This window comes from Leptodactylus fuscus, chromosome 3, assembly GCF_031893055.1.
Source record: "Leptodactylus fuscus isolate aLepFus1 chromosome 3, aLepFus1.hap2, whole genome shotgun sequence".
Classification (NCBI taxonomy): domain Eukaryota; kingdom Metazoa; phylum Chordata; class Amphibia; order Anura; family Leptodactylidae; genus Leptodactylus; species Leptodactylus fuscus.
In genome coordinates, this window is record NC_134267.1 from 224,055,148 (window position 1) to 224,162,061 (window position 106,914).

The following is a 106,914-nucleotide window of genomic DNA, read 5'->3' on the forward strand; positions in this document are numbered from 1 at the left end:
ATTGGACTTATTTGTACCCTGGTTTCTATGTTTACGTCCCCCCTCTGCACCCTCCTTTCCTTTTGGAGATTCTTGATCTAAAGATTGATCTAGTTTCCTCTTGAGGCCAAGCTGTGTTAGAAGTTTATTAGTGCAATTGTAACATGTTCTTGCAACAATACGAATTATTTTGGGCTTGAGATACAGTATTTTAATATTATTGTTCCTGAAAAGTTACTTTTATCTATCATACATGCGGTTTTGTGTGATTGTTTAATAAAGGTGACTTGTTGTATCGTAAGAAGCGCAGACTCCTTCTCTTCACTGGAGCTGCCACTCCATTCAGCTTTGCTCCTGTATGAGATGGTATGTATCTGTTCATAGACCCAGTCAGGGCATGGGCCTTAATGGCATCTTAAATAGAAGTATTTGGGGTAGTCGCCCCTTTAGGGTTCAAGATTACACCTAATGAAGTAGGGGGGTAGACTGAGTGAAGAAGACTCCTGTGACCCTGGAAAGGGGCTACCAAAGTCAGGTAAAGTTTCAATGCCATGGTGTGTGTTAGTAGAGAAGTCTATTTTCTTGCATTCATTTGAGTAGTCCACAACTGTCTGGTGTTGGGAATGTATAGAAGGATTGTTGGTCATTTTAAGTGATGGGGGTGAGATGCAACTGTTCTCATGTTATGGCTTCCCTCCTTAGTAATCAGTTACCTTTTTAATTTCTTTTTTAAAAGAAATTACAAAGGACTTTTGTACACAGCAGCTATCCAGCACAGGTCGTCTTCAGGATCAGGGGTTAGCAGATTTGGCCGGGCCTGACCTTTGGATACAATTTATTATGCTTACTTGTATAGCGCCATCATATTCTGCAGCGCTTTACAGACTTTTTTTTTTTTTTTTAACAATCTTTGGAGTGATTTCTGGGTTTCAATGGGGGGGGGGGGGGGGGAGAGAAAATCACTCAAGGTTTTATTGTCCACACTTTTCTGTAGCTATGACCAGATGCCTGATGCAAGTTGGAGTCCTCATGTTCTTTAACACACACATATATATATATATATATATATATATATATATATATATATATATATATATATATATATATATATATAGTCGGCCTTCCGCCCACTACTAAACATGAAAGCCATACATGTTGAATAAAAAAAGTTGTGTCCACCTGATTTTTCATTTTCTGTGAATTGCACAGTGTAGATCCACGCTGTGTGCTTAGTGTATGACTAGCATCAGTCACTGGGTGTGTTTTCATGAAACGTTATTTAGCTGTTCGGTTACAAATGAGGGTCTGGAGCCTCGAAATCATTACTTGTATTGTCAGGAATGCCTTCCACATCCTCTATAAGGTCTGAGTTTTTTATACTTTATTAGCAGACCCTGCCTAGGTCAAAACTATAAAATATATAGACCCATTAGCATGAATAGTGCACTACTTATTCTGCCCTATTCAAGATAAATAATGAGTGATAGAGACCCCATTGTCCTCTGCCGGTTCTAAAATACAAACTAGTGCTGTGTGTTGCACAACAATAGTGCAATATTGATGATCAGGCACACCTACAAAGAGGCTAAAATAAAACGCGCAACTCCATTTATATTAGACCTGATGAAAAATAAACACCCAGTGAGTCTTCTGCAACGGGCCGTATATGGAAGGCAACCTGAGATATAGCTACCTCTCCAACCCCTCGGTGTGGTATAAGATGAAAACCTACACCCTGCAATTAGGCAATAATTTTGTACCATTGAACGCAAAAGATATAGCTTCAGGAGCCCACCCGGGCCAGTGAATGTTAGCAATAGCCCAATGATCAAAAGATCTCAAAGTAGAGACATTAATGGACATAGTGGAAGATTTTAATAAAATTTCTCATTACCAACCAACCCATCCAGCATTGGAAATGAGAAAACCAGTAACTGTATCCCTCGTCCAGTTTGCTGTAGCTGTTGACCGTGGACCTAATGTTTCCAGTTTGGCCATGTAGACTCCTCAATCTCTTCTGGATTTTTTTTCACAAGGCTTTGTCAAGAAGAAAGTTGTGTAATTCTTCTACACTTCTATTTTTTTATTTTTTATTTTATTTATTTTATTTTCATTTTTGACTGAGGATGCCAAAGGCACATTCAGCATGTCTCCTGGCTCTAGAAAGCCGGTTATTAAAAATCCTTGTGGAATAGTTCAAACTCCGACTTGTGTATGGCTTCAGCAAATGGCCGCACATTTGGAAGGCCTCATCACCAACAAAGGGCATATGTGGGACATCTGTTTCAGGCAAGAGTCTTGGTGGACGTTCTTATTTCCCCAAGTAGTGTCTGCATCCCATGGATGGATGGATATCAACACCATCTATCTGTCTGGAGCATATGGCCAAAGCAATGACAAGGTCTACACCAATGAAACGTTAATTGGCATCCGCAGTGGCCATAAGGATAACTGAGAAATACCGTCAATAGCTAAAGAATTCAGATTCAGTTCCAGGAGGCTTCTGGATCCAAATGTGTTTTCCATCCACGGCACTAATGCAGTTTGGAAATTGGTTTGGTCATCAAAAATCTAGGGGGCAAAGGGAGATTCACCACCTAAGCAGATGGTTGGATGATGGGCAATTACACCTTCGGACTATGTAGGGTCTAAAGAAGAAAAAAGTTGTGAGGAATTAATATCCTCTGTACCCCCTCCCACAGCTTGCCTCTTCCTCTGAGGCCTAACACTCTCTGAGAAAATTTAAAGAGAGGCAGTCAAGTTTTACTGTTAGATTTCTTATTTGGGGTCCTGGTCTCTGATGCCTCTAAACAATCTCCAAGTCCTGAAGATCCCTTGTGACCTGTCTGAAAGACTTTCAGTATCACCTGAAAGGACAGAAGCAAAGGTGTCCTGAATTATTTATTTATTTATTTTTTTCTCTCCTTGTGTTCTGACGAGGGTTACCATAAAGTAGTCAGAGCTTTGACTTTTGAACATCACATAAGTAGAGGATTCCAGGTTTGATGTCAATGGTTGCACATCCTACCTCGGTGTAATATGCCTTCTGTAAATATAAAATCTCTATCTATATATGGTGTTGACCAGCTGAATACTCGGTATCCATTCAACCACTCACCAGATGCACAGGCTAGCAACTTTATGCTCATTCACAAGCCCTGTGACTCGTAGGAATGACTCGGCTGCTATACGCTGCACAATTTCAGGTTCTCCAAATGTACACAATCGCTACACTTCCGCTTGCAGTACTGAGTGTGCCATGGATCCAATCCTCTGTACAGGAGTCTGCATCTACTTTGGAGCTATATATCAAGGGACACTGTAGGATCATAGGAGGCTGGAGGGGCAGCCTGTCTCACCTTCAGAGACGGACTGTCGCAGAGGGACTTATATCTTAGGGAAAATAATGCAAGGGACAGCTTGGCCTCCAGTAGAGGCTTGAAACAAAAAAGAGGAGGAATGACGCTACAAAGTCTACAGAATATACTCATTGAGTTCCACATATGTAGAAATGTTTTGGCATAAAAACTCGTGTCCAGAATCCTAGGGAAACGAGATTTGTAGAAGATTGTTAACCAGGCCAAGACCATTCCAAAAGATTGTCTAGTGTCTTGTTTAGGTGGACAATTGGAAGATGCCAAACTGGGTTAACTCCATAGCTACATATCAAGGCAAGGCAATGCCATGGACATAAGGCTGGCTAAACAAATCACTGAAAGATATTCCAGGTATTGTCAACATGTCCTCTGTGGAGATATTTCAGTAGTGGTAGGAAATGCAGGTTCACCAGACAGTTAGTTATTCTACTGATGGGGGGCAAATAGGGGGTACCTGTGTCTATTTTATAGTAAAAAGAAAAACAACCTTCAGGTATAACAAAACCAAGGTGGCTGAGATATAACAAAATAGAGGTTTGTCTATACGAAGTGTTGTCCTACCGGACACTCCACAATGGCCAGTGTCATTCACTTACAGGCAGATTGCAGAGTAACAGACTTGGATCCTCCAGAGTATGTCCAACATTGAGCCCTCTCCCCAACCCTAACCTTGTGTATGGACCTTATTTTATGACTCGAAACCAAGACCTTGTCTTCATAGTCCACGTGGATTGGGGACATTTGGCTTGGTCTCCAATCCCTAGTTCAACTCCATAACCCTTTTCAGCTTTTCCATACGATCAGTAGTGGAGTCTGAGCTATCCACTACAGACACCATGTCTCTAGAGCACATATGAGAGAAACCTGAGGGAGATAAATCTAACCTCCATGATTTTCCTCATCACAATCTCACACCTTTTACCAGCCATGTTTTGTAAAAATATGAGAAGGTCTCATGCGCCCCCCCCCCACCACCACCACCACCTATTTATAATCTAACTGTATGTGAAGATGTTGAGCTCTCTAACATACACTTGGCCCAATAAGACTGTATGACTATATCTACCCTGCCAAGGAAATGGACCCTCCAGAGTAGACCATGCTACGATTACTAACCATCTTGTATGGGCTGCTTTAGAGAGACCGAGCAGAGCAACAGGAGATCCTCTGGTGGGTAATGGTTGACACATTAGATCTAAAGTCAATCACATGAGAAAGTGACTGGAGCAATCCCTTACTATTAGGGTGTTTTAAGGTTATTTGTAAGCTTCCCTTAAGTTTATAAACTAATAGCCATCCACATGTTTATGCTAGATGATGGACATGCCCTCACAATTTGCTTCCTTCCACCAGAGAAAATCTTCCTGACAGACTAGAGGTGACCATATACATTAGATGGTCGGTGGCTGCTTTTCGGAAATTAGTAGGCTCAGTTGACCTAAATCTAATATATAGGGGTGTCATAACTCAACCCTTTTTTCCTTAATGGCCGATGCCAGAGGTTGTCTTTCATCATGCCTGGTCCTCTGTACTCCTGAAAGGTAAGCCATTGAAAGTGTCGGGAGGATAGTATACAATATAGCTGTAAGGTGTATGGCCGCTGAGGAGGAATGATTTACCTCCAAGAGCCTTTGTCTATGGAATCTGTTGAAATTCAAGGTGTATACCCTGTATCCCCATTCCCTAATTCTGTGGGACCGCAGGAGCCTCTCACTATTTCTAATCTGTATGTGTGGGTTTTTTGTTTTGTTTTTTTTATATCAAGTAGTTGTTGCTCTTAAACCTAGTGAAGGACCGAACACACTTGCAAGTTTTCCTCCATGAGCCTTGTTTCCATCTGTCAAGCTATGAAGGCGTAATCTTCGCTTACACCTTCTTTTATGGGCTCTGCTGACCACAATGTTCTACAATTCAGGACTGGACTCCAACCAGATCCCTCCATTCTGTCATCCAGCTGGTGTAAGTGGTTCAAAGCTGAGCATTCAAGCATGGAATATAGGACAAAGTCTAAATATATTTTCCCTTTCTCCAACAGGCAACACCCACGTGACCACTGGTTACCCAATTACAGGCCTCAGCGGTGACCCTGGTTGCATGACATTACAGGAGAGCATCAATGTCAGTGAGAAGTGAGTTCTCTGTTACCTTCCCTGGGCCTTCACTGATTATACTTTGGGGTCTGAAGAGACTACTACTGCATTATAGTCCTATATAGTCCTCCAAGACCAAATCTCCATTTGTTCAGGTTTGATAAAAATAAATTAAATTAAAAATTGGAATATTTGAGTGTAACTTGGCTCGGGTATTATTATTGTTTATATAGCACAATTAATTCCCTGGTGCTTTACATTTGGGGGTTACATACAATACACAGAATATACAGGTAGCTATAATACTAACAATGACCGACTGGCACGGTGGGGTAGAAGGCGCTGCCTGCAAGGGCTTAGTCTATGGGGGAAGGGGGTGGAGACAGTTCAGATGGTGGTGTGGTGACAGTAGTGTTATTGGAGGTTGTAGGCCTTCCTGAATAGGGAAGTCTTCAGGGCCTTCTTGAAGCCTATGATTGTGGGGGTCAGTCTTATGTGCCTTGGTAAGGAGTTCCAGAGTATGGGAGATGCACGGGAGAAATCTTGGAGGTGGTTGTGTGAGGGGCAGATGAGAGCAGAGCAGGTATGAGTCCACTCGCCCATCTCTAATGGTTACCTAATCTTGTGACATTCCAGTTGTTGCCTTTGGACTGCCAGGGTTTGCCGAGTAGTCTCTAACTTGTCCCACCAGATGTTGGAGATGGCTGATGTCTGATGTGCTAAATTCTTCTTGTACTTCAGATAAATCTCCTATTTGATGGTCTCTTCTATTGTTTTAGGTTGGATTTCCAGAAGTGATGAAGTGCTGTGCATTAGTAGTACAATATAGGATTGGCACACTTACAATGTCTTGCCAATGGACAAAGAATACTGTCACACTAAACTGACATTGATGTGTCAAGCCAGAGTCAATTATCCTTCATATCTCCATAGAAGTGGACTGAAATGCAATAAGGCTTTAGTCTTGGATCCTAGTGTTGACCTATGGGACTTTGTTGTGCTGGTCTGTTGTGGTCCCTGGATATTTCCCATGATCATCTATTCCAGAAATCTATCTACAAAGGCTTGTAGATCACGTTCCAACTCCAATACCCTGGATCATCTTAATTTTCCAAGAAGACTATTAGATGTTTCTGAAGAAATCTCAGATTTTTTTTTTCATGATGATGTTGAGATAAGAAATTCCATGAGTGACCTTATCGAAGAAGAGGATTGTTTTGGGGTTTTTTTTTTGTTTTTTTTTTCCATCAGTATGTCTTTGTAGTATGGGAGGAAATCCATGCAAACACGGGGAGAACATACAAACTCTTTGCAGATGTTGTTTCTGGTGGGATTCAAACCCAGGACTCCAGTGCTGCAAGGCTGCAGTGCTAACCACAGAGCCACAGTGTTGCCCCAAGGAGAAGAGGATTGTTGTAGTGGAGAACCAGGATCATCCTCTGGAATACTCAACATCCCAATCTTTTCCAAGCTCCCATAATTTTACTTTTACCAACTGTTATATTGCCAAAAAGATGTGATTTGCACTTGCTGTATTTTATAGCATGGTTAGCGGGCATATGTGGAATTGCCTGTTCAGTTTTATTTCCAGTGTGTTGTGCAAATTTAGTAATGTCTGACCTACTTTTCTTGCATCTAAAGGTGGAATGGAGAAGAAACCTATAATATGTAACTTTATTGGTTTAAATAAATGTCTGTCCAACATCTGCCGAAGGTCAAATGCATCTTTATCAAATGTATATGGAGGTACTATGTGAACCAACCCTACCAATTTCAGTGGTAGACATGTACCTGGTCGCTGCTTGGGGTCACCAGCTAAGGCCCCACATAGTGACCTACAGTCACAAAAAAAAAAACCTGCAGCAAAAACTCTTCGCTATTTCTCCCACAGAGCGCCGCAAAGTTTTTCTTCTGCAGACTTTTTGCATACATTATACCTATGAAGAAATCTCTAGCATTTCTGTAGGTATAATTGACAGGCTGCAACTTGCAAAAAGTGAATGTTTTAGAAATCTCAGCACTTGTGCTGCAGATTATTTTCTGCAAGTTGTGTGAGATTTGCCAAAATCCCATCTATTGTGCAGGTAATGTAAACCGCTGGGTCAAAAGTCACGCCATTTATGCTATGTGGGGCCCCGGCCTTAAAGATTGCAACCACAGGCCCTGACAAGTAGATGTTCAGAGATAACCTAGACATATCATTGAAGGGAGTATGTCAACACACATCTATATCATACCTATTACAGTATCTTATAGAGCTGCTGCCAGGTTTCCTACTGACAGACTCCCTTTTTAAAAGGGTTGTCCCAGGAGTTAAATTTACCATGTTTCCCCCAGTGGTTTCTTCGTGTTGTCCTGGGCTCAGAATGCTTGACTCCATGTCAGTAGAAACAGCCCTGGACCCTGGTCACTCTACCTGTGCCTGGCTACACATAGCCCTTCCCACCCTCACTGACTAGCAATCCTGCCCCCTCCAACTCCCTATCTCCTGGCTAAGCTATTCCACCCACTCACTACCAGAAGACGGGGAAAGTGGGCGAGGGCCCGTTCCCTGAACACAGGAAGCTTGGTAAGTATTGCAGGGGATAAGGGAGGGGTGATGATGACATTCCTTATCACATCTTCTGAAATGGAACATCACTACATTATCAGTGTCCATGGAGTGGTCACAAATTTAGAATTAATTTAGGTGGAGGGAGGACATTTAGTTTAGGGGATAATCATTACTTTATCCTGGACAACCCCTTTGAGTTTAAGTTCACTTACTCCAGCAGATAACCTTGACCATGGATTTCTGGACCAGTTCCTGCCATCAGCCCAGTTCTAGATGGATAGTTGTGACCAAAAGTTGAGATATAGCTACAAAGCTCGTGAAAACAAAACTTGCCAGTACATTTAGATCTCTTAGTCTGATGGTTACTGGAGTACAATGTATAAGCCTTTAAAGAGGACCTTTCACCATTCCAAGCCTGTGCAGCTTTCTGCCCCATGTTATAATTCAAAGTGCACCAGAGTCTGTGCAGCTGCATCTGTGGTATCCCAAGGGATGCAGGTGTTATAGTAGGACCTAATGGGGGTAGTAGTCCCTCTGATAGCTGAGCTGTTGTAATGGTCACGGTAGCTGTAGTGGTGGTCCTGACTGTGGGGCACCTCTCATAGGACACACAGCAAGTCCATTTTCAAAAGAAGGATAGCAAAAGACACAGTCCTTTTGTTAACCAAAAGTTAATCTGGGAATCTGTTCCTTTTGGGACAGAAATACTGATTTGGCAATTAAATCCACATCATGATTAAAAGACTTTATAACTGAGTCGTTCATGATGTTAAGGATGCTGCCCTCTATAGGGTGGTGTACAGAGTGCACTGTTCTAATTCCATCCAGAATAGATTTGCATATTTTTAACCATTGATGGTAAGAGTCAGAGAGAGGTTTTATATTGAGGTATGGAGGACATCTAGTGCCCAGTTGAGGATATACAACATCCACCACCAAAAACAGGTAGCTGCGACTGGCTGCCGCTGCAGTGCATACAGTGCCCTGGCAGGCAGCCGCGGCATTCTGCTCTAGATTAGGTCCAAATGAATGAGCCTAGTGGGCAGGGAGTGTTGAGCTGCGGACATCTGCGACTGATTCAGCTGCGGAATCCACGTCAAGAAAGGACATGTTGCTTCTTTTTTCCGCGAGCAGGAACAAACTGCTCGCGGAAAAAGGAACCCATTGAATTCAATGGGAGGTGTTTTTTGAGCCAGATTTTGATGTGGTTTCCATGTCAAAATCTGGACCAAAAAACCCCGTCTGAACCCAGCGTAAGTGATAATACAGACAGCGCTAGATTAAAGGGGAATTCTAATGCTGAGTGAGCAATGCGCCCTTGATCTAAAAGAGTGGCCGTAATCCCAGATGATGCAACAGCCAAGGCAATGTCATTGTTTAAGCCAATTTCTTCAAGCAGCAAATTAATTAATGTTTTACCAGAACCTCCTGGTGCATCTAGGAAACATAGTCCCCCATTTCCACTGAGCCATAATTGCCAAAATTCACAGCTTTGTGCCCAAAGAAATCTATGGAACCGCCAAATCCATGGCCCGGAGGCCCGTGAAAAATACTATAGTGTATAGTATCTGGTTGTGGCTCTTCTAGGGGCGATAATAATAAGAAGCCCAATTTTTGATGGGACGCTGTTCCCAGTGACCAAGGTAACCATGGGAGGCCGCCTTTCCCAATTTTTCGTGTCCTGGAAGGATTCTATCCAGGATTCTTGGGTTTTGCAGGTAACAGAGCAGGTCTACGCCATAGAATTCATCCGGCCACCACGAGACTGGTTTGTGGTTACCCATTCTCTCCCTCCAGATCGTCAATGCATCCTGGAGGACTCCATCAAAGAATATATCAAAAAAGGGGCCCTGGAAAGAGTTCCCCTTTCGGAAGCGGATTCAAAGGACGCCTACCTGCACATTCCCATTGTTTCCCCACACAGAAGGTACCTTAGAATTACTGTGGAAATCTCTGGTCACTTGGAGCACTAACAAATTCGCCGCCCTTCCCTTCAGCATATCGTCCGCCCCTTTTGTGTTCACAAAAGTCGTGGCCCCAGTTGCTGCTGCCTTAAGACTACAAGGTCTATTTACCTTCCCTTACCTCGACGACTGGCTCATCGAAGCTCGGTCCAGCCTGGTTCTTCTCCAACATCTTCAGACAGCTATTTCCTTTCTCCAGAGGTTAGGATGGCTGATAAATTGGGAGAAATCGGAAGTTGCGCCTTCAACCCAGAGAAAATTCTTGGGGTTTCTCCTAGATTTCGAAAAACTGCTCATCTCAAACTCGCGGCCCTCGGGACAATAGTTTGCGGCCCCCAGCGGACGCTGGGTGTTTAACCCCTTCATGACATCTGCCGTAATAGTATGGCGGATGCCGGGTGTGTAACTATGGCGAGCGCCAGGGAGCTGGGTGGCCGCCATAGCCGCCGGCTGTTTTACTGCTTTAAGCAGTAGACAACCGGCGCTAATGTCTCCGATCGGTCCCCGGACCTTGTTAAAGGCTCCCGGCCGGTCTGCAATCTCTTTCTTTTGCAGGCTGGTCTATGCAGCCTGCAAAAGAAATGATTTTTTGAAATGCATTAGCATTGTAATGCATTGCATTAGTGATCAGACCCCCTGGGGTTCAGCACTCCTAAAAAAAAAAAAAAAAAAAAAAAAAAAAAAAGTAAAAAAAATATTATTTTTTTTAACAAGTATTAAAAATTCAAATCACCCCCTTTCCCTAGAACACATACAAAAGTAGTTAAATACTGTGAAACACATACATGTTAGGTCTCCCTGTGTCCGAAATCGCCCGCTCTACAAATCTATAAAAATATTTTTCCTGTTCGGTAAACGCCGTAGCGGGAAAAAAAGTCAAAAGAGCCAAACCGCAATTTTTACACTCTTTTGCCTCTGATACAAATTTGAATAAAAAATGATCAAAGCAAAAGCAATTTCCCAAAATGGTAGAACTAAAATGTACACCCGACCACGCAAAAAAAAGAGGCCCTATACATCCCCGTACACGGACGTATAAAAAAGTTACGGTTGTCAGAATATGGCGACTTTTAGAAAAAAAAAAACTGGGAAAAACCTGATGCGGCCCAGCCTCACCCAGACTCTACCTCCAGCGGCCCCCGGGGTAAGCTGAGTTTGAGACCCCTGATATATTCTATTTTATAATGTGATACCCAGTTCACATCTGTGTTCAGGTTTCCGTTCAGGGAGTCTGCTTGGGGACCCCCCAAACGGGAAACTATACACATTAAAAAGCAGTAACCTTCAGGAAACCCACGGGCCCCATAGACTATAATGGGGTCCGTGTGGTTTCCACACAAAAAATGTGGAGAGAAAAGACTTGCTTACAGGACTTTACTATCTGCATATTACATGCAGAGAGGGGGACAGAATGGCCCGAACGCAGATGTGACCTCTGTATATTGAGATGTTACAGGGGTTAGTCAGGAATTACAGCTCTAGATGTGACTGGAGTATAAGACCTGATGTACAGCAGAATAGTGGCTGCAGCTCTGGATGTGACTGGAGTATATGACATGATGTAACAGCGGAATAGTGACTGCAGCTCTGGATGTGACTGAAGTATATGACATGATGTAAAGCAGAATAGTGACTGCAGCTCTGGATGTGACTGGAGTATATGACATGATGTAAAGCAGAATAGTGACTGCAGCTCTGGATGTGACTGAAGTATATGACATGATGTAAAGCAGAATAGTGACTGCAGCTCTGGATGTGACTGAAGTATATGACATGATGTAAAGCAGAATAGTGACTGCAGCTCTGGATGTGACTGGAGTATATGACATGATGTAACAGCGGAATAGTGACTGCAGCTCTGGATGTGACTGGAGTATAAGATATGATGTAACAGCGGAATAGTGACTGCAGCTCTGGATGTGACTGGAGTATATGACATGATGTAACAGCGGAATAGTGACTGCAGCTCTGGATGTGACTGGAGTATAAGATATGATGTAACAGCGGAATAGTGACTGCAGCTCTGGATGTGACTGGAAAAAAGTAATGTTTAATTTTCATGTTCCAATGTTAATAAAATCTGTGAGGTCAAAGTGATCGGCATAAACCTTAACAAATTCTGCGAGGGGTGTACTTGTACTTTGGGAGAAATTGTAACAAACTGAGATACATTTTCTCCTTTAACCCCTCGGCAGGAGGAGCAATAGAGGGACTAAACAATCTCCTACGTGTGGTTAATCTTAGGAGATGGAGTTTAGACTTCTCATCGCATCTGAAATAAAACGGCCATACGACATAAAGTGGTGAATAAATAACTCAGATGAATTTATTACATTCCACATAAATTTGTGGAGTTCACGTGATATCCGCCGTATGGGAAGGCTCATAGGTTCCATGTCCAACTCCGCAGGAATGTGATTGAGAAGGCGCAGAATGGTGAAGGCGCAGAGTGGTGAAGGTGAAGGCGCAGAATGGTAAAGGCGCAGAATGGTAAAGGCGCAGAATGGTGAAGGCACTGTGTCCAACAGGTGGAGGAGGGGCCCGGTGGGGGTGGGAATTCTGAAAAAGAGAAAACGGCATAAGAACACATACAGACATAATACAGTAATACAAAAGCATAAGGATAGTATACACTATACAGCACTGTACCTTAGTGACCATGAAGATGGCGGTGAGGATGATGGAGAACTTATAGTTTCAAATACTCAAGTGATCTTTTAGAAGGGCCACTCGGAGCGCTCAAAGGAGAAGCCCGATATGTATCCGGTACCAGGTGCACAAGTCTCACCTTCCGCGGCTTGCAGGTAGGACACGCCTAAAGGTTGGCTTGATGAAGATTTGATGGTTTGTGGTGACTGCGGTGGGAATGGTGGCTTGATGGTCTTATTTTCAATTTTGTGCCAATCAATTTTGGCATAAAACGCGTGTCCCCGCACATCTCCTCGCCATCCTAGACGTGTCCGCCACTGCTTGCAGAGTAATTTGCTGAGTAGATCTTTGGCCTCCTCTGTCAGATATTTCGGGTAGATGGGCTCCAGGTTTAAAACAATCATCTTGAGCTCCTGTTTATTGGCAGCAGAAAATGGGAAGGCGTTTGTGAGGAGGCGATAAAGAATTACACCAAATGCCCACCAGTCTGCGGACAGGCCATACGGGTCACAGGCTAGCATCTCTGGTGCCATGTAAGAAGGGGTCCCAGTAACGCCAAAAATAGTTTTGGTGCCATACATATTTTCAGCAGCTAATCCAAAGTCGCAAATTCTGATGTGGCCCTGGTGGTCGATCATAATGTTGTCCGTTTTTAGGTCGCGGTGGAGCACTCTTAGTTCGTGCATTCGTTGAATGCCACAAATAATTTCGGCTGTGCAGACAATAGCTGTTATGGAATCCAATGGTCCCTCAGACTCCAGCCTATCCTCTAAGCTGCCGCCAGGGAGGTATTCCAGGACGAGGAAGCCATGCGTCCGGGTCTGGAAGGCCGCATACATCTGGCACAGGAAGGGGCTGTCCAATAATTTCTGCAGGACCCGCTTCTCCCTTTGCAACATTTCTTGCCTGGTTTTGGTCATGGCTTTCACAGCCACTTTAGAATCTTTGGTTTTCAGAGAGGCCAAGAAGACGTTGCCAAATGCCCCTTCTCCAAGTTCTTTCAGGAAGTGCAGGTTGGACAGACCTAGTGGTGTGGGGGCGCTGGTTAATGGAGCTGCTCCATCTTCTGCACATTTGATCTTTTTGATAGTCTTGCCGTCCTCTTCCTCCATTTTTCTTTTCTGGCCTGTACTTACAGGACATTCTGTATAAATTTGGCCCCCAGAGGTTCCTGATTCCTGAGAGATCTTGTCCTTCAGGTTCTGTTCCAGTTGGTTTTTGGAGCCAGGGTTTTCATTAGGTCTCTTTTTAGGCCTTTCGCTGTCATCATCACTAACAGTCTCTCTTTTCCGTTTTTTTTCAGTGTTGACATCCCCCTTGCTCTTAGTAGGGAGCGACATGTCTTCTGCTCTTAATTCCTCCTCTTTTACCCAAAAACCCAATTACCCAATTCCCAAAATATCTGAAAAGAAGCGCTCTCCGAAGATAATATCCAGAAGGAAGTTATCTAATATGGAGTCTGAAAGCTTGTGGGTGTGTTCCGTGCTTATACAGCTCCGTGATGTCATAAATGATAGTGATGTCGCCGTGCAGCATCCAATCAGATGAGAGGTATCCCGGATGTGTTCCATTGTTATACAATGTAATGATTCTATTGTATTTGTTATATATACATTGTACATTGTATACATAAAAAGTGAAACATATATATGCCAACAACTAGATGTCGGACACAGTCCCCGGGGACTTGTTAATACTAAATAGTCTAACCCAACAGTTGCCCTCATGGTGGTGACTTTACCTGGATATGGTGACTGATACACATTTACATCAGTTTGCAGATTTTCTTCTTTTGGCTTCTTCACTTTGAAGGGGGTTGCAGATCAACTTGTCTTTGCAGTCCATGAAGGGGAAGGGGCAGGGGTGTGGGTGGCAGAGGTCCAGCTTTCTGGATAGGAAAAAACAACATATAAGTAGAGATGAGTGAACAGTCAAATATTCGAGATTCAATATTCGTTTCAAGTAGCCCCTCAATATTCGACTATTCGAATGAATATCGAACCCCATTATAGTCTATGGGGAAAAATGCTCCGTTTCAGGGGATCCCACTCTTCGTCTGAGGAGAGTCACCAAGTCCATTATCACACCCCAGGAAATGATACCAACACCCTGGAATGCAACTAGGACAGCAGGGGAAGCATGTCTGGGGGCATCTAACCCGCCCAAGTCACTGTATTATGTCGGGATCCCTGTCAGCTTTCAATATGCGGGAGCTGACTTTTTCCCATAGGAATGCATTGACCAGCCTTGCTTGGCCAAATGCCATACAGAGACAGCATTTGGCCAATCAACACTGGTTCTGCCGGAGGCTTGTCTGTTAGGAGGCGAAGTCTAATATTGGACCAGAATGGAGACTGCTGTGGACTGATCTTAGACCCCGCCTCCTCAGGCAGAACCAGCGTTGATTGGCCGAACGCTGGTCAATACATTCCTATGCCGATATGTAGCAGCGCTGGCCGTGCGCTCAGCATGGCTACGCCGGAAATGCAGCTGAGCTGAGCGCACGGCCAGCGCTGCTACATTGGAGATGAAGAAGAGCTGGCCGTGCACTCAGCTCATGTACACTGGAGATGCAGCCGAGCTCAGCACACGGCCAGCTCTGCTACATCAGAGATGAAGCAGAGCTGGCCGTGCACTAAGCTTGGCTATAACGGAGATGCAATCGAGCTCAGTGCACGGCCAGCTCTGCTACAATGGAGATGAAGCAGAGCTGTCTGTGCGCTCAGCTTGGCTACACCAGAGATGCAGCAGAGATGGCCGTGCGCTGAGCTCTGCTACACCGGAAATGTAGCAGAGCGGAGTGTGCGCTGAACCCTGCTACACTCGAGATGTAGCAGAGCTGAGTGTGTGCTGAGCTCTGCTACACCTGAGATGTAGCAGAGCTGAGTGTGCGCTGAACCCTGCTGCACACTCAGCTCTTCTACATCTGAGATGCAGCAGGATTCAGCGCACACTGCTGAGTGTGCGCTGAGCTCTGCTACACCAGAGATGTAGCAGAGCTAAGTGTGCACTGAGCTCTACTAAACCCAAGATGTAGCAGAGCTGAGTGTGCGCTGAGCTCTGCTACACCTGAGATGTAGCAGAGCTGAGTGTGCACTGAACCCTGCTGCACACTCAGCTCTGCTGCATCTCAGATGTAGCAGAGCTGAGTGTGCGTTGAAGCCTACTGCACACTCAGCTCTGCTACATCCGAGATGCAGCAGGGTTCAGTGCACACTCAGCTCTGCTACATCTCTGGTGTGTGTGCTGAGCTCTGCTGCTTCTCCGGTGTAGCAGAGCTACAATAGCAGACCACAATGGAAACTACTGTGGACTGATCTTAGACTCCGCCTCTTCCAGCAGAACCAGCGTTCATTGACCGAATGCTGTACTCTATATGGCATACGGCCAATCAACGCTGGTCAATGCATTCCTATGGGAAAAAGTCAGGTCGCGCATATCGCAACCTGACAGGGATCCTGACCAGATAGAGCCCCAAAGAGCTGTGCGAGTGACATTCCCACCTAAATAAAGGTAATCCCTAGCTAACGCTGCCTGTACATCTATCCCTGTCTCACAGTCACATAGTTCACAGTCTCATATCAACCGGATATTAAATCCACTATTCGTATAAATTGGAGGTCACCTGATTTAGCCAGCCAATTACTTTCTGATTTTTTTCCTCGATGCCTCCGCTGTCGTAGTTCCTGTACCACCTCCCCTGCACAGTTATTGGTGCAAATAAAGCGCCAGGGAAGGTGGGAGATGATACAAATTTTTAGTGAGTTTGTCACCTGGTGTTCGACTGGAATCGAACATCTCGAACTGCTCACACTGTACAGCGCTATAGACGCTGCTGTGAAGAAGAACGTACCTGACTGACTGTAAAGAATTAAATGGAACGACACACTTTTCTGTGCGAGGTAACAAATATTTATTCTGTAGAGCAGAGTAAAACGCTTTTCGGCACACCCAGTGCCTTCATCAGACTCTACACATTTTACAAGAAAAGAAAAAGAAAAAACAAAATACCACATGGTAATTAATTTCACACATATACAAATATACAATATGTACAATAATAGAGGCCACTTGTAGACATGCAGGTGTGACTGCGCCCCTTAATCCAGATAGATTCAATTCTCCTGAGAGGTGATGAAATTGAAACAGCACCTGTGATGAATAGACTTGAGTGTAGGTAGGTAGGAGAGCCAGGTAGTCATATATTGTAGTGGTATGGTAAGGAAAGAATAATAAGCGAAAGCATTGCATATACATGACAGGTGATCATGGGTTGAATAGGCCACACTAAAAGAATAGTAATCTAGGAAGTCACGTGACAAGCAGCACTAGCTGATATGTAAAACACAAATATATACCTTCAGTTACAGTATAGAAAATATGGATATTCCTGGTAGTGTATACAAGAGGTAGTATTGCTGTGGGATAAATAAGTATACATAAGCCATGTTGCAAGTAATAGCCAAGTTCTGATTAGGCATACTCAACCACTGATATACTTGTACACACTAATCACAATATTTGCCTCTAGGGAATAGCCATAAGATAAATGGTAAGCTCGTTGTCAGGGTGTTTACTTACCTCCGCTTTAATAGCCTGCAGGGTCCGCTAGAGAATACAGTAAGTAATCTGCTGTAATTGTGCAGCAAGAGCGCCAAAAAAGAGTAGCCGTCCGGCTGTTAGATGAGGCGTCTGAGGATGGTACATCCAGACTGCCTCTATATCCGGCCGCCGGCCTATTCAGGCGCGTGGTACGCGCAGGCCCAGTACGGGTGAAGAGCCAGTCTATAGAAAGCAGTCCGGGCACAGTGTTCTACGTGCCGGCTGCGTAATAGATGGTTGTGCGCATGCGTGAAGTGAGAAATCCCTCACCGCCGTCGGCTGTGTGATCCGTAACTGCGCGCATGCGCAGAGATGAGAACTAGGAGATACAGTCCTATGAAAAAGTTTGGGCACCCCTATTAATCTTAATCATTTTTAGTTCTAAATATTTTGGTATTTGCAGCAGCCATTTCAGTTTGATATATCTAATAACTGATGGACACAGTAATATTTCAGGATTGAAATGAGGTTTATTGTACTAACAGAAAATGCGCAATATGCATTAAACCAAAATTTGACCGGTGCAAAAGTATGGGCACCTCAACAGAAAAGTGACATTAATATTTAGTACGTCCTCCTTTTGCAAAGATAACAGCCTCTAGTCGCTTCCTGTAGCTTTTAATCAGTTCCTGGATCCTGGATAAAGGTATTTTGGACAAACAATTCAAGTTCAGTTAAGTTAGATGGTTGCCGAGCATGGACAGCCCGCTTCAAATCATCCCACAGATGTTCAATGATATTCAGGTCTGGGGACTGGGATGGCCATTCCAGAACATTGTAATTGTTCCTCTGCATGAATACCTGAGGATTTGGAGCGGTGTTTTGGATCATTGTCTTGCTGAAATATCCATCCCCGGTGTAACTTCAACTTCGTCACTGATTCTTGAACATTATTCTCAAGAATCTGCTGATACTGAGTGGAATCCATGCGACCCTCAACTTTAACAAGATTCCCGATGCCGGCATTGGCCACACAGCCCCAAAGCATGATGGAACCTCCACCAAATTTTACAGTGGGTAGCATGTGTTTTTCTTGGAATGCTGTTTCTTTTTGGACGCCATGCATAACGCCTTTTTTTTATAACCAAACAACTCAATTTTTGTTTCCAAAATGAAGCTGCCTTGTCCAAATGTGCTTTTTCATACCTCAGGCAACTCTATTTGTGGCGTACGTGCAGAAACGGCTTCTTTCTCATCACTCTCCCATACAGCTTCTCCTTGTGCAAAGTGTGCTGTATAGTTGACCGATGCACAGTGACACCATCTGCAGCAAGATGATGCTGCAGCTCTTTGGAGGTGGTCTGTGGATTGTCCTTGACTCTTCTCACCATTCTTCTTCTCTGCCTTTCTGATATTTTTCTTGGCCTGCCACTTCTGGGCTTAACAAGAACTGTCCCTGTGGTCTTCCATTTCCTTACTATGTTCCTCACAGTGGAAACTGACAGGTTAAATCTCTGAGACAGCTTTTTGTATCCTTCCGCTGAACAACTATGTTGAACAATCTTTGTTTTCAGATCATTTGAGAGTTGTTTTGAGTAGCCCATGATGCCACTCTTCAGAGGAGATTCAAATAGTAGAACAACTTTCAATTGGCCACCTTAAATACCTTTTCTCATGATTGGATACACCTGGCTATGAAGTTCAAAGCTCACTGAGGTTACAAAACCAATTTTGTGCTTCAGTAAGTCAGTAAAAAGTAGTTAGGAGTATTCAAATCAATAAAATGATAAGGGTGCCCATACTTTTGCACCGGTCAAATTTTGGTTTAATGCATATTGCACATTTTCTGTTAGTACAATAAACCTCATTTCAATCCTGAAATATTACTGTGTCCATCAGTTATTAGATATATCAAACTGAAATGGCTGCTGCAAACACCAAAATATTTAGAACTAAAAATGATTAAGATTAATAGGGGTGCCCAAACTTTTTCATAGGACTGTACGTCTCAACGATGGGTAATGGGAGAGAGCCCATAGCATTAGTGTGAGATCGGACGTGGAGAACAAAAGATAACAAAAAGAAACTATGCAGAGAATACAGCTATATAGTAAATGAAGCAATAAACTAATTGGAACAAATAGCATACTCTTTAGTGGTCTCTAGAGGTAAGAAATAGTGAATGATTAGAAAACAGTGAGAAACAGTAAATAATAAAAATTGAAAAAGATGAAAAAAACATCAAAATAAGAATATCAAAATAAGAAAATATGTGAAGTGAAAAATTAGAAATATAGGATGAAAAATGAAAATTAAAAAATAAATATTAAAAATTAAAAATAAAGAAAAAATAAACAGTAAAAAATAAAAAATAAAAAAATTAAAAATAAAAAATTAGATAAAAAATAATAATCAATGATATTACCAAAACGAATAAGGATACTATGAATCATGGGCGGACCCTGGAGGCAGGATAACAGCGGGGTATCAACGAGCCTGAGGAGAAACAGTCATTAGCATATCATTAGTATACAGATCAAATAAACGCATTAATGTCATATTCGCGATTTAATCCCTTTGGTTCGAGAGTCTGAAGTCTATGAATCCAATAAGCCTCACGCTTTTTCAAAATTGAAATACGATTACCTCCCCTTCTCGGGGCCTCAACATATTCCAAAACTTGAAAACGGAGTTGTGAAATACTGTGCTTTTTTTCTTCAAAGTGTGCTGGTATGGGAAGAAAAAGGTTTTTACAACGGATGTTGGACTTATGTTGTTTAATGCGATCTCGGATACGCTGGGTGGTTTCTCCAACGTATCCGAGACCGCACGGACATTTAATGAAGTACACGACAAAGTTGGATTCACATGTAAAATAGTCACGGATAGGGATTGTTTGGCCATTCAGGGGATGGTAGACCTTGTCTCCCTTTTGTACATTTGAACACTGCTGACAGTGTAAACAAGGAAATGTACCTTTTCGTTGAGTGCCAAGAAATGTTTGGCGGGGTGACTTTTTATCGGAACCGATATCCGCTCTCACCAAGCGGTCCCTAAGATTTTGTGGTCTCCTAAAACATGGTAAAAATGGTAATTGGAACTCTCGAACCTGGGGGTATGCTCTGCCCAGAAGGGACCAATGTCACATGATGATGTTATGCACTTTATACATGAACGGGTGATAATGATGTACAAAGGGAATTCTGTTAGCTGTTGTTTTTTGTATATTAGAAGTAACCGAAATGGTGTCTCTAAATGCTTTTTGTAAAACTTTATTTGGGTATCCCCGTTGGGTAAACTTGTTAAGCATTTCAGTATACCGCAGTTGTCTAGTGTCATGGTCTTCGACAATGCGTTTGACCCTGGTGAGTTGAGACTTTGGTAATGCCCTGACTGTAAAGAGCTACGGTACCGGGACAGATAGCGCTTTACCCGGGGCCCAGATCGGGAAAGCCGATAGTATGCTGAACTCAGCGCACTGTCGACTTTCCAGCAGTATATAGAACTGCCTGTGCCCAAATCGGTGAAAGGTCCTCTTTAATGGGGCTCTACATTTCAGTAACATGTTTTTTGATATTCATACGCCTGAATAACCTTTAAAAAGGCTTTCAGGTGCTGCTACTCTTTTTTTTTTTTTTTTAAGACCTCCAGTTTTCATTACATACCGGTAAAAACGATAATAAATGAGCCTATCTGCTCTCCCTGTAACCGCCTCCAGCGTCTCTCATCTCGCTCCTGTACATTGAAATCTCGGCCACGCGCAGTAACGCTCCGTTCTGAGCACTACTGCACATACCCGAGCGCCATTTTCTTGTGGACAGTGGAAGACAGTGCACAAGAAATGGTGATGAGAGACGCTGGAGGCGGTTACAGGGACAGAGGAGGAGGAATTATCGGAGCGCAAGCTAAAGAGGGGGCGGTTTGAAGGTATGACGTGTGTACCTGTGTACCATTATATATACCAGGGGTCTCAAACTCGTGGACGCCGGTGTTTAACCCCTTTACAACATCCGCCGTAATAGTACGGCGGATGCCGGGTGTGTAACTATGGTGACCGCCAGGGAGACGGGTGGCCGGCATAGCCGCCGGGTGTTTACTGCTTTAAGTAGAGATGAGCGAGTACTGTTGGGATCAGCCGATCCGAACAGCACGCTCGCATAGAAATGAATGGACGTAGCCGGCACGCGGGGGGTTAAGCGGCTGGCTGCCGTCAAAGCGGAAGTACCAGGTGCTTCCATTCATTTCTATGGAGCGTGCTGTTCGGATCGGCTGATCCCAACAGCACTCGCTCATCTCTAGCTTTGAGCAGTAGACAACCGGCGCTAATGTCTCCAATCGGTCCCCGGACTATTAACCCCTCCAGCGCCACAGTCAAAGACGCTGGAGGTGCCATTTTGCCAGTGATCGCCGGCACCTGGAGCAAGCTCCAGGGCCGACGTCATGTTGCCATAACAGCAGGGAGCCTTGTTAAAGGCTCCCGGCCGGTCTGCAATCTTTCTTTTGCAGGCTGGTCTATGCGCACATACGTTTGTGCCAGGACCCCCACAAAACCCAAACTCACACCACCATCTCTGCAATCTCACACACTTTGGACCATAGCAAGCCCCAAAATTCATATTGCCCTCTGCAGCCACGCCACTAACCCCACACAATCTCATATACATATACTTTACCACTTTGCCCCTCACCTTAACGATACTCCAGGAGGCGCTCTTTAACGCTCCGGAGCAGCCATGTTTGCCGACCCCCACCACTCTGACAATCTGCGACACCGCCCACCCATGTCAATACCCCTAGGAGGTCTAATAAATGCAAAAAAAATGTTTTAAAAAAGTAAAAAAAATATAAAAACAAATAAAAAGTATTAAAAATTCAAATCACCCCCTTTTCCTAGAACACATATAAAAGTAGTTAAATATTGTGAAACACATACATGTTAGGTATCCTCGTGTCCAAAATCTCCCGCTCTACAAATCTATAAAAATATTTTTCCTGTTCGGTAAACGCCGTAGTGGGAAAAGAAAGTCAAAAGAGCCAAACCGCCATTTTTTCACTCTTTTGTCTCTGATAAAAATTTGAATAAATAAAATGATCAAAGCAATAACAATTCCCCAAATGGTAGAACTACAAAGTACACCCGGTCCCGCAAAAAAAGACGCCCTTTGCATCCCCGTACACTGACATATAAAAAAAGTTACGGCTGTCAGAATATGACTTTTAGAGAAAAAAAAAAACTGGGAAAAACCTGATGCGGCCCAGCCTCACCCAGACTCTACCTCTAGTGGCCCCCGGGGTAAGTTGAGTTTGAGACCCCTGGCCTAGATAAAGGGCCATCTCCCCCCACTCTAAAGGTACATGTGGCCGCCCTTTCCGCCTATCTCAGCACTTAGTAATAAGTGCATTTCTAAGAGGTGCTACAAGATTTAGGCCTGCAGTGGTCGCCCGGCACAACAATGGGACTTGGGAACAGTTCTATCCTCTCTCTGTGGACCTCCATTCGAGCCTCTGGAAGAGGTAGAGCTCAAACATCTAACGAATAAAACCGTTTTTTCTCCTCACCATTACATCGGTAAAGAGGGTTGGTGAGCTGTAAGCCTTTTCATCTGAGTACCCCTATACTTCGTTTTTCGAAGATACGGCGGAGCTTCACTTTCTTCCAACCTTCAGGCCAAAGGTGTCTTCTATGGAGACTTTACATTAGTTGGTGGTTCTACCAATCTTCTTTTCGGATCCTTCCTCTTTTGAGGAAGAGAGGTTCCACAAGCTAGATGTGGTGCGTTGTCTACAGATCTACATAGACCGATCCAGAGTTTTTAGAAGATCCGAGCATCTTCTAGTAAATACAGCCGGCAATCGGAAGGGGCTGAAGGCCTCAAAAGCATCCATTGCATCCTGGATTAAAGAGACCATCAAGCTAGCGTTTCATATTCAAGGGGAACCTCCTCCGTCCTTTCTAAAGGCTCATTCAACAAGAGCCGTTTCCACCTCCTGTGCGGAGTAGAGCCCTTCCGCTAGATCCAATATGTGCGGCAGCCGCCTGGTCGTCTCATCTAAATTTTGTACGCCATTATAAATTGTCATCCCGTACTACTGAAGCCACCACCTTTGGCGGGCAGTTCATGAGACTGTGAGATGAGTGGACCCTCCTTAGGGGTGTTACTTGTCAAATCCCCGTATGTTGTGCTGCTGTTCGGGACGTAAGGGAATGGAGGATTATGTAGATAATCTGTTTTCCCTTTGTCCTAACAGCAGCGCAAGCTTTCCCTCCCTAAATTTTGTACTACTTGTTAAAAAAAAACACGCAAGGGGGAAGGCCTAGGTCTTCTTATAGGGAACTAGGCTGCATTTATTATGCTTATTAAAAATTCCGCCTTTCCTATTAGCACACAGGGGCAGAAAATACCCCGAATGCTGTGCTGCTGTTAGGACTAAGGGAAAACAGATTATCTACATCATCCTCCATTATTTCAGATTATTTGTTCTGGATTCAATGAATTCACCTATGCAACAGTAAACTAGACGAGGAGTCCGGAGTCTGCGAGCAGGATGGAATGAAGACAAGAGACCCTCGAAGGAAAATTCAATCATTTTATTTACTGCCCTGAAAGCATGCATTATATTACAGCACCTGTAAACAGTCAATTCAATGCGCTGACATAAGCAGCTTTGTGGGATCTGGAATGTTCTTGATAGACGGACATTAACGTGACACTTCTGGCGGCTGGAAACATTCATAGCAGCTTACAGAGAATTACCTTCCCCACCCCCATTGCACTTGTATCAAATTTATTGCTACATGAAAGAAAAGTCCATTACTACTATTACTATACTGATTGTCTACATGCAAAATCCTCTTTATAGAACCGACCGCGGCATGCTTTACAAGCATAGACAAGCAACCTGTGGCCGCGGGGGAGCACTACAAATCCCAGCACGCTGGACTGCTGAGAGCTGTAGTCCTGCAGACTATTTCAGCCTTCCTGACGCGGCTGCAGATAGTATGAAGACCATTGCCCCAGTAAATACAGATCCTGCACTCAGAACTAATTGATAAAATCCTGTTTCATGCAGGCACCACTAGAGGGAGTAGGAGCCCAGTGCTTACTGTTTACACATAGCTTTAAGATATTGCAGCATGCAGTAAAGCAATAGGCTCCCCAGGCACCGAATCTTCCTTTGACAGGTGCTTATCACCCAGAGCACCAAAGAATTGGGCATGTTGTCATCGAACATGCCTGACCTATTATATAGTCAGCTGGTATGGCCAACACTCATCTAATACGTCCGGCCAGCCTTAGTTATACTTGTTTCTTGCGGGCTGCATCCATTAAAATTTGCATACTCACTTTCTGACACTCCTGAATGGCAAAGCTGCCCAACTAAGCAACAATATGGCAGCAGTGCAAAGAGCTTTGCATTATTAGGGCAGCTTTATCATGCAAGAGGCAATACTGGGACTCCTATATGTACAGATAAAACTAAGAGAAACAAAACTACTGACTCCTATTTACTGGGGATGGACGTGCCCTTTAAACGGAACCAGTCATGTGATTTATGCTGTTCTAAGAGAACGGCGTGATGGGGGGGGGGGAGAAAAACTCAGCTCTAGATATAAAGGTTTCGGGTCCAGCATTTGGAATACAAAGAGAATCTTCACAGGACTCCTAAGAGAGACAAAGAGTCCTGATAACTCCGCCCACACACGGTGATTGACAGCAAGAATCTTTATTAACCCCATCCGCAGTGAATGGACAGCTCTCACCGATATAGTGTGTGGGTGGAGTAATCATTGAAGGTGGGCGGGGTCATCAGGACTCATCATCTACCTAGGAGTCCGGTCAGGATTTACACAAAACCTGCTCCGCTACTCGCCCTCTATCATGCCCCGCTCTCAGATAGGGCAGAAGTAGCCGCCTGACAGGTTTACTTCTATCTGCCCATCGCAGCTACTCTCACACCGGGGTAAGAATTAAAAATTGACAAAATCAGACAAGACATCGATGATCGATTCTCCACGTAGACAACGACACACACCTCAAAAGTCAAGACAATCCAAAACCAATTGTATATCCCATTATTTGGCTGTAGTTTCTTTACTTTTAATAAAAAATATACATATTTCTATATCTCAATGAAAGTGGGAATAAAGGATTTTACACTCGTTAGGAAAGGGTTAAAAACCGTATAAAGTATTGCATAGTGCTAAAGAGTCTGATCGACGGCAGGCTTATAGAATACGGCCCCGCGTTAGAGCGGCAGATCTCATCTTTACAAAGGAGGACGACACTACGACGGGTGGAATGGGATTTCTAGATGAATTTGAGAATAATCCAGTGTAAGCGCAATGCTCCGACTCCACTGCATGGATCGAAGTGCAAGTGCCAGGAGACCGCTGCTCTTTAAACAGGGGCATCCTCAGGGCTGGGATCACACAGGGTGCATTGGATGCAATTTGAGTGAAAGAAGTGGATTCGGAAGATTATATTGGAAATATTTTACTTCTTTTAGAACCCACTAGGCTCGAAAAAGTGCATCAAAACCTGCAGGTGCGACTCCGGCCTATGATGTGTCCCCCAAGCAAACCCTTAAATTGGGTATTTCCAGTTTCAGCAAATCTTCACAGTTTAAGATCTCTGCTTGCTTCATCGTTAAAGGGCATGTACAATGGACAACAGGGGACTTACCAGTCAGATGAAAGGGGTCCTCCATAGCCCCTACTTGAACGGATTGACCGCCCCTTGTCCACGCTGCTACTCCATTTCAATTGGCCCTGGCATGCCCATATAACTGAATGTAGCAACATGTATGTGAATGGAGTGAAGGATTTGGGACCCCAGTGGTCGGACCTCCACTGACCAGACAACTATCATACCCTCAGAGTTCTGATACTGTAACCCACCTGGTCATGTGATGTCATAGCTTATATAATGGGCGTTCACATTTAGTGACCGTAAGCAGAGATCTTAAAAGCTGTTGACTATTATAACTTCGTTATACCAGAAGAACTTATTCTTAAAGGGGCAGTACACCAGCTGAAGACCTGTGTCAGCACTGCTGAAATCCTTCTTAGGGTGAGAACATATGGTGCGGCTGACAACCAAACCATGCCCCCATCTGGTTCCAAATGGTCACATTTTTGTATGTGTCCACTTGTCACCTCATGTGAGTATGGATTGGTCACCCTTAAAAGGGGAACTTCTACCACCTTCACCAATTCTCTCTCTGCGCCCTTCAATAGGCACCGCTCTACTGATTCCAACACAGTTGGAATTTTTTCTCTAGCCCCCACCATTCCTGAGCAATCAAGGGTATTAATTTCAGGACTAGCTATGCGGATTGTGGGCGGTCCCAGACTACCTGCTCCTGCCTAGGACCACCCACCTAACAGCAGAGAGCCTAATCAGAATAACGGGTGTGAAAACTAACTGCAACGATTGCTCTGGAACGGTGTGGGCTAGAGAAAAAATTCCAACTGCGCTGGAATCAGTAGAGTAACACCTATTAAATCATGCAAAGAACTGGAGTTGTTGGAGAGGGGGAAATGTTCCCTTTAACGACACCCTATTTAAAGTACACCCATCTCCAGACAGATGCACTTGAACACAATCCCTTGTATACATCCTAGTGCAAGTGACTTGATGTCCAGGTATATATTTATATATCATTTAAAAAAAAAAAAAATGCATATATGAGATGCTTCCAACGTACAGTATATTAACATATATCTATGTCATATAAATCTAATTATACACAGCCTGTTAATACTCGAGCTGTGCGCAGGCACAACCGTGGGCGATTCCGGGTAAGAAAGCTAAAATATACAAAAAAAACAACAAAAAAAAAAATCAATATATTTCCCTTTCCAGGTGTAGGAAAATATCAGCTAAGGATGATCTAAGGCTATTGGAGACCCCTGATAGGACTATATTACAGATCATTTGCAGATATCCCCGTAGTCAGAGCATAGACATTTTTTTTCTTCATGTTTTTCTATAAAATTACAATTATACGTTTTTAATAAAAGTCTGATACACAAATCCCTCTCTTTACATACAAGTTCAGTAGTATATTCAAGCAAACCCAGTTATGCACAGGAGGGTTGCGGTTCCAGCACAGTAAGAAGTTAAGGCCCCTTTTATCTTATTGGCAAAAAAAATAAAAAAAAAATATTAGGAAAATAATTGTCTTCTGGAAAAAAAAAAATCCAGATAAAGTAATAGGTTTAATCATGCTTCAGAGAACGTGGGAAAGCCAGACTAAATATCAGCAAAGGACTTCACACTCTGAGGTTGCAGGAACCGGGCGCCTCATGATAATTGTATGGCCTTCTTCAGCTTGTCGATTTCACTCTGCAGGGGGTAAAACGAAAAAGGGTTACATTGGGTTAGACTTTTAGGAATGTCAGAGGCATGATCCCATAGGAAACTAGGGTCAGACAGAACAGATAAACAGGAGCTCTGGAGTAGTAGAAGTGTTTGAATGGCCAAACTGCACTACTACACTTCACCTGTAGAGGCCACTGCAGGGGGAGACCTACAGCTGTCTAGAAAGGTCATGAATCAATTCCTTTAAGGCGTTGGCCAAGGAAGAGAAAGACATTGCTGCTTTTGTGTGTGTAAATCCTAGAAGTATAACCCCCACAGGAAGTGCTGTACTCCCTGAATCAGTGATGGCAAACCTATGGCATGGATGCTAGAGGTGGCACTCTGAGCCCTCTCTGTGGGCACTCAGTTGTGGAGCAGATTGTACTGTGTGGGAGCCACTGTGGAGCAAATTGTACTGTGTGGGGGCCACTGTGGAGCAGATAGTACTGTGTGCGAGCCACTGCAGAGCAGATTATACTGTGTGGGAGTCACTGTGGAGCAGATCGTACTGTGTGGGGGCCACTATGGAGTCGATTGTACTGTGTTGAGGCTACTGTGGAGCAGATTATACTGTGTGGGGGCCACTGTGGAGCAGATAGTACTGTGTGGGGGCCACTGTGGAGAAGATTGTACTGAGTGGGAGCCCCTCACTATTTATATTACACAGTATCTGTTTTATAGCAGACGTGATATTACTACAGGTCATAACATTGCATGGTCGCTATAAAACAGATCCTGTGCGATCTAAATAGTGAACATTAATATTTCATAATTATACCAAATGCAGTACAAAGTTGTTTGTGTAAGTGAAAGGTCTGTAAAGCCCCATTCACACGACCATATTTTGCGGGCCCATCTTATGCACAAATGTGGATTCGCACAGTATTAAGGTTAAACTTCTGTGTTCGCACATTGCGATAATTTAGTGGGTTTTGGGTTGCAGTTTGGACACACTGTCTCCAAAAGGTTCACCATCACTGCCCCGATTCCAGTGGTGGGTTCTACTCCAATCCTGGAGCCCCCCCTTGGGCTACACACTGCTGTGTGCATGAGGCCTTAGAGTACAATACAGTATAGAAACTTTCACTCACTTCTAAACCGCTCCGCAGCATTCGCTCCTCTTCTAAATCTCGCTTTATTTTATCCAGCTCGCTCCTAGTAGAAAAAAAACACAGCCATAATAAAGAAATTGATAAAACCAAGAAGGATTAATGGTCAAAACTTTTATTGCGAAAAAGCTACATAGTAGCTCATAACGTGTCGCCCTGCGACTCCTTCACGAATGTAAATGACTGGATTATACTGTGATCCAGAGGGTGCTGCAAATGTGAAAAAAAAACAAAAACAAACTAGCACTGCTGGATATTTGTGTGGCTAGTACCCTCAGCATCACAGGGCAACTCCACTCATCTACATTAGTGAAGAAGTTGCAGGGAGACGCTGCGATCATTGGTCACATGACAGGAGTCATCAGTCACCATGTAGAGCTAGCTTTACATGAGGACACCAGGATCAAAGCTCTAGCTGCATTATTTTGGTCAATGTCTATGTCTCTCCAACTGCACAACCTCCACTGACCCTGTAGTTAGGGGAAATACAAAAACTTTTTGTCATGTCATCAACCTCTGACCCATCATCTCTGTATGCAGGATTAAAGGGAACGTGCCATTATGGACACTTGTCCCGAGGCTAGGGTATAAAGGTCCATTGGCTGGTGGGCCACCAGCTATCGGACCATTCAGAGCCTGTTACTGCCATCTCTTCCCCCAAATAATCCTGGAGTATAATATATGACCCTGTACAGACACATATAACAGACAGTCCCAGGTACCTATGTTCTTTCCTGAGCGCGTCCACTATGATGAGCAGCTCGCCGATCTGAGCTCTTAACTCCTCCACCTCGCTCTTCTTTCCATCTACAAGGTCAAGTTTTGGTTTGACGTCCACAACGACAGGGCTCAAGGGAGTGAAGCTGGGTTTGGGCACGATGGACACAGGGGACAATATAGAGGAGGGGACTGTGGTAACTGATGGCTGAAATAAAAAATTAAATAAAAGGTACATTACAAAACATTCTAGAGTCTTTAGTTACTCAATGAAACATTGATTTCCCTTCTGATCAATATACAAAGTGGTCGTAGAGCCGACCCTGGGAGCCCCATTGATAGCTTGAATATAAGGGCAGCTACCATAGATGTGAAGAGAAGGGACAGATTTTCTTTAACCGGTTAAGGACCAGGCCCAAAAGTATGTTAAAGACCAGGCCTTTTTTTTCAAAACTGACATGTGTCACTTTAAATGGCAATAACTTTGAGACGGTTTAACTTACACAAATGATTTTGAGATTGTTTTTTTCGTAACACATTATACTTCATGTTAGTGGTAAATATTAATCAATATTTTTGTATTTATTTATAAAAAAACTAGGAAATTTGATGGAAATTTTGAAAAAATTGCAATTTTCAAAATGTGAAATTCTCTGCTTTTCAGGCAGATAGTCATACCACCCAAATACATGAATAAATATTATCTCCCATATCTCTGCTTTATATCGGCATCATCTTTTGATTGTCTTTTAATTTATTTTGGACGTTACAAGGCTTACAAGCGTAACAGCGATTTTCTAGATTTGCAAGAAAATTCTCCAAACCAATTTTTTAGGGACCGCTTCAGTTCTGTAAGGAATTATAAAGGCCTATATAATAGAAACCCCCATAAATCACCCCATTTTCAAAACTACACCCCTCAAATTATTCAAAACAGCATTTGGGATGTTTGTTAACCCTTTAAGTTTTTCATAAGAATAAACATAATATGGAAGTGAAATTTAGACATTTCATTTTTTTTCATTAATACATTCATTTAGACCTAAAACTAACACATTCACAAAGGGTTAAAGGAGAAAATGCATCTCACATTTTGTTATGCAATTTCTCCCGTACACAGAAATACCCCACATGTGGGCGTAAACTGATTTTTGGGCACACGGCAGTGCATGGAAGGGAAGGAGCGACACTGGGTGTGTGAACAGCAGATTTTGCTGGAATAATTTTCAGGCACCATGCCTCATTTGCAGAGACCCTAGAGTACCAAAACAATGGAAACCCCCCAAAAGTGACCCCATTTTAGAATCTACACCCCTCACAGAATTCATCAAGGGGTATAGTCAGCATTTTGACCCTACAGTTATTCCACAGATTTTACTAACATTGGGATGTGTAAATGAAAAATTACTAAAATGTCACTTTATCCCCAAAGTTTTAATTTTCACAAGGGGATAAAGGAGTAAAAGCCCCCCACAGTTTGTTAAAAAATTTCTCCTGAACACGGCAATACCCCATGTGTGGCCATATTCTGCTGTATGGGTACATGGCGGGGCTCAGAATGGAAGGAGCGCTATTTGGCTTTTGGATGGCAGATTTTGCTGGAATAATTTTAGGTGCCATGTCACATTAGCAGAGCCCCTAGAGAACCAATACAGTGGAAACCCCCTAAAAGTGACCCCATTTTGGAAACTACACCCCCCAAAGAACATATGAAAGGGTATAGTGAGCATTTTGACCCTACAGCTGTTTCACAGATTTTATTAACATTGGGGCATGAAAATGAAAAATTACTTTTTTTCCAATAAACTGTCAATTTAGCCCCAAATTTTTCATTTTCACAAGAGGATAAAGGGGAAAAAGCTCCATAAAGTTCGTTAAACAATTTCTCCTGAACACAGAAATGCCCCATATGTGGCCATAATCTGCTGTATGGGAACATGGTGGGGCTCAGAATGGAAAGCGCTATTTTAATTTTGAAGGACAGATTTTGCTGGAATATTTTTCAAGTCCCATGTCGCATTTGCAGAGCCCCTAAAGTATCAATACAGTGGAAACCCCCTATAAGTGACCCCATTTTGGAAACTGCACCACTCATAGAATTTATCTAGGGGTAGAGTGAGCATTTTGGCCTCACAGGTGTTTCACAGATTTTATTAACATTGGGGCGTAAAAATGAAAAATTACTTTTTTTTCACAATGTATCGTCCATTTAGCGCCATATTTTTAATTTTGCAAGTAGTTAAAAAATTAAAAGCCCCCCACAGTTTGTTACAAAATTTCTCCTGAACACGGCAATACCCCATATGTGGCCATAATCTGCTGTATGGGTACATGGTGAGGCTCAGAATGGAAAGAGAGGTATTTGGATTTTGGAGGGCAGATGTGGCTGGAATAGTTTTCAGGGGCCATGTCACATTTGCTGAGCCCCTAAAGTACCAATACAATGGAAACCCCTCAAAAGTGACCCCATTTTATAAACTACACCTGTCATGGAATGAATCAAGGGGTATTATCATTTTGTGCCTAAAATGCTTCCAAAAAATGAATGTCCAAAATGAAAATTGAAATTTTGAAAGAAATATGCCATTTCGGTGCCCAATACGTTGCACCCACTTTGTGTCGTCAGAGACCTGCACTCCTAAAACTATTAAGGGGCCATCCCGAGGGGCAAAAAATGATATATGTGGGTGTAAACTGCTGCTTGGGCACACAGCAGGGCTCAGAAGGGAAGGAGCACTGCGCTTTTTAGCTTTTGGGGTACAGATTTAGAGGGACTTTCTGGGGGCCATGTTCCTTTTGGAGAGACCTGGAGGTAACTGTAAACCCCATTTTGTAGGGGCAAGTTTAGGGTCTCTGCAAAAGTGTCATGGCATCCAAAAACCAAACCATCTGTGCTCCATAAACCCAATAACCCTTCTGTGTCCGTCTGTGCCCTAATATCAGTTTATAACCACTTATGACATTACGTACGTTATCCCGGGTACACCAGTGTCATACATGTGCCCTAATATCAGTTTATACCCACATATGACATTACGTCCGTTATCCCGGGTACACCAGTGTCATACATGTGGCATAAACTGTAGTTTGGGCACACAGCAGGGCGCAGAAGGGAAGGAGCGCTATTTTGGTTTTTGGAGCACAGTTTGGTTTTTGGACGTCACTTTTGCAAAGCCCCTGAATTGTCAATAAAGTGGAATCCGCAGACATGTCACCCTATTTTGGACACTAGCCCACTGATGGGATTTATCAAGTGGCGTAGCGAGAATTTTTAACCCTTGAGTGTTGCATTTATTTAGTTACCAGAAATGAAATCGCAACTGATAATGAGAAGTTAAAAATGAAAAATTTCCAGAGATTCGCCATTTCAGTGCCCGATATGTTGTGCCCAACTTATGTCATCAGAGACACTCCAAAAACTGGTAAGCGGGTATCCCGGGCACAACAGCTTTCAGAGCGTTCATCTCTGATACAAGTCAGGCACAATATATTACGCACAGAAATGATGTATTCCTGGAAAAATGGTCATTTTCACCTCTCACAATCCGCTTCGTATTCATTTATGGATAATAAGTTATAGCAACACTTGGGGGCTAAAAATGCTCTCTGTACCCCTGGATAAATCCTTCAGGGGTGTAGTTTCCAAAATAGGGTCTCATATCAGGGGATTCCACTTTACTGGCGTTTCAGCTGTGCAAAAGTGTCATGGCATCCAAAAACCAAACCGTCTGCGCTCCAAAAACCCAATAACCCTTCTTCCCTTCTGTGTCTGGCTGTGCCCTAATATCAGTTTATTCCCACATATGACATTACGTCCGTTATCCGGGGTACACCAGTGTCATACATATGTCATACATGTGGCATAAACTGCAGTTTGGGCGCACAGCAGGGCGCAGAAGGGAAGGAGCGCGATGAGGCTTTTGGAGTACAGATTCAGATGTTTGGTATCTGGACGCCATGTCATGTTTGTAGAGCCTGTAAGGTACCAGAAAAGTGGATTCCCCAAAGGAGTGACCCCATTTTGAAAACTGCACCCCTCAAAGAATTTATCAGGGGGTGTAGTGAGTATTAGTATCCGGACGTGACTGCACGGCGGATGGCGAAGAGGGAATATATAAGCGGTGCGGAGAACATTGCAGACACCAAATTCCCTACTATGTCCCAGTAGCTCCTATGATTGGGGGAGTCACTCTGGGGGTCACTTTGGGGGTCACTTCTGGTGTCTGTTCCCTCATAAGCTGTAAATCTGGGGTGTCCACTGATATTCGCTCACACTGCTTATACATTCCCTTCCTGACGCCGCCAGTTGTATTCTAATAATTTGGCGATTTTGGTTTTTTTTGTCTTCACATTACTAGATGCTATATTTTCTTTATTCTTTTGGTGACGCGGCCATATAAGGGCTTGTTGTTTGCGGGATGTGATGTATTTTGTAATGACACCATTTTTGGGTGCCTACAACATACTGAATACATTTTATTAACTCTTTCTTGCTGGATTTAAAAAAAAAAATAAAAAATCAATCCTGGCATTGAGTTGTACCCTTTAAATTTTGCGCCATGCAGCGTACAGTATAAGTAACATGTAGCCTTTATTCTGCGGGTCGGTACGGTTACGGCGATACCTCATTTATAGTATTTTTTTATGCGATACTAATTCTGCAGAACAAAAACACATTTGGGGACATAAATCAGTGATTTTTGCATCGCCATCTTCTGAGAGGCGTAACATTTTTATTTTTCGGTTGACAGTGTTGGTTGAGGGCTTATTTTTTGCGGGACAACCTGCGCTTTTTATTGGTACTGTTGTGGGGTGCATATGATTTTTTGATCACTTTTTATAGCATATTTTGTAAGGTGATATGGTGAAAAATCATTACTTCTGGCGGGTTTTTTCCGTTTTTTTTTTTCAGCTGTACACCATATACATTAAATATAATTTCAGTTTTATTGTACAGGTTGTTACGGACGCGGCGATACCAAATTTGCATTGTTTTTATTAATTTTTAGTACTTTTTTTATATAATTCATTTTGTATAGAGAAAAAGGGATTTTTGGGCTTTATAACTTTATTACTTTTTTCATACACTTTATTTTTTTTTAACTTTTTTTTTTTTTAACTTTTTCATGTGTCCATTTAGGACACTTCAATCAGTTGATGCTTTGATGAAAGCATCAACTGAATCTGCACAATAGCAGACAGGACACGAGCAGGACACGAGCCTGCTCGTGTCCTGCAAGCTGCAGAGGAAGTGAGCTGCATCGCTCACTTCCTCCATCGGTCGGCAGGATCAACCAGGTATGTGGGGGCTCCGGTAGTCTGGGGTCACTGGCCAGACCCCAGACTACCTTCTACTGACATCGGCACCCCCCGATCTCGCCGCGGGGGGTGCCGATCAGCTTCAATCTTCGGCGGATCCCTTTCGATCGCGCCGTGATGTTTCACGGCACGATCGAAAGGGTTAAAACGTTCAGTCGGAACTGAGTCCGACTGAACGTTGTTGAGGGGGTGGTTAGGTGTTAGTAACACCTAACCCCTGCCCTCCCCCCGCCCCACCCCCTGCCTAGTGAGTCTCTGAAGACCGGCCGTAAATTTACTATCGGCTGGTCTTAGAGACCAGGACTGCTGGCCGTAAATTTACGGCCAGCGGTCCTTAACCGGTTAAAGACAACCTTCACCACCTTCAACTCTTCGAATCCTTCAATAGACACTGCTCCACTTACTCCGGCACAGTTGGAATTTTTTCTCTAGCCCTCATAGTCCCTGAGCAATCACTGCTGTTACTTTCAGCACAATTATAGGCTCTGCTGACAGGTGGGCGGACCCCTGACTCTCTGCTCCAGCTAAGGACCGCCCACCCACCAGAGGACAGCATAATTGTGGTATAACTAACAGCTATGATTGCTCAAGAACGGTGAGGGCTACAGAGAAAATTCCAACTGTGATGGAATAAGCGGAGCTGTGCCTATTGAAAGATCCAAAGAGTTGGAGTTGGTGGAGATGGTGTACGGCTCCCTTTAAATCAGGGCACTCATTACCTTCTTGACTTCCGGCGTCAATGGTTTGGCACTTTCCTCCTCTTCCTCATGATGTACCTTTGGTTCCTCAATCAAGTCTTTATTTTGCTACAACACACAAAAAAGTTGCATCATCAGGTCATGAAGGCTATTAAAGGGGATGTCACACAATATGGGCATTTCTATAGGCACGTTTAATTGGCAGGGAGGCATGACTGCTGCAAGTCACTAGAATACAGTGGCAGAGGTGTGCAAGACTCAATAGTTGCATTGGGGGTAAGGGGGGCATGACATCAGCCGTCTGTTGTACTTACAGAATGCACACCGTTAAAACGTCCTGGTGGTCTCTTTCCGGGCATCTTTGGTCTGTTGGCAGTGGGGTGGGATAGGTTTTCTGAGGTAGGGAGTACATCATCAAAACTGAGTTCAGAGGGACCTGTGCAGAAGAAGAGAGCGTGCAGATTATATAGTCTCTGTGTGACAGCCTTGGAGCACATAGGAGAATCCAATCTACAGATATGAATTGTTACCACCGCCAAGGGATCGGATAAAATATTACCACCATATTAGGAGGATTAAAAGTGTATATCTTATTTTTTGTCATAAATGCATAGTTCAGGTCAAGAAAAACTTGGTTCTATTATAAAGTACACTCACCGGCCACTTTATTAGGTACACCATGCTAGTAACAGGTTGGACCCCCTTTTGCCTTCAGAACTGCCTCAATTCTTCGTGGCATAGATACAACAAGGTGCTGGAAGCATTCCTCAGAGATTTTGGTCCATATTGACATGATGGCATCACACAGTTGCCGCAGATTTGTCGGCTGCACATCCATGATGCGAATCTCCCGTTCCACCACATCCCAAAGATGCTCCTCTATTGGATTGAGATCTGGTGACTGTGGAGGCCATTGGAGTACAGTGAACTCATTGTCATGTTCAAGAAACCAGTCTGAGATGATTCCAGCTTTATGACATGGCATTGCATTATCCTGCTGAAAGTAGCCATCAGATGTTGGGTACATTGTGGTCATAAAGGGATGGACATGGTCAGCAACAATACTCAGGTAGGCTTTGGCGTTGCAACGATGCTCAATTGGTACCAAGGGGCCCAAAGAGTGCCAAGAAAATATTCCCCACACCATGACACCACCACCACCAGCCTGAACCGTTGATACAAGGCAGGATGGATCCATGCTTTCATGTTGTTGACGCCAAATTCTGACCCTACCATCCGAATGTCGCAGCAGAAATCGAGACTCATCAGACCAGGCAACGTTTTTCCAATCTTCAATTGTCCAATTTCGATGAGCTTGTGCAAATTGTAGCCTCAGTTTCCTGTTCTTAGCTGAAAGGAGTGGCACCCGGTGTGGTCTTCTGCTGCTGTAGCCCATCTGCCTCAAAGTTCGACGTACTGTGCGTTCAGAGATGCTCTTCTGGCTACCTTGGTTGTAACGGGTGGCTATTTGAGTCACTGTTGCCTTTCTATCAGCTCGAACCAGTCTGGCCATTCTCCTCTGACCTCTGGCATCAACAACGCATTTCCGCCCACAGAACTGCCGCTCACTGGATGTTTTTTCTTTTTCGGACCATTCTCTGTAAACCCTAGAGATGGTTGTGCGTGAAAATCCCAGTAGATCAGCAGTTTCTGAAATACTCAGACCAGCCCTTCTGGCACCAACAACCATGCCACGTTCAAAGGCACTCAAATCACCTTTCTTCCCCATACTGATGCTCGGTTTGAACTGCAGGAGATTGTCTTGACCATGTCTACATGCCTAAATGCACTGAGTTGCCGCCATGTGATTGGCTGATTAGAAATTAAGTGTTAACGAGCATTGGACAGGTGTACCTAATAAAGTGGCCGGTGAGTGTAGATCTTAAAGTTCCTGTTTCTTCACTTATTTGCCTGTGTCATGGATTAAATCTGAACAATAGAAGTCTACAGAGAGGGGAGGAAAAGGAGAGACATCAGCAGTGTGGAGAGACCGTTCTCTTCCACAACACAGCTGGGTTATAAGGAATTACTACAGCTGTGGATGGCCTCATATCTCTCCTCTCTCCATAGACTTCATTGTAAACTGACACCACTCATTCAGTCCGTACTCTGTACACAAGCAAAGACAGGATAAAGACACAGGCACATTTCTTTAATGATATAAATTGCAAAGTTTGTTCCCATCAACTGCACTATTGGTTTATGAAAAACAGACAAAAGTTTACTTACGCTTTAACCCATTTTCTAAAATATCCTGCCAGAAATTGCAACTCACCATGGAGGTATATCAACTAATTTTTTCTATATTATATATTGTAAACGGAACCAAGCAGGGGTACTAGAAGGAATATTATCCATAAAATCTATGACAGCCATTGCTGCTCCCCCCATATCTGTTGTATTATATGTGAGAGACCCCTACAGGTGTATAGTAGGCTCAGATCAGCAGAAGGCAAAGAAAACTGTAAATGCTTGTTGTCACCCAGCTTTACCAGGATCAGAATACTTAGACTTTATCTCAGTAGGTATGCCAATGACAAATTACTGTTTGTTTTGTACGTTCTATACAATATATACATTAAAAAATGGTGCCATTTCCTATTGCTGTGACTACCTTGATAGAGAAAAGCTTAAGAGAGAGACTTGTTCTTACTATTGGGGGGTCACAGAGAGACTATATAGGTAGTGTACAGCTAAAGGATGCTTGCCGTGACTACTGGGCGGCTACTATTGCCTTACTGAGAATACCGGGTGGCTATCAGAGTCTTGCTGTGACTACCAGGAGGCTACTAGAGCCTTGCTGTGACTACCAGGAGGCTACTAGAGCCTTGCTGTGACTACCGGGAGGCTACAATTGACTTGCTGTGACTACCAGAGGCTACTAGAGCCTTGCTGTGACTACCGGGAGGCTACTAGAGCCTTGCTGTGACTACCGGGAGGCTACTAGAGCCTTGCTGTGACTACCGGGAGGCTACCAGAGCCTTGCTGTGACTACTGGGCGGCTACCAGAGCCTTGTTGAGACTACCAGAAGGGTCATGAAGGATCAAGCATGCTACTATGGGAGCAGGGGGTCACTATTCTGACAACTTGGGGGAGGGGGGTGACTGAAGACCAAACTTTGAATGGCTTGTAAGGTTGGGACTGGGGGTCTATGGTTGCAGGCTGGACACTGATCCAACAAACAATAGACCCTTGTGAACTCTGGTTACCTGCCAGACAGACATTAGCTACAGCTTATACAGTTCTTTTAAGAGCAGCAGCAAGGGGGCGCAATAACCTACGTCAGCTCACTAACCAGCGAAGTCTGCGACTCGGCAGGCTGTGTGAATGGTAATACCTCTGGGCATCCTCAGCAGTGCCTGACAGATACCAATGACGTAAGACAGGATCATAATTTTAATGGTGAACTAAAACACAAAATCTGCTAATGTGACCAGACCCTAAGGTCGGATCCAGATCAGGCCTAAATGCTTTAAAACCCCAATGTCATGCACTGGGATAAACCATTTATACACTGCATCTATACAGGACTTTAGTAAGTAATGGACCAGTCTGTTTCATGGGGCGATAACCACCAATGCCTGCTTAAAGGGAACCCGTCACTAGGTCAGAAAAGCCAAATGACATGCATCATCTGATCGGCGCCATCACCCTGAGCATTTTGGCGTTTTGTTTATCCAGATCCTTTCAGCCGTTCCAAAGATATAAGCCCTTTAAGTGAAGATACACAGGAGGACCTGCCAGCCACGTGGGCGGTAACAGTGTGGCTTCTGAGGGCGGGGTCTCTATGTGCTGTAGGTCATTGGCTAGTAGACCTTACCCATAGTAAAAGAGCTTATAACTTTGGAATAGCTTAACAGATTTGGATAAGCAAAATACCAAAGTGATCAGAGTGACCGTGCCGATCAGATGATGTGAAAGCCAAACGCCATACACCTATTGACAGGTCGTCTTGAAAAGGGGCTTATTGAATTTTTTTTTTTCCTCTGAAGCAGCAGAACTACTCCAGTCTATGGGCTGCGGCTGGTATTGCAGTTCAGTCCCACTGCCTGCAGTACCAGACAAAGCCTGAGAATGAGGGGGTCGCTAGGACGCCACACATTTGGTACAAAATGCATACAGTAGGTAGCAGTGCTTTCCCCTATAATCTACAAGCGAGCGTGCAGAAATGGCCAAGCAACAGAGCAAGCACGAAGCAAGCAAGATGAAGTCCGCTATAGGATGGCAGACACCCCTTCCCCTCCCAAGCACCCAGTGACAATGACCTGTATGAAGTAAAAGCAGAGGCGCTCTTTAAAAGGAGCAATAAGAAAAAAAACGATACACACTGTGTGATAGACGACACCATGTAGCGGGTTTCCGGGACGTCCCTTTAAGGCAAATGTCCACCTTTTATTACCATGTGGTTTTTAGGTTCAGAAATATACACAGATTTGTAACTTAATAAAGTTTTATCCAAATGACAGCTGTTTTTCTGACACACAGCTCCAAAAAACTTGGCATAGACAGTTCAATTATAAAATTTGTGCTACCTGCAGCAGCCACTAGAGGGAGCTAAATACACACTGTCTTACTATGTAGTTCAAGGGATAAACAGAATGGATAAGCTCCCCCTAGTGGAGGCTTTAGGCACAATTTTATCATTCATTTAGAAACGCGTTTCACAAATTAAAAAATAAAAATTGACGTTATTTATAATAAAAATAAATTATATTTACTATTAAATTATAATCATTATTAAAAATAAATAAAAAATGAAAATACTAAATAATGATAATCAAATAAAAAATATAAAAAAATTATAAAATAAAAATAATATAATTAATAAATTATAATTAATAAAAAAATAAAACAACATTTATAATAATATTATAATAATTAATAAATTATAATTATTAATAAAAAAAATTATAAAAAAATAAAATTAATAATAATAATAATAATAATAATAAATAATAATAATAATAATGACATGGTGGACATTCACTTTAGCAGTAGGAACCGAATCCCCTTGCCAGGAATCTACGGCGCACTTTAGACCTTAAACTAGTGATCGCTAATTCATCTAAGCAAACTGAGGACTCCGCTGAGAGAATATGATCTTACCAAAATGGAGAAGGGTAGGGAAAGTTCCTGATACGAAAGAAGGGATACATGGCAAACAGGAGAGGAAACAAAATCTGGAAAGAAAAGTCAAGGAGAGGAATGTCTAGAACAGAGATTGTGAAACAAAAATTATTTTGCAAAAGCAAAAAACAAAACAAAAAAACAAAAAAGTGAACATGCTGAGAAAAGTGGAGACGCAAGCAGATGGAGAAGTATAACCCCTGGAGCTGGGATGGTGACAGTAGTCATGTAGGGTGTAGACTAAACATCAAAAATGCACTAAAACTTTATAAAAAAAAAAAACCCTCCTCTATAGCCTCCCACTTTACTTTGAGTCTTTTTGGTTAGATCTATTTTGCAATAAATATATTTTTTTAACCATCTACAGATTCTTATATAAAAATGAACACATCATCTACATTTGTGTCCCAGGAGATCAGCCGTGTATCCCTTCTCCTCACTGTCCTGTATCTGGCTGCAGCAGGAGCCTCTCCCCCCCCTTCCCAATCTGCAATATAAGAAAAAAGGAGACTTTGCCTCTTCTATTAAAGACATTCCCTCGGGCCCTTCCGCAATTGAAGAAAACAGTTGAAAAGATTAAGGGGTTGTCCAAGGAGTTTTATTTTATCTATCTTCCTCATGCGGCCCCGTGTTGGTTCCTCCCCTAGGTCATGTGAGCAGAATTAGCACCCTGCCCACGGGTTGCTCCGCCCCCCCAACCCCCCCCCTCCACTGGTTTCACAAGTAGTTATCTCTGCTGGGATAGGCGGGGGTTCTAGTTCTCAACATAGGATTCTGGGTCAGAACCAGCCCAGCATGAAGAAAAAAGTAAGAGTAATAAAATAAAAATAAAATAAATGGGCAGCTCCAGGTGGAATGCTTGCTGCAAACAGATGTACATGCATGCCAAAAACCTCAGCAAGGACAGAGTGTGATGAAGTGCGCGCCTGCTTATGTGTGAGCTATAGAGCTGTCAAATCATGCAAAAAAAAAAATCCCAGAAAAACGGAGGGGTAAAGCAGCAGGTTTTTATGGAGAAATGGATGGTTACTGGGAGTGTATGGCTGTGGACCGTTTCTATTCTTCACACATCAGACAGGGGGCGCAATGACAGCGGTGATGATGTGGACACTCCCACTCGGGACACACGGGTCATGCACAAGGAGACCAACCCCCTCCTGGCCTCCACATATACACAGCGGCCATGTGGTCATCTACATACCGTGACCTCTGGGGGTTTTCACGGCACTTGCTTCAACCTCCACAGACTTCGGCCGACTTAGAAATTGCTCCAGATCCATTTTCGTTTTACTGAAAGGCTCAGGTTCAGACACTGGTCGATTAAGAGGAGAGTCTCCATTAGGCCTAGGAAGAAACGAGCACAAAGTGAGCAAATCAATATGTTTAATCTGTAATGTTTATTGTAAACCACTAGGTGGAGCTGTGTGTCACCAGATCAGGGTGCGGTACAACTAATTCTACAATAGAGACTCAATGCAAATCAATATAACAACAAGGAACCATCATAGCTGTGAAGTAGCAATATAGTGAGCGCAGCTCTGGAGTATAATACTGGATGTAACTCAGGATCAGTACAGGATAAGTAATGTAATGTATGTACACAGTGACTGTACCAGCAGAATAGTGAGCGCAGCTCTGGAGTATAATACAGGATGTAACTCAGGATCAGTACAGGATAAGTAATGTAATGTATGTACACAGTGACTGTACCAGCAGAATAGTGAGCGCAGCTCTGGAGTATAATACAGGATGTAACTCAGGATCAGTACAGGATAAGTAATGTAATCTATGTACACAGTGACTGTACCAGCAGAATAGTGAGCGCAGCTCTGGAGTATAATACAGGATGTAACTCAGGATCAGTACAGGATAAGTAATGTAATGTATGTACACAGTGACTGCACCAGCAGAATAGTGAGCGCAGCTCTGGAGTATAATACAGGATGTAACTCAGGATCAGTACAGGATAAGTAATGTAATGTATGTACACAGTGACTGTACCAGCAGAATAGTGAGGGCAGCTCTGGAGTATAATACAGGATGTAACTCAGGATCAGTACAGGATAAGTAATGTAATCTATGTACACAGTGACTGCACCAGCAAAATAGCGAGGTTGAAAGATGAAGATGCCAGTGACTGGCTATGAGACATATGCAGGAGCAACAAGAGAACCGACGCCATTTATTGTACAGGGGGATTATCTATAGTAATATACTGCAGCATAGCCTTAGGATGACAAGTGTTAGGTCTGTTCAAGCGACAGCCATGTTTTAACCTAACGAGAGTGTATGGGTGATGTAAGGCGACAGTGTGACATAGAATAAACAGTTTAAGTCTTCACTACAGGGGTGTAAACCATGAAGACTTACTTGGATGGAGGAGTAGAGAAAGCTGGCTTTTCTGGTCGCTTGGGTGGGATGCAGGCTGGCTTCACTAGGCTATTAGACTTGTTTATAAGTATGGGTTTCTTGGGAGGTACCTGAGGAGCGGCTGGTTTGGAAGGCTTAGGTTCAAGAGATGGCTTTTCATCTGTAAAGAAGGTGATGGACAAATTAGAGGAACCCCAGCAGACACACACAAAAGCCTCTATCCTTGTGTTACACTGACAGCCAATCATCTAAATGGATACCATGTCATATAACATTGCGTTCACTGCAGGGGAATACCCAGCGATTTACTAGGAGTTCTGGGAATGGGATGGAACAACCACCACAAACTAATACCTATATAATACTCTGATATTCCTTAATAAATCAGCAGTCTGGATTCTGTCCTGATATACAGCCCCAAATCCCCTGCATAGACCATGGCTAAGATAACATGTTGGTTGTCTGCAGTCACCACTAGAGGGAGCTCACTGTATACAATACTAGGGAGTTCAATGTATTAGGATATGGTCACATGATGGAGATAGAAGAGGAATTTGAGACAGACTTACTCCAGATGAATTTTTTGCAAAAAACCCAACTAGCATAAAAAAAAAAAAATGAATAAATTGCAACCTTTTATATCTTGTACACCAGAAAAGAGGTATACAAGGCATAATAAATCTGGCCTTGTGATTGGTCTTGCAAGTGGAGATTTCCTCTAAGCTTAGCTCGGTTGAGTCCAGGTCACAAGATGTGTGATCACAGTGGGTACGTCCACCTCCTCTGCACCCCACACCCCGTATTCCAGCCTCACCTCTCTCTTCTGGCTTTGTCGGAGTAAACCTTTTCTCTCCTAAATGAAGCTCCGGTTTTGGCACTGCTGGAACAAAAGAGAAAAATTGATACTCCCTGTCTTTGCTTGTAAATCATGTAGGCACAGATAGTACCACCTCCCTGCCTTTCCTTGCAAATCCTGTAGGCACAGATAGTACCACCTCCCTGCCTTTCCTTGTAAATCCTGTAGGCACAGATAGTACCCCCTCACTGTTTTTCCTTGTAAATCCTGTAGGCACAGGTAGTACCCCCTCCCCGTCTTTCCTTGTAAATCCTGTAGGCACAGATCGTACCCCCTTCCTGTCTTTCCTTGTAAATCCTGTAGGCACAGATAGTACCCCCTCCCTGTCTTTACTTGTAAATCCTGTAGGCACAGGTAGTACCCCCTCCCCGTCTTTCCTTGTAAATCCTGTAGGCACAGATCGTACCCCCTTCCTGTCTTTCCCTGTAAATCCTGTAGGCACAGATAGTACCACCTCCCTGTCTTTCCCTGTAAATCCTGTAGGCACAGATTGTACCCCCTCCCTGTCTTTCCTTGTAAATCCTGTAGGCACAGATAGTACCATCTCCCAGTCTTTCCTTGTAATTCCGGAGGGGGCACAGACCGTACCCCCTCCCTGTCTTTCCTTGTAAATCCTGTAGGTTCAGATAGTACTCCCTCCCTGCCTTTTCATGTAAATCCTGTAGGCACAGATAGTACCACCTACCTGTCTTTCCTTATAAAACATGTAGGCACAGATAATACTGCTTCCATCTCCCATTGTAAATGGGGTAGCTCGAAATGGCACCCCTTATGTTATTTCTGTCATACCAATCTCTGTATAGATGGTATTGACCCAAGTTCCCCCCCCCCCCCCCCCCCTGTGAATACCCTATCCATTTAAAATAAATCATCTTCCACATTTCAGATGTCATGGGTGCCAGGAAGGGAATGATGATTTTTGGCAAATCATGTGAGAATGTGGCTGCATTAACTCCTTCTGGAGGGAATTGGTTCTACCCCTTGGATGAGGACGTGTGGCCCCACCCTACCCCTATTCTACTAAGGGAATTACGCTTTATGGCCAGGGACGGTAGTCGTACTTCACTGGATAGGGATGGGGGCTGGCAGACTGCCATAAAGCCCCCTCACTTAGCACCTGTAACTAGTGGGCGCATCCACAGATCTAGTACAGTGATGTTACATACCCGGACTTTTTGCAGGAGGTGGGGGCTTCTTTGGCTTCTGTAAGAATAGAAATCACCCATGATTATCAAGTATATGACACATCTGTAAACTAGTGATGCAAAAGTGCCATTGCACACTAGCCAATGGCAAAAAGCATTGCAAATATCTCCCCCTAGTGGTCAAGACATGGTACACAAACAAAATGCTACTACAACGCAGGCAGTAAAGTTATTTTTTTCCTTTGTAGGGTCGGTTCAGGATTGGTTAGGGCTGCACTTACTTCCTTTTCAGAATCTTGGATTATAGCAGCAAAGTTGTCAGGAAAAACTCCTTCCTTTCCGTTGAGCTCGCCCCTCCACCAGCCCGGATCTCCGGTGTCCTGAAAACAGAGCATGCCGTTAAGAAATCCCCCAAAATAAAAGGACTTTCCTTCAAGTTTTGCACAATGTATTTTAAACCATTTATCCAAGATCGTGACGTCATGTCTGTCGGATATTGGGCCTGCTGCCGCTCAGTCCCATTCAAATGAACGGGCCGAGATGCAATACCAACCATTACATAATGTACGGTGCTGTGCCTGGTAAGTAATGAAGAGATGTTTGAGGCAAGGACAACTTACCTTACTTAATAGATGGATGACATCGCCCTCTTTAAAACTCAGCTCATCATCATTGCTTGCATCATAGTTGTACAATGCCCGGCACGTCTCTTTGGCTGTGAGGGGATAGAAGAATCATCATGAGAAGTATGACCATAATCCTATTCCTGTCCATAGTCTGCCATGTGATACAGGACCTCTGGCTGTCGCCGTCACTTCCAGCTCTTCATATGACATCATCAGGCACTGCAAATTTGCTACCTGGTCCAAGCACACACCTCTCTGATCCATGTCACGTTCCTATAGCTGTAACCAGGACCAAGCATACTGCACATCATATTTTACCTTTAAGGGGTATTCTGATAACTTCAAGTTATGTCCATCCCTGGGTTAACTGTCTGACTGGTGGTGGTCTAACCCCACTGTCACTGACTATGAGACCAGGGATCCATGAAGGGAGCGGCAGCTTATACATGCGCAAACTGGAACCATTCCTCAGTATGGGAGTGATATTTCCAGGATTCTCATATAGATTAAAGGGATTCTATCATTAAAATCACATTTTTTTTTATTGGCTAATATGTAGTAATAGCCTTAAGAAAGGCTATTCTCCTATTTTTAGAAGTCTTCTCCGTGCCGCCGTTCGGTATACATCCCAGTTTTCGTCAGTATGCAAATGAGTTCTCTCGCAGCACTGGGGGCGGGGCCCAGCACTCAAAAAGCACTGGGGGCGTCCCCAATGCTGCAAGAGAAATCTCCAGCGACGCCTCCATCTTCTTCAGGAATGGCCTTTTCACACATCATCTTCTGGCGCTCGCTCCAAATTTTTAGGCCTCAGGTAGAGCCGACTGCGTAAGCTCGCCGGCCACAAGAAAAAGGCCGCTTACAATACTGTGTAAGCGGCCATTTTCTTTTGGCCGGTGAGCATGGCTCTACCTGATGCCTAGAAGTTTGAAGCGAGCGCTGAAAGAAGATGTGCCCATTCCTGAAGAAAATTGAGATGTCACTGGAGAGTTTTCTGGCAGCATTGGGGCCGCCCCCAGTGCCGTGTGAGCACTGGGGACCGCCCCCTGTGCTGCGAGAGAACTCATTTGCATGCCGAAAACCGGCATTTCTACCGAACGGCAGCGCGGAGAAGACATCTAAAGGTAGGAGATGAATAGCCTTTCTTAAGGCTATTCCTACATGTTGGGTACAAAAAATTGAGTTTTAGTAATAGGATCCCTTTAAGGAATACTACGTGTGATTGAGGAAAAAAAAAAAGTGATTTTAATGACAGAATCCCTTTAATGGAGAGGTAGCAGACATGCATGACTTGCCGTTTCATTCTTATGGGACAAACAGGAACCCTCTTTCTCATGATCAGTGGCAGTCGCGGTGGTCAGATGGGGATCCTCTAAAAGATAATCCTTTAATAGTCCCACATTGGGGAAATTTCAGCATGTTACAGCAGCCTAGTAATACAGATACAGGATAATACGCAGTAATATTACAGACGTAGACACACATATGCTGAGAAGATATACTAGGAGTCCATAGCAGCTAAGGAAAAACGGAAGAGAAAGAGGAAGACTTCATAGTCATCGTCATAATCATTAGTTCTCTGTGCGGAGTGATCTACGCTTGGTCTGATGTAGATTATCCACTATCCTGTGGACAGAGGTCACACCCTGCAGAAAAGCCGCAGTTTTGTTGCGTTTTTAGCCAAAGCCAAGACGATCTGTCTTCAAGAGGAATGGAAAATAAAATAGAAGTTCTTATACTTCTCCCTTCTGCCGAATGCACTCCTGGCTTTTGCTAAAAAAAAAACCCGCAGCAATATCTGAAACATATTACGTAGCTTTTCTGCAATGTGTGGTCTCAGCCTACAAGTGATCCTTAAAAAGCAGTTTTTAATCACCAAGGGGGAAGGTTTGGAAATCCTCCACCTAAAAACGGAAGACGGCCATAGCCCACAGATGACGAGGGGATAAAACCAACCTTTAGGTTTGCTGTCTGTTTCTGTCCTGGGGAGATCTGAGCTTATGGTGCGAGCCACCTTTATCGGAGGAGTTGGAGTAGGCGATGGCTGAAAAAGAGGGAAATAAAAGCATATCGAAAACTATACACCTTACAGGAGATGAGGTGGTGCAGAGGAAGGGGCCACAACAAGCAGACCACACAGTAGATGGTCATGTGTGCATGTATATGGATGAGCTGGATAAGATCCAAGTGTGCATGTACTCTGAGCCAGGAGAGGGGAAGCTGCGGTCAGGCACCTGTATCCCTCCAGACACGTCTGTCATGGCTTAAAGGGATCAGGCAGCTGAAACGCAAAGACCAATGGACCCATCACCGATGCTTTCTGCAGACCATTTACCTTATCCGGCTTCTTCACATCCGATTCAGGATTGGGTGGCCGCGTCCTGAGCCTCACAGACCCTTCCTTGAAGATGTCTCCAAAACCGACCCCCATGACTTTCTTTGGCTGTGCCACAGACAGGGGAGGCACTTCTGTGTTAACAGCTGGAGATAATATTGGAGATGCAGGGGAGGCCATGGTGGGAGCCGCAAGTTCTGCTAACAAAAAACAAGGCGCATGAAGAGTTATGATCTTCGAAAGTCGTGTTTAGTCAAAGGATGTGTGTGGAAGATGGAGATCTTGGACCCGCACTTATAGCGGCAACTACAACTAGACAGAAAGTGACATGGTGCTCCTAGGTCGCTGCTTCTTACTGAGATCCGTACACTCTGTGTCCCATGTCTAGGTGTTGAAGCTTCATGTCTATGCAAAGAGTATTGCCCCCCATACGGGTTCCTAGTCTGATGGCATTTGGTACTCAAAACCTTTGCAGATAGTCATCATTGCAGTTTTTGGGAACTGTGGTGCACTCGGTAACAAGCTCTGCAAACACTAAGTTGTCAGGGCCATAATCGTAAGACAGAATGTTCTGCCTAGTGTGGCTCCTATTCTAGTGAATGGAGCCAAGCTGCAATACCAAGCGTAGCCACTGCACAATGTACGGTGCTGGTGAGCAGCGAAAAGGCTACAGCGGTCACCCAAACACGTGCACTGACTAGGGCTGGGAAATTCATACACAACTGACTGACTATCAACCCTGATAACCAATGTGGAAAAAAAATCAAGTTAGTTATTTCGGTTCAGTTATTACAATATTTGCGCGGTTCCAAGTTTGGTCTCATTCGGACCGAACACGCCCAAACCGAAACTGCCATCTATAGAGACCCCAAAGTATAATAAGTGGAAACTCAAAGGGAGTTGATCACATGGCACAGCAAACACCTGCATCTATACACCACAATGGTAGTGACCGCTGAGGCCTGGTACGTGACGTCAGGCAGAGAACAGGGAAACGTGCCGGAGCTGGGGAAATGCAAAATTCGGGTCGGGTCATGTTTCTATCCATGCGTCAGTAAAAAAATAAAGGACAGCACACCATACCAATCCGTTCCGTTTCATACAATGCGCACGGTCAAGTGCACAGGGCTGGTTCCTTATATATAAAAGCCACTAGGGGGCGCTCAGCAAAGGCTCATGCATCTCCAGGCCTAATAACACATATACAGCGGTGTCTATGGGTAGTCTCCTTATACAAGACTCTCAGAAATCTGGCAGAGCAGGCAGGTATGACGTAAACCCTTGTCTGCGAGTCTCTGCAGCTGAACTCTCCCCTAGCAATGCTGGTCATTACCCAAACTTTAGCAATACTCTGCAGCTGAATGATAGGAGGTGACGTTGTGATATTGGGTGAATATGACTGATCACAAGGTACTGGAGTAGTCTCCACTGTATCCTAAGGCTCGGTCCGATCAGCTGCTGTACAATGTGTACAATATAGAGGAACTGCTTCCGAAAATAGCAAATGTAGACTTCCAGTAAAGTTCCACATGCGTGTGCCAGGCCCCGGGGCAGCGTACATATTCTCAGGCCGCCAGGCAGAAAACAATGAGCAGTTAATGAGTGATGTGAGGATCATTAGGAGGCCGCCGCCAGGGCACCGGGCAAATATTTAGCCAGGGCTCCATGTAGAACATACGCTTCCAGACAGATTCAAAACATATGCAATGACTACATGGTGTTTATTTCCGGCCACGTGCACCGCCCCACACCCCTCCCGACAGGAGAGGCTCTCGCCGCTGCCGTCGTCGTATCATGGCCTGGAGTCATTTACATCAGCTTCAAAGGGTGAGGTGTAAGGGTTAAATCCATAGTCTGCCAGAAAAGACGAGCAAGAACGAAGATTCGGGGGGTAAAGAAGGATGAAGGCAAGCAGCTGCGGCACGTCTGAATTGGTAAGGCTGCAATCACACGGGCAAAGGTTTGGCGCAGCTTTTTGAGCTCAAGCTAGGTGTGGATGGTAGAGGAATGGGAAGTATAAAAATTGCTGCAAAACTGCATACATTTCCTTCTGTCGTGCGCTGCATTCTTAAGAAAAACAAGGGCCACTGGTTTCCACAAAATACTCTTCAGCTGTGACAAAACTCCCAGCCCACAGTGGTTAGGACATGCTGAGAGTTGTAGTTCACACTTCAGAAATCAAATGGATGCAAAGCACAAACACAATGACGGCGGCGAGGAGTTACCTGGGTCTTCAGAACTTTCTTGAAACTCTCCATCATCTGACAGCTCCACTTCCTTCACAAAGTTTGATGGAAAGAGCCCCGATCGGCCGTTACTGGTCCCGCTCCACCAGCCTTCTTCAACCTGAACCACAAGGCGTGAAAAAAAAAAATACATGAAACACAAGATCTATCAGTTTGCACAACCTTACATGGTGGTCTCCAACGTATCTGTCAAATTAACCAAGTCCGTATTCATGTAAGAGTCACGGGTTGTCCCCGTGTTGACAGGGTTTCCTCCAGGTACTCCGTTACATCCCAAAGACATACTGATAGGGCATTTAGATTGTGAGCCCTATATGGGATGGTGACCACTATATCTCTAAAGCGCTGCAGAATAGGATGGCACTATATAAGTAAGCAAAATAAATAATATCTAAACAACCCCTTTAAGTCCTCGACTTCTTAATTCATGCACTGGAAATAAACCCTACGCCGTTCGGGAATAGGATCGTGTACACCGAGACTCTGCACACACAGGACAGGATAGTGTACACCGAGACTCTGCACACACAGGGCAGGATACTGTACACCGAGACTCTGCACACACAGGGCAGGATAGTGTACACCGAAACTCTGCACACACAGGACAGGATAGTGTACACCGAGACTCTGCACACACAGGACAGGATAGTGTACACCGAGACTCTGCACACACAGGACAGGATAGTGTACACAAAGACTCTGCACACACAGGACAGGATAGTGTACACCGAGACACTGCACACAAAGGACAGGATAGTGTACACCGAGACTCTGCACACACAGGACAGGATAGTGTACACCGAGACTCTGCACACACAGGACAGGATAGTGTACACCGAGACTCTGCACACACAGGACAGGATAGTGTACACCGAGACTCTGCACACACAGGACAGGATAGTGTACACCGAGACTCTGCACACACAGGACAGGATAGTGTACACCGAGACTCTGCACACACAGGACAGGATAGTGTACACCGAGACTCTGCACACACAGGACAGGATACTGTACACCGAGACTCTGCACACACAGGGCAGGATAGTGTACACCGAGACTCTGCACACACAGGGCAGGATAGTGTACACCGAGACTCTGCACACACAGGGCAGGATAGTGTACACCGAGACTCTGCACACACAGGGCAGGATAGTGTACACCGAGACGCTGCACACACAGCACAGGATACTGTACATCAAGACTCTGCACACAGGTTTGGTGCAGGTCCGAGGCACTCTGACAACTTTGCAGCTAATCACTGTGCAGACTAGTCTATTGGAACACCTACTCCCTACAGGGAACAGAAATCATAGCTTTAACAGCTGCACATATAAGGAATACATAGTGAGACACAAGACGGGTGGAGCTTGGTGATGGAGAGGTGGTCAGAGATGCCTGGGGATATTCAATAGGCGATGATGTAATCCTGTAGTTTACAGTAACTCAGCCACACCGGAGAGTCTGAGCAAATGTGTACACAGGAAAGCAATCTCCGGCTTGTAGTCAAATTGATGATCACATGACCCAGATACAGAACTTTCACTGAAGCCTTTTCAAGGTGCATTATAAGAACTGCAGAGGGTTACCCCTCAAATTAGATTTATTGAAGCCCTTCAAACCGCAAGTTCACATTGGATTTTCCAGATGGTAAAAATGCACCATGTGAACATGATCACCAATAAGACGGAAGCTTAGCCTATACACAGGCCTGTCGAGGATTGGGGCAAAAAACGGGTTCGCCAGGATTAGAAGGTGGGGGAAAGTGGACTTGCATGGGAATGAGCTGCAATCCCAGACACAAACCATGGACAAATACATTGCTGTTTTTGGACTAAAAACAGGCATTTCTTCCTATGATATTTTCACATTACACTATCAGATCAAGTACAACGTGCGAATTTCATGGGAGAACGGGCGAAAACCACGACTTGCCCAACGTGACTCATGTGAAAATGTTTGTCCTTAAAGAGGTCACCCGGGATTAGGATATACCCCATATCCTACGTGACCTCTATAAGGACACACATTCCGCACTAAGAAAAAGCTGAATAACTTATCCGTTCCTCCACCCAAACCCTCAAACCCTCAGTGCTAGAGGCGCCCGGCAGTCAACGACTATGTCAAAAAGCTACAAAAGGGAACTTGGTAGGAGAATCTCCAACTTGTTCCTGGTGGGTTAGTGTTCTTAATATAGTATAACCATCTGTCCTAATAAATACTGACTGTACTCGCTCCAGGTATGGCTGCAGACTGGGCTCTCAACGTCATCTAAACTGCGCATGCGCTTGATGTCCAGCGCATGCGCAGAGAAGCTGAGGTGTGCTGCACTTCCACTGGGAGATTTTGTGTTTTCAATGGAAGGCAGTGACCGTCGAGGCGCCAGCATACGTTACACAGAAACGTCCTGTCTGTTATGGCCGCAGCTTCCACCTCAGAATCACCACCAAAATGGCGCCGCAGAATGAAACCAATTGGCAAACGGCGAATGCAACCCCATACCAGAAACCTTAGACTTGGACGCTCTACCACAGGCTCCACAGGGCCAGTTTTTGGTGGAAGACCGCCTCAAAATCTTCTCCACAACTGTAGTGTGAACACTACGTAAGGCCTAACGTACACAATCATGTGTGGTTCAACAAATCTGTCACGTGTGAATAAATATACGATGAAGGTTACATCTTGAATGAATACGTCAGGTCAGGCGTAATGGCAGAAAGGGCCGACTCTCCCGATAAGAGGAACCAGCGAGACGCCTTTCTGGAGAGATGACAGCACATGTGGCGTATTGAGTAAGAGGAGCAGACGTGACAGCCGATCCCATGTGTTGTCCATTACTCGGCAGAGCTGAGATCATGCACAGATCACTACCGAACCTTACTGCAAGCAGAGACTAAATGCGGGCAGACTGGGACAGCGGGGACAGGCGGCATCACTCACTGCTTTATAACCATCATTAACGTGGGCCATTACGGGCCTCGCCCCAAACACGGTATTGACACAGGACACAGATCGGGAGTTTCTAAGCAACTCTACTATAGGTGCTCATTAGTCTGATCTGCCGGACTCCCTTCCATCTCTCCCGCACTCGGTAACCTACCAAATGTACAACAGTGAGGACAAGTGTGAGACTGCAGGGTAACACGGTGCAGAATAGGTTTGCCGTCATTATGGAGACGCATTGCCTGCAGAGGAGCTGTAGAAGTAAAACGGTAGGAATTTTTTTTTTTTTTTATTGAAGATCTTTTGGAAATTTACTTCATTTATCACTTAATAAATTTTGTGGTGCAGGTGGACATTGAGCTTGTACCGCAAAATCTTAAAGGGATCCGATCATTCAGATGACATTTTTTTTATAAGTACCACATCGGAATAGTCTTAAGAAAGGCTATTCGTCTCCTACCTTTCGTCGTCTTCTCTGCGCCGCAGTTCGCCTACAATCCCTGTTTCTCTCGGTATGCAAATTAGCTCTCTCGCAGCACTGGGGGCGGATCCCAGTGCTCAGACAGCACTGGGGGTGTCCCCAATGCTACCAGAGAACTCTCTCCAACGACGCCTCCATCTTCGTCAGGAACGGCCTCTTCATTCTCTTCTTCCGGCGGTGTCTTCTTACTTCTGGGCCTCGGGCAGAGCAGACTGTGCATGCCCACAGGCCCCGAAAAAATTGCTGCTTACAATACTATGCAAGTGGCCATTTTCTCGTAGCCTATGGGCATGCGCAGTCTGCTCTGCCGAAGGCCAAGGCCTAGAAGTTACAAGCCACAACTGGAAGAAGAGGCTGAAGATGACGCTGCTGAAGAAGAGGAGGCGGCACTGGAGAGAGTTCTCTCGCAGCATTGGGGACGCCTCCAGTGCTGTCTGAGCGCTGGGGCCCGCCCTCAGTGCTGCAGGAGAGCTAATTTACATACCGACAAGAATCGTGATTGTAGGCGAAAGGTGGCGCAGAGAAGATGACGAAAAGTAGGAGACGAATAGCCTTTCTTAAAACTATTCCGACATGGTACTTAGAAAAAATGTCATATGAATTATAGGTTCCCTTTAAGTCTTTCTTTGTCACACTTAAAGGGGTTATCTGGGGAGTGGAAATTGACTTGCCTGGTCCAGACAAAATGTGATGATGGACCCAGGGGTTTTGGTAACATGACTGAAAGCAGCGCTGGACCCCCAGGTTTGATCTGCCCCTCCCTACTTTCCCAATCTCACAGGTAACCACTTGTTAGGTCCAGGTAAGACAATTTCAATATCTCTCCATTCTGAGAAACTGTGACTAAGGAGAGCAGATATAGCAGAGCAGAGTTTGCTGCTGCTAGCATTAATGAGAGCTCTACGGGGAAAAGAGCTGCAAAGAGACCCCCGTACCTGACAAAAACCTGGCTTGTCTACCAGTATCAGCCGTCACCATATAAAGCCTTGCCAACCTCTTCCCAGGGCAACATCTGACTAAGGGGGTCCAGGCGGTGAAATTCAATAAGATCAGCTCAGACCTCCGTCAAGTGTCAGGGAGATGACCAGGGCCTTAGTGATCTTAACAGCGCCGTGCATTGTCTAGTGGCTGTCCGTGGTATTGCAGCTCAACCACATTCGAGTGGGACTACAATAATCCCTTTAAAGCGTATCTCTCACCAAGACGCACTGAGTTAGGAGAGGACCTATCAATACTTAACTAGAGATACAAACACATCCAGAGGCGTAACCTGAAACAAAAATCTGCAATGTGGCGCTGCCTACGGTGTGCTATTTAGTATATTTTATGTGGCAGTGACCACTAGCTGGCAATTACACAAGTGCCTGGTGCCAAAAACCTCCCTATATGGGGCAACACGGTGGCTCACTGGTTAGCACTGCAGCCTTGCAGCGCTGGAGTCCTGGGTTAGAATCCCGCCAGGAACAACATCTGCAAGGAGTTTGTAGAATGGGAGGAAATCCACGCAAACACGGGGAGAACATACAAAGACATACTGATCGGAAAAAAAAAATGTACATTGTGATCTCTATATGGGGCTCACAACCTACATAAAAAAAATAAATAAAAAAAAACCTCCCCATATGTACAAGCCAGTGGCCGCTCACCTCCTCAGTGATATCCAGGATATCGCCCACTCTCAGCTCCAGCTCATCCTCATTCTGTGGAATGTATTCGAATAATACTTTACATTGTCTTTTCTTGGATTCTGGAAGGAAAAAGATAATAAAATAAGATAATCCTTTGAATTAGTGAGACACGGCGCAATGTCACTCAGTATATACATCCTCATCGTGGGCAGGTAAGAGAAATGTGATTTCATTCAGGCGCTGGGCGAGGACTAAAGTCAAAATCATGATAAATTGGACAAGGGGGTGTCAGACTACATCAGATTAGGTACTGTAGTCAGATCACGGCAGCCAAGGAACAAGATCTGTACTGGCTTGCCACTTCTGAGCTCCTGACTAGAGGTTCATGCTCAAAACCTAAATCCCCATGAACCCCAAGTCTGTTTTTCTCGGGATATTCAGCACAGAAGATACTATACGGGTGGAGAGCAGGAGAATCTTACTTTTCTTGAGGGATTTGTTTAGAGGAGGTGGTGGTCCCATCCCAGGAATCCCGATGACACTCATCCGCTGCACCAGGCTGGCCACATTTCCAGGCTTTTCCCTTTTGGTTATAGATATACTCTCATCCTTTGGTTCGGCATCCTTCTTCATCTCCTGCAGGGAACAGAAAGCCACAAAATCAGCATCACCGCGATAGGGTAATACACAAAGATGTCGGATTGGTCATGGAGACGCTCTCTTATGCTAAGAAAGCTGGGTAACCACTTATTTGGCTGCTTCTGTAGTGCCCAAAGGGGTTGTCACCCAGCTTTCCTTGTATTCTGAAGAGCACATTTGCCTAGTGTCAAGGGAGTGGGGATCAGTATGAAGACTGGCATTATTAATGCCAGTCTTCACAACCCCATTGTTGAACACCTACTCAAATGAGGTGCACCCTGCACCGGGTCGTGCTCCAGATGATAGTTGGCGTACATTTCCATCATCAATTACGGCAGATTTCTGGTGTAAATTGTACTAAATTTGGTGGCACTTATGGCCCCATCATATGGACTCCCTTAAAGGGGATCTGTCAGGACATCTTCTGCACCAAACCACCCACAGAGTTGGGTCAGGAGCCAATCTGGCCATGGTCAGTGCCCCTACACCGGGCGCCGATACAGAAGACATCTGACCTTGCAAGAGATTATCTTGCACTTGTCAATTCATTTGCATATTTGGGAAAAAAAAGAAAAGGAAAAAAAAAAGGTAAATTTTTGCAGAAATAGGTGTGCAAATGCCCTACAGGATGCCGGGGGGTAAGACTGGTAGGACAAAATGACCTGACCTACTTCCTTGAAGCACCAAGGTAACTCAGAGATGTCAGAGACCTGAAAGGGAAAACAAGGTGTAAAAATAGAAGCCGCGCTGCAGGCCTGACCCGTGATCGGAGCACAAGGGGCAGTCACTGATTTGCATCAGGAGAGACAGGAATGTCAGCAATGCAGGCGACAGGTAAGCACTTGTCAGGAAGGAGGGCTACACAAAAACTGGATGCACTTCAGTTCACTACACCTAGGCTTGTAGGCCCCGGCCTTCCCATACACATGCAGGCCCCTGGCCAGGGTGTCCAGTGCAACAGGTCTGCAGATCAGAGTCAGCAACACTGGGTACAGGGTTATGGGGCAAAATACCCAAAATGTCCACACCACATGGAACCTGCAGCATCTGCTTGCAAGACAGAGCCCCTGGGCCCCCCCTCCTTATAACACTGCACACTCCCATAACGCTGCATCTACACCCCCCTCATAATACTGCACCAGGCCTGACAGTATTTTGGCAACCAGACCCCCATCTGTATACATAGTAGGGGGCTACATCTCTACGATTACCGCCAGCCCAGGCAGGGTTAATGGAGAATCTGGAATTAGCGGGTTGTGTCATTACGGACGGCCATAAAGATGTAATTAGCCCTTAATGACGGTATTCACCGGATTTACTAGAAGACAGGCCGCACCTCCAGAGGACGCTCCTCTCCTGGACCTCTGCCACCAGGATGCTGCAATCTCCAAATGTGGAAACATCTCCTCAGAATAACCAGCAATCCCCTAATCTACCCCCCTCACCTCCCCCAAAACACAGCCCCAACCTGCCAACGAGGAGGAACTCTCACAACTTTCTCGGAGCCCTGTGATGGACTGTGTGGGGGACTACTAAGTCCTGAGAAGTTTTACTCGATAAGACTTAAGACAAGAGATTGAGATACGGGTAAGATCTTTACGCAAGACTTGACAAGCTGGAAAGTCTTGCCCAAGTTTCTGATGGATGTAAATCCTGCGTCCTGATACTACTTACCTCAGGGAGTACTAGGCACAGACACCCTTTATATCCCCCACAGGGGGTCCTCTAATACCTCAGGTTTTCTGGACGATTCCTTTTATACGTCTAGGACAAGCGACAGCCATCATTGTGTCCCGAACAACCCTGCCTTCTCCTCTAATACACCCACAGGTGGGGTGGGGCGGACGAGTTAGTCCCTCCGAGCTATTCAGGGCTTGTGGTATTTTGGACGGACAAATCTCAGCCCATAAAACTATATTTACTGGCCGGCCACAAGAGCTAAACGTCACCGATCAGACACTCAAGGGGATCGGCGAACCGAACAAATAGCAACAAGTGTAGGATGTGATCTGCTCTTCTAGCGCAGTCTTTGCCATAGACCGTGAACAGCGCATCAGCAGCATTGTCCCCCTCCTGTCACAGTACAGCATAACTACCAGCAGCAGCATTGTCCCCCTCCTGTCACAGTACAACAACCAGCAGCAGCATTGTCCCCCCTCCTGTCACAGTACAACAACCAGCAGCAGCATTGTCCCCCCTCCTGTCACAGTACAACAACCAGCAGCAGCATTGTCCCCCTCCTGTCACAGTACAACACAACAACCAGCAGCAGCATTGTCCCCCTCCTGTCACAGTACAGCACAACAACCAGCAGCAGCATTGTCCCCCTCCTGTCACAGTACAACAACCAGCAGCAGCATTGTCCCCCTCCTGTCACAGTACAACAACCAGCAGCAGCATTGTCCCCCTCCTGTCACAGTACAACAACCAGCAGCAGCATTGTCCCCCCTCCTGTCACAGTACAACAACCAGCAGCAGCATTCTCCCCCCTCCTGTCACAGTACAACAACCAGCAGCAGCATTGTCCCCCCTCCTGTGACAATACAGCAAAACCACCAACAGCAGCATTGTCTCCCCTCCTGTCACAGTACAGCACAACAACCAGCAGCATTATCCCCCCTCCTTTCACAATACAGCAGCATTGTCCCCCCCTCCTGTCACAGTACAGCACAACAACCAGCAGCAGCATTGTCCCCCCCCCTCCTGTCCCAGGACAGTACAACCACCAACAGCAGCATTGTCCCCCCCTCCTGTCACAGTACAGCACAACAACCAGCAGCATTGTCCCCCCTCCTGTCACAGTACAGCACAACCACCAACAGCAGCATTGTCCCCCCTCCTGTCACAGTACAGCACAACAACCAGCAGCAGCATCGTCTCCCTCCTGTCACAGTACAACAACCAGCAGCATTGTCCCCTCTCCTGTCACAGTACAACACAACAACCAGCAACAGCATCATTGTCCCCCCTCCTATCACAGTACAGCACAACCAGCAGCAGCATTATCCCCCCTCCTGTCACAGTACAGCACAACCACCAACAGCAGCATTGTCCCCCTCCTGTCACAGTACAACAACCAGCAGCAGCATTGTCCCCCCTCCTGTCACAGTACAGCACAACAACCAGCAACAGCATCATTGTCCCCCCTCCTATCACAGTACAGCACAACCAGCAGCAGCATTGTCCCCCCTCCTGTCACAGTACAGCACAACCAGCAGCAGCATTATCCCCCCTCCTGTCACAGTACAGCACAACCACCAACAGCAACATTGTCCCCCCTCCTGTCACAGTACAGCACAACCAGCAGCATTATCCCCCCTCCTGTCACAGTACAGCACAACCACCAACAGCAGCATTGTCCCCCTCCTGTCACAGTACAGCACAACCAGCAGCAGCATTATCCCCCCTCCTGTCACAGTACAGCACAACCACCAACAGCAGCATTGTCCCCCTCCTGTCACAGTACAGCACAACCACCAACAGCAACATTGTCCCCCCTCCTGTCACAGTACAGCACAACAACCAGCAGCAGCATTGTCCCCCCCTCCTGTCACAGTACAGCACAACAACCAGCAGCAGCATTATCCCCCCTCCTGTCACAGTACAGCACAACCAGCAGCAGCATTATCCCCCCTCCTGTCACAGTACAGCACAACCACCAACAGCAGCATTGTCCCCCCTCCTGTCACAGTACAGCACAACCAGCAGCAGCATTGTCTCCCTCCTGTCACAGTACAACAACCAGCAGCAGCATTGTCCCCTCTCCTGTCACAGTACAACACAACAACCAGCAACAGCATCATTGTCCCCCCTCCTATCACAGTACAGCACAACCAGCAGCAGCATTATCCCCCCTCCTGTCACAGTACAGCACAACCACCAACAGCAACATTGTCCCCCCTCCTGTCACAGTACAGCACAACCTCCAGCAGCATTGGCTCCAGTCTCCCGTCACTCCCCCACTTGCAGCAGCATTGTCCCCCTTCCCATCTGCCCACCACTAGCAGCAGCATTACTACCCCTCCCTCTCCTACCCCACTAACAGCAGTGCTGTCTCTCTTCCCACCCCTCACCACCGGCAGCAGTACTGTTCCTTCCCCACTCGTAGTAACAGTTCTATTCTTCATTGTCCCCCTCCTGTCACAGTACAACAACCAGCAGCAGCATTGTCCCCCCTCCTGTCACAGTACAACAACCAGCAGCAGCATTGTCCCCCTCCTGTCACAGTACAACAACCAGCAGCAGCATTGTCCCCCCTCCTGTGACAATACAGCAAAACCACCAACAGCAGCATTGTCTCCCCTCCTGTCACAGTACAGCACAACAACCAGCAGCATTATCCCCCCTCCTTTCACAATACAGCAGCATTGTCCCCCCCTCCTGTCACAGTACAGCACAACAACCAGCAGCAGCATTGTCCCCCTCCTGTCACAGTACAGCACAACCAGCAGCAGCATTATCCCCCCTCCTGTCACAGTACAGCACAACCACCAACAGCAGCATTGTCCCCCCTCCTGTCACAGTACAGCACAACCAGCAGCAGCATTGTCTCCCTCCTGTCACAGTACAACAACCAGCAGCAGCATTGTCCCCTCTCCTGTCACAGTACAACAACCAGCAGCAGCATTGTCCCCCTCCTGTCACAGTACAACACAACAACCAGCAACAGCATCATTGTCCCCCCTCCTATCACAGTACAGCACAACCAGCAGCAGCAACATTGTCCCCCCTCCTGTCACAGTACAGCACAACCTCCAGCAGCATTGGCTCCAGTCTCCCGTCACTCCCCCACTTGCAGCAGCATTGTCCCCCTTCCCATCTACCCACCACTAGCAGCAGCATTACCACCCCTCCCTCTCCTACCCCACTAACAGCAGTGCTGTCTCTCTTCCCACCTCTCACCACCGGCAGCAGTACTGTTCCTTCCCCACTCGTAGTAACAGTTCTATTCTTCCCTGACAGCAGTGAGGTGTCTCCTCTAAATTCCTAAACTTTGGCAGCAGTATTGTCCCACTTTCCTGTCCCTCTTCAACTTTCAGCAGCATTTTTTACTTTTCCCTCCCCTCCCTTCTGACAACTCTGTCTCTCTTCCCACCAATCAACCGCCGGCAGCAGATCCATTTTCCTTCCTGCCCGTCCCCTATAGTAACAGCATTGTCCCCCTTCCCTTGGCCATTGACAGCAGTGCTCTCCTCCTATCCTTCAATCACTATTAGCAGTATAGTCCATGTTGGGGGGGTTGCACAGCTATCCCATTCTGGAAATCTACAGAATAGTTAGCATTGTTCGCTTTCAGCACTGGCGTCCTGGGTTCGAATCCTGCCAGTGTTTGTATGGGTTTCTTCTGCATACCGATAGGAAATGTAGATTGCGAGCCCTATATGGAACAGAGAGTGACTGCAAAGCGGAATATGACGGCGCTATATAATATGATCGTCAACACTGCTACTGATCCCGTGTGAAAGGGAAAACCACGGTGGAAACGCAACGCCATTTTTCCCGCATCGCTTTTCACAGAAAGTCCGCAGTTTTCCTTTTTCGGCTTTCCTTATACCTATAGTGTTTCCGTAGGTTCCATTGGTTAATGTTACGGTTTTGGAAATTACAGCATTTCTGGAATTCGCAGGAGGTCGCCACCAAGAAAAACACGACACAAACCTATGACAGAGCCCCCCCGAGAGTACAGAGGACGAGGCACCGTGTACAGGACGCCGCTGCTTACCGTTATGTTACGCATCATTCTGTGGATGTGTCACCTCCAGTCCAGTGATCCCATAACGCACAATAACCACCATTGTTCTATCCCAGAGAATGAGCAGCGGCAGCGCTCACCGGGGCCAGGGACATATATGTCTGCACACACCCTGCCTGTGGGAGGGGTCCGGGTCAGGACAGGACTTGTCTGCAGCTAGTGATCCGTGACAGGGAGCTGATCACTACTATGTGCAAGACTACAACTCCCAGATGCAGAGTGTAGTAGTTTCACACCATAGTCTTTTGTTGTGAAGTACACTGACAGAATAGCGCCCCCATAAGTCAGCCTGATGCAGTGATGTCTATACGGAGAATATAGGTAAATGACTACAGGTGTGGTCTGATAAGATACTGGGGCTCGCCACAAGAGGGCGTAAAAGTACTTCTCCTCGCTGTTCTATAAACAGGCTACTTTTGGGTAGTGCAAATCCAGGTTGTTCTCCTATCAGATCTGGATGCCGAATTTGACAAAATTTCTGCTTCGGGAAGTTGCCAATTTTTTTCTGCTTGACACAAACAGATGCAGATTTTGAAGCGGAATTTGGAGAAAAGTGCCGCTGAATTTTGCTTTTCTTGGGCCAGACCAAAATTCCAAATCCTATAATTGATACCTTTTTTTCTGACTAACACGAAGGAATAGCCAGAAGTAAGACTATTCTTCTCCTACCTTTAGATGTCTTCTCAGTGCCGCGGTTTTGTAGAAATCCAGGTTCTCTTCAGTATGTAAATGAGTTCTCTTGCAGCACTGGGGGCAGTCCTCAGCACTCAAACAGCACTGGGGGCGGTTCCCAATGTTGCAAGAGAACTCTCCAGCGTCGTCTCCATCTTCTTTTGGAACGCCCTCTCCCTGAGTCTTCTTCCAGACCTGGCTTTCAATCTTATAGGCCTTGGGTATAGCCAACTGTGCATGCCCGGGCCACAAGAAAATGGCCGCTTACACCAACTTACTGTGTAAGCGGCCATTTTCTTGTGGCCCGGGCATGCGCAGTCGGCTCTGCCCGAGCCCTAGAAGATTGAAACCCAGGACGGAGGAAGACACAGGGAGAGGGCGTTCCAGAAGATGATGGAGGCGGTGCTGGAGAGTTCTCTCGCAGCATTGGGGACGCCCCCAGTGCTGTGAGAGAACTCATATGCATACCAAAGAAATCCTGGATTTCTACCAAACGGCAACGTGGAGAAGACATCTCAAGGTAGGAGAAGAATAGCCTTTCTTAAGGCTATTCCTACATGTTAGCCAGAAAAAAAGGGTATCCAATGATAGGATCCCTTTAAGTGTAATTCCACAACACCATGGTGGTATAAGACAAAGATCTGCCAGGTAGTAGGCGACTATGCACCATGACTTACGGAGCGAGGTGACGTGGATGTGTAACTTCCTGCTGCTACTTGACAAATAAATAATTACAATGTGAATATCAAGTTTGCGATAGACGCCGTCTGGATTGTCACCATTCCAAGTGACAAGCCCAATGTCTCGTGCACAGAAACACGGGACTAGGGAGCAGTGAGAGAAGGGCGAGCCGGCCAAATAGGAATGACATGTAGTATATACAGGCGGCGTGGCGTATACGAAGACCCAGGTGATGTAGTGAAGTTCCAGCTCCCATGGAGCAGACGCCTCCACTGCCAGGAACTGCAGGAATGTTCCCAGATTTCTTATCTGATAAACTATTCTAACAATGCCGAGCTCTTCCTGCCCCGCGTCACCAGGCTCCGGCCCGCACATCCAGCTCAGGTTACAGCGGGCAGTCCACCAGCATCATGTCTAGGCCAGGGAATATCAGGTCATCCTGACTGCTTCACCATCAGAGGACGCTCCAACCAGTGACATCACAGCCACACACTTATCTAACGCAACCAGCAGAGGGCAGTCTAGGGAAGAGCGACACAATGAGCACATGCTATTCACTACCCCTAGGCCACCAGGGAAGTAGGCATCAACCTCTCCATCTTATTACCTACACTACCATAGACCACCAGTAAGCAATCACTAACCAGGTCATCACCTTAGACAACAGCATTATTCCATCCAATACTATACAACACTAGAGAAGGTAGCATTATTCCACCCAATACCATAGACCAATAGAGAAGGTAGCATTATTCCATCTAATACCATAGACGGTAGCATTATTCCATCCAATACCATAGACGGTAGCATTATTCCATCCAATACCATAGACGGTAGCATTATTCCATCCAATACTCTACAACACTAGAGAAGGTAGCATTATTCCATCCAATACCATAGACGGTAGCATTATTCCATCCAATACTCTACAACACTAGAGAAGGTAGCATTATTCCATCCAATACCATAGACCAATAGAGAAGGTAGCATTATTCCATCCAATACCATAGACGGTAGCATTATTCCATCCAATACTCTACAACACTAGAGAAGGTAGCATTATTCCATCCAATACCATAGACGGTAGCATTATTCCATCCAATACCATAGACCACCAGAGAAGGTAGCATTATTCCATCCAATACCATAGACCACTAGAGAAGGTAGCATTATTCCAATACCATAGACCACTAGAGAAGGTAGCATTACTCCATCCAATACCATAGACCACCAGAGAAGGTAGCATTATTCCATCCAATACCATAGACGGTAGCATTATTCCATCCAATACCATAGACCACTAGAGAAGGTAGCATTATTCCATCCAATACCATAGACTGTAGCATTATCCCATCCAATACCATAGACGGTAGCATCATTCCATCCAATACCATAGACGGTAGCATTATTCCATCCAATACCATAGACCACTAGAGAAGGTAGCATTATTCCATCCAATACCATAGACTGTAGCATTATCCCATCCAATACCATAGACGGTAGCATTATTCCATCCAATACCATAGACGGTAGCATTATTCCATCCAATACCATAGACCACTAGAGAAGGTAGCATTATTCCATCCAATACCATAGACGGTAGCATTATTCCATCCAATACTCTACAACACTAGAGAAGGTAGCATTATTCCATCCAATACCATAGACCACCAGAGAAGGTAGCATTATTCCATCCAATACCATAGACCACTAGAGAAGGTAGCATTATTCCAATACCATAGACCACTAGAGAAGGTAGCATTACTCCATCCAATACCATAGACCACCAGAGAAGGTAGCATTATTCCATCCAATACCATAGACGGTAGCATTATTCCATCCAATACCATAGACCACTAGAGAAGGTAGCATTATTCCATCCAATACCATAGACTGTAGCATTATCCCATCCAATACCATAGACGGTAGCATCATTCCATCCAATACCATAGACCACTAGAGAAGGTAGCATTATTCCATCCAATACCATAGACGGTAGCATTATTCCATCCAATACCATAGACCACTAGAGAAGGTAGCATTATTCCATCCAATACCATAGACTGTAGCATTATTCCTTCCAATACCATAGACGGTAGCATTATTCCATCCAATACCATAGACTGTAGCATTATTCCTTCCAATACCATAGACTGTAGCATTATTCCTTCCAATACCATAGACTGTAGCATTATTCCTTCCAATACCATAGACTGTAGCATTATTCCTTCCAATACCATAGACGGTAGCATTATTCCATCCAATACCATAGACTGTAGCATTATTCCTTCCAATACCATAGATTGTAGCATTATTCCTTCCAATACCATAGACGGTAGCATTATTCCATCCAATACCATAGACTGTAGCATTATTCCTTCCAATACCATAGACTGTAGCATTATTCCATCCAATACCATAGATTCTCACTAATGTCATTGTTTAGTTGGCCAGTATGGAACAGGACAGAGCAAACAGGCCAAGTACTTGCACCTCTTCTGAGCCAAAACCGCTCCATGACAACACTTCCTGCCCATATTCTGGTAGGGCAACGTCTTAAGGACACGAAAATCCAACTCTCCACCGATATTGGAGGTCATATTAGTTAGGATATGTACATTAAGGAGGGACAATCAGCTACTTTGAAGACAGTAGATGAAGTATGTGAACACAAACTAGGGGACTCTACCTTCAGCGTCCCCAAAACGGATTGCCTATATACATCTATATCTGCAGCAGCCCACTCTACTATAAGCAGGGTCACGAATATAGAAAATCTTAATAAATGCAAAAAATAAAGAAAAACCGCTCAAACCCAACCAAAATGAAAATGGAATGGAAACATACTTGTATAGGCTGCTTCGGAAAAATCCTTGACTGAAGAGGATACAACGTACATCAAAGAAGAATCTTAATAAATGTTTTGGGTATTTTTGGTATAAAATAATCTAATATGATAAGGGATTCGTGTGAGACTGAAGACATCTGGATGACACATTTCACTGCTGGAAGGATTTCACAGTGTCCTCCTTTTGGGTCCCTCCGAAATTCCAGAGGTTTAGCGAGTCTGAAAGAGGTCGGGTTACAAAGATAGGAACATTGATAGCTCAGAGTTGGCCACGGACCTGCAACAGGAATCTGATTGTATCTGCTCACTCGCCATTTTGCTACTGCGTCCTTTTGCGCCCTGACAAATAATGGGTTGTCAGCTGACAGCTAGGTCCCCTTATTAATATACAAGTTGGACCTGCACCTCAGGGGTTGTCCATCTCCAGAAAGAACAAAAGCATTGGAATACAACTTGTCCAACATACAGGGAGCCATTGGTGGGGTGGGACTCCTGCACCCCCACTGACCACAGAGTTTACTGTACACGGTTTACACATTCAAGTCAATAATAATAATACAGAAACCTCCCTCTAGTGGTGACTAAAATGCAGTCAGAAAGGGTTAAAGGGGTTGTCTCGGGACTGATATTGAGCTCCACTTCCGACATCACATCCATTGGTCACATGGCCAAGCTGCAGCTCAGTCCCATTGAAATGAATGCAGCCGAGCTGCAATACCAAGCGTGGTCACTATACAGTGTACAGCGCTGTGCTTGGCAAATAGTGAAGATACAACCGATATAGACCCAGATAATCCCTTTAAGTTTTAATAGGCTGCCCTGTATATTTTTAGGTTATTTTACACTATGCTCTAATTTTGTCCGACAAGCCCTTTATATCAATCCATGTGGAAGGGCTCCAGGCCTTAAATATAATATATTATAGTCTAAAACTACAACATACCGTATATACTCGTGTATAAGCCAAGTTTTTAGCACAGTTTTTGTGCTGAAAAAGTCCCCCTCGGCTTATACTCGCGTCAAGCTGGGCTGCAAATACATTAACCTTGATTCAGTGGGGATGTAATAACGTGTACAGGCGGTTAATCCCACGTGGCAATTCCACCCACTATATGATTCATCGTGAGCCGGCCGGCCGCATCACCGTCCACACCGTGACGGTATAGGGTGTCATCTCTGCCCGTGGTATCGTATGCCTCATTAGAGACTTGTTAAGCTTGGGGGGTACGGCGCCGCTCAGGTACTGAAAATGCAGACGGAGAAGCAGGGAGCGCCATCTTCCTGTGGACAGATGGTTCAGGGGCAGCTGCTCATCGCTCTCTGCCTTCAGCTGCCGCGGGTCCAGGCCCGCGAGGAGCGCCATCTTCCTGTGCGGGTTCGGACTGGGAGTTGGTTGTCTCTCTGCCTCTTCCCTGAGCTTGAAGACTGGGGATTTTCTCCCCCCACTTGGAATTCAAACTGACTACAACGAGGCTGAATATAGGGGATCCGCAGTGCTCCTATTCCGTCGGGAAGGGGTTAATAGGAGCACTGCAGATACCCGATATTCAGCCAGGATGGATTCCAAGTGGGGGGAAAAAAAATACCCAGTCCTCAAGCTCAGGGAAGGGGCAGACAGACAACCAAAACACCCCCTCCCCAGCATCCAGCATCTACTGCACCCAAAAACTCCGGCCATTTTAATTTTTGATATTTTCCAGCAGCTGCTGCATTTCCCCCTCGGCTTATACTCGAGTCAATAAGTTTTCCCAGTTTTTGTGGTAAAATTGGGGGTCTCGGCTTATATTCGGGTCGGCTTATACTCGAGTATATACGGTGTATATATATATATATATATATATATATATATATATATATATATATATTTTTTTTTTTAATGAAAACTGCAGCAGGATGGCTAAGGGACACAAATCCCTTTAAGAAGGTGTATGGGGTTGTGCTTACCTTAACAAAGTTATCAGGAAAAGCCCCTCTCCTGCCATTGATCTCCCCTTCCATCCATCCCTCTTCGTCCAGCCTCTTGACATTCTTGATGATGTCCCCGACCCGCATCGTCAGCTCGTCCTCATGTACCGCATCGTAGTCATATTCCACAACGTATTCAACTGCAAAGACAGGCAAAAAAAGTTAGGACAACGTATGAGACGGTATGGACCAGATGGACATCACTACAGCAATAAATGGGTTGAGGACAGTGTGAAATATTCTGTGTGCACTACCCCGCAGACTGACATGGACTCCAGACTCAGGCAGACGTACCCATTTCTATAAAAGACTTATGGATCATGTGTATCAGCACTGCCATGGGTACCAAGCCCAGCAAGTACAGGCATCTGCCCAAGGACATATTATTGAAAGGGGTTCGTTACCAAAAATTATTTATCCGCAACACACAGGGATGGTCAGATGGCTAAGACCCACACCGATCCTGAAAACAGGGGTGTTTTACCCCAACTGTAAATGCAACAGAGGACATAAAATAGTTGAAGTACAGCACTCTGGTCTGACCCATACCAAACAATTCATGTCATTCTGTGGCGGGGAGGGGGGGGGATTAATTTTCCGCCTTTAAAGAGGAACTTTCACCACCTTCAACAATTCTAGTTCTTAGCATGTTAATAGCTGTTGCTCCACCGATTCCAGCACAGTTGGACTTTCCTCTCTAGCCCCCACCATTCCCAAGCAGTAAGTGCTTTGTATTTTTGTGTCTGATGTGTTAAGTAAGCTCTGTATTGTCAGATGGGCGGTGTTAAGCAGGGGGTGTGATTCAGAGCTCCAATCAGAGGCAGCCAGTGTCAGAGCTCAGTCACACCTCTTGTCTGCTCCTGCCTGACACCACCCTCTTGACAATACAGACACTAGCTAGCATATCAGGGACCAAAACTGACAGCACTGATTGCTCAGGAACAGTGGGGGCTATAGAAAAAGTTCTAACTATGGCGGAATCAGCAGAGGGATTCTCCTCTAATGGAACCTCGCAGTTCTATTGTTCTTTACATCCTCAAAAATCGGCGGTAATCTATACAGCCATCTTTGCTGGTATGCACCTGGGTCCCAGAGATATCGGTGCCGGTTGTTTCGGAACCAATATACCTCCACTGACAGTGCAAACAAATGGAATTTCACGAGGGGCGTACCACTCAGTCCAACGAAGACACAGGCTGTAAGGCCCACCCTTCTGACATTGAAGAGACATCAGTGCCAAAACAATCGGCACCGATATCTCAGGCACAAGGGCACATCTCCAAGGACATGAAAGATCCTCTTTAAGTCGAGGCATCATCCTGAAATCTTCAAGTTCCCACATTTTCACTAGAGTAGGAATGGTGATTTTCCAGGTTTTCTGCAGAATACTTTTCAGGTTTGCTGTATAAACTGGATCAGAACAACCAGAGTCATCTCATTACCGTCAGAGTTAATCACTGCGATATTGTTTAGCTGAAAGTCTAGATAAGGCACGATAGAAAAAGTATATAAGGGATTGGTTGACCATCTAAAGTGTATAAGGTTGACAGCTTTGCTGTATAACCTGGGTCACAGTGAGCAGAGTCATCTCATCAGTTGGCAGGGGGAAGGTGAAGTAAAAGTAACAACCCATAGCCACAGGAAACAATCTAAGTGTCTGATCATCAATACAACCGCTGGGACCCCAGTGATCACCTGTACAGGGAAGCGGAAACAAAATGCTCCTCCCCAAGAGATGACTGTTCATTTTGCTGTATAGAATGGATCCAAATGAACAGAGTCAGTTCACCATTATCAGATGTAGATGAGTGAACTAGATGTCTTACTAATAAGACTTATCCACAAGACAGGCTATAGAAGTCTGATCATTTGGGGGGTAATACCACTTGCAACCCCACAGATGATCATAACAGAGGGGCAGTTGTGTGCATGCACATACACAGCTTCATTCATTTTTATGGTATTGAGGAAACACTGATATCAGCGTCAGTCACCAAAGTGAATGAAGCTGTGATGGCATATGCGCACTACCACGTCGTTCACACGGGTCAGTCAATCTCCCCCCTCACTCTCGGATAATGGAGTAGGGGGCGCCCTCCACTTTCTGATGACTAATATCCTATGGAGCTTTCTCTGTAATTTATCTCCCTTTCATTGCAGCTGCCATAAACAATACACCCTGTCTGGCATACCCTAAACAGTACCTAACGCCCCGATAGACTGGGGGCTACACTACCCATCTACATCACAGACGCAACATCCAGCAGCTCTGAACATGTACTATAGGAACACGATGTGGAACCCAAAACACCGAGCTGGAAGACGATCACAAGTCCAGGCTCCTCTGTTCTTACTTCAAAGTGTCTACTACCATTTCCTTCAGATCATAAACACTTGTAGAAGATTCGGACATACAGGGTGCACATTTTATGTCCGGACTATAAAAAGCAACTAAACACGTGGACTGGGAAATTTACACCGCCATATGAGGACTGTCTACAAGGAGGTGTAATGTGAAGCTCTCCACCCACCATTCACTTTTTATAACAATGGGGGGGTTTGGGGCACTTAGTGCAGGGGGGGCGTCTTTTGTACTCGCAGGAATCAGGGCCTGAACCAAACCTCTGCACCTTCTATATACCTTTAAGGTTTCTATTCCTAGGTTACAACTCTTGAGTGTCCAAGAGTGAAGCCAAGGGGCCAATATCCACCAGAAGGAGGAATATACGCCAGCGCAGGGTTTGTAGAAATGTTCGACAAAACAGCCCCATCAAGGGTTTGCTTACTTTCCTGGGACTCAATCGCTAGGTTTTTCATAACTTCGAGGATCTTTACTGCCCCTGTCTAACAATGGCTGTCAGCCACTTAGGAAAGAGTCGGACTTGGGCCTCGGGGGAAAACAGAATCGTCGGTGGTTTGGCTACAGAAGCCGCAGCCCTGCCGATAACCTATTCTAAGGATAGGACATCAATATGTAACCTTGGATAATCCCTTTTAATACCCAGGGGGATCGAAGAAGTGTCCATATGCACAAGGAACGACTACCACGTGGCGTCACGTAACCTATGTGGCCGGGAACTTACGGAGATCCAGATCAGTAATCCGAAAACTCAGATAGGAAGTAAGTGAGGACGCCACATGAGACTCAGCAAGTTTCAGTTCATCCATCTTTATATATTACTGGATGACAATTGCTTCATTTCTGATGCGCGGTGTTGACATTGCAAGGGATGTGAGAATTGAGATTGTCCTCAGCACTTTACTCTAGTGACCGAATGCAAAAGAAAAAACCTAAACCAATAAACCTCCTTCCGTTCTGTAGACACAGCTCTCGTGTAACCAGCCCCGTGTGTCTAGTGGCGGTATTTATTTTAAAGGAAAACTAAACCTATGAATAAGTCGGGTGGTAGAATAAAAGGGGAGTCCAAGTAGGTTTATTCTACGGACTGCACGGGCATTGGTTTGGCCCTCACCAAAACTTCAAGATCTATCTCCAGCGCACGTGACGGAAGTCAAAAATGAAAAAATATTTTGCATAACAAAAAGGTGAGCAAAAAAAAAAAAAAAAAAATTATATATGACTTAAATATGGAACAGACCACCACAATGTGAGGAAACACGTCAGCAGGCGCCATGTGCTGCCCATCTGGAATTAAATGCATAAGCGCACATTTACACTTCTCTACAAAGGAGGTTTTTTTGGGTGTCGCATTGGGAAAACCGGGGGCTACACTACCTTCAGCTGACAGAGGCCAACATGTAATAATCTGTTTCCGGCTGCCAAGATCTGTAGAGCAAAAACTGTACTCTGCATTCACCCTTCTATGCAGCCCAAAAATTTATATGACCGCCTTATCCGAATGGAGCTTGCAGAAACAACTGCATTCAGATTTCCAGAATTTTTTTTTTTTTGGCGCCTTGTTTCTGACGCCTCTTGTGAGGGTTCATGAGCAAACTCTCGCTTGTCCTTCTCGTTTGTGCATGCCGCGGGTGTCTACCGGCAAAAACAGCCTTAAGATGCCGCTGGTACTCGCAGATCGTTATGCGACTCCGGTGCTAAAGGGCAGGGTAGAACCCACACCATAGCCGGCATGGACCCCTTGAGCCTGGCCGAGCGAGGGTCCCTTCCCGCCGGGTCGGCGGTCGTGAGATCAATCGGTGTGTTCCAGATATTTTTGCAACGTGTGAATTTATACTAATTGAAGGACCAAAATAGGGGTCCTCCAAGTGCCCACTTACCACAACAATCAGTTCCATAGAAGTGAACGCAGCAGTGACGAAGCATCGACACTAATGGATGGAGTAGAAATATCTAATTTTTCAGATTTCCAATTTTGAATAAAACTCAACTACACTTCATTGATACAGCAAAGCATTACACACAAGAGCAGGAGACCTGTATACTGCTGACAACCCCAAGGCACTTGTAAATCTCTAAACTTGTCACGACCCCCACCCCTGTAGCGTCACATCCGGACAAACCATCTTTAGGAAGTAGCATGTATAAAAGAGGACAACACACTCCAGCAGACTGAGCACTTGAGGAAAGGACGGGGAGGATCCGGGTGTGGACACATCGGCTCGGCACAGGGAATTTCCAGGAGCAATCTGTGGTCATTCCCATAAATGAAGAAACGGCACATAATGACCACAAACCACAAGGCCAAGTGTTTACTGGAGTGCAGACAGAAGACACTGGAAGGATCCATGGTGGTCTCCAGACACCGGTCATACACCTTAGATTCAATACTTATTCAGCTGTCTATTCCGCCTGTCCCCCCCCAGGCACGGGGTATATATGACCAGGGACGGAATAAATGGCTGTTCTCAGAACTCATCACACATGAAGGATTAGTCCTGATCTAGTATTACTGATCAGCATTCACACGCCTCAGGACACGCGCTCCATGACGCCAGCTCACACCTCAGTCATTCGTCCGTATCAATAGGCGCTCCTTGTTATCACATGTCTGAGGGCGGCACAATCCACAACCATCACTGTACCGTTATATTTAGGGAACAACAACACAGTCAAGAGCTTAGGACATCTGCGTATCCGTAAAAATCTCAACTTGAGCCCAAGGCACCCCCATGGGCTTTAATGAGGTCCATTGGAAATCCAATCTATTTAACAGGAACCGACTTACAAAAAGTAAAAACCACTAAGGTCATGTACAAGATCTGGAACGTTGTTGGATATTTCTTCCGTCTCGACAATAGGCAGCAGACTAATCATAGATCTTCTATGAGGAGCACGGCGCCACCTAGTGGAATCAATACGGAGTTACAGGTGACACTTGTGATCAGACCGGTCAGAGACGGGGGAGTTATTGGCACTTTAGGCACAACTAGTCCAGGTGGCGGTGACAAATACGGTTAGACAGCGCCTTCTCATGAGTAGGACGGTTGTATTTTCTGTTTCTAAAGCAGGTCACGCTTACATAAAACATACAGCGGCTAAGAATAACGCCGTCCTCCGCACATAGGAAGGTCTGGCATTGTCTTGTGACCCACGCTCTGCACACCTACCGACGTGTTTACCTGCTGCGCCCCTCCCCGCGGCCAGAAACCACAGGTATGTTCTTCTCCGCCTGCAGAAGTGTTTAGCAAACATCTGCCCCACATAGGATGACATCACAGGAAGAAGAGCAGAACAAGGAAACCTAAGAAAAAAAACCTTCTGGTGTCAACCCAAGAACTTATCTGATAAAGGATCGATGTGTAGGAAACAGGACAGGCAGAGATCCAGAAGAAACCGACCAGGACAGAGGGCAAGGCGGGACACATGGCAGAGCAGGAGAAGGGTACTGGCAAACCGCAAGGGGGCGAAATAGTACCCAGCCATCAGAGGGGTTGAAGAAGCTGTAAGCAAATAATCCGGCTGACCCGCTTGGGTGAATGTCGGCCTCTCTCTGCTCAGAGCTCCCAAATCCCGCGCCATCAACCATGCAGGCATTGAATAGCAGTCCCCGATTTCTGGTTGTCGATGGGACACTCTACGATTGTGTGGGGTTACCAAAAGGGCCAGAGGAGGTGTCAACGATCATGTACATAGGCTGTGTTACAACTGGCACAGGTGACGTCATGCTGTCTCATTTATATAGCCAGAGACCACCATAAAAACTCAAATTTTTAAGGAAACGCATGGACAATTTATTTTTTCTAAATAGGAGGTATTACGGATCGGCCCCATAGTATCAGGTGGTAGTGCTGGTTTGGTGGCAAAAATGTTGGTTCCCTTTAAAAGACAACTGCAAAAAAATAAATAATAAGTTTGCTGTCGCTTTAAACCCCCAGCCTTATGTCCAGCCTTATCTTTCATAGCCTTTGTCCTCCATCATTCATGAGCTCACCTATTCCAAAGTCTATAAATACTACCGGCCACCTATCAATATGTACCTGAACACCTAGTCACACACAAAGGGAAACCAAAAGAAACCACTATATAAAATACTGCCATGAGGTATAGACAATGCCATAATTTAAAGACTGCAATTAAGATCTGTCCTCTCTCCTGTGTGGTGTAGTATATAGAGGACCTGTCCTGTGTGGTGTAGTATATAGAGGATCTGTCCTGTGTGGTGTAGTATATAGAGGATCTGTCCTGTGTGGTGTAGTATATAGAGGATCTCTCCTGTGTGGTGTAGTATATAGAGGATCTGTCTGCTCTCCTGTGTGGTGTAGTATATAGAGGACCTGTCCTCTCTCCTGTGTGGTGTAGTATATAGAGGATCTGTCCTGTGTGGTGTAGTATATAGAGGATCTGTCCTGTGTGGTGTAGTATATAGAGGATCTGTCCTGTGTGGTGTAGTATATAGAGGATCTCTCCTGTGTGGTGTAGTATATAGAGGATCTCTCCTGTGTGGTGTAGTATATAGAGGATCTGTCCTCTCTCCTGTGTGGTGTAGTATATAGAGGATCTGTCCTGTGTGGTGTAGTATATAGAGGATCTGTCTGCTCTCCTGTGTGGTGTAGTATATAGAGGATCTGTCCTGTGTGGTGTAGTATATAGAGGACCTGTCCTCTCTCCTGTGTGGTGTAGTATATAGAGGATCTGTCCTGTGTGGTGTAGTATATAGAGGACCTGTCCTGTGTGGTGTAGTATATAGAGGATCTGTCCTCTCTCCTGTGTGGTGTAGTATATAGAGGATCCGTCCTGTGTGGTGTAGTATATAGAGGATCTGTCTGCTCTCCTGTGTGGTGTAGTATATAGAGGATCTGTCCTGTGTGGTGTAGTATATAGAGGATCTGTCCTGTGTGGTGTAGTATATAGAGGATCTGTCCTGTGTGGTGTAGTATATAGAGGATCTGTCCTGTGTGGTGTAGTATATAGAGGATCTGTCCTGTGTGGTGTAGTATATAGAGGATCTGTCCTGTGTGGTGTAGTATATAGAGGATCTGTCCTCTCTCCTGTGTGGTGTAGTATATAGAGGATCCGTCCTGTGTAGTGTAGTATATAGAGGATCTGTCCTGTGTGGTGTAGTATATAGAGGATCTGTCCTCTCTCCTGTGTGGTGTAGTATATAGAGGATCTGTCCTCTCTCCTGTGTGGTGTAGTATATAGAGGATCTGTCCTCTCCTGTGTGGTGTAGTATATAGAGGATCTGTCCTCTCTCCTGTGTGGTGTAGTATATAGAGGATCTCTCCTCTCTCCTGTGTGGTGTAGTATATAGAGGATCTCTCCTGTGTGGTGTAGTATATAGAGGATCTCTCCTGTGTGGTGTAGTATATAGAGGATCTCTCCTGTGTGGTGTAGTATATAGAGGATCTGTCCTGTGTGGTGTAGTATATAGAGGATCTGTCCTCCCTCCTGTGTGGTGTAGTATATAGAGGATCTGTCCTCTCTCCTGTGTGGTGTAGTATATAGAGGATCTCTCCTGTGTGGTGTAGTATATAGAGGATCTGTCCTCTCTCCTGTGTGGTGTAGTATATAGAGGATCTGTCCTCTCTCCTGTGTGGTGTAGTATATAGAGGATCTGTCTTCTCTCCTGTGTGGTGTAGTATATAGAGGATCTGTCCTCTCTCCTGTGTGGTGTAGTATATAGAGGATCTGTCCTCTCTCCTGTGTGGTGTAGTATATAGAGGATCTGTCCTGTGTGGTGTAGTATATAGAGCATCTGTCCTCTCTCCTGTGTGGTGTAGTATATAGAGGATCTGTCCTCTCTCCTGTGTGGTGTAGTATATAGAGGATCTGTCCTCTCTCCTGTGTGGTGTAGTATATAGAGCATCTGTCCTCTCTCCTGTGTGGTGTAGTATATAGAGGATCTGTCCTGTGTGGTGTAGTATATAGAGGACCTGTCCTGTGTGGTGTAGTATATAGAGGATCTGTCCTGTGTGGTGTAGTATATAGAGGACCTGTCCTGTGTGGTGTAGTATATAGAGGATCTGTTGGCCATGACTATATAAAGGGTTCCAATAGTATCTTCATAGTAACCCACAAGCTTCAGGGGCCGCTAGTCGACAGCCTTTTGCCAGGGATCACCTGAGGATTGGCCATCCAGGCCTACAGATCTCCGCACGGCTAACCCTAAGGCTTCTAGACCATTAAAAGTAATGATGGCTAAAATGGCCTTATGACTAACCCGATCAGTCATGTAAAAACTCACATGGGAATATCTGCGTAGTGAAGTCATTGTACACTACAGACGTTACATAACAGTCTGGCGGAGGAGGTCCGTGAAACCAATTATTACACTGCGGGGACATAAATTGTAGGTTTTTAATAGAAATTTTTAGAAAAACAGGGCAAAAGAGTAGAATAAAAGCACCAAGAGGTGCAAGTCAGTATCAGGGATGGGGAGGAATTGGCTCACATGGTAGCGCTCTAGTTTATCGCTCCTTGTGCCCCTGCAGTTCAGGTCAATGGGACGGTGCACTGTAGTGCACCAGGTAAAATTACTGCAAGCAAACAGCTGATCTGGAGCGGTCCGACTCACAGGGCCCACACCGACCTGCCATTAATAAGCTACTAATAGGCGGCCAATAATATAGTGCTGGAAGTGTAGGGCTAGTTCAGCGGTGTGGTGAGGGACAGGATCATCTTTACTACAAGAAGTGACTGGAAACACAGAAAAGACTTTTTTTTTTTTAGCAGCTTCAGTAATTGTTCAATTTCTTCCTAATACACAGCAAGTTACAACAACAAAGCCAAACCCCGCCTGGAGGCAAAGCTGACACACTTCTGAAACCATCCACGTCTTATTACATACCGACTTCTCCGCTTTTGAGCGCATACCTCCACTTACATTGAAAGGGTATGTATACTTTTGCAACACTTTTTTTTTTAACCACTTCTGGACCGCCCATACACTATATATGTCCGGATAGTGGTTGCCTTGTTCTGACAGGACGTACCGGTACGTCCAATCAGAACACAGCAGTTGCACAAGATCGTGCAGCTGCTTTCACTGGGAGCCGGATGTAACTTCAGCCGGAGCTCCCAGAGAGAAGACAGGGAAGGTTTATTCCCATCCCTGCCATCTCGATGGCTGTGTATACGGCGCTCAATGAGCGCTATATACACGGCTATGGGCACTGCCATGTTGCGGCCGCCCTCTGACCCAGCGGTCTTGCAAGAGCTGCTGGGTCCTACAGGACCCAGATCAGCCCTGTATACAGCATGCAGGAGGCTGGATTCCTCCTGCAACTGGGGCTAAATGTACCAGCCCCAGCTATAGGAGAAATCAGCCTCCAATACAAAAAAAAGTGATTAGATGTCCCCAAAGGTCTCTTATCACCTTATGGGAACACAATCTGAAAAAAAAAAAAAAAAAAAAAAAATTTAATTAAAAAGTTTTAAAAAAAATGAAATAAAATGTAAAAAAATAAGTAAAATAATTCGCCAATAAAACCCCATAATTAAAGGTTATAGCCCCACCCCCGACGACCCCATATAAAATAAAAGTTACCGTAATGGAGAGGAAAAACTATTTTATAAAGTTTTTCAGTTGTACTTTGTGTTATTAAATAAAAAAAATTAAAAAAAGAAAAAAAGTGAAAACCAGACAATTTCCTTCCTATTATGTTTATATTTTCCCGGATTTAAAAAAAAAAATTAAAACACATTCGAAAATAAAAACAACATAAAAATAAAGCCCGATGTGTCCCCGAAAAAAGACGCAAAAATTAGTTGACAGACATACGGGAAAAATGTTACAGCCCTCTAAACTGTACATACAAAAAAAACCGAAAATGTGTCTGGTCCTGGACCACAAATTGGCCCGGTACTGAAGTGGTTAATTAATTCTATACATTAAAAATATTGGTGCGTCTCCTAGGTAACAGACTACAAACAGACTCCGAGTGTGGTCGGTTCCATCCGTCCGATAGATTTGGTTCAGGTATCAATTTTAAGGGAGTCTGTTATCCCAACCAAGTCCTGCAAATAAGGTTCGGGTTACCTGAATCAAACTTAGGCCGGGACCCCTCGTGGCGTCAACACTGTAGGTTCCCTGCAGCAACTAGCAATGAATTTGTCACCACTTACCTCCTTGGAGTAACGAGGGCGTTGCTGTTGCTCCGAGGAGGTAAGTGGTGATAAATTCATTGCACCAAAGGGTTCATTTGTCTATTGCCAGGTGATCCTAACCTATCTGAGGGTAAGTTCAAATGGGTTTTTTGGACCAGAACCTGAGGCGGAGGCCACCTCAGATTCCGGACCAAAAAACGGGCAGCCGTGACTGAATGCCGATGCACTGCACCAGTATCCAGTCGCGCACTCTGCTGTGGATTAGGCCTAGTCCAGAGGAGGGAGTGTCTTCAGGCGGATTCGTGAAGTGACTAGGCCTGAAGAATGAAGATTTTGAGGCGGATACGGCATCAAAATCCTGACCAAAAAACGCCATGTGAACTTACCCTAACTACACGGCTGGGTTAGAGTGACCAATTCCCCTTAACATGCCCCCAAAGAACCACAGCGACTTATAACTACGCCCCATCCAGTTGTGTCATGGAGTCGGCCATTTAGACAGAGGATTTGCTCTGTAGGTTGCGCCATTTTCCTTTCAAACATGACAATCCCCAACAGTGGTGTGAACAGAGCCTAAGTGGACTATATTAATTTCATCTTCCGTAAAATGAAACGCACGTGTGTCTGAAGCGCTCACATTACCCCCGGCTTCTAGATCCATCTATTCCCAGGACACAAACCCGCCATTACTCCGCAGGCTGATAAGAGATCTCCAACTGATATCGTCATGGATATTAACACTCAGGGCACTCAGGGTTAACCTTTAATTTTGAGAATCAATTGACATCTGGAGATCATCTTCATAAAGTATTAAGTAACTTTATTACCACGTTCCTTGTACTGATCTTGAGTCACCTCCGATCTTCCCATTAGCTTTCATTCTGCTGCCCTGCACGCTCACTTTACTCCCTGCTGCGTAAAAATGAAACCTGTGACTGGCATATATAGCCAGGGGTCCTGTATACGGTCACGGCTGGGGATGCAAGTACTTGTTTATATCCCCAATAGTCGCCCTATCAAGTCCTAAAAATACAAACTTGACCACTCCTTTAAGACTCCTCCGGTCTTAGGTTGCTTTGGGGGCAAAGATTATCTTAAAGAGCACCTTTCATGTCCTCGGGCACATGCGGTTTTATATATCACTAGAAAGCAGACAGTGCGCCGTATTCAGCGCACTGTTGGTTTTCCCGTTATGTGCCCTGGGGCAAGAGATATCGGTGTCGTTATGGATGTCTCTCCGCCGTCAGAAGGGCGTCCCTGACAGTTTAGCTGGGCGGTGAGGAACGCCCGTCCTGACAATACCGTCCATAGCGCTGTACTGTCATAGGGGGTGTACCTTAGCGCCCAGCGACATTACTTGTCCATAGACTAGTACAGATGAGCACTGAGGCCTGTACATTTGTATCACATCTATGCTTGGTATGGCAGCTCAGCCCCCTTACTTGAATGGGACTGAGCTGCGATCTGGCCATGTGACCACATGACCTGAAGCAGGAGCAGCGCTCAGCACTGATCAGTGGGAACCCCATCGATGACCTACCCTAAGCATAGATCCCCGAAAACCCCTTAGGGGGGACACTAATGAGGTCATCGGGAGTGTGCAAGATACAAAGCAAACAAGTCACAGCTCAGCCACAGGTTCAGTTTACACAACAATTCGGATTCACCAAACTCTGTGCAATTCTGCACTGCAAGACTGACTGTGAACAGGGGGATGTTGACTCTGCTGAGCTGTTATGTATACTTACTGAAGCAACCATGGCCGCCTCAGCCTGCCCCGTACAGGTGCTTGTGGGTACGAACGAAAATAAAAAATAATACACATCAGACGTTGGTCCAGAGACAACACCTGCAAGTGACGTCAGAGCCTGCAGATGGCAGCGCTCTTTCCTGCCCGCCGTAACGTGGAGGAAGTGAGTGTAACCTGTAAGCATCGTGCACACAATACAACAAATCCTACTACTGCTGCAGATACGGACGGTCCATATCAGATGCCACAAGTATATACACAATGTATGCCATCAAAACCATCGGCAGAGATCAATACAAACAACGGTTCAGCACAGCGTTCTCATCACTGAGGGGCACGTAGGACTAAAATAGTGATGGAATAGATTGCAAGCTCTTGGGATCAGGGCTGTCACTCTTATGTCAATAGATGTATTACACTAACTTTACATTTTGTTTTTTTTGTTTTTTTAAGGCCCCCTTATTACTATAGCTGTGACTTTACTGCTTACCTAGCATAGCGACTTACATTGCCTAGTGGCTACGTTTGGTACCGCGGTTTTCAATAGGACTGAGCTTTCAGCATGTCCATGTGACCAATGGAGGTCAGGTCAATGACCTGAAGAGGAACTGGACAACCCCTTTAAGTCTTTCCTAAATGAGGAAATCGAGAATATTGGAGAGCCTTAAAGGGACATTAACACAAAAATTGTCCTGCGTCTGGCTAGAAGACAACTGGCTGCAGCAGGAGCCTCTCCTCCCCACAGTAGGATAAATAGATTATTTCTCACTTGCTTGGCTATGTCTGGTCCTTTACATGGGGAAAACCAACGGGAGATTAACCCCTTGGGTTCTCTGCATTATTTCTACAAGACAGATTATATATATATATATATATATATATATATATATAGCGTATTACATATACATACGTTTCTAGGTTTACTGTCCTTTTAAGGTTTTCTTTCTTTCTATTTGTGTTTCAGGAAGCCCAAATATGAGGAAGACAAAAAAAAACAAAGCGACTACAGGAAAGTGCCTGGTGTAAGATGTAAATCCGAGCCAAGAAGGCACAGAGCGGACTCATGGCACAAAGCAGCACTTCCTCCTGTCTGCCTTCTAAGATCTGACTATATCAGGGCTCTAAAAGCATTATAACAGCCCAGGCTTGTATACCCTGTTAGGGCAAGTAGTCATCAATGAGGGCCCCCTGATCTAGTGCACTTGATGTAACCGTACATTTCATTCCAATGGTCGCCATGTAATACCACATTTCTCCTGTAGTGGCGCTGCAGGGTAAACTCCTGGCCAAGGCTTTCTCAAGCATCTTATCTGCTTGCAGAGGGTCCCGGGACGTAGTGACCACAGGGTAAACTAAATGCAAGTCTGACTCCTGGAAACATCTCGGGCCCTGCGATTGCAAATACAAGAGACTTAATAGGATTTTGCACCTGGTCCTCTTCTGCTACAAGACGCCTTGTATAGCCAAGAAAGTGTAATGAGGCAGCACATTCCTGAGACGCAAGAGAACAAGGAAACCTGGGAGAGTCTGTAAGTAATGAATCAACATCTTGTGAGTGGTACTCCGCACCCAAATCTATGGGCATCCCCTGCCGCCAACAGATCAGGGAGATGCTGCTGTGGGTGGTGTGAAACTACAACTCCCAGCATGCCCCGAGGACAGCAGAGATGTTGGGAGTCCTGAAGGTTTGCTGCCCCCTGTTCTACGTGTCACACAGCCGGTTTAAAGGCCCTATTACAGGATATGGGTTTTTGGGGGTTACATGTCGGGGTCCAATCTTTGTACCCCCCCCCCCATCACCCCTCCAACTATGGATGAATATAGGGAATTATATGGAGCAATGGCTACTAACCCCCAATAATAGCGCTCCATGTAACAAGTGGGAAAGTCCTTTTTTGTCTTGCATACCCCCCTCCCCCCGTGTGCATACCCCTTGTGCCAAGAGACATAGTTAACGCTTTTGACAGAAACTAAAGGGTTAAAGAGGTTTTCTGGGACCTATCCTTAGGATGGTCATCCATGGGGCTCTGACAACTGGGGCCCCTACAGAGCAGATGATTGACGAGGCAACAGCTCCTCTCTGTGCCGATGTGGACATGTGGTACTGCAGCAGCTCAGCCCCATTCAAGTGAACGGGGCTTCACTACTATATTAAGTACGGTAACCTCTTCAACCTACTTATCTGTAAGGTTTTGATTGTCAGATCTCTCATCGATTCCTAAAAAGGAAAGGAGGACAGGCTGTAAAGCTAAAAATGTCCCCCGCATACATGCACATGGGGTCCAGTCGAGTGTGCAAGTGTCCTGTAGGGTCCATTAGTCTTGACAGCCCTGTATGGACATATAGACGGTACATGAATGTATAGTGTATATCCTATTAGCTACTTGGGGGCATAGGTAAACAAGGCCCAAATAGGTTTGCCCATACTTGCAGAGCACATTGTGTTCCTGTACAGAGACCCTGGCCGGCCCTGCATCATAATCCAATGTTGTAGTGGTAAAGATAATCCGGCGGCAGCAGCTGTCTCCTGGGCAGGCGGCCCCACCAAGATCAGACCTCAGGGCTGCTATACCGTGTCCCTGCCACCTCCTGATCTTATCTGCAGGGTATTGTACAGGCCCGTCCTCACCTCCACCCCAGGCTGCCCCCATGTACTCAATACAATACCAGGACCAAGCCCATCTGGGGCCCGAGCACTGGTCACTAAGGAGGTGACCCTACAACCCGGAACCTGCAGATACACAAATAGAATAACAGAATTACAGTAAAGACTGACATACCGCCATAGTCTGAAAGCAGAAGGACGTGGGACATAGGATAAAAGGGGCAACACCTTTACGTTTCTGAATTATTCATACAGTACTAACCTATACACACACACAGTACTACCATATACACTCACCGGCCACTTTATTAGGTACACCTGTCCAACTGCTCGTTAACACTTAATTTCTAATCAGCCAATCACATGGCGGCAACTCAGTGCATTTAGGCATGTAGACATGGTCAAGACAATCTCCTGCAGTTCAAACCGAGCATCAGTATGGGGAAGAAAGGTGATTTGAGTGCCTTTGAACGTGGCATGGTTGTTGGTGCCAGAAGGGCTCGTCTGAGTATTTCAGAAACTGCTGATCTACTGGGATTTTCACGCACAACCATCTCTAGGGTTTACAGAGAATGGTCCGAAAAAGAAAAAACATCCAGTGAGCGGCAGTTCTGTGGGCGGAAATGCGTTGTTGATGCCAGACTGGCTCGAGCTGATAGAAAGGCAACAGTGACTCAAATAGCCACCCGTTACAACCAAGGTAGCCAGAAGAGCATCTCTGAACGCACAGTACGTCGAACTTTGAGGCAGATGGGCTACAGCAGCAGAAGACCACACCGGGTGCCACTCCTTTCAGCTAAGAACAGGAAACTGAGGCTACAATTTGCACAAGCTCATCGAAATTGGACAATTGAAGATTGGAAAAACGTTGCCTGGTCTGATGAGTCTCGATTTCTGCTGCGACATTCAGATGGTAGGGTCAGAATTTGGCGTCAACAACATGAAAGCATGGATCCATCCTGCCTTGTATCAACGGTTCAGGCTGGTGGTGGTGGTGTCATGGTGTGGGGAATATTTTCTTGGCACTCTTTGGGCCCCTTGGTACCAATTGAGCATCGTTGCAACGCCAAAGCCTACCTGAGTATTGTTGCTGACCATGTCCATCCCTTTATGACCACAATGTACCCAACATCTGATGGCTACTTTCAGCAGGATAATGCAATGCCATGTCATAAAGCTGGAATCATCTCAGACTGCTTTCTTGAACATGACAATGAGTTCACTGTACTCCAATGGCCTCCACAGTCACCAGATCTCAATCCAATAGAGGAGCATCTTTGGGATGTGGTGGAACGGGAGATTCGCATCATGGATGTGCAGCCGACAAATCTGCGGCAACTGTGTGATGCCATCATGTCAATATGGGCCAAAATCTCTGAGGAATGCTTCCAGCACCTTGTTGAATCTATGCCACGAAGAATTGAGGCAGTTCTGAAGGCAAAAGGGGGTCCAACCCGTTACTAGCATGGTGTACCTAATAAAGTGGCCGGTGAGTGTATATATCACCACACACAGTACTACCCTATATATACCACTGCCCACAGTACAATCCTTATCTTTCCCCATTGATAACCATGTCGCCATTAAGATGACATTTACAGCCCGACCGGGCACAACGTGGAGCCATTCATCAGCCGCATTACCTGGCAAACATCCCATCCAGATGAAGAAGGTGCCGCCCATGATGCCAATGTGTGGGAACAGTCACAGCGTTCCCCTTCCTTGTTTATAGAATAAACGCTACACCGTAGGGGACGGCTGTATAGGAAGCAGTCACACAGACTGTGGTTTTTAGTAATGGGGTTTTGTAGTTTCAGCGAGTGTCTTGGGCAGCATTCACAAGTGACACTCCATTGCATTCATCTGAGGGTGGCGGGACACCATGAGCTGCCAAATACTTGCCAGTAAGGCCCCATACACACAAACAAGGGGGGCTCCCATAACTATTATAGGGCTATCCTGCAATGAGAAATCTCATCAGTAGGGGGCAGTAAACCCCACAAATAAATGAAGAACGGGCGGCACTGCCATGACATTTATGTGATCCAAATGCCTTATTTTAAATTGGCAGGTGTGCCTGAGGCCTTATAACCCACCATTGGCTCACTGCACGGGGCTGCGTCGGCCATTACTGCTGCTTTGGCAGAACGCGCATGGATGAATAGAAGTGTCATTCCTGCATATGAACAGACCCCAAGAAGGTAACCGAGCGTGCATCCGAGTTTGCAATGGGATGCCCTGGACTCTTAGTATATCTATAATGCAGTGAGTTAGTGCAGGACTCCCCCAGGCAGTAGTCGTATAGCGAAGCAGAAGACAACTATGATACGGCGTGCAGTCAGGGAAGGAAAACGATACATGGAGTAGAATTTCCAAACCATATACGCCCACCTGCCACCCATCCAAGAAGTCATTCACACGTGGACTTAAAAGTTTGCATGACCCATAAAAATCTGCAATGCTGCCTAGGAATTATTCAGATTGTGCATTTCCCAGACTGGCCGTGAGGGGGCGGAACTGAACTTGTTGCCCCATAGTGATCTACGCTGATGTGCGTTCACCACTGGCCCGTGAAATGCTGCGGTCACACAAACCACATCACCCAGACATCTGAATTACCGCTATGTGGGGCTGATCCTAATACAGAAACCTGAGTGTCAGTTTTGGGTCCTCATATTTGCCATAGATTTGGACACCCGCTTAGGACCACCGACATGTGCAGTGAGGAGACTGGGACTCTCCCTTTATGAGCTAGGAGTCCCTACTGTATGGAACCATAGGGCCATGGGTAGGGGGGACGCCTAGTGTCACACCGCTATGCTGCAAGAAGTCCCAGCCCCCTAACTGGGCCCAGGTTGGAACATTTACCTTGACTGGATTTGCCTAAGAAAACCAAAAGAGAAACCACTTAAACAGAAAAACTCCCAACTTGTGACTTTCTAGCAGTTTCATAACTACGGTACGACGTCCACCGTCCCCTGCAGGCTGAAACACATTTTACTGACTAGAGTTGTCAGTGTCGGATTTTCAGGGCTGAAAGAAGAAATTTTAAAATTTTTCAAAAAAAAAAAAAAAAAAAGAGGAATCCTGAAATAAAGGGGATTTTCCATCTGATCTCACAGAACACAAGGCAAGAGTCTCCATCTTGGTGGAAAGCTGGTGGCAGGTCTCACTTCGGGAAATTCGGGAGGGGGGGGGAGGGGCACCAGTGGTCCCATGTTTGGGGTACTACTAATATTATAAATGTGAAAGTTTTGGTGTTGGGTAGGTAAGGGGGGCCCCAGGGGTGCAGGTGGGGAGGCATGTGGGACGGGAGGCTGCGCCCCAAGTGGGTTTAAGGGGTTCAGGGGCACACCTGGGTATACAGCGCAGTTACATAAATATGTCACAGAGCCAACATGTGCGAGCAGGCGTATCATCCGCACCGGCAATTGGTTACATAACAGCGGCTCAGCGCCAACACCGACCCGCAGACAAAGACGCGGGCAGATGCTTGAGATATATATATATATATATATATATATATATATATATATATATATATATATATACACACACACACACTATACTGTAAATACACATTTATAATAAAAGCTACAATATCAAACTCAAGAATATTTAACAAAATACACATACAAAAAACAAATAGAAAAATACAAAAAAATACAAATATATGACAGCTACAAAAACCTAGTACATTAAAAAAAAAAAAAAAAAAAAAAAGGTACATTTTATATATTACATAAGGACAAAATCAGACAAGGACGTACAAGACAAACAGAAGACTTTACTGGATACCAGAGATTTTCTGACATCACTTCCCAGTGAAACCAGTAAGGCCAGTACTAGAGACGCCTTTACTGCCACCTATGACTTCTCGCACAGTTCCTGGAGGACTTCTGCCCAAATCTACTGCGCCCCCCTGCCTGTCAGGACGTCACCTCAATACACATCGGCCCTGGAGCAGCCCAGACAATACCTGCACAGAAAACAATATACAGAACATCCCATCGAATACAGAAAGAGTTAATGTCGGGGAGAGGCGACGGCTCTAGGGGCATCACGTGAAAAATCCATCACCTGCCGGGCACCAGGATACAGCGACAAGGTGCCAGGCAGGTGCTGCTTATCCCCAACTCATGGGTTTGGTAGGTTCCGGGTATTGAATAGTTATGACAATCTTAGGGCATGTTCAGACTGCAAGTTTTTTACATGGATCTTAGAGCAGATTTGTCACCGAAATCTGCGTCCCATTGTTTCCTATGGAAATTGACATCTGGTGTTGGTGCACAGATTAGCACAAAGAATGGGGTTAGTCCGTGCACAGATCTGTAGCACATCGGACTGCAAATCCACTGTGTGAACAAGGCTTTAATAATATAACAGTGTGTGCAGGTCAAAGGACCGGTCAGTCCAAGACCGCCAGAGTGCAGCCACGTTATAGCAGCAATAACTAGAACCCCACCGCTTGCTTTGAACTAGTAGACCACCATACAGTTTCAATGGTGCCCTAAGACCAGCAAAAACACCCATGCCCAAAGCAACCACCCCGCGGGCACCGGATTTGCACAGGACCACAGCTATACTTATAGAGTGGGTGACACGACACCCCTACCCCATAATCCTTACATTCTAAGTGTATTTAGTAGATGGCGCCCTCCAGCAGGGAGACAGTGTATTGTAAGGTTTTCCTAAAAGAAAAGTTGCAAACTTGTCAACGTACACATGCATGCAGCCCTTGCAACAAGTCTTAAAGGGGTATTGTCCCCACCCCCTTAAGAAAAAGTTGACAAAACAAACCCTTCAAGGGCACATCACTTGGTTGTCACCCCCAACAGGGCTCCACACAGTCCTGCAAAGATTTAATCAGCCTTCACATTGTACACAGTCCTTGCAAAGAAGTCTTAAAGGGATTTTTCCACCCCATAACAAAAAGTTGATAAATAAAGAATGCCCTTAAAGCACTGCACCCCCACATGTCACATATACCTGTCCGGGGGTGCAATGCCCCAGCCCCCCGCCATCCCCGGTCACGTGACCCTCCCCAGGTGTGTCTCTCCCCGCAGGCCCTGGGCTGTGTCCGGGGATACAGCTACTCACCCATGCTGCTTGCCGCCCGGGTGCGGGGAGTCGTCCCTCTCCGGCCTCTCACTCCCCTCACACAGCGCCCTCAGCCCATCAAAATCGTGTCGGTGCAGTGGCCGGTGTCGTCCGCTCGGTGTCCCCCTCCCTCCCGGCTCCGTCCTCCTCCTCCGCCGCCCCTGACACAGCCGCAGCCTCAGCCAAGCAGACGACTTCTAACTAGAACGCCAGCTCGGAGCCCGGCGCTGTCACGTGACGGGCCTCAGCCAATGGCAGCCCTCGCTCTCTCCCAGTCCCGGCTCCCTGCGCTCCACACAGGGAGACTCCGGCCTGCCCGCTGTTACCAGGTGTGCTGACGTCACCGCCCGCTACGTCATCACTGCCTAGTGTCACCACATCCTGGTCCCTGCCTCATACACTGCATAACATAATAACGGGGGTGCAGTCTGGGTTTGGGCAGCTGTTCATGCAGCATCCTGGTACCTATAATGGTGCAAAGTTGTGGTTGCCAACTATTTCCAGCGTCTATAGTTCAGGAGAGTTGTCAAGTATTGCTATAGACAGGGGCCTGGTGCATATGGGGCAAATCTCTGCACAGGGCTACAGTCACCCTGCAAAGGCGAGGCCAGGGTCAGCATACTGTAAACAAAGGCAAGTGCCAGGGCCCACAGCAGCTGGGGGCCACTGAGTGTCTGTAAAATGCCGTGAGTCTACAGTTCATCATTACTCACCACTCTTAGTTCCTGGGACTCCTTGCCTGCTTCCATTCCAGCGCTTAGAGGGGCTGAGAGAAGGAGCCGGGATTTCTGGGAGCTAAAAGTGGAGAGCAATGATGAAATCCAGGCCCGCTGCTCAATCCCCGTGGCGTTGCTGACATTATTAGGGGAGACAGGCATCAGGGGCCATTATACTCCATAGGGGGATTAGGAGACCGTTATACAGTGTGGGGGAATAAGGGAGCCAATATAATGTGTGGAGGGCATAAGGGACAGGGGTGTAACTTGGGAGGGTTCAGTAGTATCAGAGCCCAGGAGCCTTAGGGGGCGAACAGTAAAATATTCAATATTTGTTTTGAATAGCCTCTCAATAGTCGACTATTCGAACGAATATCGAACCCCATTATAGTCTATGGGGAATAAATACTCGTTTAGGGGGAACCAATGTTCACCAAGGGTCACCAAGTCCACTATGACACCCCAGGAAATGATGCCAACACCCTGGAATGACACTGGGACAGCAGGGGAAGCATGTCTGGGGGCATTTAACATGCCAAAGTCACTGTATTACATCAGGATCCCTGTCAGCTTGCGATATGCGCAAACTGACTTTTTCCCATAGGAATGCATTGACCAGCGTTGATTGGCCAGTGTACAGCATTCGGCCAATCAACGCTGGTTCTGCCGGAGGAGGCAGAGTCTAAGATCCATCCACAGCAGTTTCCATTGTGGTCCAATCTCAGATGTAGCAGTGCTGACACAGCACTGCTACACGGAGAAGCGGCAGTGCTCAGCACACACAGAGATGCAGCAGAGCTGAGTGTGCTGTATGGTTCAACGCACAGTCAGAACTTCTGCAGCAGATGAAGCAGTGCTGAGTGTGCGTTGAACCATGCACACTCAGCTGGGCTGCATCTCTGTGTGTACTGAGCTTGGGGTAATAAAACGTTGCTTTCCAGAGTACATACTGTTTAAAGGGTTAATAGAGAGCGCATTCACAATTTTCCAGGATTTCCTGCTCCACGCGACTGACCTTTCCAGGTTGGGTCTGAGCGCCTGTCCTCAGAACGCTATACACACTGCTACAGTATATAGTTATATACCCTGAGCCTCCGCTTTTTTCTTTTTTGTTACAGTCTGCTCAGATTTCATCTCTATGAGTTCATCACAGCGAGGAGGAAACCAGAGCTAATGCAGGAAAAACCTGCTTCATCCGAGCCTGACCACACAAAGCATTCTCAGCACTGAGGCCTTGTGTCATACTAAATATATACACCAACATACCCTCCTGGAGGCCAGAATCATACCCTCTCATGGTATAGTTATTTGGAGAGGAACAGAAATCTTGAAACTGGAGAGGAACTAGAATATACAGTAGAATATGTAGGGAAAAAAAACCTCCATCTAGCGTAGGGGTTCACAAACTTTTTATGTGGATCTCACAAAGCAAACAGATACCACAGTGCAACGTCCACATGTGGGCCTTACAGCCTGGCATCATCTCTTCCATAGCGATGGCACTAGACTGTAATGCCCGTCTTTCTGACAGTGGACGGATAGCGGTATCGAAACTAAAGGCACCAGTATCTCTGGCGCTGAATTCAGCACACTGTCATATTTCTCGCACTATATAATACCGCCAATACGCAAAGGACACGAAAGGTCCTCTAACCACATTAATCATTTGTTGTCACCCACCCACCTACAGCATGACTTTATCCTTCCCCTTCAAGGCCACTTTCTCCTCTCTGCCATTGTTTCTGTCCTTCGGGTCTATAGAAGAACCAGAAGAATGGAAAAGCGGTCCGTCTAACGGCAGACAACAACATATCCAGAGGGACCACATTATAATATAATGTGTCTGACAGGTGTCCATTGTTTTTTCGCAGGATGAAAAAGTTGGGTTTGCAGAACTTTTTCGTCTGCGCCCCAAATGGAGACTCTGATGTGAACCTAAATGGCTAGACCCTTCTGCAAGTAACTTATCCCACGACGTGACCATCCTTATCCATTAGATGGGGGTCTCACATATATTCAAAGTCCCTGTATACATGATACATCTGTGTATATCTATATGTATTGTATGATGTACCCTACTTCTGTATTGTACCCTATAAATGTCATGTAGTGGTTGTGCTGGTATTGGAGCTGGTAGGAAACCAAATTTCCCTATGGGGATCAATAAAGTTCTATCGAATTTTAATGTATTGTATTACATTGTGTTGTATTGTTTTGTATTGTACCTGTATTGTATTGTATTGTATTGTATTGTATTACATTGCGTTGTATTGTATTGTACCTGTATTGTATTGCATTGCATTGCATTGTGTTGTATTGTATTGTACTGTACCTGTATTGTATTGTATTGTATTGCATTGTATTGTATTGTACCTGTATTGTATTGTTTTGTATTGCATTGTATTGTATTGCATTGCATTGTATTGTATTATACTGTACTGTACCTGTATTGTATTGTTTTGTATTGCATTGTATTGTATTCGACACATTAGTGTAGAATTTGTAGTATCTGCTGACATAAGATGTTCCGATGTGAACCACACTAGTAATGGGGCTGATCTGAGTGTAATCCACAGTGGATCACAGGTGCGTAGGGTTGAGCGATCGGAATCGGAAAAGATCGGATTCTGATTGGCGATCGAGTAAATTTCACGATCGCGTTCGGAATTCCGATCCCGATCTTTTCCGGCAGGATTGAGGTCAGAGGTTATCTCAAGATCGGATCAACCCTATTCATGTATATATCAATAATAGGGTTTCGGGATCGGGAAAGATCGGATCCCGATCGGCGATCGGGATCGGCTGGAAAATGATCAGAAATCGGATTTTGAAATCGATCCTGAAATCTCAAGATCAGCTCAAACCCACCGGTGTGTCTTGCCTGTCTACAGAATCTGAGAATCTGTTCGTTCCTAAACCATGCAGGTTTCATAAGAGACCACATCCCTTTTTGGACTGGCCACACTAATAAATCTGAATATCTGAGCAGACGAGACATAACTAGGTTTCTTACCGGTAGTGAAGCCGCTGCTCTGTAGTGAATTATACAGGCTTATATTTGGGTTTTGGTTTCTGTACCTGCCCCCGCACACCCACGTTTTCTCTCTTGTATAGGTTTTGTGTTCTATAAATACACGACTGCGGTCAAGCACAGGAACAGCGAGCTAGATTAGTGGTTCTTGATTTGGTTTCCTTCCCCAGAAGTGATGTGTTTGGTTCAGTAAGGTGCAGCGGGTTCTCACACACATACAGGTCAAAGGTAGTCGTACGGTGGGCGGCAGCAGTATACACAAGAGTGGTTATGGTTGTGTGAGAATCAAAGGGCATGATGGGTTTTGTGGTTCTTTAGTAGGTTCGTCACCAGGGCTTCTAGGTGTATATCAGTGTGAATAGACACCTGGGGAAGGCTACTGATCTTTTCATTGTAGGTGTAGACCTAGTGGCGTAGCTATGGGGGTGTAGAGCAGGGGCGTAACTACCGGAGTAGCAGCTACCATAAGGGCTGGGACATTAGGGGCCCTGGAGTTACTCCAGCCGGTAGCGGGCCCTATTTATTTACCGAACCTGGCAGGGGCTGGGATCGGTAAGTGACACCACGGGCCCCAAAAACACTATTATTATACTCGAGGGTATAATGATCGGAGGCCCAGGAGAGATTAGGGATCATAAAAAATAGTGTTACTTACTTCTCCGGGCAGGCTTTGGGCCTAGTTGTGTGACGTCCATGACGTCACATAACCGGGACCTGCATCCCATGTCATGTGACGTCCCAGACGTCATTTAAGATGGCCGACACCACCAAGGAGTGCAGCAGAGCCGGAGATAGGTAAGTGACATTGTTTTTTAGGTTGGCTCCCCCCCCCCCCCCCCGCCCAATTATTATACTCTGGAGACTGAAAAGACCCCAAAGTATAATAATTGTTCATGGCTGTTCACAATGGGGCAAAATACAGTGTATAGGGGCCATTATGGGACGTAATATTAAGTGCAGGGGCCATTATGGGATGTAATATTAAGTGCAGGGGCCATTATGGGATGTAATATTAAGTGCAGGGGCCATTATGGGGCGTAACAGTAAGTGCAGGGGCCACTATGGGGCGTAATAGTATGTGCAGGGGCCACTATGGGGCGTAATAGTATGTGCAGGGGCCACTATGGGGCGTAATAGTATGTGCAGGGGCCACTATGGGGCATAATAGAGCACGCAGAAATGCGGGGGGGGGGGGGAGTCGGTCAGGGTCTTCGGCGTCAGTTTGGGGGGGGGCATGTCGAAAGTTCTCCACGGAGCCCCGCCATTTTTATTTATGCCACTGGTGTAGAGGTAGCAGACGCCACCGGGCCCTGGAGGCTGAGGGGGCCCAAAGGCCTCTCTACAACACAATCATAGATAGATAGATAGATAGATAGATAGATAGATAGATAGATAGATAGATATCAGTTGCTGCTACCAGGGACCCCAAAGGTCCCTCTGCCACATAAAATATACCGCTATTCTAAATGCCACAAGCTAGGTAGGGGCCCCTTTACAGATTTTGCACTTCCTATTAAGCCTCAGATCTGAGCCTTTCCATTTCTAGTCAGTCTTGTGTATGTCACGGGGTGTGTGCTCCCTTTATAGCAGCCCTGTGGTGAGCAAACACAAAGGTATTGTAGGTGGCCTGTAATGCAGATACCGGGGCGAGGTCACATGATGGCTGTAATATTTACTCCCTACTGTTTTGCAATATTTTTATTAGTACGTAATAAAGTGCGTGACATGGGGGATGGGTTTTATCGCCGTGTACTGTCTATTGCACAATAGTCATGTAAGGATAAGGGCTGACGTGCTGAATGTGTACTGGGCCCAGAGTATGGTTTGATACAACCATCTATTCTACCCTCCTACCAAATCTATGATATGCCAACATCAGACTCCTCGCTTGGTCATCTTTCATTGTGGCCATTGTGGGGTGCAGGCAATTTCTCCAACATACATAGTGTCTTACACAGGGCACAACTCTTGGCGGTCATAGAATCCCATAGAATCTGTGGTGGTTACCCCCTAAGTGTATAATGACGTGGGCAAGTCTATCATGGTACTAAGGAGGTAAAAGTACTGCTAATAGTGTTTATCTGACGGCAAGTCACATGAAAAATAATAATGCGCCCTACAGTTGTTTGTCACTATTAACAGGCTGCTTTGTGGGAAGGAGGTGACAGTATTATGTGGCCACTGTATTGTAGCATTATTTATGAGCTGTATATAGCAGTATTATGTGATGAAGTATTGTGATATTATTTGTGCACTGTATGGTGGTATTATATGGATCAAGTTTTGGGGCATTATTTGTGCACTGTATGGCGGCGTATTTTGTGGATGTAGTATTGTGGTATGATTTGTGCACTGTTTGACTGTATTATGTGGATGAAGTTTTGGGACTTTATTGTGCAGTGTATTGCGGTATTATGTTTTTGAAATATTGTGGCATTATTTGTGTTCTACGTTTTTATGGGTCATGTATTGTGGCATTATGTGGTCAATTTATCATGGCATTAGTGAACCACTACCCCGAGCAACAATGGAGCAGTTGTTACTTCCCTCCTCAGAATCCTCATGATAACTTATCAAACACATCACTTTGCAGAGAGTAACAAGTTTGACAAAAATTATGAAATTAGTGATAAAAATATAATTTATTAAAAGCTACAATCTTTATCATTACACTCAAATAGGCTTTGAAAGGCTAATTTGTTGGAAAGTGTGTAAATCCCAGTGATCGTCTCTTATTTCAGCAGGAACCCTGCAGCACCCCCACAGGTGAGCTAAAGCATTACACAATATCTAATAAAATTAATGGTCTGTGCTTAGGGGATAATCGTACACATCAGGGAGGCGGAGACTTACAAGTCATTCCTGCTCCGCTAGGGATTCTGGGTAAAAAATATGCAAATCTATTCTCCAGGATGTAATTAGGAGAACAGTGCACTCTGTACGCTGCCCTCAGCCTCCTTAACATCATGCATGACTCAGTTAATAAGCCTACTATCATGATGCGGATTTAATTGCCAAATTAGTATTTATATTCCAAAAGGAACAGATTCCCAGCTATAGACAGCGCTGTTTCGGCCTTTTGGGCCTCCTCAGCATAGTGCAGGGATACTGATTTGGCAGAGTGTGCTTGTAATACAGGACATGCTGAGTCCTCCAGAGTAGGAGACACTCTTTATAACTCGTCTCTGCTCTAGCTAATAGATTTGTATCCATCTTTATTATCTTAGAGTTACTTAAAATTACATTTTCCAACCCAAACAGTCCCTCCAAGTATGTTTTTTGTATGGCTGAGGTTCCTTGAGGTCGACTTGAGTTTCTGGTGCCCCTTGCTTCCCCACAAATCAGATCTATGTACTGAGGGGGAGAAGTCTGAGGATCCGAATATTTATTTTCCTTGGTTTGTGGAATGGAGAAGGTGAAGAAGTTTCTATTGTTTTACTGGTTTCCTCACAGACTCTTATCAGGTTCTCCTATTTATAGGCGGCCCACACAAATACTGAACGTTTCCTTCCACGACTGCCCGGACTTTTCTGTGACATAAGTCGCAGTTATTTACTTAAGTAAATCGTCACAGCTTCTTGGGTTAATGTTTAATGACCAAGTAACAAATAAGTCAGGGTTATAACCAAGGGGCGAGACACATAAGGTTCGGTCTACACAAGGTAGACTTTGCCAATGCAGATTTCATAGAAAATTTGTAATAAATCTGGGGCAAAATCTACATGTGATACAGACAGAGCTTGGAGTGCACGTCACCTTATTGCACCAGAATTCACATGCAGAATTTATAGAAAGTCTGTCCTGAATTCCCTGCAGATTTTTTGCATAGTGTATGTTTGGCTCAGGTCCACTAAATGTTATCTCCCAGCTTTATCAGGGCTCTGAACATCAAAGAGAAGTATATAACAGCTGGATTGATCCTGATCAGGAGCCTAGGCAAGACATAGTATACTTAGGGCCCCTAGTGGTAATAGCAGGTAGTGCAGCATTTTGTATACCTACGTGTTCTTGTGACCCCTACAGGTCAATATTGGTAATGCAGTTTTCATCAAAAAGGCTAGGGCTACATAGAGACTTTGGCTACAACTCCTGTAACTAGGGATGAGTGATCGGGATCGGAAAATACCGGATTCCGATTGTGATGTTGTTATAAGTATGTTCTGTATGTTCTGTTCTGCTTACTTATTCTGCTTTGTCTGCCTAGCAACAGTGAGGTAGTAATGGAGGAGGAGCTGAGCTTAGGGGGAGGAGTTGTTAGACAGGGAGCCATGATGGAGCATGGAATAAAGTGTTCTGATCTACAAGAGTAACCATCTCATAGTGGACTTATTCCAGAAGACCTCCATCCTCACTACAACACTACAATTGGCGACGAGGATTAAGAATCATCAGCTAAAGGTATTTCACTGCTACAGAAAACTGTGTACAAGACTGCAATCCTAGCACCAGCCATGGCCTGCTTACCCTCCTTTGCTGTATTTGATGTGCACCAGCCCCAAGCAAACTTAGCAGCATGCTGGAATAAATGGCTGAAACGCTTTGAGATATTCCTGCAAGCAATGAACATTACTGACAATGCAAGAAAGAAAGCCATGTTATTGCACTATGCAGGGGAGCAAGTCTATGATATCTTCACAACTCTGCCCAATACAGGGGAGGACAGTGACTATGATCTAAGCAAAGCAGCACTAACTAAGCATTTCTCTCCATACATAAATGCAGCTTTTGAAATTTTCAAGTTTAGACAGTCAAAACAGTCAGCAACAGAAACCATTGATGAATATCATGTCCGCTTAAGACAACTTGCAGCTTACTGTGAATTTGCAGATATAGACAAGGAAATTCTGATGCAAATCATACAAGGTTGTGTGTCCTCTAAGTTAAGGAGACAAGCACTCAGAGATCCCACCATGACTTTAACAAAGCTACTGGACATTGCACGTATTCATGATGCAGCAGAGAATCAAGCTAAACTTATAGAGAACACAGACTGTATACCAGAGCAGCCATCTTCTGTAGCAAAGCTCACTCAGAAGCCACATGTGCCTCACACACAGGCTGCAGCCTGCTACAACTGTGGAGGTCCTTATCCTCATCAGAAACCATGCCCAGCAAAGGGAGTAACTTGTCATAACTGTGGGAAACAAAATCACTTTGCAAAAGTCTGCAGATCAAAATCACAATCTTCTCTCTCTGCTAAACAAGCCTTGCCACAGAAAGTTCAGGCAGTGCAGTCAGTGTCCCCTGCTGATGAGCCCTGCAGCACCTGCTTATTCTCAGTGACTGAGGGGTCTCGCAATGTGCATGCAATGTCTAATCCCAAACAAGTCATCTTAATACATGGCAATCCGGTGGAGACACTGGTAGATACAGGGGCGTCTGTCAATGTTATTAGTCATGCCACTTATAGCCAGCTAAAGAACAAACCTGCTTTGCAATGTACTAACCTGCAGATATATCCTTATGGTTCAGCTACTGCATTACCCCTATGTGGCAAATTTCAGGCATTACTAACGGCTGAAGGGAAATCCATCACGGACACTTTCTATGTAGTGGAGTGTTCTGCAGACACTCTTCTCAGCTGCAATAGTGCGGTATCTCTGGGCCTAGTGAAACTGGCAAACAGCGTAACACACTCCTCTGTCCAAGCTATTATGCAGAAATATCCTCAACTCTTTCAAGGCATAGGAAAGCTGAAAGACTTTCAAGTGAAATTACACATTGACCAGTCAGTCCAGCCGTCAGTTCAACCTCACAGGCGCATCCCATTCCATGTCCGCAAGCTGGTGGAGAAAGAACTACAAGACCTGGAGACAGATGATGTTATTGAACGTGTCGAGGGCCCAACTCCCTGGGTCTCACCAATTGTTGTTGCGCCTAAACCTAAGCAGCCTGGTAAAATCAGGTTATGTGTGGATATGCGACATGCCAATCGAGCCATTCAAAGAGAAAGGCACATTACGCCTACCATTGATGATATTCTCACAGATCTAAATGGTGCAAAAGTATTCTCAAAAATTGATCTAAAATCTGGTTATCATCAGCTTGAATTGCATCCAGACTCCAGATATATCACAACTTTTAGCACTCATGTCGGTCTAAGAAGGTTCAAGAGGCTGAATTTTGGCATTTCATCGGCTGCAGAAATCTTTCAGAATGTTATCAGGCAGGTTCTTTCAGGAATACTTGGAGTCCTCAATGTTAGTGATGACATCCTTATCTTTGGCACAACCCAAGAGGAACATGACAATCACCTAGAACAAGTTTTTCAGAGACTGCAAACCTGCAATTTAACTGTTAATCCATCAAAATGCGAGTTCAACAAGACGTCATTGAATTTTTTTGGCTACATTTTTTCTGAAAATGGTGTTTCTGCAGACCCTGAGAAAGTAGCAGCCATAACCTCTGCTAGCCAGCCACAAAATGTCTCAGATGTTCGAAGTTTTCTTGGTCTGGTCACATACTGTGGACGATTCATACCTGATCTGGCTACTGTTTCTGAACCCCCACGACTTGAACGCTGGCTACTCCGCCTGCAGAACTATCGCTTTCACTTGAGATATGAGGCAGGAGCTGGGAACCCTGCAGACTATTTTTCAAGACACCCTTCACCACAGTCTACCAAAGATGACTTGCCTGCCACTGTCTTAGCTGAGGAGCATGTAAATTTCATTGTTACACACTCTGTGCCAAGAGCAATGACCCTCGAAGAAATTAAACATGCGGTGGATTCTGATCCCCAACTTCAGTTGGTAATTGACACTGTTCGGTCTAAGAACTGGAACTCTTTTCTAGCTGAGACTCGTCTTCAACCGCAGGGCCAAACAGCATATTTGCAGGCCTTCTTTAATGCAAGACACTCTCTTTCTGTATCTGACTCAAACATACTACTACGTGACAACCGCCTGGTCATTCCTCAGAAACTTCAGAGTAGAGTGATCGATCTGGCCCATGAGGCCCATCAAGGTATAGTTAAAACAAAGCAATTACTTAGGGAGAAAGTATGGTTTCCTGGACTAGATAAACAAGTGGAAGCACTTATTGCCACATGCATACCTTGCCAAGCAACTACGGTGGACCATAGCCGAGCACCAGTACAAATGACACCTCTGCCAGACAATCCATGGACTGCTGTGAGTGTTGATTTCTGCACTTTGCCAGATCATTCCTATTTACTGGTTGTCATAGATGATTTTTCTAGGTTTCCAGTCATTGAACCCGTTTCCACCACCTCTGCAAGAGCTGTCATACCAAAACTGGACAAAATCTTTTCTGCATATGGCATACCTGAAACAGTGAAGACTGACAATGGGCCACCTTTCAATAGTGCAGATTTTCAGTCTTTTGCAACTTATCTTGGTTTTAACCACAGAAAAATAACTCCTTACTGGCCTCAAGCCAATGGTGAAGTGGAGCGCTTCATGCAATCAATCAACAAAACTCTTCGGATTGCTACCATGGAACACAAGGATTTGCAGCAAGAATTATACAGATTCCTTAGACAGTACAGAGCCACCCCACACTCTACTATAGGAACTCCGCCAGCGACTGCACTTTTCGGCAGGCCTTTGCGCATTAAGCTTCCAAACATCCCAGTAGTTCACGTCCAGACTCCATTGGTCCTCAATGATTCCCTTGCCAAAGGCAGGATGAAAAGATATGCAGATAAGAGAAGTTGTCGCTTCAAACAGCTGGATGTGGGAGACTGGGTCCTTGTTAAAAGGCCGAGACCCAGTGACAAGTTCTCATCCCCTTATCATCCAGAACCCTTTCAAGTCACACACGTCAAAGGTACCATGGTTACTGCTCAACGCCAGGGTCATCAAGTGACACGAAATGTCTCCCATTTTAAAAAGCTTCGTGACTACAATCCAGGAGCAAGTGCAGAGGAGACAGATGATGAGGAAATTTCACCAGGTACAACTGGTTCAGCAACACCAACAAGAGATACCTCCGAAAATTCACAGTTTCTAATAACTAGATGTCTCAACGCTACCCGACAAGGATAAATCGAAGGCCACCAACGCACCTCAGGGACTATGTTCTGCAGTAAAATTTTCTTTTCAGTTTGGACCTTTTATTTATTGTCCATTCATAATGTTTGCATTTTATTTTATTTTTTTTTATAAGAAGGGGAGAGATGTGATGTTGTTATAAGTATGTTCTGTATGTTCTGTTCTGCTTACTTATTCTGCTTTGTCTGCCTAGCAACAGTGAGGTAGTAATGGAGGAGGAGCTGAGCTTAGGGGGAGGAGTTGTTAGACAGGGAGCCATGATGGAGCATGGAATAAAGTGTTCTGATCTACAAGAGTAACCATCTCATAGTGGACTTATTCCAGAAGACCTCCATCCTCACTACAACACTACACCGATCGCAATCGGAATTCTGATCCCCATCTTTTTCGGCGGGATCGAGGTCTCATGTTAGTTCCCACAATGCTTGGCTACTGGCCAATCATTGTGGGAAAAGCTAACACTAGGGTTGAGCAGGGGCGTAACTACCGTAGAGGCAGTGGAGGCGGCTGCCACAGGGCCCGGGCCATTAGGGGGCCTGGTGACAGCTGCTACCGCTGCGTTTTTGTTTTTTTTTAATAGGCCGTTACGGGCCCTATTTACTTGCCAATCCTGGCTGGGCCGGGATCGGCAAGTGACACCGCGGGCCCCACAAATACTATCATTATACTCGGGGGTCTTTGCAGACCCCCGAGTATAATGATCGGCAGACCGGGAGAGGTAAGGGAACGTAAAAAACACTGTTACTTACCTCTCCACGATCCTGCCAGGCCTCCTTCATACTTGTCTGACGTCACATGAACCCGGCCTGCTTCCCGGGTCATGTGATGTCCGACGTCATTAAAGAAGGACAAAAGTGGCGGCCGACAGCATAGGAGCCGGGGGACAGGTAGGCAACTGTTTTTTTTAAATGTTTTTATTCCCCCGGGTCTCCGATTATTATACTCTGGGGTCTGAAAAGACCCCAGAGTATAATAATTGTTTATGGGTGTCCACAGTGGGGCATAATACTGTATGCAGGGGCCACTATGGGGGATAATACTGTGTGCAGGGGCCACTATGGGGGATAATACTGTGTGCAGGGGCCACTATGGGGGATAATACTGTGTGCAGGGGCCACTATGGGGGATAATACTGTGTGCAGGGGCCACTATGGGGGATAATACTGTGTGCAGGGGCCACTATGGGGGATAATACTGTGTGCAGGGGCCACTATTGGGGTTAATACTGTGTGCAGGGGCCACTATTGGGGATAATACTGTGTGCAGGGGCCACTATGGGGGATAATACTGTGTGCAGGGGCCACTATGGGACATAATACTGTGTTCAGGGGCCACTATTGGGGTTAATACTGTGTGCAGGGGCCACTACTGGGGATAATACTGTGTGCAGGGGCCACTATTGGGGATAATACTGTGTGCAGGGGCCACTATTGGGGATAATACTGTGTGCAGGTGCCACTAATGGACATAATACCGTGTGCAGGGCTTACTAAGGGACATAATAGAGTGCAGAGGAGGGGGTCGGTCGAGGTCTTCGGTGTCGGTGGGGGGGCCATGTCAAAAGTTCATCACGGGGCCCCGCCATTCCTAGTTATGCCACTGGGGTTGAGCGATTGTGATCGCAAAAGATCGGATTCTGATCAGCGACCGAGCAGATTTCACGATCGGGATCGGCTGGAAAATGATTGAAAATCGGATTTTAAAAACGATCCTGAAATCTCAAGATCGGCTCAACCCTACCTGTCACCCAACCAAAGATCGCTAGGTAACCCTGCAACTCCTTGAAGGGCTAGTTCACACGGGGACATGGAGGAGGATTTTGACAGCGGAAACCACGTCATAATCCTCCTCCATACAATGTTAGTCTATGTAGATTGCTAGCTTTTTTTCTTCTGCTAGCAGATTTTTCTGCTAGCGGAGAAAAAAGAAGTGACTTGACCTTTCTTCAGGCGTTTTCGGCCTGAAGAAAGCAATAGTAGTCAATGGGAGGGGAAAACCGCACGTTTTTTTTCCGCGCACTTTTTTTCAAAAATAAGCGACGCTTTTTTTGCAAAAAAAATACGCGGAAAAAAACGCTGCACGGTTTTTTCAGTCCATTCACTTTACAGGAGGAGAAAACAGCCAGGCTTTTTTTGAAGCAGTTTTTACAAAAAAAAAGCTCCAAAAAAAGTTTTCTAATTCGGAAGCTTTTTTTTCCGATGCCAAAATAAGCCACACGTTATTTACGTGTGAACTAACCCTTACAATATAAGTGAATAGAGTTGCACTGTGACCCTGAGGGTGCTGTCACTGCGATATCTAGTCACAAAAATCCAGCAGTGCCCAATCTTTGTGCAAATAGAGGTTGTAAATGTATACCCAGACCAGATTTCTAAATAAATTTACACCCCAGACTAGATGCCTAAATAAATAAAAAAAAAAAATAGATCTCACATCGCCCGGGGTCCACTGCACACCAGAAATGGGTAAAACGCTATACGCCTGATGTGCGTTTCACCGAAAATGGCTTCATCGATGCATCAGCTCTTTGCAGGAAGAAGGAGGTAAGTATGAAATTCACCAGAGTTGTGTGGCCTGGTTTGTATGTTCTGTAATTTGAGGTTTGATGGGTAGAACTGTTACCTGTGTGGGGGGTCATCAATATCTATGTTGGTGGCGTTTAGGAAACTGTTACCTATGAAGGGATTGTTACCTGTAGGGGGCGATAATGAGGACAGTAGCTGGTGTAACTACATCTATATAGTCACAGAATTACAGCCCTTTGAAGACAACCATAGGGCTGATGTGACTCTTGGCGAAAAAATGAGTTTCACACCCCTGTACTAGAGTCACATAGACTCCAAAATAAAGCCATGCATTGCCCAAATAATGAAGCCATATTTCCCCAATGTAATAGTGCCCACAGTGCTAAATAATACTGCTATAGAGTAAATATAGCAGTGCTATACAGTAACCAGATTAGGCTAGGTTCACATCTGTGTTGGAGTCGCTGTCTTAGCCCTACACCCGCCATCTTATGGGTTCCCCATCAGGGACACCTCTCATGGGTCCAGTTTTTCTATCCACTTCTCACCACTGGCACTTATCCTGCAACTCACTTTCTTGCCAGAGGATGGCCTACTAAGCATGAAGCGTTGCCTAAATTCTACGTCATTATGACAATTTGTATATTTATGCGGAATTAACCGATATGTAAAACCATGGAATGTTTATACAACCGATTAAATAGGAAAGCTCAGAGAACAATCCGGAGTGTTGTCCATTTTTTTCATGTATACGCTGATGTTGATGATTTGGCCTCATTGGTCATATGGGGCATGCTGAGTGTCATAACGTCCAATCACAGGCCTCACTGGTGACCTTGGGGTGCATGACGTGACCCAGAAGACTGGAAGAGACCAGAAGAGAACCCAGTGAAAGTACAGAAAGCCACAAAGAGGTGAAGGTAGGTGAGTATAAATGGTTACATTTCCCTTGGACCTCCATCTACGGTATTATACTCTGGGATCTGAAGAAATCCCAGAGTGTAATAATTTCACTTCTGTGCATCAAATCTGGTTCAATTCAAACCAGATGGCTCCAGTCCTGAACCCAAAGCTGGTCAGATCTATACAAAGTCTCAGTTCTCGTGATTAGTGGGGGACCACCATTAGACCCATCAATAGTGGAATAAAAGGATAGGGGTAACTTGTTGTTACCATAATACCCCTTGAAGTTCTCTAGCAAACTAATGTTGCTGGTGGCAAGAATGAACGGAAGTGAGTAAGGGGGCAATCATATTACTGTTGTTCAAGTCCGTTACTTTCTTCCATCATAGGATGTCAGCAACTGACATTAAACTGTCACAGAGCACGGTCACAGACTGATCCTGTGTATATTCCCATTGACAATAATGTAAACAACATGATGGACACTAGTGTCCTGTCACGTTTGTTTATTAATAATAATAATACATTTTATTTATATAGTGCCAACATATTCCGCAGCGCTGTACAATTTGTAGAGTTCAAATACAGACAGAAAGATACATTACAAATAGATAGTCACTTCACACAATGGGACTGAGGGCCCTGCTCGCAAGAGCTTACAATCTATGAGGTAGAGGGGGTGACACAAGAGGTAGCAGGAGCGACATTGCTTATGCAGAGGTCAGACACTTCTGTAATAGAGGTGACTGTCATTGCATAAACATAAGACTTTATGAGCCGTCACTAGTGGTGTCCTGTAACATGTGGATGGAGCTTGGACCTATAAAGTTAGCCTGAGATGACATCATATCATGTGGGGAAATGTGGGAGCGGGGACAGAGGAGGGTTACATTTTGGGGATTCTAATTATAGTACGGAAGGGTTTACGTTAGACATTGTGATAGGCTTGTCTGATAAGATGCGTCTTTAGTTTGCGTTTGAAACTGTAGAAATTGGGAGTTAATCTGATTGTCCGGGGTAGAGCATTGCAGAGAAGTGGTGCAGCTCAGGAGAAGTCTTGTATACGAGCGTGGGAGGTTCTGATAATAGAGGATGTAAGTGTTAGATCATTGAGTGAGCGGAGAGCACGGGTTGGGCGGTAGACAGAGATGAGGGAGGAAATGTAGGGAGGTTTGTTTACCTTTGTAACACAAGATAAAGTCCTTCCATCATGTTGTTTATATTAGTGTAAATGGGAAGGGACTAGAGATGAGCGAACACTATTCGAAACAGCCGTTTCGAATAGCATGCTCCCACAGAAATGAATCGACGTAGCCGGCACGCGGGGGGTTAAGCTGCCGGCCACCAGCAAAGTCTGTGTGCCGGCCGCTTCCATTCATTCCATTCAAAGCGGCTGTTTCAAATATTGTTTGCTCTTCTCTAGAAGGGACATAGAATCAGTCTGTGACCATTCTCTGCAACAGTTTAATGTTCGTTGCTGTCATCCTATGATGGAAGACAGCAATGGACATTAACATCGATAGTGCGAACGCCCCCTAACAGTGACGTCACAAGTGCATTTCGGTGAAGTAAGTTACTATAACATCACAAGTAGATTTCAGGTACGAAACCACATCACAAGAAGTAGGTTTCAGTCATGGGTAAGATGCTATGACATCAAAAGAGGGTTTCAGTCAGGTGAGTTACAATGACATCACAAAAGGTTTTCAAGCAGGAAACATCTGTGACATCGCAACTGTTTCAGAGAAGTCAATTACTGTGACATCACAAGTGTGTTTCGGTCATGTAAACTATTGTGACATCACACGTGCACACTGCATTTTACAGTACCAACAAAGTGAAAGAGATTTTGATTAATCTCATCCACACGTTGCAGGAAAAACAATTGTGTAAAAGCGACGAGCAAAAACATACGTGTTAGTGAAGAATGCAGCAAGTCAATTTTATCTGCTCTGCGTTTTTTTTTTCACAGCGGTTTTTAGTTGCGTTTCGCTATGTCGGGGCCTAAGCTTTAGTCAGATTAGCAGAACCTCACAACCTTTTATCACTCAAACATGCAGCTATGACATCACAAGTACTATAGCACTGTATGTACCAAACTGGGATGTGATGAGGCGAAAACCAAGGATCAGCGTACCCCTTGGCCTGCCCTTGGTAAGCGTAGCTCTATGTATGTGATGGTTGCTGAGACCTCAGCCTGTCGGACTGTCCTAAGCTCAGACACCATGTTCTCCTAATCACATTAAAGGCTTTACTGGGATCAGCTGAAAGTGTCAGGTTCAGGCCCTTAGAGGTGCGGACATCGCTCACAGATCTGTCACTCACTGAGGTACAGAAAGTGGTACATATGAGAACCTGTGGATTTTGGGGGACAGATTTATCACAGATCTCCTGCTCAAATCAGCACACTTGGAGGGATGGTCACCGAGTTGTATCTTATAGTCTTCATGATTTTCCAGCATAGGAAAGGGGGAAAGGTGAATAATGGTTGTCAATGGCAGTCATGGAAGGCTCTGTGGCTGGCAGTCATGGCATGCTCTGTGGTTGACACTCGTGGATGGCTCTGTGGCTGGCACTCATGGAAGGCTCTGTGCCGGGCACTCATGGATGGCTCTGTGGCTGGCACTCATGGAAGGCTCTGTGGCTGGCACTCATGGAAGGCTCTGTGGCTGGCACTCATGGAAGGCTCTGTGGCTGGCACTCATGGAAGGCTCTGTGGCTGGCACTCATGGAAGGCTCTCTGGCTGGCACTCATGGAAGGCTCTGTGGTTGGCACTCATGGAAGGCTCTGTGCCTGGCAGTCATGGAAGGCTCTGTGGCTGGCAGTCATGGCATGCTTTATGCCTGGCACTCATGGGAGGCTCTGTGCCTGGCAGTCATGAAAGGCTCTGTGGCTGGCAGTCATGGAAGGCTCTGTGGCTGGCACTCATGGAAGGCTCTGTGGCTGGCACTCATGGAAGGCTCTGTGGCTGGCACTCATGGAAGGCTCTGTGGCTGGCAGTCATGGAAGGCTCTGTGGTTGGCACTCATGGAAGGCTCTGTGCCTGGCAGTCATGGAAGGCTCTGTGGCTGGCAGTCATGGCATGCTTTATGCCTGGCACTCATGGGAGGCTCTGTGCCTGGCAGTCATGAAAGGCTCTGTGGCTGGCAGTCATGGAAGGCTCTGTGGCTGGCAGTCATGGCATGCTTTATGCCTGGCACTCACGGGAGGCTCTTTGGTTGGCAGTCATGGGGAGCTCTGTGGATGGCACTCATGGAAGGCTCTGTGCCGTTCACTTATGGGGGGCTCTATGGATGACACTCATGGAAGGCTCTGTGGCTGGCAGTCATGGAAGGCTCTGTGGCTGGCACGTATGGAAGGCTCTGTGGATGGCAGTCATGGAAGGCTCTGTGGCTGGCACGTATGGAAGGCTATGTGGATGGCACTCATGGAAGGCTCTGTGGCTGGCAGTCATGGCATGCTTTGTGCCTGGCACTCATGGGAGGCTCTTTGGCTGGCAGTCATGGGGAGCTTTGTCGATGGCACTCATGGAAGGCTCTGTGCCAGGCACTCATGGGGGGCTCTGTATGAGATCATATGGATCTCAGTGAATGGCAGTCAATGGGGTCTTTCCCAAGCCGTCATGGGGGTTTTGTGATTGGCTCTCATTGGATCTCTGTGGCTGGCTCTCATGGGGGCTCTGTGGCAAGTAAATTGTAGGGAAGGGCTCTCTGACTGGCACTCAGAGGCTCTTCTGCTACAGGGTCCAGAGACTACATAGAGGTGCAGGAACACCTCCCTTAAAGGTGCCTGTATACACAGTTTGTGGGGTCTCACCTCTGGGACCCTCACTATCACCAGCAGCATTCTATGGAGTGCCATTTCCCATTCTATATTTTTACTCATCATAATATCGATAGGACTTCCATAAATATTCACCCCTTAAGTAGTATATTAAGTAATAACAGTTAAACCATTCTAGACCAGCAGTGGTGTAACCAGGAATACATCTATGTCTTCTAATCCATCCTGATAATGTCATGTAATTGTCATAATCCACTGGCCTCATGTCATGAAATTGGTCTCCGACTACAGAAAGTGATGTCATACCACATCATATAACCATTGGAGAGGGACAGAGGTGTAGCTA

General features: G+C 45.4%; 1 protein-coding gene across 7 annotated transcripts; it reads right to left on the reverse strand.

The window, feature by feature from the left end:
• Positions 1-23,734: 23,734 nt before the first annotated feature.
• Positions 23,735-87,767, reverse strand: CD2AP (CD2 associated protein). 7 transcript variants are annotated; one of them, XM_075269215.1, is made up of 18 exons: positions 87,595-87,763; positions 67,651-67,811; positions 55,597-55,750; positions 55,133-55,233; positions 50,045-50,165; positions 47,820-48,016; positions 47,441-47,528; positions 45,482-45,576; positions 45,143-45,241; positions 44,883-44,919; positions 43,675-43,737; positions 42,861-43,020; positions 41,692-41,834; positions 35,677-35,798; positions 35,384-35,470; positions 29,351-29,553; positions 28,611-28,674; positions 23,735-27,504 (listed from the first exon to the last, which is right to left on the reverse strand). In XM_075269215.1, the coding sequence occupies exons 1-18, from the start codon at positions 87,596-87,598 to the stop codon at positions 27,463-27,465; spliced, it is 1,941 nt and encodes a 646-aa protein (XP_075125316.1). In that variant the 5' UTR covers positions 87,599-87,763; the 3' UTR covers positions 23,735-27,462. The 7 variants fall into 7 exon arrangements, 5 of the variants coding, with proteins under 5 accessions (XP_075125316.1, XP_075125315.1, XP_075125313.1 ...); XM_075269214.1 differs by having other exon boundaries at positions 43,675-43,740; XM_075269212.1 differs by having other exon boundaries at positions 47,820-48,019.
• Positions 87,768-106,914: the final 19,147 nt, after the last annotated feature.

Excerpts from the sequence above, each read along its gene's own strand:
- CD2AP (XM_075269211.1), bottom strand. Across the intron at positions 43,741-44,882 it reads ACCTCCTGCAAAAAGTCCGG|CAGTGCCAAAACCGGAGCTT; the intron begins GTATGTAACATC and ends CTTTTGTTCCAG. Across the intron at positions 35,799-41,691 it reads GAAAACCCCCAGAGGTCACG|GTCCCTCTGAACTCAGTTTT; the intron begins GTATGTAGATGA and ends TCTTCTGCACAG.